The sequence below is a fragment of the Podarcis muralis genome, chromosome 3, assembly GCF_964188315.1.
Source record: "Podarcis muralis chromosome 3, rPodMur119.hap1.1, whole genome shotgun sequence".
NCBI lineage: Eukaryota > Metazoa > Chordata > Lepidosauria > Squamata > Lacertidae > Podarcis > Podarcis muralis.
In genome coordinates this window covers 114,296,318-114,416,750 of record NC_135657.1, presented here as the reverse complement: position 1 = coordinate 114,416,750, position 120,433 = coordinate 114,296,318, and the positions used below count along the sequence as shown (strand labels likewise).

The 120,433-nt window shown below is 44.4% G+C and overlaps 6 protein-coding genes across 8 annotated transcripts; 4 read left to right on the top strand and 2 right to left on the bottom strand.

Moving 5' to 3' along the window:
- Positions 1-20,937: 20,937 nt before the first annotated feature.
- Positions 20,938-42,518, top strand: PLEK (pleckstrin). Its single transcript, XM_028722054.2, has 8 exons — positions 20,938-21,127; positions 23,266-23,447; positions 27,423-27,514; positions 28,062-28,246; positions 35,044-35,148; positions 36,932-37,015; positions 40,389-40,458; positions 41,853-42,518. The coding sequence occupies exons 1-8, from the start codon at positions 20,978-20,980 to the stop codon at positions 41,990-41,992; spliced, it is 1,008 nt and encodes a 335-aa protein (XP_028577887.2). The 5' UTR covers positions 20,938-20,977; the 3' UTR covers positions 41,993-42,518.
- An 11,447-nt stretch (positions 42,519-53,965) lies between these two features.
- FBXO48 (F-box protein 48) lies at positions 53,966-57,629 on the bottom strand. Its single transcript, XM_028722058.2, has 3 exons — positions 57,474-57,629; positions 55,382-55,742; positions 53,966-54,523 (listed from the first exon to the last, which is right to left on the bottom strand). Exons 2-3 carry the CDS (start codon positions 55,706-55,708, stop codon positions 54,362-54,364), a joined length of 489 nt encoding a protein of 162 aa, XP_028577891.2. The 5' UTR covers positions 55,709-55,742; positions 57,474-57,629; the 3' UTR covers positions 53,966-54,361.
- A 138-nt stretch (positions 57,630-57,767) lies between these two features.
- Positions 57,768-80,688, top strand: APLF (aprataxin and PNKP like factor). 2 transcript variants are annotated; one of them, XM_028722057.2, is made up of 11 exons: positions 57,768-57,927; positions 61,647-61,718; positions 61,921-62,087; positions 63,266-63,437; positions 64,207-64,330; positions 64,451-64,530; positions 66,069-66,469; positions 67,818-67,943; positions 70,513-70,559; positions 72,408-72,449; positions 79,656-80,688. In XM_028722057.2, the coding sequence occupies exons 3-11, from the start codon at positions 61,975-61,977 to the stop codon at positions 79,865-79,867; spliced, it is 1,317 nt and encodes a 438-aa protein (XP_028577890.2). In that variant the 5' UTR covers positions 57,768-57,927; positions 61,647-61,718; positions 61,921-61,974; the 3' UTR covers positions 79,868-80,688. The 2 variants fall into 2 exon arrangements, with proteins under 2 accessions (XP_028577890.2, XP_077782647.1); XM_077926521.1 differs by lacking the exon at positions 57,768-57,927 and adding an exon at positions 58,117-58,332.
- LOC144327328 (uncharacterized) lies at positions 72,458-79,646 on the top strand. The gene has a single exon (XM_077926522.1). The coding sequence runs from the start codon at positions 74,988-74,990 to the stop codon at positions 75,837-75,839; it is 852 nt and encodes a 283-aa protein (XP_077782648.1). The 5' UTR covers positions 72,458-74,987; the 3' UTR covers positions 75,840-79,646.
- A 10,219-nt stretch (positions 80,689-90,907) lies between the features above and the next one.
- On the bottom strand, positions 90,908-97,342 carry C3H13orf42 (chromosome 3 C13orf42 homolog). The gene is made up of 3 exons (XM_028721683.2): positions 96,926-97,342; positions 92,621-92,771; positions 90,908-91,183 (listed from the first exon to the last, which is right to left on the bottom strand). Exons 1-3 carry the CDS (start codon positions 97,340-97,342, stop codon positions 90,939-90,941), a joined length of 813 nt encoding a protein of 270 aa, XP_028577516.2. The 3' UTR covers positions 90,908-90,938.
- A 7,541-nt stretch (positions 97,343-104,883) lies between these two features.
- FAM124A (family with sequence similarity 124 member A) lies at positions 104,884-119,488 on the top strand. 2 transcript variants are annotated; one of them, XM_077926520.1, is made up of 4 exons: positions 104,884-105,142; positions 108,416-108,447; positions 115,282-116,012; positions 118,634-119,488. In XM_077926520.1, the coding sequence occupies exons 1-4, from the start codon at positions 105,078-105,080 to the stop codon at positions 119,414-119,416; spliced, it is 1,611 nt and encodes a 536-aa protein (XP_077782646.1). In that variant the 5' UTR covers positions 104,884-105,077; the 3' UTR covers positions 119,417-119,488. The 2 variants fall into 2 exon arrangements, with proteins under 2 accessions (XP_077782646.1, XP_077782645.1); XM_077926519.1 differs by having other exon boundaries at positions 118,631-119,488.
- The last annotated feature ends 945 nt before the right edge of the window (positions 119,489-120,433 follow it).

Here is a 120,433-nt window from a genome sequence, read left to right as displayed (position 1 = left end):
GAATCTACTGCCAGGGAATCCAATGTAGTGCCCTTCAGATGTTGTTGGACTCAATTTCCATTAGCCTCAGCCAGAACGGTTGACAACTGACAACCAGGGATGATGGGAGTCCATCCACATCTGGAAGGCTCCATGTTGCATATCCCTGATCTACCACAATGTTTCCGTACAGAACCAATGGCCAACTGGTTCTCTTCATGCTCTGCTTTGTTGGAATCCTTTTTCCTGAATCTGCTCTTTTAATTTCACATAATTAGAATGATAGTTTCACAGTACCCTTCATTTTCTGCAATCAGCTCACAGGGAATGAAGGTCATTTGGAGGACTAGTAAATCCATCCTTTACTTTTCCTGTTTCTTGAAGCGCAAAATGTTAGTAGCATGCATCTATATTAATGCTGCCTCAGCACTGGTAGTTTTGAGAGATGGGACATGGAACTAAAAAGCAATCTATTGTGAATTGTACATGAAAAGTGTGCACGAGAAAGGAGAGTATCAGCTATTTTCAAGAGTGGAGTTTACATATGTACTGAATTATCTCCCCCAAATTTAACTAAATTCAGTTTTGGGGTGTTTGGAAAATCCATTGTACTGTGTTGATCATAAACAGTACAGTTATGATGAACTGAGATATACCACTTTATATCACATGATGAGGGTGAGAGGGTGGTGAAAATATCATCTTGTATTGGGGGCTCATTCTAAATGCTTGCAAGTATTACATTTTTAAGGTCAGGGTTCATATTGTAGCACCTGCTTACTGCTACAGCTATTATTATTTGAACTTATATTTTAAATGCAAAGTTAGTAGATAGAAGATAGCTAGCTAGATGATAGATAGATATAGATAGATAGATAGATGATAGATAGATAGATAGATAGATAGATAGATAGATAGATAGATAGATTCTAGATGATAGATAGATAGATAGATGATAGATGATAGATAGATAGATAGATAGATAGATAGATAGATAGATAGATAGATAGATGATAGATAGATAGATGATAGATGATAGATGATAGATGATAGATAGATAGATAGATAGATGATAGATAGATAGATGATAGATATAGATAGATGATAGATAGATAGATAGATAGATAGATGATAGATGATAGATGATAGATGATAGATGATGATAGATAGATGATAGATAGATAGATAGATAGATGATAGATAGATAGAGATAGATGCCTAGCCACTTGCACTGGGAAAACAGGGCAAATTGCTCTTTTACCACTCATTGATCATCCTGACTGTACAGGCAAATGGGCAATTAAGGCTGTACTAAAAAAGTAGGTCATTTGTGCAGAGTCATCCTGAGGACACACCCGTAGAACACTTCCGTAATCGTAGGTGAGAAAGGCATCTGGCTGTGTCATACCAACATGATAAATTGGCCAACAAGGAAAGTTACCATAATACGTTGCAAAACAGATTTGGAGAATCGAAAGCACATGGGGCAGGGGGTGAAAATGCCTGGCAAACAACAAGTACAATACTGGTGCTGCATGTGAGAAGAGGACTAGAATTAAAAAAAAACAGCAATGATGGGATCATTCCCATTATAAAGATGTTTAACTTAGCTCTAAGTATGTCTTAGCAATGTAAATTATTGACATTGGGTTGAAAGTTGCTCCTGTCTAGACACCCAGGGTTTTTTCAGCACCATAGATGTGGACAGTTACCAACTAAGAAACTGATTTACACACTGCTAAAAGACAGCTACTCAATGTAAACTCTCTGCCCCTAGCTACAGTGGTACCTCAGGTTAAGTACTTAATTCGTTCCGGAGGTCTGTTCTTAACTTGAAACTGTTCTTAACCTGAAGCATCACTTTAGCTAATGGGGCCTCCTGCAGCTGCCGTGCCGCCGGAGCACAATTTCTGTTCTCATCCCGAAGCAAAGTTCTTAACCTGAAGCACTATTTCTGGGTTAGCGGAGTGTGTAACCTGAAGCGTATGTAACCTGAAGCATCTGTAACCCAAGGTACCACTGTATTTTAATTCCTACAGAGCCCAAATCTTGTGAGTCCCAGCTAATCTAACATTTCATTATCCAATTGAGAAGTAACAAATGATAACACATTTGTTTCTATGCATAGAAACAAATAGTCAAACTATTAGCACAACTAATAGCAGAAGGCAGAATGCCAGAACATTGGCTAGCACATTGGCTAGAATGATTAATCAATTAGCACTCTCGCTTGAGTGGGGCATATCATGCCTGGGTAAATTGTGTGGAGCTGAAAATATTGATTTGAATTTGCTTTTCTCCTAAACAATAGGCTGGATCTATAATGAGTTTAAATCCATTGCCAGCTCTACCTCTCTTTCAAATCAGAACCAGTGAAGGCAGTGAAGGTCCTGTGTGAGTGTCTGGAGGCGGTTGGAGGTTGGATGGCGGCTAACAGATTGAGGTTGAATCCTGACAAGACAGAAGTACTGTTTTGGGGGGACAGGAGGCGGGCAGGTGTGGAGGATTCCCTGGTCCTGAATGGGGTAACTGTGCCCTTGAAGGACCAGGTGCGCAGCCTGGGAGTCATTTTGGACTCACAGCTGTCCATGGAGGCACAGGTCAAATCTGTGTCCAGGGCAGCTGTTTACCAGCTCCATCTGGTACGCAGGCTGAGACCCTATCTGCCTGCGGACTGCCTCGCCAGAGTGGTGTATGCTCTGGTTATCTCCCGCTTGGATTACTGCAATGCGCTCTACGTGGGGCTACCTTTGAAGGTGACCTGGAAACTACAACTAATCCAGAACGCGGCAGCTAGACTGGTGACTAGGAGCAGCCGCAGAGACCACATAACACCGGTCTTGAAAGACCTACATTGGCTCCCAGTACGTTTCCGAGCACAATTCAAAGTGTTGGTGCTGACCTTTAAAGCCCTAAATGGCCTCGGCCTAGTATACCTGAAGGAGCGTCTCCACCCCCATCGGTCGGCCCAGACACTGAGGTCCAGCTCCGAGGGCCTGCTGGCGGTTCCCTCGCTGCAAGAAGCCAAGTTACAGGGAACCAGGCAGAGGGCCTTCTCGGTAGTGGCGCCTTCCCTGTGGAACACCCTCCCACCAGATGTCAAAGAGAACAACAACTACTAGGCTTTTAGAAGACATCTGAAGGCAGCCCTGTTTCGGGAAGCTTTAAATGTTTGATGTATTATAGTATTTTAATATTCTTTTGGAAGCCACCCAGAGTGGTTGGGGAGGCCCAGCCAGATGGGCGGGGTATAAATAAGAAATTATTATTATTATTATTATTATTATTATTATTATTATTATTAATTTATTCCATTAGAACAAACAGCTTTATGTAGACAAAGGGAGAGTGGCATTTTTCTTTTCTTGTCCTGGGAGTTTTGCAGCATAGTTTGTTGTTGTTGTTGTTGTTGTTGTTGTTGTTGTTGTTGACCTACTCTTCACTCAAAAATCCCTGGGTAGGTTGTTGGCATCCATATGTTTTGGGAGACAGTGGAGGAGTGCACTTTGGGGGGTGAAGTCAAACTGGTGGAAGGTTATAGAGCCCGCTGTGGCTGTAGAGACCGATGTGGGAGAGAGATGTTTTGTTGCAGCTGCAGAAGATGAGAACGGTTTAAGATAACTTACCATTACAAAAATGTTGTGGGTCCTGAAAATATATGTCTCAAGTGTTGAAGACCAGGGTTCAGAAGCGTTTTCAATTAAATCTGTGTCGTGAAGGTGACAGCTGCACTACAGTGGAGAGGGAGTTCCACAAATGAGGTGGTCCTTCAGAGAATGTCCTCTCCTGGGCCAATATCTCCTCAAGCTTCTGAGAGTGGTAGAGCTACTAAGGGTGCTATCTATCTATCTATCTATCTATCTATCTATCTATCATCTATCTATCTATCTATCTATCTATCTATCTATCTATCATCATCTATCTATCTAATCTATCATCTATCTATCTATCATCTATCTATCTATCTATCATCTATCTAATCTATCTACAGTATCTAATCTATCATCTATATCATCTGTCTATCATCTATCTATATCTATCTACAGTATCTAATCTATCATCTATATCATCTATTTATCATCTATCTATCATCTATCTATTATTTACCTACCTCCCTACCTCCTTACCTATCTAAATAACTTTTTATTGGGTTTGATAAATAAGAGTGATAGGAATAATAAATGATGTAAATAAATAGACCTAGAATAAAGCGCTTTCTTTTACATCTCATTAATTAAATGTGGGCCAAGTTCTATCAATGCTGTGGCTTTGTCATAATGCTTCATTGAAGTAAATTTGGCACTCAATCCTTGGGAGCCCAGCTGCTTTCAGGGCCTTTTTGCTCTCAGTTGTCGTAAGCATGGGTGGGCACACACACATTTGCATATACAGTGGTACCTCGGGATAAGAACTTAATTTGTTCTGGAGGTCTGTTCTTAACCTGAAACTGTTCTTAAACTGAAGCACCACTTTAGCTAATGGGGCCTCCTGCTGCCGCCACAGCACAATTTCTGTTCTCATCCTGAAGCAAAGTTCTTAACCTGAGGTAATATTTCTGGGTTAGCAGAGTCTGTAACCTGAAGCGTATGTAACCCGAGGTACCACTGTACACAAGTCCTCCACAAGTAAGTGACGAGTATTTCCTCATGTCCAAATTAAATAATTGATAATTATTGTGCTTATTAAAGGTCTACTGCTATGGTCATGTGATAAATATAGATCCTGTTAACTGTCTATTGAGACTAATCCATTTAGGATAAATATATAAACTAATCCATTTGTGATAAATATAGATCCTGTTAACTGTTAACTGTTATCTGACAAAGGACAATGATCAGATCTTCCCTCTGGGGGCAGGATACTGCAAACTCCCCTTTGGAAAGTACTCATGGGGAGGGGGAAAGGCAGAACCGGCCAGGTGACAAGATACTCAGGTTACCACCACAACTGCTCCCTCAACCCCTCCTTTTTGTGATGTGTCAGTGATGTAGTCATGATGTAGTTGTGATGTAGTTCTAGGGGTGAAGCTTGGGGGATTAGTAGCTAATAAAAGTTGGGATCTACTTTTGTGCGGGGCTTCCATCTTGTTCCACCTTGTGGCGGGTGGGAGTCCTGTCGCGACAGTCTTCAATAAAGACCAAGCCTACTAGCTGCTGTTTTGCTCTGGTATTCCTGGCTGGTGTCCTTGTTTTTTGTCCAAGGGAGCCCTCAGCTTTCTCCATTAACACTAGCAGCTAATGCAATGCCTGATCACAACCTTTTTCTAGGGAAAATCCTCTCACCTGCACCTTGCCTCGAACCATAAGAATGAGCAAGTCAATTTTTACAATGCAACAGGAAGGACCTTAGCTCAGTGGTAGAGCACATGTTTTGCATGCCAAAAGTCTGAGTTTAAATCCACAGGTCAGACAGGGAAAGACCCCTGCCTGAAACCCTGGACAGCTGCTGCCAGCCAGTGTCAACAATATGGAGCTAGCTGGACCAATGTGTTCTGTATACAAGAGAACTTTCTATGCTCCTATGATTGCCACCAGAATCTGGCTCTGTTGCACCCTATTGCATTGGTTTATGTCCCTACTGCATTCTGACTTCTCCATACAGTGGTACCTCAGGTTAAGTAATTAATCCGTTCTGGAGGTCCGTACTTAACCTGAAACTGTTCTTAACCTGAAGCACCACTTTAGCTAATGGGGCCACCTGCTGCCGCTGGAGCACGATTTCTGTTCTCATCCTGAAGCCAAGTTCTTAACCCGAGGTATTATTTCTGGGTTAGCAGAGTGTGTAACCTGAAGCGTATGTAACCTGAGGTATGAGGTACCACTGTATTCATGTGTGCGCATGGCGGGGAATGTGAGAAATGTTAGTTTCTTAACTAGTGCACTGTCTTTTGAGGCAGCAAAACTGCATCTGCCGCGGAGCCACAACCAAAGAGCTGGGCTTTCATGTCACCTCCCTCACTATGCAACCTCATGCGCAGCAAGGGAAGCGATACATTCAATGCAACCCTTTAGCTTGGCTCTGGGGCATATTACATTATTCTGTTTTCTGCCTTTCTCAGCTTGTGGCCATCCAGATGTGGCTGCCAGAGTATCTGGAACAGTGAGGGGAAACTGGGAAATGTGTCTGTTGTGTGCATTTGTTTAGACTCATTTGGTTTAGGAAGGCTTCAGCACTTGAATGTGGAGGCTTTAAATTAGTGGAATGAAGCTGAAAGTCTACTCTTCTCTAAAAATAACACCCTGTGAAATTTATGCTGCAGGCTGTGAGCTCAGTTGTGGCATTGTGGGTATTTTTTTTATTAGCTCATTTCATACCTTTTGGGATTTTTCTCCTGCCTAGAAAAACAACTGGGTTTTTTATAGCCTTAACAGAATCAACGGCTATGTAGATTTGTTATAATTCTCTTATTATAATTCTGGCAAACAGCTTTTGACTCTGTTCTTCCCTACTTGCTTAATGGTCCATCGAGAGGTGGAGTCAAATCAGCACCAGATTTAGGGTGGTGCAGGGAGTTCCGCCAGCACACAGGGTGCCAAGCTGAGGGGGCACAAAGTAATAATAATAATAATAATAATAATAATAATAATAATAATAATAAAGACAGGAGTGCCTGGCGTGCTCTGGTCCATGGGGTCACGAAGAGTCAGACACGACTAAACGACTAAACACAATAATAATAATAAATTTTGTTCTTCAGTCGTTTAGTCATGTCCGACTCTTTGTGACCCCCTGGACCAGAGCACGCCAGGCCCTCCTGTCTTCCACTGCCTCCCGCAGTTTGGTCAAACTGATGCTGGCAGCTTCGAAAACACTGTCCCACCATCTCGTCCTCCGTCGTCCCCTTCTCCTTGTGCCCTCCATCTTTCCCCACATCAGGGTCTTTTCCAGGGAGTCTTCTCTTCTCAGGAGGTGGCCAAAGTATTGGAGCCTCAGCTTCACGATCTGTCCTTCCAGTGAGCACTCAGCGCTGATTTCCTTAAGAATGGATGCATTTGATCTTCTTGCAGTCCATGGGACTCTCAAGAGTCTCCTCCAGCACCATAATTCAAAAGCATCAATTCTTTGGCGATCAGCCTTCTTTATGGTCCAGCTCTCACTTCCATACATCACAACTGGGAAAACCATAGCTTTAACTATACGGACTTTTGTTGGCAAGGTGATGTCTCTGCTTTTTAAGATGCTGTCTAGGTTTGTCACCGCTTTTCTCCCAAGATGCAGGCGTCTTTTAATTTTGTGACTCCTACCATCATCTGCAGTAATCATGGAGCCCAAGAAGGTAAAATCTCTCACTGCCTCCATTTCTTCACCTTCTATTTGCTGGTGATGGGACCAGTGGCCATGATCTTCATTTTTTTGATGTTGAGCTTCAGACCATATTTTGCGCTCTCCTCTTTCACCCTCAATAAAAGGTTCTTTAATTCCTCCTCACTTTCTGCCATCAAGGTTGTGTCATCTGCATATCTGAGGTTGTTGATATTTCATCCGGCAATCTTAATTCTGGCTTGGGATTCATCCAGTCCAGCCTTTTGCACAATGAATTCTGCTTATAAGTTAAATAAGCAGGGAGACAATATACAGCCTTATCGTACTCCTTTCCCAATTTTGAACCAATCAGTTGTTCCATATCCAGTTCTAACTGTAGCTTCTTGTCCCACATAGAGATTTCTCAGGAGACAGATGAGGTGATCAGGCACTCCCATTTCTTTAAGAACTTGCCATAGTTTGCTGTGGTCGACACAGTCAAAGGCTTTTGCATAGTCAATGAAGCAGAAGTAGGTGTTTTTCTGGAACTCTCTGGCTTTCATAATAATAATAATAATAATAATAATAATAATACTCCCTATATTTATATGGTACAGTCTGAGAAGATATCTAAAAAGCAAGTGTACCAAAATGAATTATTGTGAAAATAAGAAATATTGAAGGGTGGGGCACCAAATTTTGTCCTCACCCAGGGCACCGTATTACCAAAGTCTGCCCATGGTCAAATGCACTCCAGCAGCACTGAGAGAAAAATCTTTAGACAATTTTTTTCTGGTCAACTGGCTACCCTAAGGCTGAATGCATATCAAACCTCTAGCAAGATTAGGATGCATATATATGAGGGCTTTTCCTAGTGGGAAAAATAACAATTCAAATTTGCTATAAGATGTGAAATTTATCCAGGGCTTTAAGAAACAGTAAATGCTGCAAGATAATCCGTATGTGTTCAAAGATTGGTTTAAATACTCTAGGGCTGCCATATGTCCAGATTTTCCCAGAAATTACTGGGATTTCAAAGGTGGAAATGACATCTGCGGGGGGGGGGGGGATTTCTGAAAGGCGGGACTTTGTCCTGGATCTTAGGCAAGTCAATCAAAAACATTTTTTGGCATTTTTCTAAAAAAGGGGGGAGGAGAGGGAAAAAGTCAACCACCTCAACAATTTTCGCGGTGTCCTGGTTTTTTACTTTTTGAAATATGGCAACGCTAAAATACTTGTATGTCTGAACCTGAGCGCGTAGTAGGAGAGTCTGTTACAACCTTGCTTTCTATCTACCAGTTTAGCTGAAACTTTAGCAGTCTAGTGTCACATTTGACTACAATGAAAGAAAAGAGGTCTGTCACACAAACGCGTTCCAAAATAGGTACATCCATAGAAACAAACATTTTATAAATATCTCCGGTTGCTTCTAGTACCAGAAGAGGGCGCTTCTATAACTGAGAAAAACAGCCGAGTAGACTATGGTGAAGTAGGCATGCAATTTTTAAATCTTACCAGGAAGAGTGATTTTTAAAAACCCAAAAAAACCCTGCAGTAACTATACTGTTCTTACGCAGTTATTGCGGGGCACCCTGACATCTTTCCTCAGCATAGCCCTTGCGAGGATATTGAGTTGTTCTAGGACTGAATAGGGACGCGGGTGGCGCTGTGGGTAAAACCTCAACGCCTAGGACTTGCCGATTGCATGGTCGGCGGTTCGAATCCCCGTGGCAGGGTGAGCTCCCGTCATTCGGTCCCAGCTCCTGCCCACCTAGCAGTTCGAAAGCACCCTTAAGTGCAAGTAGATAAATAGGGACCGCTTACTAGCGGGAAGGTAAACGGCGTTTCCGTGTGCGGCTCTGGCTTGCCAGATGCAGCTTGTCATGCTGGCCATGTGACCCGGAAGTGTCTGCAGACAGCGCTGGCTCCCGGCCTATAGAGTGAGATGAGCGCACAACCCTAGAGTCTGGCAAGACTGGCCCGAACAGGCAGGGCTACCTTTACCTTTACCTAGGACTGAATGTCTTGTGCTTTGTCCCTGGGAAAATATGCCCTATGGCTAACACATTCATTTCAATTGTGAATATGACTGGAATTCTACCACTGGATTGTGTCTGTGGCAACAAATCCTTCTCCCACTGCACGGTATTCTGACCCTTATGTTATGTATGCTTCTTTTTAAAAGCAGTGAATTCTAGCAGAGCTCTCCTTCTGTAGTAATGCTTCATCTTTGGGGTTTATTTAGTATTTTATATAGAACAGTGCTGAACAAACTTGTGGTCCCAGCAGGATTTGTTGAGCTACAGCTCCTACCATACCTTTCTGTCGGCCATGTTGGAGTCCAGCAACATCTGGAGGCTCCCCACATCTGGGTGTTCAAAATGCCTCAGATGCCTTATTCTATTGTGATCCTGACCGCAGCCCTCCAACAGCAGATGTTCCACTCTGCTGTTATTGTGTTATGTATGTGTGGTCATACCTGTGTGATTCTTTATTAGAGAATTTGTATATCACCCTTGATAAATTCCAGGGTGGTTTATAATACAGTGGTACCTTGGGTTACAGATGCTTCAGGTTACAGATGATTCAGGATACAGACTCCGCTAACCCACAAATAGTACCTCGAGTTAAGAAGTTTGCTTCAGGATGAGAAGAAAAATCGTGCTCCGGCGGCAGCGGGAGGCCCCATTAGCTAAAGTGGTACCTCAGGTTAAGAACAGTTTCAGGTTAAGAACGGACCTCCAGAACGAATTTAGTTCTTAACCTGAGGTACCACTGTACACAATTCAAACAGGTTGGAGGATGGATGGCAGCTAACAGATTGAGGTTGAATCCTGACAAGACAGAAGTACTGTTTTGGGGGACAGAGGGCAGGCAGGTGTGGAGGACTCCCTGGTCTTGAATGGGGTAACTGTGCCCCTGAAGGACCAGGTGCACAGCCTGGGAGTCATTTTGGACTCACAGCTGTCCATGGAGGCGCAGGTCAATTCTGTGTCCAGGGCAGCTGTCTCCCAGCTCCATCTGGTACGCAGGATGAGACCCTCCCTGCCCGCAGACTGTCTCGCCAGAGTGGTGCATGCTCTAGTTATCTCTCGCTTGGACTACTGCAATGCACTCTATGTGGGGCTACCTTTGTTTTTTTTTTAACAGATATTTATTAGAATTTTACAGAATGTAAAAATAAAAAATAAAAATACAAAATAAAAATAGATAAAAAACAATTCCATCATTCCATCACTTTCTTTCATTTGCTTATTTCCCGGACCTCCTCACACCTCCCTTTTTGTATTCCAGTTCAATTTATTAGTTCAGCAAATCCTTCCCCTCTTTATTTATCCTAATCCTTAATCTTGCAATAATGTGTAACATTAACTTTTAACTGTTAATACCCCGTTTTTTTCATACTCCTTATAGCATTAAAGCTAAAAACCACATAAGTTTCATCCAACATCATTTTAACATTCATTAATTTTACAATATTTCTGTAAGTAATCTTTAAATTTCTTCCAATCTTCTTCCACCGACTCTTCTCCCTGGTCTCGGATTCTGCCGGTCATTTCTGCCAGTTCCATGTAGTCCATCACCTTCATCTGCCATTCTTCCAGAGTGGGTAGATCTTGTGTCTTCCAATACTTTGCAATAAGTATTCTTGCTGCTGTCGTGGCATACATAAAGAAAGTTCTATCCTTCTTTGTCACCAATTGGCCGACCATGCCATGTGGGGCTACCTTTGAAGGTGACCCAGAAACTACAACTAATCCAGAATGCGGCAGCCAAACTGGTGACTGGGAGTGGCCACCGAGACCATATAACACCGGTCTTGAAAGACCTACACTGGCTCCCAGTACAATTCCGAGCACAATTCAAAGTGTTGGTGTTCACCTTTAAAGCCCTAAATGGCCTCAGTCCAGTATACCTGAAGGAGCGTCTCCACCTCCATCGTTCTGCCCGGACACTGAGGTCCAGCTCCGAGGGCCTTCTGGCGGTTCCCTCACTGCAAGAAGCCAAGTTACAGGGAACCAGGCAGAGGGCCTTCTCGGTAGTGGCACCCGCCCTGTGGAACGCCCTCCCACCAGATGTCAAAGAGAAAAATAACTACCAAACTTTTAGAAGACTTCTTAAGGCAGCCCTGTGTAGGGAAGCTTTTAATGTTTAATAGGTTATTGTATTTTAGTGTTCTGTTGGAAGCCGCCCAGAGTGGCTGGGGAAACCCAGCCAGATGGGCGGGGTATAAATAATAAATTATTATTATTATTATTATTATTATTATTATTATTATTATTATTATTATTATTATTAACACAATGTGAAAACTAAAGCAAACATATCATGGTCAGTGTTACCCCCACATTTCAGAGAAGGAGCTCAAAAAGGGTAACTGAGTCAGGGAAGAGCTGTAAGAACCCTGTTGGATCAGACCAATGGCTCATTTCATTCACCACTCTGTTTCCCACTGTAAATCAGATAACTACAGGATGTCCACAGGCAGGGCAGGAAGACCTTCAGTGCTTGTCCTCAGCAGCAAATATGTGCTGTTTTTCATCATGAAGGTTCCACATTTATTTCTTGTGGTTAGACGATTTATGTATGGCTTAATTGCAGTCACCTCTAAGTGGTGCACATGGAATAAAACACAATGAAAATAGGTTAAAAAGATAAAATCAGAATTGAGTTAACATGCCTGCTAGCACTGGAATTTCAATGTGGGTGGGGACAGCCTGATCTCATATTGGAGGGAGTCCTGCAAATTTGGGCCCACAATAGTGAATGCATGATTCCTGGTAGATTTGAGCCGTGTATCCACGCCATAGGGACGCGGGTGGTGCTGTGGGTTAAGCCTAGGACTTGCCGATCAGAAGGTCAGTGGTTTGAATCCCTGCGACGGGGCGGGGTGAGCTCCTGTTGCTCGGTCCCTGTTCCTGCCAACCTAGCAGTTTGAAAGCACACCAGTGCAAGTAGATAAATAGGTATCGCTCTGGCGGGAAGGTAAACGGCGTTTCCGTGCGTTGCTCTGGTTCGCCAGAAGCGGCTTAGTCATGCTGGCCACATGACCCGGAAGCTGTACGCCGGCTCCCTCAGCCAATAAAGGAAGATGAGCGCCGCAACCCCAGAGTCGGCCATGACTGGCCCTAACGGTCAGGGGTCCCTTTACCTTTACCTTTATCCACACCATAGGAGACTGCTAACAGTGATGCCCTCAGAGACCTTGGTGATCAGGTAGGGACATCAGGCAGATCTTGACGTAACCTGACCCAAGTTGTTAAGGACTTTCAACCTTGAACTCAGCCTATCAGCATATGGGCAGGGGAAATCATGGCTCATAGCCATTGCTATCCAAAGATGATGGATGGAACAGGCCACAGAGCTTGCTGACTAAACCTCAGTTGGTGACCAGAGTTATCCGGGGAGAATCCTACCTCAATATTCTTCATCCTAAACAAAGCTGAAAAGATGTGCTGTGATACTGTTGCCGCTGGGTCATTGTCATTAAGAGAACTTCATTGGGTTTTTTTGGGTCAAATATTCCAGGCTGCCACTCCACAAGAGCGCCTCTTAAAATGTGTACTCACTTAATTTAACAAGAGAAGCTCTGTTCTCTGAGACTTCTGGAAAAAGAAAATACATTGGTGGTTATTTCCCCCCACCCAGTTTGTGCTACGAGCTCAGTGTAAACAATGCTATTATTAGTTTATACTGTATTTTTAAAAGTTCTTAACTTACCATGTACACATGAGTCTGCATTTCCTTCGTCCGGAAGAGGAAATGAGCCTGCTTTCATGTGATTAAGAAGCAGAGGGATTTGCGAAAGTGACAGCTGTATAAATGCAGCTGGCGAAACCTTTGCATTGTCAGATGTGTTCGAATTCTGCTGGAGCAGAAGGAGCAGCGCAGAGATGGAACCTGAGCGAGAACCAAGGCGTATCAGGGAAGGATACCTTGTCAAAAAGGTACGTGCGGACCATTTTGGACGAAAGCTGTGGGAGGGCAATGCTTGATCTGAGCAAACGAATGCTGAGCTCACTATTCTTGAGCGTGTGAACCTGAGAGTTATAACTCTCAGGCAGAAGGACAGGACATTTACGTAGAACGTAAAAGCCTTCGTTAATCTCTGTAATATTTATGCTTGAAATACAGCGTGCCTTTTGTTTTCTGTGAGCATGCAATGGCAAGTGGGAAAGGGGGACAGGACAGACATGCCTCTTCCACGATAGCTCAGTTGGTATAGCATGAGACACTTCATCTCAAGGTCCTGGGTTCAAGCCCCATTTTTTTTTTTAAAAAAAAGATTTTTATTCATGATTTTCAACATACATAAAGAAAAGAAAAGAACAAGAATAAGCACACAATAGAAAAAAGCATACAAGAAAAATAGAAAAAATATAACATCATAGTCAGAGTCTTACTTTCATAATTATTCAGACTTCCTCACATCTTCTGTTCCTGCTTTCCAAATTTGAGAAATTCTAGACAGCAATTTATCACCTTATTTCAGATACTTATTTGTATTTTCCAATTATTATGTTTCCCATTTTAGATTAGCCTCCCAAAAACTTAAAACCTTGGTTTGAACATAATATTATTCAATAATTAACTTTAACTCAAATTTCACCATATTCTCACATTCTTTTTAGCTAATTTACTGATGCCACCCTTATTTTTACTCTTTCATCCTCTTAACATTCATACAGTTTACAGTATTTTTGTAGATAGTCCTTGATTTTTTTCCAATCCTCTTCCACTGCTTCTTCTCCCAGGTTGCGGATTCTGCCTGTCATTTCTGCTAGTTCCATATAGTCTATCAGTTGCATCTGCCATTCTTCCAGCGTGGGCAAATCTTGTGTTTTCCAATATTTAGCAATCAATATCCTTGCTGCCGTTGTTGCATACATAAAAAAAGTATAGTCCTTCTTTAGCACCCTTTGGCCAACAATGCCCAAAAGCAAGGCCTCTGGTTTCTTGGGAAAGGTATACTTAAATACCTTTTTCAGTTCATTATATATCATTTCCCAGAAGGCTTTAACCTTAGGGCATGTCCACCAAAGGTGAAAGAACGTTCCTTCAGTCTCCTTACATTTCCAACATTTATTATCAGGCAAATGGTATATTCTTGCGAGCTTGACTGGGGTCATGTACCACCTGTATATCATTTTCATTATATTTTCTTTTAAGGCATTACATGCCGTGAACTTCACACCGGTGGTCCATAACTTTTCCCAGTCAGCGAACACAATATCATACCCAATGTCCTGTGCCCATTTTATCATAGCTGATTTAACCGTTTCATCTTGTGTGTTCCATTTTAGCAGCAAGTTATACATTTTAGATAAGACCTTTGTTTTAGGTTCCAACAATTCTGTTTCTAGCTTCGATTTTTCCACCTGGAATCCTATCTTTTTGTCTGAATTAAAAACCTCTTTAATCTGAGCATAATGTAGGGGGTTGGACTAGATGACCCTCGGGGTCCCTTCCAACGCTACAATTCTATGATTCTACGTATGAAATTATGTCTGTTGTGGAGAAATTGGATAGAGAGAGATCATAATCCAAGAAGATGGGTTAGCCAAAAAAGCTGGCATCAGCTGGTGAAGGGCAGGCTATAAGTACAAATAATAAATATTTATTTGATGATGCTGGATGAGACTACAGAAGACTGAACTTAAAGTTAAAGCAAGCGATCTTTCTCTCTAAACTAATGAGAATCCTCCGGGGTAATTGACACCCACATCCCACAACACAAGATTGATGGAATGTTTGATGAGTAGGAAAACCCTACAAGGAAGTGCCCAGACCACAAGACCAAGTAAGACAGCAAGGGAGGAACCAAAAGAGACTTCTTGTGTGCTGATAAGGAACTTGCCAAAGCAGAAGCTTTTCTGTTGGGGAATTCTAAGTGCCACAAACAAGAACAAAAGAGTTGGCACTTCATCTTTGCCTAAAGTTTATTTTGGACATTTATACCCTACTTTTCTGGGGCAATTCATATGAATTAATGCCGAGGGCCTTCTGGCAGTTCCCTCGCTGTGAGAAGCCAAGTTACAGGGAACCAGGCAGAGGGCCTTCTCGGTGGTGGCACCCGCCCTGTGGAACGCCCTCCCATCAGATGTCAAAGAGAACAACAACTACCAAACTTTAGAAGACATCTGAAGACAGCCCTGTTTAGGGAAGCTTTTAATGTTTAATAGGTTATTGTATTTTAGTGTTTTGTTGGAAACACTGTGTTATGACACTGCTGTTTTCTTGTTAAGTTTGTTTTTAATAATAATAATAATAATAATAATAATAATAATAATAATAATAATTTATTTGTACAGGGACGCGGGTGGCGCTGTGGGTAAAAGCCTCAGCGCCTAGGGCTTGCCGATCGAAAGGTCAGCGGTTCGAATCCCCGCAGCGGGGTGCACTCCCGTTGTTCGGTCCCAGCGCCTGCCAACCTAGCAGTTTGAAAGCACCCCCGGGTGCAAGTAGATAAATAGGGACCGCTTTATAGCGGGAAGGTAAACGGCGTTTCCGTGTGCGGCTCTGGCTTGCCAGAGCAGCGATGTCACACTGGCCACGTGACCCGGAAGTGTCTCCGGACAGCGCTGGCCCCCGGCCTCTTGAGTGAGATGGGCGCACAACCCCAGAGTCTGTCAAGACTGGCCCATTCGGGCAGGGGTACCTTTACCTTTACCTTTTTATTATTTGTACCCTGCCCATCTGGCTGAGTTTCCCCAGCCACTCTGGGCGGCTTCCACAGAGACCAAAAATACACTAAAATGCCACACATTAAAAGCTTCCCTGAACAGGGCTGCCTTAAGATGTCTTCTGAATGTCAGGTAGTTGTTTATCGCTTTGACATCTGATGGGAGGGCGTTCCTACCGAGAAGGCCCTCTGCCTGGTTCCCTGTAGCTTTGCTTCTCGCAGTGAGGGAACCGCCAGAAGGCCCTTGGCGCTGGACCTCAGCGTCCGGGCAGAACGATGGGGGTGGAGACGCTCCTTACAAAGGTAAGAAATGAATTTAGGGAATACACAAAGCAAAACACAGCCATTCTTCCAGATTCACACTTCTCTGAATTTTGCCACTTCCCTAGCCAAGAAATATATGAGGGTTAAATGTGGATAAAAATACATATAACAATAATATTAACATACAGAAATGCATTATATTCAGGGAGAGTGTTTTGCAAAAAATATATGTGTTAGTAATTCCACATACCAAAAAAAAAAATAAAAAATTGTTTACTGGGAGAAATTAGTACTAAAATGTGAGCAAGTCTTCACAGGAATTTAGAAAGATAAATATTTGCACATTCCTGCAGAAATGACCTGAACCTAAGTTGGAAAAATGAGATGCAAATGAACCCAAATCAATAGATCTATCTGGGGCTGGGTTATGACAACAGGTGTGGGGAGGCTTTCTCATCTGGGGCATGCTGGCCATGGGCTTGACTTACCAGCGGAATATATGTGGTACATCTCTCAGTGTTCAACAGGTGGGGCATCTGGGAGCAGCCGTTGTGTTTAGGCATGTGGTGTAACAGACTCAAAGGAAAGGAGAAGTGGTATTTTGGGGAAGTTGCCGAGAGGCCACACTTCTAGTTTTCTATCTCTTCCCCTCCTAAAAAAGGAAAAGAAAAGAAGTATTATTCATTTGAGAATAATATTCAGGGAACTTCTGTCTTGGCTCTGTTCTTTGATTGATTGAAAGAGTCGGCAACAATGGGTTAAAACAAAAGCACATTGTGGGGGGGGGGGTTGTAGATGCAAAAGAGGACAGGTCTCCTGCTTCTTTACTTATTGCATAGGAATTTCAGCAAGTGTAGCTCTGCGTCTATATAATTATTTAAGTTACAGGAGCTCTGTCCTCTTTTCCATCTGACTAACCTACTACACCATAGGAAGTGAAACCAATCCCTCCCTCCCCTACATGAACTCAGTTTGGGTTCCAGGGGTTGGGGTTTGCAAAGCCAAACTTCTTCCAGCTTGCCTTAGGAATATTACTGCAAGCTCCAGGCCTGCGTGCCAGGAAGAGAAAGCCCTAGTCATTCGATTATCGGTTCTAGAGAGCACAGTTTGTCTCTCCTGTACATCACAACCTGTGAAGCCCTACAAGCTTTTCAGAAATGAAATCTCCCATTAATTATTTCCAAGCCAGAGCCTACGAGTCTCTTTTGGGATGGTGCACAATGTGTATGAGGATAGAACTTGGGGAGCAATTCCGAAGTAGAGAGTAGCCACGATTTCAATGTAGAAAATGAGACTCTACATGAAATAGGACAACATTGCCATTATAAGCCGTAAGGTATCACAGAAGGCAGCAAAGATTCTCTGGCCTTTGTGCACAAAGAACGGACATCCCATACATGTAAGAAGTTCTACAATCTTAGTATTGATCAATCTAGTTCAGTATGGTTGACCCTGATCAGCAGCTCTCCACGACTTCAGTCCTTTCCAGCCCTACCTGGACACCCCAGGGATCAAACAGGAAACCTCTTGTCTGCAAAGCATACTGTATGCTCTGAACTGCAACCCTTCCCCTTTCAAGGAATCCCTAACCAGGCCCAGCGCCAGCTTGCAGCACCCAGGCAGCAGCAGCTGATCAGACGCAGCATCGTTTGAGTCACTGTGGGAGATCTGAAATGGCAGCTCCCTTGCCTTGGTCATGGTGCTGCCGCTGAAGCAAAAAGCTGCCTGACAGCTAATATAAACTGCTTTGCCAAGATGTGCCTGCAAATCTCCAGATGTCCCTGACCCTAACCAGGACCGGCCTAGTGGTTTGCATTGCGAAGCCTTACAGTATGAATAGGTAACAACAGCAAGCTATGGAGAAAGCAATTAACGGTATACAATGGACCTCTGAAGCTATAACCCTATACAGTGGTACCTCAGGTTAAGTACTTAATTCATTCCGGAGGTCCGTTCTTAACCTGAAACTGTTCTTAATCTGAGGTACCACTTTAGCTAATGGGGCCTCCTGCTGCCGCTGCACTGCTGCTGTGCTATTTCTGTTCTCATCCTGAAGCAAAGTTCTTAACCCGAGGTACTATTTCTGGGTTAGTGGAGTCTCTAACCTAAAGCGTATGTAACCTGAAGTGTATGTAACCCAAGGTACGACTGTACTGAGTTACTTGGGACTCAAGGAAGCTCAGTGTAAGTCCGTGGGCTGTAAATCTGAGTGTGTGACCAGGGGACAGAATCTCAAACCCAGGGTTGAATGCAACCTCTCTACTAGCCCTCAGAATTGCACTACATGTCACAAACAGCATACATATTGTAACGAAAGAGAATGCTTCTCGCTTTCACACGGGACAGCACCTTGTGGTTTTCTCAGCTTCTTCAGTTGAGAAGTGCTGGGGGAACTACATGATTTCCCTGTTAAGTTTTGCTTCTTAATCTCATGTGAGTACAATTATGTGACCATAACTGTACTGTGGTGAGGGCAAGGCACTCTGTGCTGCTCTGAAGCACTTTCTTGAATGGTTATGTCTCATGTTTCAGGGCGTTGCCCTGGCACTGAAAAGGGATTCTGGGCTCAACTTTTACCCTGAGCACAGCCCTTTGTGTTAACTTAACTCCTTCTATCCAAAGCGACTTTCCTTTTCTTTTTCTTTCTAATGTGTTTTTATTAAAAGTGCATACCGTCTCTCTGTTTCCAATCACAGAGTCCTTCATGCAGGTCAGTTACATTCAGTGTGACATTACTGTCCAATGTCAATGAGCAGTCATCATTCAAAGGCAGTCGTGCTGGTCCCTGAGCCTTATAGTGCCCTATCTGGCCCTTCCCCTTCTCCCTCCTTTCTGCCTCCCATCCCATCCCCTGGAGCAACCTTGACCTGAGCAAGCAATGACATCCTTCTGTGATGTGTACAGAGCTTCTGAACTGAGGCAACATTAGGCCATCAAACCACGATTGAATCAAATAATTCAGAAACCCCAATATGGGCAGCCATTAATTAAAGCTTTATGGGTCTGGTTTTAGAGACCTCTTCTTTTCAACTGCTTTATGTTGTAGTGCGATCCTGCTGACCACCAATTACAGGTACACAACAGATCATATATATGTTATTTTCCTAATCACAAATTACCAGTCAAATAATCAGGGACATCTTGTTTTTAAAACCCTGTCCTAAAGCCATACAGCTGAACATGCCTGTTTTCTTAAGATATCGGTATGTTAGTTTTTGCTTCTTGGAGAAACCTCAAAACAGCCAGTATAGTGTGAGAATTAAGTAACCAAGCTAGTTGCTTCACACTTTATACAGAACTGCGAAATTGCAAGTCACCACTAAATGCTGTTCTAACCTAACCACTGTTCCATAATGCTCAGCGCTCCTTTTCCCTTAACCCCCTGCTCCCCTGTTATTTTTCAGACTACTGCAGAGATCACATGGCATTTGATACAAAAATTATATGGTCTAAAGTGTTTGAATATCGGGTCAGTCAAATTCCCCTCCCAGCTATAGGAATAGGCGCAATTTACTTAGTTATTTGATTTGCATCTTTCTCTTCTTCCCAGAGGAGCCCAGTGCAGCAAACATCAAATTTTTTAAGACTAAGGCATTCTTCCAGAATGGCAGCTGAAAAAAGTAAGAGAGGACTTCTGCAGGAACCCAAACCTCTATTGTGTCTGTGCCTGTTGTATACTCCTTTCATTTCATTAAAAGGTAGAATACACACCTAAGGACAGATCAACCCCTTATATACAAAGCACATTTAATGCACCTTTAAAGCATCAACGTTAAAGGTCAGTGTTTTGATTTGGATTTCAGCATCAATGTCAGCCCTTGAGAACCCAATGGTTCCCAAGCAGTTATCTTTTCACACGGGCTGACATTGATGCTGAAATCCAGCATCGCCTGAGCTCTGCGAGTGCAGCTTTCTCCTGATTGAAGTGCACAGTGTTTGAGGTCTGGGACATTCGCAGGGAAACCAAAATGCTTGTTTACAAAGGTATTGTACTACCAACCTTACTGCATGCTTGTGAAACATGGACCACTTATAAATGCCATCTCCAACTCCTTTAAAGTATCCATCAATGGTGTCTCCAAAAATTTTTACACATCACTTAGGAAGACAGACAAGCTAATGCCAGTGTACTGGAAGATGCAAAGATCACCAGTGTCAAAGCAATGATTCCTCAACATCAACATCACTGGATTGGTCATGTTCCGATGCCTGATTATCGTCTTCCAAAGCAACTGCTCTATTCCAGACTTAAAAATGGAAAGCGTAATGCTGGTGGTCAACAAAAGTGGGTTAAAGACTCTCTCAAGGCAAATCTTTAAAAAATGTAGTATAAACACCGACAATTGGAAAACACTGACATGTGAGACAATTGGAGAACAGCCTTTACCAAAGGTGTTGTGCTCAAACTCAGGATGAAAGGGAGGAAGACACATTGTGTAAGGATATGTGGATCCAGAGTTGGCCTCCACAGTCACTTACGGACTCACTGTTAAAACCATGTTCATGGAAGACCACCTTACTTGGAGATGAGTGATCGCCAAAGAAGAAGAACCTTGGGAACGATTGGGTTCCACAATAGAAGAAAGGAAGGATCTAAATGTATGGGTGGGGGAATGAATAAATAACCCTAATACTGTATGTTACATTGTTTTTAGAATCTCCTTGTGTCTTTGGGGATTGATAGGTGCTTGACATGTTTTGGGTAAATAAGGATTTATTTAGATGCAACTTCATGAAAAATGCTTTCATTGGCATTGTCACAGGATGCCTAGATAATTTTGTCTTAAACTTGTTTGCATACAGGGTAGCATGTTTAACACCTGGAAACCTATGTGGGTAGTCTTGTTAGAAGACGGAATTGAATACTTTAAGAAGAAGACAGACAACAGCCCTAAAGGAATGATTCCTCTGAAGGGAAGCACCTTCACAAGTCCCTGCCAGGATTTTGGTAAAAGGATGGTGAGTATGCATGTCTGCTGCAGTACACTGAAGAAAGCAGGCAGGAAGGTGGGGGGGGTTTAAGCTCTGGATTAGGTTTTTTCCACTGTAGTTAAGATATTGTCAGATCTTGCTGGCTGCAGAAGCTGATATTAGCCTTCCTAGTGTTTAGAGAGGATGCCATGCAAATTCAGCCCAGCAAAATGCTAAGACCAGACGATGTTGGACTCAAACACCTATCAGCTTCAGCCAGCATGGCCAACGGTCAGAGATGATGGGAGTTGTAGTCCACCAACACCTGGGAAGCTGTTGGCGTCCCCAGCCCTGTTCTAAGAAAACAATGCTGGCCGTTTTCTTTCTAAGGGTAGACTCAGGGCTTATTCACACCTCCTTTTGCCCTGCCTCCTTCCGCTGGGGTAACCCAGTCAGAACAAGTAGCCTTTGGGTTTTTCATGGATTGCTGTTCCAGTTTTGTGGTGGGACAATGGAAAAATCACTTGGACCTGTGTCTAGAAAGATGGGGAAAGCAGAAAACCAAAGCATGGGATGAGCGGAAGGGTGGACGAGCCCTTGCTTGACAGATTTTTATTGTTATGGGAATTTACATGAAACAGAGTGGTTAAGGTCCAGCATGCATCTCGACTATACTTTGACAGTGCAGTTCTTCACACAGATAAAGAACTGGGGACTATTGATATTGTGGTGAGACAGCTTCTCTGTCTCTGAAAAACTCACATATCTGAATAAGGGGCAGTAGGAATTGTTGGCTGGAACTAATTCTCTTCGGTTAGGAGGAACAGCAGTCTGAGCATGTAACTGTTGCTGAACTGTATGGGACCATTTCTTTCCAAATCAATATGTACAATATCAGACTGTGCTAGTCTTCCAAGATTGGGGCAAATTGATCCAGTGTTTCCACCCCTGGAACACTGTAGTAGTCTGAGTGCTCGGTGCCTTTCTTAGATATCCGTCTGGGCAGAGAAGTCAGAAAGGTGATTAGACCACTGCAGTTTTCCTGAAAGGGCAACGTGAGAGCAATAGTTTAAAATAGCTAGTCCTACTTTGGAAAGCAGGCATGTGATCCCAAGTCCCTTTCAGTTCAAACTGTTGTATCCAACTTAGAACAAACCCATTAAAATGAATGAACCTAAGCAAGTCATTTCCATTAACTTCAATGGGTCTATAAACAATAAATCAGCACGAATGTTTCCTGGTTATTTCTGTATTGCATGATCAAACCAAGGTTGCAGGTTTGATGGGACAGCTGCATATTCCTGCAATGTAGGGGGTTAGAGATGATCCTAAAAGTCCTTTCCAACTCTGCAATTCTATGATTCTAAGAGCAGATAATGGTGTAAAAATTCTATTCTGTTCCATACTACTTTACAGTTCCTTCCCAGCTTGCCCAGTTTAAGCAGTTTATACTGCTGTATTTAGGCTGCAATTCTATCCATACTAAGGGACACGGGTGGCGCCGTGGGTTAAACCACAGAGCCTAGGACTTGCCGATCAGAAGGTCGGCGGTTCGAATCCCGGCGACGGGGTGAGCTCCCGTTGCTCGGTCCCTCCTCCTGCCAACCTAGCAGTTCAAAAGCATGTCAAAGTGCAAGTAGATAAATAGGTACCGCTCCGGCGGGAAGGTAAACGGCGTTTCCGTGCGCTGCTCTGGTTCTCCAGAAGTGGCTTAGTCATGCTGGCCACATGACCCGGAAGCTGTACGCCGGCTCCCTCGGCCAATAAAGCGAGATGAGTGCCGCAACCCCAGAGTCGGCCACGACTAGACCTAATGGTCAGGGGTGCCCTTTACCTCTATACATACTTACCTGGGCATATGCGCCATTGAACTTGGTGGGAATTACTTCTGAGTAGGCAAGTGCATGCTTGTTCTGTTAGTTGCTTGTTCATATAAGCTGTGCTGCCAAATATATGAAACCTGCACACACAGTGTACCTTTAGAGCACATTTGAAGCATATGATTTCTCTCAAAGAATTCTGAGCATTGCAATTTGCCTTTCAACGAGTTATAATTCCAAGCAACACTTATCAAACCACAGTGCCCAGAATTCTTTGAAGGGGAAAATGTGCTTTAAAGGTCTAGGGTGCATGCAGCCCTTATGCAATGGACAAGTGTAAATCATCATGAAATGGTTCTCTTCTAGTTTGTCATGAAGCTCACTACCGCCAAGCAACAGGACCACTTCTTCCAAGCCTCTCATCTCGAGGACAGAGATGTCTGGGTGAAAGACATCAAGAAGGCCATTAAGTGCATCGCGGGAGGTCAACGGTTTTCTAGGAAATCCACCAGGAAGTCTATTAAGCTTCCAACCACTATCAACCTGGGGTTTGTTAAAATAGACTTCTTCCAATATTAATTTAAAAGGAAGGAACATATCCTCTTGTTTCCTTAGGGGCTAATTACACATAAATGTGATGCTATGATTTCAAAATAGGGACGCGGGTGGCGCTGTGGGTTAAACCACAGAGCCTAGGACTTGCCGATTAGAAGGTTGGCAGTTTGAATCCCCGCAACAGGGTGAGCTCCTGTTGCTCGGTCCCTGCTCCTGCCAACTTAGCAGTTCGAAAGCACATCAAAGTGCAAGTAGATAAATAGGTACCGCTCCGGCGGGAAGGTAAACGGCGTTTCCGTGCGCTGCTCTGGTTCGCCAGAAGCGGCTTAGTCATGCTGGCCGGGAAGCTGTACGCCGGCTCCCTTGGCCAATAAAGCGAGATGAGCGCCGCAACCCCAGAGTCGGCTACGACTGGACCTAATGGTCAGGGGTCCCTTTACCTTTAATTACACATAAATGTGATGCTATGATTTCAAAAAAGAAAAGAAAAGCAGCCTTGAGAGATGGAAATTTGGGCTGGAGAAGTGATGGGGAGGTAGAGGAGTGCGTCATCCTTTCCCCAGCTCTCCCCCCCCCCCTCAATTGCATATCCCAGTTGTTTATCCCCCAATGGAGCCTGAAAAAAATACATATTAAAATTGTGAGTAGAGAAAGGATTAAACACACACACACACATCCTCTTCTCCAAATTCCCATCTCTCAAAGCTGCTTTTTATTTATTTAAAGGATATATGTGTGTGGAGCTATTTAAACGGCATTCACACTTGGGTTGTAGTAATCTGGTTTTATTGAGTCATCATTTCTTTGCTTTCCTGTGACAGTAGCTGTTGGGCAGATACGTAGGCACCAGGCATTGTCATAAAGCGAAGCTTTGTTTCCCCTATTCCCAAAACGCACAAGAAACTCAGAACCTGGCTAGAACAAAGCACTGAGATTACAAAAGTTAAAAATATTAATTGACAAAAGAGGAAGTTGACTTTTTTTGTTTGTTTCCAAGTCCACTTGCAATTTGACTTTCACTTAGATTCAGTTAGGGTAGGAACATAAAGAGCCCTGCTGGCTCAGTCCAAGAGCCTATATATAGCCCAGCATCCTGTTCTTACAGTGGCCAAGCAGATATGTGTTGAAAACCCACAAGCAGGACATGAGTAGACCAACACTCTTCCCCACTTGTGGTTCTCAGCAGCTGGCAGTTAGAGCCATCCTGCCTCTGAAAGGGGAAATATGTGCTATGAATTTCTCTAACATCCCTGTGAAGCCATCCAAGTTGGTGGCCATCACAACATTCTGTAGAAGCAGAAAGTCCGATCTTTGAGGGAAGCAGATTTATTGTGCAAGAGCTCCAAATCAACTTTAATTGTCCAACCTGAATTTGCTGGGATGTGATTGAATCCCATCTGAAAACAGCGACAGCCTGGAAGCACCCTGTGTTTAGACTTATGCCTGTATGATTATCTCAACTGTGTTGTTGTTGTTTAGTCGTTTAGTCGTGTCTGATTCTTCGTGACTCCCTGAACCAGAGCACGCCAGGCACTCCTGTCTTCCACTGCCTCCCGCAGTTTGGTCAAACTCATGCTGGTAGCTTCGAGAACACTATCCAACCATCTCGTCCTCTGTCGTCCCCTTCTCCTTGTGCCCTCCATCTTTCCCAGCATCAGGGTCTTTTCCAGGGAGTCTTCTCTTCTCATGAGGTGACTAAAGTACTGGAGCCTCAGCTTCAGGATCTGTCCTTCCAGTGAGCACTCAGGGCTGATTTCCTTCAGAATGGATAGGTTGGATCTTCTTGCAGTCCATGGGACTCTCAAGAGTCTCCTCCAGCACCATAATTCAAAAGCATCAATTCTTTGGCGATCAGCCTTCTTTATGGTCCAGCTCTCACTTCCATACATCACTACTGGGAGAACCATAGCTTTAACTACGGTATACGGACCTTTGTTGGCAAGGTGATGTTTCTGCTTTTTAAGATGTTGTCTAGGTTTGCCATTGCTTTCCTCCCAAGAAGCATGGACAAAAGCTTTCATAGAAAGGCCACTTATTAGTTGTCTAAGTTATAAAAGCATGAGGTGAGCCTCCTTAGAGGATGTAGGCATTTCCTATGCCTGCCTAAGACAGGGGTAGGCAACCTAAGGCCCATGAGCCACAAGTGGCCCATGGGGGCCATTTAACCGGCCCACAAGCCACCCCTGAACCAAGCCGCCTGCTCAGTGAGTCCCCACACGCTGCGCTAAACCGGCACAGTGTGGCGCTGGGACTCGCTTCCGTGGCACTGGAAATCACGTCTGCGCATGCACAGATGCCGAAAATCACGTCTGCGCAGATGCTGGAAATCGCGGGCGCGTGCTCATGCTCACACAGTCCAGCCCATGGAGAGATCTCCGCTGGAGTGAACTGGCCCAGGTGAGGGAAACCTTGCCAACCCCTGGCCTAAGGCATCTTTCCCCCTGTCTGCTACATTGTCAAGTGGGTCTGGTAATTGCCTTGTAAATTATGCTTTGTACTGCTAGCTGGGTGAGTGGAGAAGCAAGCCCATCACCACTTCATAAGAAGACGAAGAAGAAGAAGAAGAAGAAGAAGAAGAGTTTGGATTTGATATCCTGCTTTATCACTACCCTAAGGAGTCTCAAAGGGGCTAACATTCTCCTTTCCCTTCCTCCCCCACAACAAACACTCTGTGAGGTGAGTGGGGCTGAGAGACTTCAGAGAAGTGTGACTAGCCCAAGGTCACCCAGCAGCTGCATGTGGAGGAGCGGAGACGCGAACCCCGTTCACCAGATTACAAGTCCACCGCTCTTAACCACTAAACCACACATTGGACTCAAACCATATGCTTAAGTGATGATTCAGATTTGACCAAATAAGACAGAAGGAAATGCCTTCTCGCTGGTCAGGCCAATGGTCCATTAACACGATACCAGCTACCCTGACTCTCAAAAGCTCCCAATCAGGTGTTGCTTTCTCAGTCCTAGATGACAGAGTCTTCCTATTACACAGAAAATATGTGCTCCACTCTGAGTTATCTGCAGTCATTGGCAGAGGAAGGGGGTGCGGGGGATGCAGTCCGCCCCGGGTGTCATCACTGAGGGGGGGTGACATCACCCCTGCCCCCCCCCCCCCGGACAGCATATGCCAGAGCAGCTAGCTGTGCCTCTGTCTGCAGTGAGTGGCCTCATGAAAATGGTGCTTTTAAAACGGCCATCTTGGATGCCCCTACACGATGTGCTCTCTTTTGGTTTGTTCATCTGTATAGAAGCTCCCCACAGAAAACATCTGATTCTATAATTAGTGGGTCATTAAGGACTGGAGTTTGCAGAGTCCCTTTGATGCATTTGCAGGAGGAATTTAAACCCCAAAGAGCCAAGTCGAACATTGCTTGGACTACTGCAATGCGCTCTACATGGGGCTACCTTTGAAGGTGACTCGGAAACTACAACTAATCCAGAATGCGGCAGCTAGACTGGTGACTGGGGGCGGCCGCCGAGACCATATAACACCGGTCTTGAAAGACCTACATTGGCTCCCAGTACGTTTCCGAGCACAATTCAAAGTGTTGGTGCTGACCTTTAAAGCCCTAAACGGCCTCGGCCCAGTATACCTGAAGGAGCATCTCCACCCCCATCGGTCGGACACTGAGGTCCAGCTCCGAGGGCCTTCTGGCGGTTCCCTCATTGCGAGAAGCAAAGCTACAGGGAACCAGGCAGAGGGCCTTCTTGGTAGTGGCGCCCGCCCTGTGGAACGCCCTTCCAGCAGATGTCAAAGCGATAAACAACTACCTGACATTCACAAGACATCTGAAGGCAGCCCTGTTCAGGGAAGTTTTTAACGTGTGATATTTTACTGTATTTTTGGTTTTTATGGAAGCCACCCAGAGTGGCTGGGGAGGCCCAGCCAGATGGGCGGGGTATAAATAATAAATTATTATTATTATTGTTGTTGTTTCCTAATTCTGCCTCACTTCTCTCACTGCACAGTGAACTGTATCTCTCAATGAAAGACCCCGACAAAGGAATACGAGAAATGAAGCTGGAAAAGGACAAGAAAATTTTCAACCACTGCTTTACGGGTAAAGAGCTCTTATTTTTCCCTTTCAAAAAATGCTCCGTTGAGTAAAACAGGTGCTAGAAAATGGAGTCGCGACAGGAAACAGTTTGTTTGGAGGAAAATGTCAGTTGCCATTCCAAAATAGTTGAACCTGCCAGTTCCTGAGAAAAATGTCCTATAGATATTGGGCAGAATGTGGCGGCATTGAGAGGGGAAATTGTTTCCAGTAGACAGAATGTGAAAACCGCATGGTCAAGGCTTTCCGATGAATTGGGCTTGAGTTTTGAAAGCTAACACCACAGCAAATTTGTTAGTCTTTAATATGGACTGGACACAGCCCAAAATACTTCATATAATTTACATATTCGCTGGCAAGTGGAATATTTGGCAGAGCCTGGCTCAAACCAAGTCCAGATATAGTCACCGCTGGCTTCATATTTCCAAACTGTAATTGCAATTTGAATTTAATTGAGAACATATCTCTTTGATTTGCTTAACTGCTTGCAGTCTGCAGTACTTCATTTTGTGCCTTTCTGCTCAAACACCTTGGTTCATTTCCTTGCCCTTAGGTAGTTGTGTGGTTGATTGGCTCCTGTCAAACAACTCTATCAGGAATCGCCAAGAGGGTCAAATGTTGGCATCTGCCCTGTTGAACGAAGGTTATTTTCAGCCTGCTGGAGATATATCCAAGAGTGCACTGGAGGGCCTGTCAGAAACTTCCTTCCTTGACCACGAAGACGCCTATTATTATTTTGTAAGTAGCAATGCATGACACTACTTTCTGGGATCGCTGGAGGTGGGGGGAGCACGGGAACCCTAGAAAATATAGCTTTTCAGACTGGCTGCAATATGAGGGTCTCATCTAATGCAGTCTCTGTGAGTAGGTGTATACTGTATATATGTGCATATGTGCAATCAGAAGTTCGGCGGTTCAAATCCCTGTGACGGGGTGAGCTCCCGTTGCTTGGTCCCTGCGCCTGCCAATCTAGCAATTCGAAAGCACGTCAAAGTGCAAGTAGATAAATAGGTACCACTCCAGCGGGAAGGTAAACGGTGTTTCCATGCGCTGCTCAGGTTCGCCAGAAGCGGCTTAGTCATGATGGCCACATGACCCGGAAGCTGTATGCCGGCTCCCTCGGCCAATAAAGCGAGATGAGTGCCGCAACCCCAGAGTCGGCCACGACTGGACCTAACGATCAGAGGTCCCTTTACCTTTATCTTTATATTTCCTGGTACTACACTTGGACTCCCCGTTGACTTTTTTCTCAGGGCGTATACTCCACATTGCTTAATACAAATTAATCACCTTTCACTACTGCAGTGAAAATAGGTGGTCTATTTGGTGCAAACATCTTCAAATATTGATGCTACCTGATTGGCCCCCAAAGTTTCATGATTCATCTAATTTTACCTTCAACCAAAATCCTTCCTTCTGTTTTTAAAGTGGATGTGTTAGTTATGCAGTAACAAGGTTTGACTTTTGACTCTTACAGGATTGCAGCATTGGTTTGGTTTTCTGCCCCAGCTGCCACAATTTTTTTTAATACAATGTCTTGGATACTTATATTTAAATCTCTGCTTCCCAGCCTTTAATTTATTGCAAAGCACTTGGGAGGAAGAATGACTTGGCATCCCTCTCCTTCAGCAGAAGCAACAAAGCCAGCCAGCGTTCCTCCGAAAGTTAGTGACTGTGAATCACTGAAGTGCAAGACATGGCCTCAGTTAGCTGTCATTTCAGAGGAAGCTGCCTTGTGTTCTTCTGTAAATGTATTCTATTTACATCTTTGTGGGTATTCTCCTATCCTAAGAGGGTTAATTGTAAATATATGACTCCAACCATTTCCACAGGCCTTCTGGAAATACAAGGTTGAATTCAGGGTAGACCCATTGAGGTTAATGGGCTGAAGTTAGTCATGTCCATTTATTTGAAGGGTTCTGCGCTGAGTATAACTAATATTGGATATTATGAGTGGGAATCAACAGCGTTGCTGCATGCATAGAATGTGGTCTGCTCATGCAATAAGGTATCGCTGCCCGTACGGGCCAGTCTTGACAGACTCTAGGGTTGTGCACCCATCTCACTCAAGAGGCCGGGGGCCAGCGCTGTCCGGAGACACTTCCGGGTCACGTGGCCAGCATGACAAAGCTGCATCTGGCGAGCCAGAGCCGCACACGGAAACGCCGTTTACCTTCCCGCTGGTAAGCGGTCCCTATTTATCTACTTGCACCCGGGAGTGCTTTCGAACTGCTAGGTTGGCAGGTGCTGGGACCGAGTAGCGGGAGCGCACCCCGCCGCGGGGATTCGAACCGCCGACCTTTCGATCGGCAAGTCCTAGGCACTGAGGCTTTTACCCTCTGCTCATGCAATTGTTGTTGTTGTTGTTGTTTAGTCGTTTAGTCGTGTCCGACTCTTCGTGACCCCATGGACCAGAGCACGCCAGGAACTTCTGCCTTCCACTGCCTCCCGCAGTTTGGTCAGGCTCATGTTTGTAGCTTCGAGAACACTATCCAACCATCTCTGTCGTCCCCTTCTCCTAGTGCCCTCCATCTTTCCCAACATCAGGGTCTTTTCCAGGGAGTCTTCTCTTCTCATGAGATGGCCAAAGTATTGGAGCCTCAGCTTCAGGATCTGTCCTTCCAGTGAACACTCAGGTCTGATTTCCTTAAGAATGGATGCGTTTGATCTTCTTGCAGTCCATGGGACTCTCAAGAGTCTCCTCCAGCACCATAATTCAAAAGCATCAATTCTTCGGCGATCAGCCTTCTTTATGGTCCAGCTCTCACTTCCATACATCACTACTGGGAAAACCATGGCTTTAACTATACGGACCTTTGTTGGTAAGGTGATGTCTCTACTTTTTAAGATGTTGTCTAGATTTGCCATCGCCTTTCTCCCAAGGAGCAGGCGTCTTTTAATTTCGTGACTGCTGTCACCATCTGCAGTGATCATGGAGCCCAAGAAAATAAAATCTCTCACTGCCACCATTTCTTCCCCTTCTATTTGCCAGGAGGTGATGGGACCAGTGGCCATGATCTTCGTTTTTTTGATGTTGAGCTTCAGACCATATTTTGCGCTCTCCTCTTTCACCCTCATTAAAAGGTTCTTTAATTGCTCCTCACTTTCTGCCATCAAGGTTGTGTCATCTGCATATCTGAGGTTGTTGATATTTCTTCCGGCGATCTTAATTCCGGCTTGGGATTCATCCAGCCCAGCCTTTTGCAAGATGAATTCTGCATATAAGTTAAATAAGCAGGGGGACAATATACAGCCTTGTCTTACTCCTTTCCCAATTTTGAACCAATCAGTTGTTCCATATCCAGTTCTAACTGTAGCTTCTTGTCCCACATAGAGATTTCTCAGGAGACAGATGAGGTGAACAGGCACTCCCATTTCTTTAAGAACTTGTCATAGTTTGCTGTGGTCGACACAGTCAAAGGCTTTTGCATAGTCAATGAAGCAGAAGTAGATGTCTTTCTGGAGCAGGAACTGGCAAGCCACTCCAGTATCCCTGCCAAGAAAACTCCATGGACAAAGACAACAGGCTTATGCAATGGGCCTCCCCAAATTCAGGGACTGGCTGGATCAGGAGGAGTGGTAGAGGCTGCCAGCCCAAGAGGATGACAACTTAGAGTAAGGTTACCAGATTTTTTTTCATATAATCCAGGGACACTTTTTTTTTTAAAGAGAGGGAAAATGTTATTTTTTTAAAAAAAATTAAGAAGTAATATCCTTCCTCTGGGCCCCGGTCTGCTCCTTTGGAGCAGTAGCTACCATGGAGTAGACTTGGGTTGGGGTTGGGCTCGGCCATGTGTCCTTGCCCTCCCAGTGCTCTCCTACCTCTCCTCCTAAGCCGTTGCCGTGGTGCGGCAAGGTCAGGGCTCCCCTCTTTTTTCTCCGTCCTCTTTCTCTCTCTTCCTTCTCCTTCTCCTCTCCTCCTTCTCCCTGCATCGGCTCCAGGGTTTTCCTGGCCCCGGAGTGCCGCTAGGCCAGGGGTCTGCAACCTGCGGCTCCGGAGCCGCATGTGGCTCTTTTGCACCTTTGCTGCGGCTCCGGGGCGGATACTAGCGAGGGGAGGAGGAGCATTGTGCGCCCCGACACTCCCCACTGTGGCGGGCACTGTACTGGCTGTGACGTCTCATGGGGGCGGTGCGTGCGTTAGTCACACACCATCCCGACGTCACCTTCCCGCCCGCTGTCAGATCGGACATTAAGGTAAGAAACAATATATGCAGTGTTATATTTGTTTTAAATGTCGCAATGGTTTTGCGGCTCCCAGGTTTTTTTTCCTTCGGAAACGGGTCCAAGTGGCTCTTTTTGTCTTAAAAGTTGCAGACCCCTGCGCTAGGCAGTCTTGCGCCCGGCTTGATTTGGGTCACGGGGGGCGGTCAGTGGTTCCCCCTTGGCAGTGGCAGTCTCAGCAGCCTGGAGCCAACCTGGTAGCGCAGTTGGCTCTTGCTGGCTTCAGGAGCTGCTCGCTGCCATGGCGCCCGCCATTTTGCCTCGCCGGAAGTCCCCATATGTATAATGTGTCTTGTGCCATTGAACCAATCACACAACATTCATCCCTACTAATAAATCTACAACACTTAAAATATAAATCCGGGGACATTAAAAGAAATCCGGGGACATTCCGGGGACGGATTTTGTCTGGGGACAGATTTGTAAATACAGGGACTGTCCCCGGGAAACAGGGACGTCTGGTAACCATAACTTACAGCCCAGAGCCTGGGGGACAAACGACTGAGGAGCAGTCAGCAGAAGGGATGAGCTGGGGACTGATAGAAGCAGAAGACCTGAGCGGTCAAGGGTGCAGAGACAGTCCCAGTCCTACAGACTCTCTTCCCCCTCTGACTCCTCGCTCCAGGAGGGTCCTATGCCAGACAGGCCCAGAGGAGGAGCTCACCCCCTCAACACAGCCTTCCTCTGCTTAGGAGGAACCCAGAGTGAGAGGCTAGAGGGGAGGGGCATACCTAGGGTTTAGTTTCAGCAATGCCTTCATTGAGTTAAGATGAAACAGGGACATTGATGTATTGTTGGTAAGCTGTTGTTTTGCTAATAATAAGCTAATTTCATTCCGTGCCTTCTGTATATGTGTCTACCCTGTGGATGACCTGGCTCCTTGACAGCTCCCTGACACCCACCCTCTCCTCCCCCCAACCCTCTAATCTGCTCTGGAAAGTAAGGGGAGCCCCCAGAACAGGTTGGGTGTGTGCGTGAATGGGGGCAGGAAAGAGGGGAAAGTCCCATGGCATGAGTGGACCTCATTCCCCATGTGCATACTCTACTTAGGACTACAATGAATTCTATAAAACCAGACCTTAGATTTGGTACATCCATCCTAGTGAGTTTGAGGTTCTACTTTTATCACTAAATGGAGCTTGTGGGGGTGGAAGAGGGAATGAACCTTCTCTTTCACCCTCTTACCTCCCCCTGTTCCACTGCTTGAAGACTTTTGGTATTGGAGTTTGTGGTGTGGATTTAAGCAATGAAGCGTGGGAAGGTAAGGAGTAGGTACATTGTACTCCATCCCCTGTGTGCTTCACTTCATGACGAAAGTGCTTTATAACCAGTGCACAACTGTTTGTTGTTGTTTAGTCGTTTAGTCGTGTCCGACTCTTCGTGACCCCATGGACCAGAGCACGCCAGGCACTCCTGTCTTCCACTGCCTCCCGCAGTTTGGTCAAACTCATGTTCGTAGCTTCGTGATCACTGTCCAACCATCTCGTCCTCTGTCGTCCCCTTCTCCTTGTGCTTTCCCAACATCAGGGTCTTTTCCAGAGAGTCTTCTCTTCTCATGAGGTGGCCAAAGTATTGGAGCTTCAGCTTCAGGATCTGTCCTTCCAGTGAGCACTCAGGGCTGATTTCCTTAAGAATGGATAGGTTTGATCTTCTTGCAGTCCATGGGACTCTCAAGAGTCTCCTCCAGCACCATAATTCAAAAGCATCCATTCTTCGGCGATCAGCCTTCTTTAGGGTCCAGCTCTCACTTCCACAACTAGTTTGGCCTTAAGACTGGCCTCCTCAGTCTTCTGTATGCATGATTATCTAGATTGCCAACTTCATTTGCTGATGGTGTCTAAGGGAATGCTAGTTGCATAGCTGTTGGCAAGGTCCCATATAATCAGTCCTGAGATTCTACAACTCTGGTTGGCAACTTTTTTAAGAAAGAAAAACAAACACATGCCATATTTTGTTGCTGAACAATTTTGGTTGTGCCATCTGACTCACTCCTCCATGACAAGGGCTTCCCTATATTAGGCACTCTAAATTTCTTTTTCATAGAATGCAGATGAAGACAAGAGTTATTTAACCCTCCCTTGACCCCACCCCACCCTGCTCCAGTGTGACCAGTGAGAGGAAGAAAGAGTACTCTCCATATTCTGCATTTCAGTTGCTCAATCCATTTCACTCGGATATTGACTTGTGTGCACAAGAAAGCAAGGCGAGAACTTTCTCTGAGCCTCTACTGATCACATCGGAGAGGAAGTAACTTAAAATGCTGTTTGCCACAAAGGAAAAAGGAATTTGGTGCATACTTCCTATACACATGCTTTGTGCATCGTGCATGTATTCACTACGATGCATAAATCTTAGTCTCTAGTCCAGGTAAAAGAATGACAAATAAAGTGGGATCCCAGTGTTGGGATAGGGGAGAGATTGAGCTCACAGCCTATTTGTTTGGAAGCTTTGGAAAGTTCAGCAGATGCTGACATTATTTGCTGTCTTATTTAGAAATATTTTTAACCTTCATCGCAAAGCAATGAATCTAGAGTAACACATCAAACTTGAAATATACTCAGAGTCGAGTGTGGATTTCATGCTCTTTATTCAGCTCATAGTAGCGAGGAATGAAAGTTCCCCCACAATATCTGCTTTATATACATTACAATGGGCCACATGTGATTGGCTGATTCTGGGATTCTCCTGTAGGCCAATCAGGTTGCGGATTCACTTCCACCTGGAGCTGGATTGGGTGGCTCCTGTGGACCAATCATACTGCTGCATTGTTCTAGGACCAATCAGACTGCTGCATTCTGAATCCTATTGTTCTAGGACCAGTCAGACTGCTGCATTTTGGATCCTATTGTTCTAGGACAGGGGTCTGCAACCTGCGGCTCCGGAGCCGCATGTGGCTCTTTTACACCTTTGCCGCGGCTCCGGGGCGGAGGCGAGGGGAGGAGGCGCATTGTGCGCCCCGACAATCCCCACTGTGGCGGGCGCTGTACTGGCTGTCACGTCGCATGGGGGCGGTGCATGCGTTAGTCACACACCGTCCCGACGTCACCTTCCCGCCCACTGTCAGATCGGACATTAAGGTAAGACACAATATATGCAGTGTTATATTTGTTTTAAATGTCACAATGGTTTTGCGGCTCCCAGTTTTGTTTTTTTTCGGAAACGGGTCCAAGTGGCTCTTTTTGTCTTAAAGGTTGCAGACCCCTGTTCTAGGACCAATTGGACTGCTGCATTTTGGATCCTATTCACTCAGTACATATCAAAACTCTTTCAGGTGACGTTAGCAACATGGTCTTGTTCTTTCCTTAAAACAGGCAGACAGTGGATTCTTCAGTGAAGGGAATTCCAGTGATGATGATGGGATCTTCAAGGAAGAATTCAGAGGCGCAGTGGTCAAACAGGGATGTTTACTGAAACAGGTTGGTATAGACCTTGTTTGCTGTGATGGCTCAGAAAAGCAGTCAATATAGTACAGAAATATAAGCCTTCTTAGGAAAACTGCCTATGCTGAAACCTCTCTTGACTCTCATAGCTGTGCTGTGTTGTGTTGCTCAGTGGCGATCAGCTGGTGAAACAGGGCATCCTTCAAATCCTCTGCGGGGGGGGGGGGTGTCACAATTGATCTGGTTTTGCCCAATTCCAACAGAATTGCAACACTGCCGTCACGCACGGGGCATATGAAGACTTTATAACCATGTGACTCACTGAGCTTGTCACTTGCTTCATGCAATCCTAAGAAGAAATTGCAGCACTGAGAGGAAATGATCACAGACTGAATCCACAGTAGAACGTTGGCCGTCAATTTTGAGGCACTTTCAGGAATATAAGTGGCACAGTATCCAAAATGTGAAGGGGAAATGAATTCTAAATGTTGTATTTTCTTTCTAGTACTTTAGAGACATTCTTCAGTCTGAGTTATTTCAAGAGATACTGAGTTTTCTAAGGAAGCAAAAGTACCACTTTTTAAAAAGGGTGTGTATTTGGAGTTACCCAAGCGAACACTTTTAAGAGGCTTTTGGGATGTAAGCATTGGTGCAAGAAAAGCTTGCATTATAGCTATTTTGAGGCTGAACAATATATTGCCTAAGGTCTACAACTGACCTGTAAAAGCTGTTGCCACAGATCTTCATTCCTTCTTGGGAATAATACTCATTATAGTCTGTGCTCTAGACCAGGGGGTCTCAATCTGTGGTCTATAGACCACCAGTGGTCTGTGAGCTTTATTCAGGTGGTCCACAGCATGTTCACATTAAACTGACATATTGATTTTTTATTGCTTCTTTAATTTCTTATATTGTACTTTATTGGATTGCAAATTGAATTCTGTGGAAGGCAAATGAAATATAAGAAATAAAGGAAGCAATGAAAACAGTAAGAAATCATACAGCATCTAGCACATTGCATTGCAATTGCTAAAAGAGACAGAAAGAATCATTAAGTGGTGATTAACAATTTTCAAATGGTTCATGGGAAAAATAGTTTAGAGCAGTCGTTGCCAAACTATAATGGCTATTTCCCACCCAAGAAAGAACCAGCAGCCTTCTGAAAATGAAGATACTGTATGTGGCAATTGGTTTTAGAGGTCAATTTTAATTGCATTGGGAATTCTATAGAAGGGTGACATATACATCCCTAAAATAAAATAAAATAAAATAAAATAACTTTTAGGGTCTTGATTGTGCTTTGGCAGCAAAAGCAGTAGAACTCCAGCAAAACCCATGGATACTGTGCTTCTGACGTTCCTGGGATGCAGCCAGGGGATTTTTTGAGCAGGAACGTACCTTTTTAAAATTAAATTATTATTATTTTTTTTTGGCCAGGGGAGAGGGGAGCTGGAACAGATATACACCCAATGCCTGAGCCAAAAATCCACCTATATCTGTAATCAATAAAGTTGTGGCCATTTCTAATCCAGATCACTGTCTGCTTGAGTTTATTAATAATATCTTACATTTAGCCCCTGCCCGGGGGGGGCGGGGGCGGGGGGGAGGTGTTGCAATGTGACTGGATCTGCAATAAACAAAACAAAACAAAATTACTTCTTGGTGAGTTTCCCCAACTTCCCCCCCCCCCAGAAAAAAGCACTGGGTGCAGCTATCACAACATTCTCGCTTGGCTACCACAGCGTTCTCCAGTTCTGTTTTTGGGATTTGTTATTGCAGTGCAGAAAATGAAATTCACACATTCATTACATTTATTTAGGGGCACCGGAGGAGAAACTGGAAAGTACGGAAGTTTGTCCTGAGAGAAGACCCTGCCTACATGCATTACTATGACCCTGCAGGGGTAAGCCCGTTTTCTGTGGTTTTGCTGGACCTTTGATATGAAACCCGCCTTCAGAATCATGGGTTTGAGTGGCAGGATTGTTTATGTGAATTGTGTTCAGTTGCTGGGACCTCTCCTCTCGATTAAAAAAAAAGTATCTTCTTTTAAAAAAATATTTATTTATTTTATTGAACAAGAAAAACCTTAAAATACAATCCATGCCGATATACATTACATACATTCCATAAATTATAAAGATTATAAAGAATGGAAATAGAAAGGGGGGGGGAGAAAAGAACAAAAAGAAAAAAGGAATTAAAAGAAATAAAAGTATAAGTAGAAAAAGAATATACTTGCATTTGAAGTAAGGTAAAGGTAAAGGTACCCCTGCCCGTACGGGCCAGTCTTGACAGACTCTAGGGTTGTGCGCCCATCTCACTCAAGAGGCCGGGGGCCAGCGCTGTCCGGAGACACTTCCGGGTCACGTGGCCAGCGTGACGAAGCTGCTCTGGCCTGCCAGAGACGCACACGGAAACGCCGTTTACCTTCCCGCTGGTAAGCGGTCCCTATTTATCTACTTGCACCCGGAGGCGCTTTCGAACTGCTAGGTTGGCAGGCGCTGGGACCGAGCAACGGGAGCGCACCCTGCCACGGGGATTCGAACCGCCGACCTTTCGCTCGGCAAGCCCTAGGCGCTGAGGCTTTTACCCACAGCGCCACCCGTGTCCCTGTGCATTTGAAGTACACATCAGCAAAAGAAAAGAAACTTCTGACTAAACCCATTGCACTATTTTACATTTAAGCTATTATTTACACAGTTTCCTAAAGTTGTTTCTCTTCATCTTAAATCTGACGTTTTCCAACAATTACTTTATATGACATGGCTCATTCAATATCTGCCAGGAAGTTTTCATGGTCACAGTACCCTTTGAGATATTCCTTAATTACTATTCATTCCTAATTAACTTCTTGTGTTGAGTTTCCTCTCACTGTTCCTGTTCTCCTTGCTAATTATAAGTACTCTTATCAATTTGGCTTGCCACTCAATCTTTGAAGGGATAATTTCGCTTTTCCAATTTCTTGCTGTTAGAATCCTTGCTGCTGTATCTTCAGGGCTGTATATTCTAATATATTTTATCAACTTATTTATAGGCCATCTTTCAGGGCATAACCCCACGCAAGGAAGCTTATGTGTAATGACCGCTCCCCGCTTAAAACGGGGGGCGCCCTTTGCATGGACGCTTGCAGCCCCTAGATCTGGAGCGGCTCCAACAGCATAGTATTGCCTTTGCCTTCCCTCAGTTGGGATACCTGGAGGTCTCAGCCTACCTCAGTGAGTTGCCCAATCCCACCTGAGGGAAGCGTTGCCAAGGAGACCAGGCCAGGTAGGGGAGGGATTACCTGCCCACACAATAGAGGGAGGATCTTACCTGGGAATCCTCACTTGGCTCCAGAGCTTCTCCCACCCTACCCACCCTCAGTTAATGTCTTATTTTGCAGGTTAACTTTTCTTCACAGGTTTTGCAGGTTAACTTTTCTCCACAGGTATGCGGGCCCTGATACGTCAAGGTCGCTGTTAAAGGGCCGGAAAGGAATTTCCCTGCATTGGCAGGTTTCGCCTTTCCCGTAGCAAAACGTCACAACTTTGGCAGTATCAGGCCTTGGGCGGAATCCTTCTGTCCATCTTCCTCTTTGCAGTGGCGATACCAGGGTTCCCCGTTAAAGGGGTTTTCTGAAGGGAGGCTTTGGCCGTACACCGAAAGGTCGTCATTGCTCTCCCCTGCGGCGGCGGCGTTACGGGGGCGGCTATCTCTGCTTGAACATATGTTCTCCAGAGCTGGCCCATCCCCCCCCCACACTGGATAACCCTGATGCTCCCTAGGTCCCTGGCTGGGGACTGGGGAGGGAGAACGCCCAATGCCTGAGCCAAGGTCTACCCACATTTGAAATTTAATAAAGTTGTGGCCAATTTAATCCCATAGCACGTTGTCTTGAGTCGTTATTCCACATGACGGGGGGACCGCGCGGGATCTGGGGACTCCGCCTGTCCACGCAATTAAAAACGCAATACAATGCAAAGTGAAACAAAATCTGAATAGCAGCGGTACAATCATTATTTAAAACATGGGCTAGTTAAAATAGGGTTGCCATATTACAAAAGTTAAAATCCAGGCAAAGTTGTTGAGGTGTTTTTTTGGGGGGGGGGGATTAGGTCAAAATTGTTGAGTTCTTTTTAGGAACATCTCCACACAAAAAGGAAGAAGTTTGGGGGCTTTTTTGGAATTTTTTATGGATTATTTTTTGAAAAATGACACCCCTCCCCACCACACGTCTCGGTTTCCCAGACATTTTGCAAATTTGGCAAAAATCCACCTGGACGCCATTCTGCTGGCTGATTCCTGGACATGTCCGCAAAAATCCGGACATATGGCAGCCCGAAGTTAAAATAAGTGAATAAAATAAGTGAATAGATTTATGCAGCCAAAAAAGCTGTATGTTCTAAAACAGCTCTCTAGTTTAGTCAAATTTAATAAATACCTAAATAAAGGGGAAGTATCCCAATTTTCCGTGTGTTTCCGTGTGCTGCTCTGGTGCCAGTTCGCCGGAGCAGCTTTGTCACGCTGGCCACGTGACCCGGAAGTGTCTGCGGACAGCGCTGGCTCCTGGCCTCTAGAGTGAGATGAGCGCACAACCCTAGAGTCTGTCAAGACTGGCCCGTACGGGCAGGGGTACCTTTACCTTTTTATCCCAATTTTTGGGTGTGTGCAGTGAGTACAAAATGCACCTATTTCAGAAAGGCTTTGGCAAATGAGCTTCAGACAGCAAAGTGGCTCCCATCCCCCAACTTTTGCAGCTTGTTCTGTTGCACAGTTTTTCTTCCATCTGTTCTGACCCTTCTGCCAATACGCTATGTGTCTGAGAGAGAGGGGGGGAAACCTTTTCATTATTTCCACATGGTTCATAATGTCAGTAACTCCCGGTGAAAGCTACTTTCCTTCACCTTTCTTCTACACTGAAGAACCCCGATTTTCTGGTTTTACTCCTCGATTGCCTATAGCCCATAGCTGTCAACGTTTCCCTTCTTTTAAGGGAAATTCCCTTGTTCCGAATAGGATTCCTCGCAAGAAAAGGGGGAAGTTGGCAGCTATGCTATAGCCTGTGCCAACACACACAGCCATAGCCATGTCCATCTCATTCCAAAATGAGTTTTTAACCAAGATAAGAGACTCAAGTTCTTCATGATTTCCTCCTAGATTACACCATAGCCTGCATAAACACACACACTGATGGCCGTAATAATTTCTATCGTGTTGGTTTCAGCTGGAAGCGAAAAATGGTTTCCAGAATGAGTTTGTAGCCAAGCTAACGATGGTTTGATTTTGAATCATTTCAGGGGGAAGAGCCACTTGGAGCCATTCACTTGAGGGGTTGTGTGGTGACAGCGGTTGAAGACGCACCAGATGGTAAGGAGGAGCACATAGAGACTGTCCCTCGTGACATGCATGTTCATGCCTCATTCTAATAAGTCTTTGTAACACTTCTGGTGGTGCCCCTAGGCGGGTGCCTCAGACATTTCTCTCTCTCTCTCTCTCTCTCTCTCTCTCTCTCTCTCTCTCTCTCTCTCTCTCTTTCTTTCTTTCTTTCTTTCTTTCAAGTCTCCAGTCCTCTCAGAAAGAAAGTTGTGAAGCAAAATGTGCCAATATCTTCTAAGAGATTTCTGTGAAACAAGAGTGGTATGGTTGCCTTGTGGATTTCTCCTGGTACTGAGGAATGCCGCCTCTTGGTTTTAGACAGGAGCAGCAGTGTATAGCTGACTTTCCATCGTATGTGTTAAGTTGTGGGTGAACATATCAGACGACACAGCGATTCTTCAGACAGCTCTTGTTTATTCACAGGCCAGAACTGGCTTCACTCAGTCGCCAACGCCTCGGGCTGCTTTGTTGTGCTGGGCTCCTTATGTTGCCTGTTTTCTTTTCCTGAGCAGAGAAAAGCATGGTCTCAGCACCTAAAAAAAGGTTGACAACTCTGGGCAACCTGGGGGGGGGGGCCAGGCGGGTTATCTTTGCATGCACTCCAGCACCATATATGCTTAAGTTGGCCCCGGTCAAGGGGTGGTTGCCACTCTAGTTTTGTGTTATGCCACATCCCCTCCATGGCAGCCATTTTGTGATGGGCAGCCCCAGCATGCTTTCAAAATTCAAAATGTCCCTGGTGGTCTAAAAAGGTTGGTGACCCCTGCTTCTTAACATATTCGAGGCCTGGAAGCAAATGGCTCAAACACTCCGTTTTGCTGATTCCCAAACTGGGGCAGTCACATGAAAAAATAAGCATCTCCCTCTTAATATGTCAATTAGATAGAATTATCTTTGAATGTGAGCTGAATTGAATGTCTTTCCCCATCCCTATTTCCTTGTCAGAAAGGCATTTTGATCTGTTCATTTATGCTTAAATCTGTCTGCAGGTAAAACCAACGTTGGCTAGAATTTTCTTGTGATTTATTCTGTCTTTTCAGTATCAGTATTCAATATCCATACACTGCCTAAACAGAGCATGAGAGAGGTTTAAAAAAAGGAGTGGGAACAACGATCACCGTTTCTGACCATTAGTGCTGGCTCAGGCTCAGGTTAGAGTCCCACTATGCTAGGTCACTGGCTTAGCTAACCATGATGCTGGCAGATTTGACTCCCAATTTCAAATGAAATACAGGCTTCTATATGTATGTAGAGTTGATTTTCTACGTGGAAATTGGAAGAATTTCAATTGTGTTTGCGAGAGTCGTGTGAAAATGGAAGAGACCATTGAGCCAGAAACAACTCCCAGACTCCTTTGCTCACAGTCTTCTTTCTCTCGCAATTAGGCAAGAAAAACGATGTCGGGGGAAACCTGTTTGAAATCATTACTGCAAATGAGGTCCACTACATCTTGCAAGCAGCCACCTCCACAGAACGTACAGAATGGATCAAGGCCGTTCAAGTGGTTTCCAGGACTGGAAAGTGAAGAACTATAAGCTTTAGCAAATTACTAGTGCCTCTTGTTCAAAGGGTTTCTCCACACAACTTGGCTATCTGTAGCCCTGTTCTCGTTCACGGATACCAGGGTGGCTATAACTCTGAAACTTTTATTTGACAATAACCTGTCTTAGAATTAGCACAGTATTTCATATGCCCGTGTCCTGTTCGCTTTCTATACCTTCCCATTATCCAAAACAGGATCATTTGGCCTCGTCACAACGGTCTGTAAAGTTTTCTCATGTACCACCAAGTAAATAAGATGCTACTTTAAGGCAGATGCATGACTAAGGGTTACGAAACCCTTATGATTTCTGCATATGGTAGTGGCTTGGGGGAAATTGTTTGTAAAATGAGTTTTGTATTTTAACGAACCCTCAGCCTCTTCACATACTGGTATATGTGTATCTGTAAGAAGCTCCAACTGAAGTAAATGGAGTTCTATTTGCCCTAATAGTATTAAAACTACAGCTAATGTCATGGAAATATATATATATATTTGAAAAATGAACAAACTTGCTTTTCTGTCTGTTTCTTTCTTTCTTTCTTATGATGAACCAATGAGAAGAATGGTGAGGATTATTATTTTTAAAATACATAGATGTATAAAAATACACACGCTCTGTCTCACACGCACCCACATCCACACAGCCAGCACTGCTGTGGTCACTGAATAAGCCACAGGCTTCAGGCCGCTATTCTAGATAAGAGTAGGGCTTGTAACTTTAACCCAAAGCTGTAACCCAAAGTTATGACGGGGAACTAGGGCTGGCCCAAGACACCTTGCTGCCTGAGGTGAACCAGAAAATGGCACCCACCCAGAACTGTCGTTTGTCAAGGGTGCTGGGTTAGAGCAGGGATAGGAATATCAGGCTCACGGAGGCAGGATCTGCGACCCCTTCCAGCTTTCCAGAACCTTCCACTCTGAGTTTTTCCTGCTTTTTTTCTTTTTCTCCCCCCTTTTTTTTGAGTCTTACTTTATTTATACTTATGCATCATACAATAAAACAGAAAAAATACAAATCATACAAATAAACAGAATAAAGCCAGAAATACATAGATACAGTCATACCTCAGGTTAAAGTCGCTTCAGGTTGAGCATTTTCAGGTTGCGCTCCATGGCGACCTGGAAGTAATGGAACACATTACTTCCGGGTTTTGCCACTCGCGCATGCGCAGACTCTCAAAATGACATCATGAGCATGCGCAGAAGCGGTGAATCACGACCCATGCATGCGCAGATGCACAGACACAGGTTGCATTCTGCTCTGGATACAAACGGGGCTCCGGAACAGGTCCCGTTGCATTCCAGAGGTACCACTGTACAAACATAATGACATAAACTGCAATAAAAAATATAAGCACTATACTCTCCTAAGAAAAAGGGAAAAGGGAAAATATAAAGAAGAAAATAAAAAATGATTTTTAAAAATGTGACTTCCAACTAACTAGCTTTAACAATTCACCATCCCTCCTCCCCAAGCACTGTGACTGGATTCTAGTCCTGGATTGGAAGCTGGAGCTGTCACTGAGCAAAGCTCAACTCCTGTCTAGCCACCACAGCATTCCCCCAATATGGTGGTGCTTTGCAACATTTTGAAGACAGGCTGTCTGGCTTTTTTAAAGCACACTGTACAAGCAATTGTCTCAGGAATCTCTTCCCCTTCTTTCCTTCCCTCGCCATACTTTTCCAAAGTGATCAACAAGGTGGCATGGGCAGGGCAGCATTGTTACCTGGTTTCCCAATGCTACACATCGCTGCTGGTTACTGAGAGGGAGAGTGGGAGGGCTGAGGCCAAGGGGAGCTCCACATGGTGCAGACACAGTAGTGGGGCCAATCTTGCTACTTCACTACTGCTTGCCTCCATCCCATATGTTTAATTAAGATTTAAAAACCCCAATTAAACAAGTGGTTTGGAGTAGGAGAAGGCAACAAAGCATTTAAAACCCTTAGGACTGGCCGCCAAGTTGATTCATTTGGCTACAACACTGTTCTACAACACTGTTGCTAACTTCAAATTATGTACATTATGCATTGTCAGAGGCAGCCTCTGACATGCATATATTTACATATTTCCAATTTTATCATTGGAAACATTTTATTTTATGTTTGTTTTTGCACAAGCAAACAATTTCTAAATTTTCAGTTTTCACAGAATAATTTCAAAGCACCTTATAATAAAATAAAATAAAATGAGAGGTAGTGACTGGCTCAGGGATACCCAATGAACTTCATGGATGAGCCAGAACATGAACCTGGGTCTCCCAGTACAAGCCCAACTCATAGAAGCTTCTACATACTTATAATGAGCTCCACTTAAAAAAATGAAACAGATACCACACACATCTTGTGCAAAAAGGATAGAAGGATGAACTTATGTAAGCTGTGTGAAAGTGGAATGAGTTCAATACTCATTAGTTTGAATTTCACAACTCCAGTCTATCTCATGAAGTAGCTTAATCACCAGATAGAAAGAAATGGTTAATGCTGAGATAAGCAGATCTTCTTTTTTGGTCTTGGCCATAAAATGGACAGGATTTGCTCTGAATAACAACCAGCCTGTGAAAAGACTGAATCATTGATAAGGAGTTATGAGAATCAAATAAATTGTGCAGTAAATGATGATGGAAGTTCCATTGAATCCATTTTTCTCCTCACATCTTCAACACTAACCCTTAAAGGAGAAGGGGAAGCCTCATTGCTCCTTGTCTCTTGTTCCTGACATAGCTTTTGCTACCAATCTTCTCAGCCGAGAAGCTACAAGCCCAAGCATACAAGCCTGGAATGGTGTCAAGCGGGTGCTGCGTTACCTGCAAGATGCCAAAGACTTCTGTCTCAAGCAGTCAGCCAAGGGCGACGTCAAGTTGACGTGCTGCGCAGACAGCGATTGGGCGAATCTGGAAGACAGGAAGTCCGTTTCTGGTATGGTGGTGAAGTTCGGGGACTCTTTGGTTGGGTGGGAGTCCCGAAAGCAAAGTCTCATAGTGCTCTCCTCTACTGAGGCTGAGTTCAGTGCGCTGTCTGAGATTTGCAGGGAACTGGAGTTCTATGTGTGCTTGGTTCAAGAGATCTGCGGAGAGTGTTGCTTGCCCATCACGGTTTGGGAGGACAAACAACCCTGTCTGAAATTGGCAGAGTCTGGGCAGTTTAAGGCCAGAACCAAACACCTAGACATCCGTTTCCAGAATGTGTGTCAGAGTGTTCAGTTGGGATTAGTGGAACTGAAATATTGTCCCAGTTCGAAGAACCTGGCAGATGAGTTCACGAAACCGCTGACCTTCCAGCGTCATGGGGAGTTCTGTGAAGGTCTGTGTTTGGGGTAAGTGGTCACACTTACATTCTCCCAGTGCAGGATAAGAGGGGGTGTGAGGTTTGGTGTTTACAGGGTTAACATCTCTGTGTGTCCTGCATCTGGGGAGGAGCTTTCCCAACATCCGGGAAAGCTGAGTTCTTTGTTTGTGAGTTACTTTCACTTTTCTGCGGAGAGAGGCAGAGAGACATCATGTCTGCTGTTTCTGATGGAGTGCTTGTTGTTTTATCTGTCTGATGTAAATAAAGCTGTCTAGTTTAGAAGAACTACAGCGTGTGGACTCTCTCTTCACTCACAAGTCAAGCACTCGCTGTGCCCGTTCTGCTACAAGTCCGGGAATTCTGTTGCTGTGGAAACGTACCGGACCGGTCAGTTCCTGGGTGATCTGACTGGTACTGGTAACTCCTGACCAACTGTTGCCCACCTGTGGGCCTCCAGATGTCACTGGACTGCAACTTCCATCATCCCTGGCCATTGGTCATGCTGGCGAGGGCTGATGGGAACTGGAGTCCCAACACCATCTGGAGAAACCTCAGGTTTGCTAACCATGGTTTAGAACAGACTTCCTCAACCTTGGCCCTCCAGATGTTTTGAGACTACAATTCCCACTGGTCCTGCTAGCTAGGGATTGTGGGAGTTGTAGGCCAAAAACATCTGGAGGGCCAAGGTTGAGGAAGCCTGGTTTAGAAAGTGCACTGCAGTATCTATCACTTCAGTCTGGTTTGGATGAGCTTGAATAGTAAGTAGGTCAAGGCTGGCTGCAGGGGCTGTTGACAGAAGCAGATTTGGGGCAGCACAACGGGTTCTGCTGCCACTGGTATAGATGCACTGCATCCCCTCTTTGACTTGTGCCATCTAGTATAGACCCCCACAGTGCCACCTGATTGATAGGAACGATGTCGCCAAGGTATTGTTATAAGTGTTTTTGGGGGGACACCTCTGAACCCAATAATGAATGTCAGAATCTAGCGAGGAAAGGAAAATGCAAGGTACAGAAATGTGCTAGAAAATGAATTCCTGGCTGGGCTGCTTGAATGCAAACTCTTATGAAACAATGCCAGGCACCTACACAGAAAGTTCACAGGTCTGTGCAAAACAGGGGTTGCCAAGGCGATGGGGAGGACTGTGAGCTGACAGGAGAAAGTGCCCTTTTACGGGAGGTTTGGGTTTTTGGCAAGAGGTGTACTGGGAAGAAGGAGGAGGACAAAGGCCAGGCCTCCACAAACAGCTGGGCAGGCCAGAAGTCCACGCAGGAGCTGGAAGTCAGAGCTATATTGGCTACTGACCACTGAGCCTCTTGGACTTGCCGATTGGAAGGTCGAAGGTTTGAATCCCCGCGACGGGACGAGCTCCCATTGCTCTGTCCCAGCTCCTGCCAATCTAGCAGTTCGAAAGCACATGTGATGGCCTGGGATTCCGATTCAGAGAGTGAAACGGAGGAATCCCAGCCGGCACAGGAGTCCCCGCCTCCAGGGCCGGCTGAACTGGGGCAAGGCCTTGATTCTAAGGAGCCTGCACCTGTGCCGGATCCTCAGGAGCAGGCCCCAGGTGAATCCATTCTGGCTCCAGAGGTGGTTGAGGACTCAGTGCCTACAGGTGAGTCTCCCCCTGGGCCCAGTAACCCTTCAGCCTCTCCTGAACTGCAGAGGCTTAGGACAGAGAGGCGAAGGGAACTGGTTTCTCCCAGGAGGAGTGCTCGCCTTAAGGCCAGGAGAGGCGGGGCTCCTGGGGGCCGGGGCCGCCCCTGGCCTTAGAGAAGATAAAGGCCAGTCAGCCCAGTCCCAGGTTGCGGGAGCAACGTCGTTGTTGAGTACCTTTGCTTACCCGGACCCAGACCTGATCTTCCAGTGTTCCTGTCCCCGCCCGGCTTCCTGCTTCGGACCTCGCCTCGCACCTTGTGAACTATTTCCAGGCTAGTGACTCAGGACTGAACTTTGACTACGGTAACAGTAACCTTCCCCCCGGGACCAGCACAGCACACCAGTGCAAGTAGATAAATAGGTACCACTGCGGCGGGAAGGTAAACGGGGTTTCCATGCGCTCTGGTTTTCGTCATGGTGTCCCATTGCGCCAGAAGCGGTTTAGTCATGCTGGCCACATGACCCAGAAAGCTGTCTGTGGACAAACGCCGGCTCTCTCGTCCTGAAAGCGAGATGAGCGCCACAACCCCATAGTTGCCTTTGACTGGACTTAACCGTCCAGGGGTCCTTGACCTTTTTACCTTTGCCTTTTACTGACCGGAGGTGCATTGCACATTGCACATTGCGGCAGCCTTTGGCTATGTGCAATAAAACTGACTGATTGACTGACTGGAGGTGCTGCAACACAGATACTGGGAGCCATGTCTGACTGCTGCTTTGAACCGCAGCTTGCTGAAGCTATGACAGGAGTAACAGGAGACACCTAGGGTTCTGCACCCCCCCCCCCATTGCAGATTTCCAGGCGTAAATATGTGCTAATAGAACATATTTCTTAAAGACACTAGCCTCTGCTGTGCCTTGCTCTTTCCAACGGAGACAACCCTGAGAAAGGCCTGGAATCTTGCACTGCTCAAAGATGTAACAGAATGAATGTATGCTAAAGGGCAGGACTGAGTGTGTCAAGATGACACCACAACACAGATGGCCCACAGAGTGTAGTACCTGATCCAGAAGTACCTTTCTGAGTATATCAGCCATTTTGGTTGTGGTAGGTAAGCTTGAAAATGTGTGCACACATTGATGCTAAAAAGAGCGTGATAATGCACAAACAGAATGATAGAAATAAAGATTCTTTTTTTAAAAAAAAATAATTTTTATTAACTGGCCAATAAATCAAATTAAATCACATTCCAAATTACAAAGCCGAATTTTAAATTTTGTTGGGGGGTCCCATATTTCAAGATCCGAGGGGGGATTCTGATCATCTTCTTGCTACTGCATTAATGTCCAAATCAGACCAAATCAGTCCAAACAGAGTTCATAATTCTATCCAGTCTTATCTTGCTGTTTCCACATCACATCTTGTTCATATATTTTCTCTTATTTCTTTATGATCTCTTCTGATAGTCTCCTTAAGCCGATAAACACCAATATTAATCCTGTGTGGATTTTTCCGTTCTTCCAATTCTCAAATCGAGATGGTTTCCATATATCATCACCTTCATAGATAACATAGTTCTTTCCATCATTATCTCGCAAAACTGTCGCTCTTGAGTCCCTCTGAGGAGATTCACCCACAGTATAGAAGCAGCTCTATTCTCTATTTCTCCTTCCAGACTCAAAACCTCTGACAGAACTTCCCAATATGGCGACGGCAATTTTAACTGCGTCATTCCAGAGCTCTTATACATTCCACGCTCTTCTTAAAACATGCTTTGGTTCGAAAGTTTATCTCCCCACAGTCTTAAATCCACAGCTTGAGTCCTTAAAGAAATCAAGATTCTCTGGTTTCTTTCCCCAGAGTGAGTGGGGAAATTCTCTGTTAAAAGTGGGATTGGTATAGTGTAGCGTACCCCAAAACTTAGTAAAGCTGTGTGACATATCTGCTTGAATGAATGCATAAATTCATTATTCCAAAGAACAATGAAATGTGTTACCAAACAGAATTGTTGTTGTTTAGTCGTTTAGTCATGTCCGACTCTTCGTGACCCCATGGACCAGAGCACACCAGGCACTCCTGTCTTCCACTGCCTCCCGCAGTTTGGTCAAACTCATGCTGGTAGCTTCGAGAACACTGTCCAACCATCTCGTCCTCTGTCGTCCCCTTCTCCTTGTGCCCTCCATCTTTCCCAACATCAGGGTCTTTTCCAGGGAGTCTTCTCTTCTCATGAGGTGGCCAAAGTATTGGAGCCTCAGCTTCAGGATCTGTCCTTCCAGTGAGCACTCAGGGCTGATTCCCTTCAGAATGGATAGGTTTGATCTTCTTGCAGTCCATGGAACTCTCAAGAGTCTCCTCCAGCACCAGAATTCAAAAGCATAAAAAGAAACCAGGCAAATTTATAAAGGGAGCAAAAGGAAGTTCTGACTTTATTATCTGCTTCCTAATTTGTGCTGATGACTAGCTCACTGAATTCAGTTACCTTATCAGTAACGTAGCCAGAATCATCAAATGAACAGAAAATATCAAAATATCTGGGAAGAGTACTAAATTTCTGAAGGAATCAGCCTCTCTCTGGCCTCCCTGCAATGTAAAAAGGAGATGACCAACAGATTCATCATTCCAGTTCCACAAAGACAAAATCTTTAACTTAAGCAGAATCTTATTAAATTGGGCAGTTAGAAGAACAGAGGGCAAAACATTAAAACAAGTGAGCACTAAAGCTTTCCAGTACTGGTAAATAGTTAATGTCCGCAAATAGGAAATTCTGACAATTTCAGAATGTGTGGAACTGGAGGTCATCACAGCAAAGTGCCTCTGAACCCCACAACCTTACATGTAGTATAACTTCAAGTCCCTGAACAAATTTCTCATTTTGGACCCAAGGAATGATTACAACAGCAGCAGCAAGAATGTTTTTTTTTTTCCTAATGGGGAAAGTGGTCAGCTTCACGTACACCATGCCTCAACCCTTAATCATGTACACGTTTCATCATTATTTCTGAGTTCTAAAAATTAATGTTTTAAGGGGAAACTACTCATTGCAAACCTTTCCTGTAAGTCATCAGTGCTGACAGGACTACAGATGTGTCAGTGGTTCCACAATGAAAAGGGAAGGCAGAAGAGGAAGATAAAGCTTGCTCATTTAGCTAATGTCTTCGTGATAATTGCTGTGTGGTTCCTACCACCCAGGCGCTTACCTCTAAAAATATGCTGTACTGTTGCAAACCAAGGAAACTGGAACTCATCCTATTTTTTGTACTACAATATGATGTGTCGGTCTCAGAGTTATAAAAAGGTCACTGAGGCTGTGCAAACTCTATACCACTGTCTGTGTTTTTGTGCTATCTTGATTATTTCATTGCTTCATGGCTGCTGTCCTCAGCTTAAACAAAATATAATAATAATAATAATAATAATAATAATAATAATAATAATAATAATTTATTTATACCCTGCCCATCTGGCTGGGTTTCCCCAGTCACTCTGGGCAGCTCCCAACAGAATATTAAAAACATGATAAAACATCAAACGTTAAAAACTTCCCTAACCAGGGTTGCCTTCAGATGTCTTCTAAAAGTCAGATAGTTGTTTATTTTCCTTGACATCTGATGGGAGGGGGTTCCACAGGGCAGGTGCCACTACCGAGAAGGCCCTCTGCCTGGTTCCCTGCAACCTCACTTTGTATTCCTCATTCTCCCATTATCTGTCACCATAAATCCCATTATCTGGTTTGGCTTCCATTAAAAATCATTTTCATTATTTATTAAATGTTTACCCTGCCCTTCTTCCCAAATGAGCACAGGGTGGTAAAGAACAAATTAGCAAAATATTATTGAATGTACTTAAGAACATTAAGAACATCTCAAAGTAGCCATCACATCTAATAATTTCAAGGTTGCCAGGAACAGTGTCTTTCAACCATCGGATATCTGAACATTAATGAAGGAGACAGACATACTTCACCAGGGAGAGTGGAACCTTCACCAAGTTTGCCCTGTCGCAGGTTCACACCAACTGGGCAGCACCCAGGAGGACAAACAGGGCCTCCTCTGCTGATTGTTGTTATCTGAGATGTCAATGCCATCTGGGCAGCACCGACCCAAGAGCAGCATTAGCAAGAAGCCTCCCACCACCACCACAGGGCCAAAGATGGTTAATATTAGAGGAGTCACTCAAGAAAATAGGGACAATTGGAGGGTCCACCTTTGCTGCTTTTGCAATATTTGGTTTACTTACAGATGCACAGGTGGAGCAGAGGTGGAAGAAAGCAGCACAGCAGCCGTTAGATACGCTGCCCCACATCAGATCTCCAGAGAGATACCTGCATCATACAGGGCCTACGCATCTCACAACTAGTGCTTATCTTTCTCTTCCTCCACAGTTTTTCACAGAAACAACCTCAGATCATTTGTGATTGTAGCATGAGATTGGGACAAGAATACCTTATAAGTATGGCAGAAGTTGTGCTGAAGGCCTCTTGCTCTACAGAAACCTTGCTCTCTACAAAGTGCTGCAATCATTTAATTACTTGGGATAGTAATCAAATTGGCCTGGCTGGAATATGTCCTTGAACTCTAGTATAACACTTCTTACTTGCCTTGGTGGAAGATGGAGTTGTTTGTGAGTGTGTCAAAACTAGCCTACGGTACAAAGGTAAAATTCACATTTGTTCCTCTGCCTAGCTTTGCACCAGGCAACATTCACTTTTGGCATGTTCCCTGGAAGGTAGCTCAAATGAGGATGCAACCCCCAGGCTGAAAAAGGTTCCCCATCCCTGGGGTATAGGATTGCATTCCAAACCACCGTAAGCCCATGTATCTAGATTATTTTACCTCCTAGTTATAATAATAATAATAATATTTTTTTATTTATACCCCGCCCTCCCCAGCCAAGGCAGGGCTCAGAGCGGTTATCTGGTGATCTCCTAGAGTAATCAAATGAAATTTGAACATATGGCATGATAAAAGTCTGTAGTTCTGTCAGGACAAGTTATTTGTTGTTTACTGTTGTAACAATTGTTTTCTCAAAATTTATCCTCTGTACCATGAAAATGGGACACACATGGTGCTGTGGGTTAAACCACAGAGCCTAGGACTTGCCGATCGGAAGGTCGGCGGTTCGAATCCCCGCGATGGGGTGAGCTCCCGTTGCTCGGTCCCTGCTCCTGCCAACCTAGCAGTTTGAAAGCATGTCAAGTGCAAGTAGATAAATAGGTACCGCTCCGGCGGGAAGGTAAACGGTGTTTCTGTGCACTGCTCTGGTTCGCCAGCAGTGGCTTAGTCATGCTGGCCACATGACCCGGAAGCTGTACGCCGGCTCCCTCGGCCAATAAAGCAAGATGAGCACCACAACCCCAGAGTCGGTCACGACTGGACCTAATGGTCAGCGGTCCCTTGACCTTGACCTTTACCATGAAAATAAATGAAAACATTTAAAAACAATGCACGTCTACTCAGAAATGTTCCATTGGGTTACATGGGTATTACTCCCAGGTTACTGGGTACAGTTATTATTAATCTTCCACATATTTTTGGAAAGTGTCTGTTCCCTATGCATTTGGAGCACTTCTGCCAATCGCTGAAGACAATACTGAGCTTGATAGACCAGTGGCTGCTTTGGTATAAGGCAGCTTTCTACATTCTCTTTTCTCCCTTTTGTCTACAACCAGAGCTCACTCGTGATCTCCAAGGTTTTACACATTGAGGGCAGAGATATAAAGGACACCCCCCCCCAACACACACATTTAAACACAGAACTACAAATTCCCAGCAACCTTAACAAACTACCATTCCCAGGAGTCTTTGGGAGAAGTCGTGTGCTTTAAATGGATGTGCTTTAAATGTACGGTTTGGGTCTACTGCTATGTGGGGTACATATACTGGTGGTATAGTTACAGCATATCCTCTGTTCTGTCATGGTAACATGGGGTTGTATGCAACTAAATACAGTGGTACCTCGGGTTACATACGCTTCAGGTTAAATACACTTCAGGTTACAGACTCCGCTAACCCGGAAATATTACCTCGGGTTAAGAACTTTGCTTCAGGATGAGAACAGAAACTGTGCAGCGGCAGCACAGCAGCAGCAGCAGGAGGCCCCATTAGCTAAAGTGGTGCTTCAGGTTAAGAACAGTTTCAGGTTAAGAACGGATCTCCGGAACGAATTAAGTACTTAACCCGAGGTATCACTGTAGTTGTGCTAGTGGAAGCCGCCACAAAAAAATATTTCCACTAGTGCAATGGTGATTCCCCCTTCTCTTCCTCCACATGCACTCTGCTCTGTCTCCAAATCTGCTCTAAAAGGTTGGGGGAAACCCCAGAACAGATTTAGGAATCGCATAGGGAAGGAGAGGAAGAGAGGGTTCTGTTGTGCAAGGAAAACCCTTGTGCTGAGGGAACCTTAGCTGTAGCACTGGGATGACAACCCATGGACACAGGGGTTGCTGATAACGAGGCCCCTTTTAAAAATCCTTCTCCCCCTCTCACTGTTCTACACTGAAGTCAACGAGATGAAAAATCTTTGTAATATATCTGGAGGCAGCAATGCTTCTGAACACCAGCTGCTGGAAACCATGAGAGGTGCTCTTGTGGTCATGTTCTCCCTGGTTTCCCACGAACATCTGCTCAGCCCAAAATAAGTATCTGATTGGTGAAAACAGGATGCTGGACTAGATTGGCCTGATTCAGCAGGGTCTTTTTCAGATCTTATGTTCTTAGCTGCTGCAAAGATGCACCATAGGTGCTATGTGATCATGGTCTGTCATAGTTTAAGATACAGCATAAGTGTGCACCTCCTCTGTGCCATCCATCACACCCACCTCTCCACACCATTTTAGCCATGCTAGCAGTTCCACTGGCCTATCTTGGATATTCTGCCGGTGTATTTTTGTGCTAGAAGTGTAGCTCAAGTTCATGCAGTATGGCAGGGCTTCCGTCAAACCCCACAAACCATTAACTACCAGCTCTCAGGTATAGGATTGCTCTGTTTCTCAACCTTTTCCTCTGGCCCAGCATACCGGATAATAATGTGAACCAGAAAACTGCATGGAAACAGACAATGAATTACAAATGTTCTTTCTCTTATTCCAGATGTATATCAAAATCCTTCTGATGACTTTATTCATGCAGCAGGCATGTTCCTTTTCTTTTCATTACTATGTCATCCTAAGCTTCCCTTCCAGCTAATTCCTGCAACAGGTTAAGGCAGAATATAATAACATTCCAGCTTTCAAGCATGTTTTGACATATTTTGCAAAGTACATTTTAAGAGAGTAGTCCAAGAAGAGAAATACACACACACACACTGTGTTTCAAACTTTAAAATAAACAATTAAATAACAGCAGCTCTGAAAGTGCAAAACAAAACAACAGCAATGTGTAAAGCTGCCACAATTGTATATAGAACACTCTTTTCTGCAGGTGAGTTCATTTCTGGTTCCTTCTGTGTAAGATCCTTATTTGGGCATCTTATCTTTCCAGTTCGGCTTCCAGGATTTCTCCCCAGGTGTCCACATCCATGGGATACATGCTCTTTTCTGGCAAGGCAACACGGGAATGAATATTGCTATATTTCCCGCTCAGCCATTCATACTTCACCTTGCTTTTCCAGTAGTTTCTCAGGAGCGTGACCTGAGGGTGGGAATATGAGAAAGGCATGAGCAATGAATTAAATTAAATGTGACACATTGGAACTTTTTTCATGCAGGTTGTACCATGTTAAAATACTGCTAATGCACAAGAGAAGGTAAAAGAAATAAATGAGACTACATTCTAGCCATTATAGGTTTAACATTTGCTCTGCTGATCTATTCAAGCATTATATATGAACTGAGAATGACTTCCACCAGAAAAATGTATTTGCAAGTTAAAATGAACTCTCAAGATACAGGTTTACTACTGCCCACTAGTGGACTATGGAAATGTTTACCCTAAGGCTAGGCAATGTGGTATTGTCTAGATTTTGCAAGCCTTTGAACTCCTATCATATCTGACCACTAGCCATGTTGTGGGGGCTGGTGAAAGTTGTAAACCAAAATATACTGATGTGTGTACCATGTTGGATATCCTTGTTTTATAGCAGTGCAATGTAAGATTAAGAGCTTAACAAGCAAAGCAATTCAGTAATTACTGTGGCACCAGACATGTGCTGCAACTGTGCTAGCCAAAGGGCTATTATATCCAATGTATGGTTAGGAGATGATTATTTTCAGAAATAATCAAAGATGATTATTTTCAGAAGCCTTGAGAATGCATTGTTCTCTTTTACATATTGTTTTTATTGATTAAGAGGGGGGGAGCTAAGCTATGTTTTTCTGTACTATTATGATGCTTTGTCAAACCACCTTGTTAAATGGGAATGGAACTTGAGATGAGTGGCCCTACCAAATGGCAATTGAGCCTAACAACTTGGGTGCTATTGTGCTTGGACTGAAAATCTGAATGCAAGATCTTCATTCACCACCACAGTTTCAACAGTCAAATGTTTACCTTCCATGAATAACCGTTTCCTCTGTCGTCGTCAATCTCTCGCTGACAGACAGCCCTTACAGTCAAGCAATGATGTTTCCATAAATCATCACAGTTCTCAATGGTCTGATTCCAGCTTTTGCATGTCACTGCAGCATTGCATAAACTCTGAATGTCAAGTTCACTAAAAACTTTTAAGCTGACTTCTAGCGGGAACAGCTGCACAAAATCTCTTTGGCATGTTTTTATCTTCTGCTCAGAGGGTTGAATGGACAATTTCTTACAGGTAGTACTGGCAACAGTCTGCTTGTTTCTTCTGGAAGTTGTCTGCTTAGGGCCTTTCTTCATAATTCAGATATTGTTAAAATACCAACCACCCTTTCTGGAAAAAGTAGAATTATCAATGAATGTTGTGTTAACTGATGTGGAACTTGTAACATCAATTCGGCTTAGAAACATTTAACTGATTATTGTTGGGCCCCATCTGCACTACACATCTGAAGCTGCATCATACCACATTAAACACGCATGATTACCCCAAAGAATCCCAGGGACCATAGCCTGTTATGTGTGAGAGTTGTTAGGATATTCCTATTCCCTACACAGAACTACATTTCCAAGAGTTCTGTGGGAAGTGTAGCTCTGTAAGGGGAATAGGGGTTTCCTAAAAGCTCTCAGCACACTAACAAATTACAGTTCTTGTTAAGTTGTGGGTGAACATATCAGACGACACAGCGATTCTTCAAACAGCTCTTGTTTATTCCAAGGCCAGAACAGAACTGAACTGAAGGGTTCAGCCAGCCTGCTTATATAAAGCTCCACTAGAACGCAACAGTAACTATTTTCTGTAACTATCCAATCACTGAACGTCACTTTCATTCCCTTTTTTGCATATGTGGACCTGAGTGAAAACTATCTACATTATCCCCCTGCTGGCCCAGGGTGAGAACTTCAGTACATAACAGTTCTCAGGATATTGGCACGGGAGGAGCTTTAAAATGGTATGAGACTGAATGTGGGGCCTGGACAGGTGGCAAGGCTGCCTTAATAAATGCAAAAATGCACAGCATTTTTGGGCTGCAAAACAGCATTGCTCTTTAGCCTGCTGAAAAAGGAGACTGAGAGGAGATTTGATAACTGCCTTCAAATATCTTAAAGGCTGTAGCATGGAAGATGGAACAAGCTCCTTTCTCCTGCTCCAGAGGGAAGGACCTAAACCAATGGCTTCCAGTTACAGGAAGAGAGATTTTGACTAAACACCAGGAAGAACTTTCTGACAGCAAAAGCTGTTCGACTGTGGAAAGGTGGTGGGCTCTCCTTCGCTGGAGATTTTTAAGCAGAGGTTGGATGGCTATCTGTCATGGATGCTTTAGTTGAGAGTCCTGCTTTGACCCTCAGGATCCCTTCCAACTTTAAAATTGTATGATTCTATGTTTTGGGACTTCCTCTCTTGACACTATTTCCCCCCAGGTTTTCATAATATGTATTAATCCTTTTGGGATCATCCACACTTCTGCTTGTTCCGCCGCTTTTAAACCTGCTCTTTACTGTGGAACTGGAGCAAACACTGGTCAGGTTTTTCACAGAATGATGTTTGTGCCATTCCGGCAGAAAAGAGTGGGTTTCCCCAAGGAAAGCAGCGGGGCAAACGGAAAACTGCTTGGACTAGAAAGCCCCGGGCAAGAGGAAAACATCTTGGACCTGTGGTTTCTAGCCACTGGACAAGCTGAGTGTGGACAAGCCTGTTAAAAGTGGAAATGAAACAAAAGGCAAACACAGAAGTAGCAACTGTTTGGATTTGAGGAAGGGGAAATAACTACTGTAAAGACATATGAATGTAGCTATGAGTTGCAACTAACATAAAGAGCCATTAGATTTTTCTGGTTTGGTCCCCCCCCCCCCCCGAGTTTAAAATGTATTTATTTGTTTCTCTCCCTCCCCCCAATCACCCGAGTTAAAAACGTATTTATTTGACTTTAATTTAAAAAGTGGCCATGTGCAATTGGTGGCTATGCAACTTCTCTGAATTTCTGTATTTGGGCAGCTAGGCCTTATTCTTATTATTAAGTAATTAAATTTGTATGGACTGTGAGCACCAGAAGGTGCTAGTTACTTTGGGTCAGTTTATCGAGAATGCAAGTGTTTTGAGGAAAGTATTTTGCATGTGTTTTTCTTGGTAGCCCTGGTAAGTTTTGAGAGGACTGAGGCGAATTGACTCGGCCAAGCTCAGGCAATGTTTGTTTACACGGCCAGCTGTGGCCAATGGGAGCCTCGGGATACTCTCCCACCACGCCCCCAATCGCTAAACCGGCTTCCAGTTGCGCCCCCTCCCCTCCCCTTTCTACTCGGGGATTGGATGCCCCGAGCGCTCGCGGCACCGCCGTCACCACTCAGCAACGCGGGGCCGCCTCGCGACTCGCCGAAGCGCCTGCCACTCACCTGCGTTCGTCCGCGCGCAGCGGCCGTTAACGGCCCCAACGGTTTCTCCATTCGAACGCCATTCGTTCCCCCCAACCGCTCAGTTGACGTAATCGCAGGGGCTCTGAGGAGAAGCTGCCGTCGCCGAAGTGCGTTGTGGGGGATGTAGTTTGATAAAGAACAGGGGACTTTCTTCTTCTTCGTCTTCTTCTACTGCTACTACTATTATTATTATTTATTTTATTTTATTTTATTTTATTATTATTTATTTTATTTTATTTTATTTTATTTTATTTATTATTTTTATTTTTTGTTTATTTTCATTATTTTTTTCGCAGGCCGGAACTTTTTACCTCAGTTTCAGTGGAGAGGCGGAGCGGAAGTGGCGAGGCGGTCCGCCCGTGTTTTGCGTCCCCCTCCCTGTGATAAGCCCTGCGGCGGGGAGGCCCTGCTGGACCTTCATGCCAGGGTTTGAGTTGGCGCCGGCGGACGGGGGTTGCCCCGTGGTGCTGCCGCCTGGGGAGACAGTGATAGGAAGAGGTGCCCTGCTGGGAGTAAGTGCCCCCCTGGCGGCGCTCCAGAGGTGTCTGGGGTAGGCGGGTGGGTCGGGGTGGAGTTGGTGTAAGAGGAAGAAGACGGAGATCTTAGCTCATAGGACTGTAATGTTGGCCTGTATACCTGAAGGAGCGTCTCCACCCCTTTGCTCAGCCCGGACACTGAGGTCCAGCACCGAGGGCCTTCTGGCAGTTCCCTCACTGTGAGAAGCCAAGTTACAGGGAACCAGGCAGAGGGCCTTCTCAGTAGTGGCGCCCGCCCTGTGGAACGGGGGGGGGGGGGAGAAAATGAAGGAAATAAGCAGCTATCCTATCTTTAAAAGACATCTTAAGGCAGCCCTGTTTAGGGAATTTTTTAATATTTAATGCTGCATTGTTTTTAACACTCAATTGGAAGCCGCCCAGAGTGGTTGGGGATACTCAGCCAGATGGGTGGGGTATAAATAAATTATTATTATTATTATTATTATTATTATTATTATTATTATTATTATTATGTTGGAGGGGACCACATGGGTCATCTAGCCCAGTCCTTGGCCATGCTGCAATCCTGCCCCCAGGGTGGGCTCGAACCACCGACCTTCTGGTTAACAGCAAGACACACTGACCAATTGCGCCGCACAAATATTTGCAGCTTAAACTTGTGATGCCCACCCCACCCCCAAATGAGACTGTTGGTCCAGCTGGCCTGCTATGTTCCAAATCTGGCTGGGGGTGAAGGCTTTCCAACTTTATGGCTGCAAATCTTTCGCAGCATCTCTCCGAGAGGAAAAAAAAGGCAGCTACTCCGGGTGGTTGTGGCTTGGTGGCAGGGAGCCTGCTTGGCATGCAGAACGTCCTCGGTTCAACCTCCTGAGTGGCATCATCAGACTGGGCTTTGGAGAGGGAGAGACTCCCTATCTGAAATTCCAGAGAGCTATTGATGCCAGTTTGTGCAGACAATAACTGAGCTAGAGGGACCAATGGTCTGTGTAAGGCAGTTTCCTATTTATTTATTTAGGATGGGCCATAGCACAGTGGCAGAGTGTTTGCCTTGCAAGCAGAACGTCCCAGGTTCAACACCCTCCAGTGGCATTTCCAGACTGAGCTGGGAGAGAGAGACTCCCTGTCTGAAATACTGGAGCCCTTGCTGCCAGTCAGTGTAGACAATGCTGAGATAGAGGGACCAATGGTATAAGGCAGCTTTCTGTGTTTCTCCTACTGCAGTGGCTCTCCATAGATCTGGGCTTGGGTTACTCTCTTAATAATGTGTCTTGGAATCTCCACTTTTAGGTGAGAGACTAGGAGACTTGCAATGGAAGCTGCTTTTTCCCTAGAGTCAACTAGGTTTAAACTGGGTGTTTTAATATTATTGTACGTATTAATGACCAAACATGCTATAACAGAACACACAACTAGATGCAATCTTTGTACAGTACAATCCTAGGAATTCTATCCAGTATATTTAGTCTTGTAGCTCCCAATGCATTTTTGCACTGCATAATCTGGTGTGCAAAGAGACAGACTTCTGGTTGGAAAGCCAGCTTTATACACATGCAAGGACACTCAGCAAAATTAGCTAAAGGCATACTGAGAGGCTCCCTTTTCCACCTTGTGTTATTGGTGTGTGTGAATTGCACTCTAAGGGTGTACAGTGGTACCTCGGGTTACAGACTCCGCTAACCCAGAAATAGTACCTTGGGTTAAGAACTTTGCTTCAGGATGAGAACAGAAATCTCACGGTGGCAGCGGGAGGCCCCATTAGCTAAAGTGGTACCTCAGGTTAAGAACAGTTTCAGGTTAAGAACGGACCTCTGGAACAAATTAAGTTCTTAACCCAAGGTACCACTGTACAACTCACTCGGTGCTGAAAGTAGTCTTGCTGTTTACAAGGCCATGGAACATGAGGATAGTCTTCCTGTTGCCCAGCAGTTCCTTGCATTGGCTGAAGCTGAGCAAACTGTTGCTGTTTCTTCATCTGATGTGTTAGGGAAGTTTACACGAGTCCGTCACACATTGGAAGTGTATATGGTGGGGTTGTGGGATCCCAGTTAGTATCCTAGTTAGCAGCCCTACCCAAATTATGATATCTGTGCTGGCCCCATAGGCCACCTCCATGTGATTGAGGATCCACATTCGTCCAAAATGGAGGAGTTCTATGTACATAGAGCTACTTCATATGGCTGAATGTGCAATCAGTGAACAAAGGGGCTAGCTAAAATTACCAGTGTTCTCAATGCTTGAGGCGGGTTGTGTAAACCCTCATAATTACACACAGTTCTCTACCCACAAGTCTGGGAGTAGTTCCAGTTGCTGCTGTCTGTTGCTGGGAATATTCTTAGCAACTGGTGGAGAACACAGGGTGAAGAAGGGACTGTGAGGGGAGGGGGGCATTTCCCCATTTCCCTCCCCCCCCCCTTTTCTCCTGAGTTGTGCTGTCTTTTTGGTCAAGTGCACTAACTGTATTTACACACTAGAGGTCACAATCCACTGATACTGTAAATATATCCCCCTCACTATACTTTTTGAAGCCCATAGAGTATGTTAGTTGCCCATTTGGAAGTAATCAGAGGATGTTCTTGGGAAGTGACTTCTCTAAATTCAATTATGATTGCTTTAATTACTTTCCCTCTTAGTTGTATTAGTTTCTTGTGTTTGTTAGTTTGTACACTTGGTTTTATATTGGTGCTTTTAATTACTACCCTACACTAGTTGTGGTGCTAGTTTATTAATTTCTACTACTCTTCCCTTTGTAGGCCAGATAGAATTTATCTATAAGGCATGAATTTGGAGAGTAAACTTTTCCTTGTAGATGTCCTTTATAGCTAAAAAAGAATCACCCCACTCTTAATATATTCCTATAACCAACACATATCCTACTTTATATTGATGCTCCAAGTATCACTGTAAGATCTTAATAAGTAACTTTAATGTTGCAACTACACAAAGTATTCTAAACACCATTGTCTGGAATTACCAATTTTCCCTAGAATGACTTATCTAAGTAGAGGAAGGTTTTAGGAGGGTTGTTTTTTTAAACAAAAACCGAACACCTCTCGCTCCTCGGTCTGCTTTCAGTTGAAACTCACAGGTATAGAAGGTAGCTTCTTATTTTGATAAAACTCAGATTTCTATTTTGCTTTTGTTGGCTTTGATGAAAGTTTTAGCATTTAACTTGTCAACAAAGTGAACAATATTTTTATACTAAAAAGTGAAGCTAACAAATTTTGTTACCACAGTAAAAACTATATAGTAGCTTTACTATTTTTAGATATCTTTATTGGTGGGTTTTATGCCCCCCACTGTTGACATCTGTCGGTTTTGTGTCTTTACAGATTACAGATAAAAGAGTATCAAGGAAACACGCTATTCTGAAAGTAGTTGGTGACCAGCTTAGCATCAAACCGGTAACTGTTTCCTATTTCTCAGTACAATAAAATAATAAAAATCAGTCTTGGAGGTCTGATTTTACATGTTCTAGCTTTTATCTTTAATGCTCCAAACAGAGATTGGGATAAAAATGGTAGTCTATTCCAAAATAAGGTAATTAGGCCTGCGTCTGTAATTAGGCCATATCATCTGTAGTAAGAGTGTCTTCTTAATTGGCAGGTCCATATAAACCCCTGTTTTTATCAGTCGACTGAAAATGACCAACTATTGCCAATGGATACTGATAGATGGCATCAGCTGAGTCCAGGTGACAGATTTTCCCTGCTAGTAGACAAATATATCTTCAGGGTTCTCTTCATTTCTTCAGAGGGAGAAAGTCTGCTAAGGTAATGCTATCTGATGTGAAAATCTAGAACAAGTGTTGCTTGCAATGTATAACAGTTTTATCTTTCCATACTGTAGAAGTGGGGAATCTGTGGTCTTCAGATATTGTTGGACTTCAACTTCCATCATCCCTGACTATGGGCCTTGCTGTTGGAGTCTAGCAACATCTGGAGGGTCACAGGTACCCCAGCCTGACTGTATAATATGCTAAATAAGTCAAAATTTGTTTGAGTCAAGGTAATATCCATTAGCAAAATATATTATTTATCTTGTTGGTTGTTTAGCACTACTAAGCTGTGCCATCTATTCCATGGAGAAATTAAGATGATGTAAAAGGCTCTTAATGTGCACAATGTTGTTTGAAGATTATGGTACAGTCATACTTGTATATATTATCTTAAATGTCTAATCCTCCTATGATGTTAGAAGATAGAAAAAAGAATATTTTCCTGAAAAGAGAAAACAATAAGAGTTGCTATGCCAGAAAATTAAGTGCAAAAGTGCAACATCACAGTGACAGTAGAATTTTTTTCTGTAGTATCCAAGAGAGAGAAAATTGCTTTTTTATCAAGTGTTAATGATAAATGGAAAGAAGTAGCATTGTTGACTCTTCTTTCAGCTTACAGAACAGTGCAGTGGTTTTCAACCCGTGTGCCTTGGCACCCTGGGGTGCCTTGAATGATGGTCAGGGGTGCCATGGGCAACACTGGCCTCTGTCCCTCTTTCCTTTCCTCCCTCCTCTGATGTCTTCTTGCATCTCTGCTTCCTAAGGCTTGCACAGCTGTTTGTTGCAGCAGCCCTGGCTACAAGCTCAGTAGGCGAATGGTGCCTCTGGGGCTGGTCAGGGGGTGCTGATTGCCAGGAGCTGAGGTGGCCTCGGAGTAAGCAAGCCAGCCAGTCCGCCAGCCCTTGCTTTTGGGAATGGACAGATAAGTCCCAGGCCCCTGTGGGGCAGTATGAGGAGGCATCACTTTTGGGGTGCAGGGGGGGGGGACTCAGAGACCAGGGGCGGCAGCAGTAGCTGCCTGAAGAACTCTCAAGGAGAGGCTGAGAAAACACTCCACAAGGGAGGGTGTCAGAGAAAGGGTGAGAGTCTGCCAGCTCTGCAGGCAAGGTGTGACATAACTGATTAGTGGTACACCATGATTATTTTACAAAGAGCCTTTGTGTTATGCAATAGGAAAAATGGGAACCTCTGTGTAGAAGACATACCAAATCGAGCTACCTCATCACTTCAGCAAACCAAGATGCCTCGCAGACAGCCTTCATCACAGCAAACAACATCCTCCAACAAGAGCCAACTTTTGGAAGTAAATTCACGATTAGAAGAAGCAGCGGAAATCCCAAAGAAGGTACCTTATCAACGTTAGGGTGCATAGCAGACATGAATAAATTGTGTTTTTGTTATGGACAAGTTGATGGAACTTTATGGGACGACTGCTGTGGATACATATTGAGCATGATGGCATGGAATAGACCGTTTCAAAGGTTCTGTTTCTGAATAATGTTGCTTGTTCCTTTCTCAAATTAAATCTTAACAGCTCTGTCTTATGTGTTAGACTTGTTTTCCAAGTTGCATGAGGCAGACTGACTGAAACCAACTGTGCCACTCCACAAAGGAGACTTAATGTTGCATCTGGTCAGCATGAAACTATTTTCCTTGTGAAGGAAATGTAATACAAAATGTACCCAAAATGATCTAGGATACATTTTCTCAGTTCCTTTGTGCCTTCTTTAGATATTATGCCGGTGCCTGCTACGCTAAACAATGATGTGTGTTTGGTGAATCACCAATTTTCATTTTAACAAGGTTTCTGTCTTGCAGTGTGGGCTCTTGCCCAAAAATTTTTTTCAGTGGCAGTATGTGTGGCAGAATTCATGCATCAAATAACAGGTCTTTCCACTTTCAAGATATTGTGGGTGGTATTCTCTTTGTCTCTTCCTGCTTTCCTAATGATGGTAATTGAATCCAATATATATTATGTGTACCCAAGTCCTACTTGGAATTAATGGACCTAACATAATCTGCCAGATAATGTCAGTGTCCTGAGTAGGACTCTTGTGTAGGACTAGCACTGAATTCCACTCATTTATTTCACAAATTAATGTCATATTTTTCAGTTTTCTGCTAGCATTTCTGAAAATGAAGAAGTAAGATTTCCTCAAAGGAAAAGAGTGCTTCCAGCATGGATGCTGCAAGCAGACATAATAGTCCAAAGTTCATCAGCCTCAGGTTCAGGAAGAGGTAAGTCTTTTTTTTAATTGTATTGTATTATTGCATTGTAAAATATTACAACATGTGCAGTTCTTCAGAGTTTGAATACCACCATTTCTGATAACTAATGTCATTTGCAATTTTTCATAGGAAATAGTAGAGAAATAAAACAAAGTCCAGGGAAAAAGCGAAAAAGGACTGAAAATGAAGATGCTGCCCTTGCTACACAGGTGTTGTAAACAGATCTGCTCTTTGTTGCAGATATTTAAAACTACGTTTGTATTGTGTTTCTATACCCTATGCAAACCCTTTTTGTGTATCAGGACTAGCAGTCAATAGAGGAGAGGCTCCCCTCTCCCATAATATGTGCACCGTGTCTTATCTGGTGTTGTTTTAGAGTACTAAATTTGTTCCATACTTGGAAGCTCAGTCATGAAAGCTTAACAAAAGAATGACATGAATTCTGTTACACTGAAGACTATCTTTCTCCGTGTCCCTTTGCAGTTAACTCATAGTTTTCCATTCTGTTGCTAGAGTCAGACAAATTAGATCAGCCAATTCCAAATGGTTATCATTGGGTGTGCAAGTCAAGTGCAAGTGCACTGAATTATGGGTATAGAGTAGCCTCCTGGAAAGCCAATTGCAAGGAAAGAGAGAATTCCTTCCAGCTCAAATGACTTCATGATACACGGACAAATGTAGGTGGCAAATATATTTTGTGGCTTTGATTCTTGAAGTAGAACCAAACAGCTTGATTTTAATTACACTTCCTTGGAAGTACGTATATCACATAGATTTTAATTGGTTTTATATCCAAATAAATTTGCTTAGAATTTCAACCAGAGTCATTGGTGAGCGCAACCGAAGTTATAGCTTGAGTTAGTGGATAGAACTATCACAAAATTTTGTGTGTGGTGTGGGATTTGGGAACTGCAGAACTAAAATTGGCTGGCAAAGCCACATTAGCTTTCATACTTCTGTGTATTAGCCAAGAGAGATTCTATTAGAAGAATTGGATGTTTTCAGTTCATACTAATGAAAGCTAGTCACAAGAGAGATGCTCATGTCTAATCCTTCAACATCTACTTTGAAGATATACATATGTTTAATGTTGGTAACTTCAAATCCCAGTATTTTCTTGGCACAGTAGTGGAAATTATTCTTGAAACTCCTCCTGCAATACTAATTGGACATTTTTCAGTCAGGTGTGTTAAAGCATACAATGGAGGCTGTCTTTGAAGACACAGGTGGAAAGCTAAAGTTGCTCAGGATAGCTTTGGAACTGTGTTTGCCCTTCTACTCTGTCAAGCACAGAGGCATGCATGGTCTCTTTCAGTAATGTTTCAAGCCAACTTGATCTTTCCCAATGCAGATTCTTAATGCTGTAAATGTTGCTTTCTCTAAATATGGAGGTAGTACCCCCTGCTCTCCATATCTCCATTCAAATCCTTCATCAAATCCCTTCTTTCAGGCCTGTGGCTTCATTTCAAGTTAGCGTACATAGGATTGTAGCCATAATTGTGACCAAGGTTAAAAACATATAACTATAGGCTCCCATTCATACCCTTGACTCTTCCTCCTGCCTTCTATTGTTTTCCTAATAGTTTATTTATATTATAAGCTCAGTGGGGGCAGGGACTTGTTAAGCTTTTGCTCTATAAAATGCCATGTACATTGATGAATTAATCCAACTTCACTAGGCACTATTCTTCTGCAGTGTTGTGGACTGAAATCTGTTTCATGAATAATTTCACACTTATTACCACAGGATATAGAACATCTATCTGCTGAACCTATTGTGAGGAAAATGGAAAAGAATGAAAGCAAAATGTTACCCCAAAGAGCTGTAAGTCCTACAGGGCAATGTAATCGTCAACTTCATAATGAAGAGTTACAGCTCAACACAGATGGACTCGCTTGCCAGCCTGCTGAAACGGATACAACTAATAAAAATGAAAACAGTTTGGAGAATGTTAAATGTAATCCTGAGCAATTTCATCAGGACATGTCACAAACTCCGGTTCACCAGGGTGAGATTCAAGAGCTTCTTCTCAATCCGTCTACCGAAACAGGCATTTCTAATGTAACTGGAAGTCAAGATGTACCACAAAACACTAACAAAACCGGACACCAGAGGACAGCTTGCCTCTATGGGAGAAGCTGCTACAGGTAAAATCAAATTGTCAGTCTTCTAAGTGAACTGATTCAGATAACCTCCTGCTATATAGTAATGTGGGACGCGGGTGGCGCTTTGGGTTAAACCATAGAGCCTAGGCCTTGCCGATCAGAAGGTCGGCGGTTCGAATCCCCGCGACAGGGTGAGCGCCCGTTGCTCGGTCCCTGCTCCTGCAGTTCGAACCTAGCAGTTTGAAAGCACATCAAAGTGCAAGTAGATAAATAGGAACCGCTCCGGCGGGAAGGTAAACGGTGTTTCCGTTGCTGCTCTGGTTTGCCAGAAGCGGCTTAGTCATGCTGGCCACATGACCCGGAAGCTGTCTGCGGACAAACGCCGGCTCCCTCGGCCAATAAAGCGAGATGAGCGCCGCAACCCCAGAGTTGGTCACAACTGGACCTAATAGTCAGGGGTCCCTTTACCTTTTATATAGTAATGTAGTCTGTGGGCAATGGAGATCTTATATTGTCAGCTCTTAGGTTAAAAGCCTGCTTTAATTAAGCTAGAGTGAGCAGATGAGTGGCAGATGAGAAGTGAATCTAGGGGATTTTATTGAGATAGATAGATAGGTAGATAAAGAGCATGTTGCTCTGTTAAGCAATATGCAGTTTAGGTAAATAAAAAACAATTTCCTCCAGGAAATAGAAACATAATTCTACAAGGCAATAATAGCATTGTAGCTTGTACTATGAATAGCCTTTAAAAAATTGTACTGAAGTTTTGGGGTGGAAGATAAAGTTTAACAAACATTGTGCTAAACTTCTGCACTTAGATAAGGTCTGTTGAGTTTAATGGGCAGATTCACAAATCTGGAAAAATGTTCTTGCATTGCAAGTAAAATGAATATTGGAACAGAGCTTATCAACCATCTGCCAGGATGTACTGTTTGCTTACCTTGTAATGGCTATCATGTAACATGCACCGGGGACTGCAAATGTTCTGAACTTTTTATATACTGTTGGATAATGCTGGGGAAAGTCCTCTTTGAGTAGACAGAAACATATCTGAGGTATTTGTAACAATGGGTGTATTATCTGTTATTCCTCAACATTCTATAAGTAATAATGAAAGGAAATCCAATCTGGATGCACTCCTGTGATAAAAGTCGATCGGAAGCAAGAAGGAATGGCATGCTGAAGAATTACTGAAATAGCTATACTTTTCAGGGTAAGAAAGAACAGGATATTAGTGTTCTGTCCTGTAGATCGCCATAACCAGGGGGCTGCATTTAGAAGATACATGCTTGATTTAGTTTGTTGCATGGCATGGCATGGCATTTTTCTAGCTGTGTTATATGAATTACATATTTTTAGTATAGCTTATGGTGTCTTTTTAATTTCACAGGAAAAATCCTATACATTTTCAGCAGTTCAGTCACCCCGGAGATAGTGACTATCATGATACGGAATCTGTAACTCAAGCTGACAATGATAACAGACCTGAATGCCCTTATGGAACTGCTTGCTACAGGTTAGAAATTTTGCCTACTACAAATTATTACCGTACTTTTAATATTTTAAGAGAGGGCATGTACTTATACGCTAGAGAGCTAGTGTGGTGTAGTGGTTAAGAGCGGTAGTCTCGTAATCTGGGGAACCGGGTTTGCGTCTCCGCTCCTCCACATGCAGCTGCTGGGTGACCTTGGGCCAGTCACACTTCTTTGAAGTCTCTCAGCCCCACTCACCTCACAGAGCGTTTGTTGTGGGGGAGGAAGGGAAAGGAGATGGTTAGCCGCTTTGAGACTCCTGAAGGGGAGTGAAAGAGCAGGATATCAAATCCAAACTCTTCTTCTTCATCATCTCTGGAATTTTATTTTAAATTGCGATAATTAAATATTTCAAACCTATCCTGACATTTGATGTGTCAAATGTGCCTTATAATGATAAGCTTAAAAACACCTGGTGAATATATTACCTTTGCAGATAAAATTTTAAATTACAGCCTTGTCTAAACTGTTGTTAAGGGCTGTGAAACCATGGCAAACCACAGATAACAGTTTGGGGCGGTTTTGCAATGTTGGAGACTGTTTCTTGACCAAGTTTGAGCAACAAACCATGGTTAAGTGTCGTGTCTGCACTGGACAGTTTGGGGTTGCTTCAAACAGGGTATCCGCTCTGTTTCACATGAGATCAGATGGGTGAATACAATAGAGGTCTTTTTGATAATGGCACTGAAACTGTGGAATGTCCTCTCCAATGAAATACCCCAGATTTCCTTTCTGGTTTTGGGTAACTGTTGGAGGACTCTTCAGAGCAGAATGTCCCATTGTCAGCTCCAATTTATAACATGGGGGCCACTTTAAAAATGTTATCATGTGTGTCCATTGCTCCCCTACTCCCAGCTCAATCAAATTCAGAGAATGAAAGGGCTGTAACAGCTGTATAGAAAAGAAAAAATTAGCAGGCACAGCTGGTTTTGTATGGGTGAGAAGCTTGTTGAATTTCTCTCCCCTGCACAACTACAAAAAATACAGGGGTAGCAAATTGCAGTCCAGTGCCTTATAGGTAAAGGACCCCTGGATGGTTAAGTCCAGCCAAGGCGAGGGAGCCGGTGTTTTTCCACTGACAGTTTTCTGGGTCATGTGGCCAGCATGACTAAACCGTTTTTGGCATAATGGAACACTGTGATGAGTGCCAGAGCACATGGAAATGCCATTTACCTTCCCGCCACAGTGGTACCTATTTATCTACTTGCACTGGTGTGCTTTCGATGTGCTAGGTTGGCAGGAGCTGGGACAGAGCAACAGGAGATCACCCCATCACGCAGATTTGAACCGCTGACCTACTGATTGGCAAGCCCAAGAGGCTCCGTGGTTTAGACCCCAGTGCCACTCACATCCCTTTTACAAAGTGCCTTATACAAAGTGATAGAAGGCAGGGCTTTTTTTCAACCTGAACTTGCTGGAACTCAGTTCTGGCACCTGACAGGTGGGTGCCATTGCATTATAAGAGAACAAGGAAGGAGTTCATTGTGAGTTCTGGCACCTCATTTTCTAGAAAAATAGCACTGGATAGAAGTACAGTAATCACTTTCCACAATTGGGACACCATTTCCTGAGTTGACTAGACCCAACAGAAGATGAGTGTAGGTTCTCAGAAAAGTTCGACTTGGCAGCACCAGAAAGATGTACCCAGAAAATGAGACTTGGTATACCACTTTCAAAGAACCACATGTAACTCTAAAAAGGCAACTCTAGGGTTAGGGGAGATTAGGGTGGGGGGAGATTATGGGTTGTATCTTTCTCTTCCCCTCCTATCCTTTCGCTACCACTTGCACAAGGTTCCTTTGCCCCATTTCAGGAGATTTCCCCCACCCCCTCCACACACAAGCACACCACAGCCGTGTACAACAAATCCCACACAGTTCAAGAGCCCTTCCTAAGCCTCTGGAGAAGATTTTCAGGGCTGCAGAGGAGAAGGAGGCTTGGGGGAGAAAAAAAATAGTAGTCTGAATTGCCTTCTGCAACCAGTAGATATAATTTTGTTTTGCAAGTGCAAATTACACAATACATTGATTTAAAAAACCACATACAGTAAAACCACATAGTTGATTGGTTTACATTCAAGGCCTCTTAAAAGTAATTTAATTTTCCTGTTTTCTAAATACTCAATACTTTGTACTGTTTACCCTCTTAATCTTTGCATTTTTGATAGATATGTACATCATTCTTCAATACATTTAGATTGTCCAGCAATAAAAACTTAAACTAAGGGCTCAGACTGAAATCTTATTCATCTGGAAGTGAGAAAAGAAACCTCCAGTTTGATTAAGCATCATTGTACTTATCCTCCCTTTTTAACAAAGATGAAAAGCATTTATTTTGCCTGCCTTTTTTCTTTCTCTCCCTGAAAAGATCAGTTAAACACTTTGAAGTTACAGTACACAAAATAACTGATTTCTTCTCCCTCTTAAACACAACTCCTTGGAGCATTATGGTTGTAGCTTTCAGTGGTTAGAAAATATTATTAAAGTTATGAAGACTCTACAATGGGAAGTTCAGGTTTCATCTCTTTCTCCCCACCCTGCCTTTTCTTTGCAGGAAAAATCCACAGCACAAGCTGGAATACAAACACACTGTACCACCAGGTAAAGTGCTTTGGTTTCATTATATAGGAAATGTAGAGTCTATATCTGTTAATACAACTGAGTGAGGAGGACCAAACAGTGGGCCTAGCTGGTGCCTAGCACGCTCATAAAAAGGGATGCTTTTGGTTGTTAAGATTTTCAAGCTAAAAATTAAACTAGCCAACAAAATCAAATGCTCAAATGGTACAAATATAATGCAGCTGTATTGCAGCTGAGATGCAAGAACCTGTCCATACCTATATGCAGTAACTATTTCTCAGAGTTTAAATGGGTTTGCAGCTTAGTCCTTTGCATGTTCACTCAGAAGTAAGTCCTACTGTGTTTGGTGGGATGTACCCCCTTATGTGTATCTGGGCCTGTAAGAAGTCTTACAGTGTGATCCTATACACATTTACTTTGAAGTAAGTCCATCTGAGGAGGTTACTTGCTCCTCAGTAAGTGTGCTCAGATTGCAGTCTTGGACCTTCTCCTTCCCCCAGGCTTTTAGGCAAACTACTTTTGAAAGTCTGCTTTCAAAGACAGCCAACGATATGGCAAATGTGGTGCATGCCTATTGTTCAAAGAAAAAAAGAAAAAAATTCCCATGGGGCTATTCCAAGCACCTTGCATAAATAATAATTCAATTCTGTGAGTGGAGCAGTGTCCATGCACACAGTACAGGCATCATACATGGGGAGTTGGTTCAAAGAGTTATATGTGTACCCAAAAATCTCATACAGCCAAAATTACATTTGGAGCCGCCTCGTGGCCAGCCTGACCATCTTTTATATGGCAGCCAGTGGGGGCGGGGTGGAGATCAGAGGTGGGATGAAGCTGGAAGCCCCAAGCAGACCTGGAGCTTTTCACACTGGATCTGCTTAGGGTTTCCAGCTTCCTCCCACCTCCCATCCTTCCTCTCTTCAGCCCACGTTTAACCACGTATGGTTGAAATAGTGTGTGTTAAATGTGCGGAAGATGCAAGTTCCCTGCTCAGGACTTTCTTGCCTCTTCTTTCCCTTTGCCACTCAAAAGTCTTGGGGGAAAGCTATGACTGTTTAAACTGGTATGATAGTGCTTTAAATGTGTGTTGTAGATGGGGCCTTGGATGAAAATCATACACACACTGCCATTAGCTAAGGAAGAAAGCCCCTATTGGTGTCAAAGGACAGGTTTGGGGTTTGTTTGATTTTTTTGACTAAGGCTAATAGCAGCTGGGGGCGTGTTCATTGGGATTGCAGCTGAGGAGAGAAGGATTAAGCATCTCCCCATGCATTGTGGTCCCATTGAAAATTACCCACTTCCAAGAACTTCCTGTGTAGTTCGGCTCTCAGGTACTATTAAAATATGGAACGGTTCATTTCTATTGTTGCCTTGGTTGTTTTTTTTAATAAGATATTTATTAAAAGTTTAACAATTACCAAAAAAAAGAGGGGGGGAAAGGCAATAAAAAAATTACAATACATCAAAAAATAAAAAGCAAAATAAAAATAAAAAAAGACAATACAGCACAACAATAAAAAAGAACAAAAACATTTAAGAACAAAAACATTTAAAAACACCTCCAGTATTTTCATATCTTTGTCTTTCATTTACTTGTTTCATCGACCTCCTCACACCTCCCTTTTTTGTATTCTAATTCAATTTAGCTATTTCAGCAAATCCTTTCCATCTTTCTCAATTTTTGTTCTATAATTTACCTTAACCCAATCTGACCTTAAATTTTACACTTTGGCCCATTAACAATCTATTTTTACTTAATTCTTTATAACATATCTGCTAAAACCATGTAACTTCATTCCAGCATCCTTCTAACATTCATTAATCTATTGTTGCCTTGGTAATGGTATTTTTGTTTGTTTGTTTCTTTAGAACCTGAGAGGAGGCAGACAAGACCGAAGGCTATTAAAAAAGGTTAGGATACTGTGTATTTCCAAATGGCAGAAGATAAATAGCTCTGAGTAATTTCTCATGTACTTTCTGTAAGCAGACAACTTGCAGAGTGTTGGTTTCTCTTTGAAATAAGATTAACTTTGAACAATATTAATAAGAAAATATACAGGAACAAATTATGGATTTGCTTTTACAGCCCACCTTTCTTCAATCATGGAACTTGAGGGTGTTTGCTGGTGGCCTCCGCGGAGTCAGCCACTGCTGAAACCCAGAACTGCCCTAGCTAGGACCTCTCCTGCATTTTAAGAAGAGTCTAGCTCTTCTTATCATTCATTTGTCTATTGCTGGGTCTCCACAGTGCTAATCCTAATATTCAAATATTCTATATGATGAATACAACAAGCTTGACTTAAAAAAGCTTTGTAAAGGAACACCGGGTCCCTACTGAATTCACATACAAAGACATGGGGTGGGATTCAGCTAATGAGTCCCATCAGAAGCGCTGCATAAGGACTTCCACTTTCACAAAGGAGCTTCGCCACCTCCACATGCCCCCTGTGCTCCCTGAAATTTTCTCATCTAGAAAAGTTAAAATGCATACAATAGCAAATTTGCTTACAAATCCGAATGGTTTCTGATTTGGGCACTCCTTTCTTGATAGCCGTTTAGAATTCTTAGTGTAGATATGGGTGGCCCAGTAGTTCAATTAATTTTAGAAGGAGAGTTTATCCCCCTCCACACACACTCCCATTAAAATAATCAAGTCTGCATAAGGTAATGACTGGTCCTTCAATCACACGATGTCCTTGCTTGCTAGCCGCTGCCTGCTAGGCAGTTACTGCCAAGATGGAGAAGGAGAGGCACAGTGGGAGCATGGAGACAAAATGGGGTGGATTTGGCAAACCTGCCTGTTGGTTCCTGTGACTTCTCCCAAGACTTAAAACTTGTTGAAGGTTAGAATAGATGAATGGCATCTTGGATTCCGTTCCAAGATGGCGGCGCGTTCATAGACTGCGGCTCTGAGATCCCAATACCTCACCTACTCACGCACAAAACTGGTAAACTTCGGGCTCACAAGAAAAATAGAGATAACTAGAGAGTTTCAAAGGTCCCACAATATACCAAACTGCATAGTAAGACCTCCAGGATCTCTATGGATTGTCAACGGGAGGGGGAAGTGCCGAAAGAAGCGAAAGAGAAAAGAGCAAAAGCAAAAACGTGGTTGCAGAGCTGGTCGGCTTCGGAAAAGACCCACGAGACCAGCACTGCCAAGCGTCTTCCTGACCACCAGATCTCTCGTCCACAAAATCGGCGAACTACAGCTGCTGATGGCAGCAAACAAGCTTCTTTGTGAGAGCTGTATGGTAATTATTACAGACACTTTGCTACATTCAGCAGTACCGGATGCAGCAGTTGAGCTGATAAATCGAATAATTTATCGCTCTGATAGAAACAGTGATTCTGGTAAAGCTAGGGGCGGCGGAGTCTGTATTTACATACACAATGGTTGGTGCGTTAACAGCAAAGTAGCTTACATGTATTGCTCCCCAGATCTAGAATTGATGGCAGTTACGTGTCGGCCATTTTATTTGCCTAGAGAAGTAACTGTCATAATTATTATAGCTGTTTATATTCCATCCGATGCTAATGTCAGTGCGGCACTTTCTAAGCTATGTGACATCATCTCCGAGCTCCAGCAAATCCACCCAAAGGGCGCCCTTGTTGTGGCAGGGGACTTCAATCAAGCCTGCCTAAAGACGGTTTTTCCTAAGTTTGAACAGTTTGTGAAAATTCCCACTAGAGGACAGAATATTCTAGATCTCGCGTATTCCAATTTGAAACAGGCATACAGGGCAATCCCCTTCCCCCACTTAGGCTCATCCGACCATTCTTCAGTTTTTCTATGTCCGAAGTACATCCCTCTCAGGAGAAGAATTCAGTCAGTTATAAAAACAGTTAGAATTTGGCCAGAGGGTGCTCTTAGTCAGCTCCAGGATTGTTTTGAGAGCAATGATTGGAGCATGTTTGAACATCAAGATCTGCATAGATACACAGATCCTATACTCTCCTATATTAAAGTGTGCATCGATAATGTAACATTGTAGAGATGCATTAGACTCTATGGGAACTGTAAACCATGGATGACTGCTGAAGTAAGAGGACTCCTGAAAATTCGGAATTCTGCCTTTAAGACAGGGAATATAGACATCTACAGAGAGGCGAGAATAAATCTCAAAAAAGGCATTAAGGCAGCAAAACAACAGTATAAGCTTAAAGTGGAAAATTATTTAGCTGATAACATCATGAAACAAGTGTGGCAACGACTGCAGCACCTAACCAACTACAAGGGCAATACAAGGAACATGGTTAAGACTGATGCCTCATTGGCAGAGGAACTGAACATCTTCTTTGCTCAGGGTGCGGTTGGTTGGGTTTTATCTTCTAGGGATAATTACCCTATCAAACTTTCACCTCTTCCCTATACCATTCTGACCCGAGTCCTGGCCCAGAGATGACTTGTTATTGAGGAGATCTTACCCCTCTATTGGGGAGGCTAGTATGGGCTCTGGGATTCCCACTATTGAAGGGCTAGGGAAGAATGGCGGTGGGGCTAAATATCACTATCGGCGAAGGGTTTTGAGATGCAGTGATGCTCGAACCCCTTCCAATCTACCTCCCGTCCCAAGGGACAAGGGTAGGGCGAGCAGGGATTACCCACCTCCGTCATTGGTGTTGTGCAATGCCACCTCCATAGGCAATAAAACCGCCACAATGCGTGACTTTTTTGTCTCGCAGGGGATTGACCTGGCTTGCATGACAGAGACCTGGGTACGGGAAGGAGAAGTAATCTCCCTACATGAGATAACACCTCCAGGTTTCTCTGTCCTCCATCAATCGCGGACTGTGGGTCGGGGGGGAGGAGTGGCGTTGTTAATCCGGAAGGATTGCTTTTTCAGGGCTCTGCCACCACCGGCGATCTCCGGCATTGAATGTGTTGGTCTTGTGTGGGGCACCAAGGAGAACTTGGCTGTCTGGCTGGTGTACCGACCACCTAGCGCACCGGCAGCCACCCTGTCAGACCTGCTGGAGGTGGCGGCAGGCTGGGCCTTGGAGTTTCCAAACCTTTTGGTTTTGGGAGACTTCAACGTCCATGCCGATGCTGCCCCCTCCTCACAGGCCCTGGACCTAGTGGCTGCCATGGCAACACTGAGGCTCTCCCAGTTTGTTACGGGCCCAACCCATCAAGCAGGTCATACGCTGGATTTGATCTTTGGTGCTGGCATAGCTGTGATCATGCTCCCCCCTGTGGAAGTGCCATGGTCTGATCACTATACTCTGAAAGCCAAGATTGACTTCCCGTTCCTCCCTGCTCGGGTGGTGAGCCTATTTGGGCTCGCCCGTGAAGACTGATGGATCCTGATAGATTCCGTCTGGCCTTGAGGGACCCTGCTCCTCCTGGCGACTCATTAGATGACCTTGTCAAGGACTGGAATAACCGGCTCTTGGCAGCCATCAATGAGATTGCGTCTAAGCGCCCTCTGCGACCCCGTCGAAACCGGGCCCATTGGTTTACCGAGGAGCTCCGGAAAATGAAGCGGGATCTCAGACGGCTAGAGCGAGTATGGCGACGGACTCGTGACGGAGCTTCAAGAACATCTTATAGGACGCTTATGAAAGCCTATGAGATGGCTATGAAAGCTGCTAAGAAATCTCACTTCGCAGTTTCCATTGCATCCGCTAGCTCTCGCCCGGCACAGCTTTTTAGAATAAGTAGGTCAATAACATCCTTAGGAGGACAACCAAATTTAAGCACAAATTCGACCCACAGCTGTGAGGCATTTTCGAGCTTTTTTGCAGAGAAAGTCCTGTTGCTCCGCTGTGACCTCCCTGCCAATTTAGATACAGTGACAGAACTGGAGGCCCCTCGACTGTCTTCGGGTCCAGTGTTAGAACATTTCGATCAGATACTCCCTGCTGATGTAGATAGACTCCTCCAAGCTGGTAGACCCACCACCTACCTCCTTGATCCGTGCCCGTCTTGGCTGATTAGGGCGTGCCCAGATATCGCACAGACCTCCCTGGTTGAAATTATCAATTTGTCCCTTGACACAGGGATATTCCCAGGGGAGCTGAAGGAAGCAATGGTGTGTCCGCTCTTAAAGAAAACTTCACTAGATCCTTTAGATCTATCCAATTACCGCCCAGTTTCAAATCTCCCATATCTGGGTAAGGTAATTGAGAGAGCAGTTGCTGAACAGCTTGGTAGGTTTCTGGAGGAAACATCAGCTTTAGATCCATTTCAGTCCGGATTCCGTCCTGGTTTTGGGACCAAGACGGCTCTGGTCGCACTAACAGATGATCTCCGCAGACAACTGGATCGAGGCAGGTCAGGACTGCTGATTCTCTTAGATTTGTCAGCAGCCTTTGACATGGTTGATCATGATCTTTTGGACCACCGCCTTGCCGATGTGGAGATACAGGGCATAGTCCATAAATGGCTGTGCTCTTTTATCTCTGGTCGGGGACAGAGGGTGGCACAAGGGAGGGAGTTGTCATCGCGCCACCCCTTTGTGTGTGGAGTGCTGCAGGGCGCAATCCTCTCCCCGATTCTTTTTAACATCTTTATGCGCCCCCTTGCCCAGATTATCCGGGGCTTTGGGCTGGGTTGTCACCAATATGCTGATGACACTGAGCTCTATCTGCTGATGGATGGCCACACCGACTCAATCCCTGACACACTGACCAGATGTTTGGAAGCTGTGGCTGGATGGTTTCGTGGGAGCCGATTGAAACTAAATCCTTCGAAGACAGAGGTCCTCTGGCTGGGTCGGGATCGTATGGGGATGAGGGACCAACTCCCTTCTCTTGCGGGGCCCCAATTAGTGCCATTGCCTTCTGTTAAGAGTTTGGGTGTAATCCTTGACACCTCCCTTTCCATGGAGGCGCAGGTTACAACAACAGGCAAGGCGACATTTTTCCACCTTCGCTGCATCAAGCAGTTGGTCCCTTACCTTTCCCGCCCCGACCTGGCCACAGTGATCCATGCGACGGTCACCTCCAGGCTTGACTACTGTAATTTGCTCTACGCGGGGCTGTCCTTGAAGCTGACCCAGAAACTCCAGCGGGTGCAGAATGCTGTAGCGAGGCTCCTCACAGGGTCTCTGCTATGGGAGCATATTCACCCAGTGCTTTTCCAGCTGCACTGGCTCCTGGTGGAGTACAGGGTCAGATTTAAGGTGCTGGTTTTGACTTTTAAAGCCCTTCACGGCCTAGGACCCTCGTACCTACGGAATCGCCTCTCCTGATATGCCCCACGGAGGACCTTAAGGTCCATAAATAACAACACCCTAGAGGTCCCGGGCCCTAAGGAAGTTAGATTAGCCTCAACCAGAGCCAGGGCCTTCTCAACACTGGCTCCGGCCTGGTGGAACGCTCTGTCTCTTGAGACCAGGGCCCTGCGGGATCTGATCTCTTTCCGCAGGGCCTGTAAGACAGAGTTGTTCCACCTGGCCTTTGGCTCAGAATCAGTTTGATTCCCTCCCCCTTTTTCTTTTTTCTTTCTCCTCCTATGATGAGATTGTTCCCTAATTGTTTTAATATTGTATCTTAATCTTTTAAATTGTATTTTAATCAACTTGTTTTTATTATTGGTTGTTAGCCGCCCTGAGCCCGGTCTTGGCTGAGGAGGGCGGGGTATAAATAAAAGGTTATCTGTGAGAAATGTGCTGATTCCTGGACATTTGTTTGTTAACATTGACAGTTCAAGTATATGAAATTGTAGTGCAAGACATGTGAAAATACATTAGCCGTGTGTACCTTGCACTGAAAAGGACCACCAGTTTAGCATGGGAAATAGTTCTTGCAAGGCCCCTTTCCTGAATATCTTCCTTACAACTTTTCAGCTACGTTTCTTTCTTTTTCAGTCTATAATGGGTAATAGTGAGTTAGCAGAAGGTCCCCTGTCAGTCCCCTGCCCTTTCCTAAAATTCACTCTAGTGAAGGAGGTTAGTGTTAGAAAGGGCAGAGGCATCTGGATGCTCCAACCCATGTGTTCATGTAGCTAGGAGTTTTTTGTCACTCAGGGCACAGAAGGTTCTGCTATTATAGCCTTATTGGACTTTACCAATTGGTAGGGTGAGCGTTTCTCCCGGACGGGAGGAAGGAAGTCAAATGACACCGAGGGTTGGTTCAGAGAAAGTGTTTATTCTGCTCTCTGGATAGCAGAAGTCACTTGCGTGGTCAGCTCACAGCAAGTCCAAAGAAATGAGAAATTTCATGCAGTATATGTATCCTCCAGGCACCCTCTCCCCGCTTCCCCAGGAATCCAGCCATGTCAGCTTGTACACGCAGGTTGACATCATAGATGATCCTGCTCCAGTACTTTTAACCATAAAAGGGTGTTCCTCTTCGTGTACTCTTGACCATATAAAGGTATTCCTGTTCTGGCACTCTTACCTTGGGGTAAGAAGGTCACCAACTCTCCTGGCGCTGTTCCCGGACTAGGCCTGTGCATCAGAGTGTGGTCAGGATGTAACGTAAGACCCAGATGTGTCATCCCTGCTCCACGGAACTTGGCAAGGTCATCCATTGCCGTCACGGACTGATAAAGGAGAGGGCTTTGAGCACTTGTTTATACAGCTGGATTTTGGCTCAAGAGCTCAAGTTAAAGCATTTTAGAAATGTTCTCTTGGAGAAGGAAAAATGCGGATTTTGGGTCAGTTTCAAGCTGACTGCACAGAAACCCATTCCTTCACTATCACTAGGAAACTCCCAGTTCCTAGGCTCTCTGACATTAATGGATGTCCACACCATGCAAGCATCCAGGATTTAAAGAGACTGCTGTAATCCCTACCACCGTGCCATCAGGATAAATTTCAGCAAAGGGCAGTAGAGAGTGTTGGTCAGCAGCAGAATTGCTGGACCTGCAACAGGCCCAGCACGAGTTGGACCCAGACTTGAGTGGAATTGTAGGCTTGGCTCATAATGACCTTGATTTACAAATTTTGGACAAATTTTCGTATTGTTGCTCATATTGACTAACATGTAGCATCTATATACACTCGTATAGCAAATTTAACTGTAAAGTAACTTGTATTGGGAAGATCAAATATTAAGTGATATGATTTAGTTGATACATTTCAAGTATTAAATAATATTGTGGTCTTACACCACTATCATTCTAGTTTTTAATCTTCTTTTAAGGGTGCTGTCTTTTTTACTATACAGGAAGAAGTGTTTTGGATGATGATAGTGATAATGATGGTGAGCCCAATGAATACAATTTGAATGACAGCTTTATAGATGATGACGAAGAGGAAGAAGAGTGTGACCCTACTGATGAAGACTCTGACTGGGAGCCAGATTTTGAAGACAAGGATGATGAAGATGTTGCCACACTTCTAAAAGAAGCACAGAAGATTGTTAAAAGCAATAAGTAGTTGTACATATATTGCAAATGTAGTGCACAATTCAGTTGAAATACATGAAACGTCCTGAATTCAATTTGGTTTAAATGATTCACTTTAACCCTTAAATCAAGTTGGCATAAATGTTCTCTTGATTCTGTCCCTTGCATTTAAGAAGACAAGAGGCAATTTTTGGAAGACAGTCATAATAATTTATTGATACCAATTTATATCTCAAGATATTGAGACCAAATAGATTGGTTAATGAAGAAAAATATATTGGTCAGGTTGAGAGAGGTTACTCCAACTCGATTAGTGTGAAGGGGATGAAAGCATTTAAATCTGGCTCAGTAGTGCCAGTTGAGTGGTAATTTCCCCTCTAAGAATAGTGGTTTAGATGAGCCTTTACCTCGAAATCATCTCTTAAATTTTGCACTCATGTATACTTAATTTATGTAAATCTTAAATGCTGTTTTCTCACAGCTGGTAATGTCTGAGAGAAAGTCGTGTATCTTGAGTTGTAACACTTAACACTACTGATTTTAATGCCTGATGTACTGTGCCACATACGGCGTTGAGGCTTAAACTAGGAAGTTTTTATTTACATTACTAAAGTTCATCTTCATGTTAAATGAAGGGAACATTATGTTGCATATAAGTAATCATCATATATGGTAGATCATGACAGTTTTAGATGGACAGTTAAACCAAGTTGGAATTTGGTTCATTAGTTGCCAAACTGGTAACCAGGCTGTAAACAATCACTGTCTTTCATATTCCAGCTAATACTACAAATGGCATTTGTTTTCTCTCTGTATTTCAGAAAAAGGTTTATAAATTTATGATGAAAGCAATTATGTCCCAAATCTCTTTCCAGTATTATTGTTCTTCTAAAAGTGATTGTACAATACTACTGCACTCTGTTTCTTTACTCTGAAACATAAATCCCAGGTGACTTGGCTTTGCACTGGAATCTGAGGCACAGGTTTTTCTGTAAAAACACTGATTTACATTTAAATATGCTGTGTAGATATTGAACATGAAAGTCTTTTTGAAAAGTAAATAAATCAATATTGCCACTAGCCCTGGGCATATAGCAATCCCCCCAGGTAAACAGCCGAGTAGTAGCAACTTTTCACCCCTCACTGCAGCAGTACATGTTTTAGATTCCAGAAGAGTGTTTTGCACAGCTGTTAAGGGCAAGAGAGTCAGTCTTTTCATTTTAATGACTTTTTCCAAGTTGAGGAAAAAGTGTTGCAGAGCAACCAATCTGGCTTTCTCCCGGGAAGACACATGTCTGACAATGTGAGGAACATAATAGACATTGTGGAACTGTTGGAGATGAACATTAACAGAAAAGCGGTTTTGATTTTTGTGGACGCGGAGAAAGCCTTTGACAATATTAGTTGGAGTTTTATGAAAAAGAATCTCCAAGGGATGGGGGTAGGCCAAGGTTTTGAAAACGGTATAGGTGCAATTTATTCTGAGCAGAAGGCAAAGCTAATTGTAAATAATGTGGTAACGGAAGAGATAGCTATAGAGAAAGGAACACGACAGGGATGCCCTATTTCTCCTCTACTTTTTATACTGGTTCTGGAGGTTTTGTTAAACATGATTAGAAAGGACCAGTTGGTTAAAGGAATTCAGGTCGGAGTGAGAGAGTATAAATTAAGGGCATTTGCAGATGACCTAGTTTTGACTTTGCAACAGCCAATCACTAGCACAAAAAGAGTTTTAGAACTGATCGAGATATTTGGTCAAGTTGCAGGATTTAAGTTGAACAAACAAAAAACTAAAGTCTTGGAAAAAAACTTAACAAATGAAGAAAAAGAGACATTCCAGAATGAAACAGGTTTGGAGATAGCAAAAAAAGTGAAGTACCTGGGGGTAAATTTGACATCGAAAAATGTGAATCTTTTTAAAGACAATTATGATAAATGTTGGACAGAAGTTAAGAAAGATTTAGACATATGGTCAAGGCTGAAACTTTCCTTGTTAGGCAGAATTGCTGTTATCAAAATGAATGTATTGCCTAGAATGTTATTTCTGTTTCAGACATTACAAATAATAGATAAGATGGACTGTTTCAAGAGGTGGCAGAAAGACATATCGAAATTTGTCTGGCAGGGCAAAAAGCCAAGGATAAAATTTAAGACATTAACAGATGCGAAAGATAGAGGGGGTTTTGCCCTGCCGGACTTAAGACTCTACTACGAATCAGCAGCGTTTTGCTGGTTGAAAGATTGGCTGCTCCTCAAGAATACAGACATTTTGGATTTGGAAGGATTTGATAACAGATTTGGTTGGCATGCATATATATGGTATGACAAGGTAAAATTGCATAAAGGTTTTAAGAACCATATCGTGAGGAAAGCTCTGTATAATGTTTGGATTAAGTATAAAGACTTGTTTGAAAGTAGAACCCCCAGGTGGCTGTCACCAATGGAAGCAAAAGAGGTGAAAAAATTGAATATGGATTCTAATTGGCCTAAATATTGTGAAATTATAGAACAAGATGGTGAAAATGTAAAATTGCAGAGTTTTGAGAAACTGAAGTTTAAGGTGAGAGATTGGTTACATTATCGACAGATAAATGAAGTATTCAAGCAGGACAGAAAGAAAGGCTTCCAAGTGGAAAAGTCAAAATTAGAAACAGAACTGTTAGAACCCAATACTAAAAATTTGTCAAGAATGTACAACTTGCTGTTGAAATGGAATACTCAAGATGAAATGGTGAAATCTAATATGATTAAATGGGCACAGGATATTGGGCATGACATTGAGCTTGCTGACTGGGAGCAGTTATGGACCACTGGTGTTAAATTCACGGCATGTAATGCCTTAAAAGAAAACATTATGAAAATGATCTACAGGTGGTACATGACTCCTGCTAAGTTAGCAAAGATCTATCATTTGCCCAACAACAAGTGTTGGAAGTGTAGTGAAACGGAGGGAACCTTCTATCACCTTTGGTGGACCTGCCCGAAGATTAAGGCTTTCTGGGAAATGATCTATAATGAAATAAAAAAAGTTCTGAAGAGAACGTTTGTTAAAAAACCAGAGGCCTTTCTCTTGGGCATGGTGGGCCAAATGGTGCCAAAGAAGGATAGGACATTTTTTATGTACGCCACTACAGCAGCAAGAATTCTTCTAGCAAAGTATTGGAAGACGCAAGATTTACCCACGTTGGAAGAATGGCAGACGAAGGTGATCGACTATATGGGACTGGCAGAGATGACTGGCAGAATTCGAGACCGGGGGAAAGAGGCGGTGGATGAAGATTGGAATAAATTTAAAGTTTATCTTAAAAACTGCTGTAATTTGGAAAATTAGGGGCTCAGAGTTATAAGAGATAAAGAACTACAGTTGCATTAATAACTAACTGAAGTTAAATATATGAAATATATTTAAGTTATGATCAGAGGGTTGCTGAAAAATCTTGAAACAAGAATGCAGAAAAGGGGTGGTATGGGGAAGTCGTGTTTTTGTTTGTTTATGTTTATGTTTTTGTTTTGTTTTATGGAAAACCAATAAAAATTTATTAAAAAAAAAAAAAAAAGTGTTGCAGAGCAATCCCAATATCAACATTTTGTTCACACAATACCTTCATCCAAACTAGGGATAATGTGCCTCTTTTGTAATCAGCAGGTCCTCCCAAAAAAAACTTGGGCAACCAATTGCACAGAGCACTTGATAGTATCCTGCAGATAGTGCTCTTTCATATAACTTTGTGAACAAGATGGAGAAATAAAAATGGCTCTGTTATTATTTTTCTTTAATTGTTAGTTGTCCTGAGAATGCTCCAGGGTTTGAGAGTGTTATATAACTGTATAAACAAGATTCACCTGAGGTTTACCCTTCTGATTTAACATTTAGCTAACGATAGGATGTGAGTGCTGCCATGGAGATGGACCCATACAGAGCAGGGGTAGTCAGTGAGGTGCCCTTTGTGTGTTGCTGGACTCCCATCATACTTGATCATTGGCCATGTTGGTTACTCCCGATAGAAAGTTCAAGCAGCGACCATTTTGCATGTGGCCAATTGACGCACGGCCGCTGATGCACAGGCCCTTTTGGACCAGGAAGAGGGCAGAACACAAGGTGGGTCAGGCTTACAGCACTCTGCTGATCTGTGTGGGGGACAGGAACGGAACCCCTGTGCAAAGTGGTCTCTGCCTGTAATCAAATAGGTGCTGTTCTGTATGGATGAAAGAAATGATTAAACAAGCTTTGATTTTGCAGATATATTCTTCCACCTCTCCCCACCAAGCTCAGCAGTGAAAGATTTCAGGTGTTTCAGCACAAACCTTGAGGGTGGTGCCCTTGGAATAAAAGTCCCCAGAGAGGGTGGTGTCTTTGTGACATATGTTTTCATTTAAGCTGAGATGATACTGTGAGCTTTTCCATCTTAATGATCTAACAGATCTTGTTTTCTAGAGTGTTCCCAAAGCCGTAATTTGGGTTTCAGCACAGAGAGCAAGTCACTCCTCTGTGTGTTCCCAGTCCCTGCTTCACATGAGACTCTCCCAGGTCAGTTGTTCTCTCATGTTCACCTGTGACATTCCTTCCAGTTGGAGGAGACTCCCCATCTTTTTGCTTCTGGAGCAACTCTAAAGAACAAAATGCACTTTCTGGTTACAGCTGACCAGTTTGCCTTCACCTTATTGCATAGCTGTCAACTTACAGATTTGAAAATAAGGGACCTGGAGCCTCACCTGTTCCAGGCACTCCAGTCTTCCTGTCCTCCTGCAGTCTGGTCAAACTCATGCTGGGTAGCTTCGAGAACACTGTCCAACCAACTTTGTAACCAGAGGTTCAACTGAATAGAATCTGAATCACATGCACCACAAGGCCTATGCAGCCTCAACTTAAGATGGCTCCCCGGCCTGGCTTTGCACTGCAAAGTTTGCCAGCAGCACATGCAACAAAATGGCGTCCAGCATTCAAAAACCCCCTCAGCTTGCATAATAATAATAATAATAATAATAATAATAATAATAATAATAATTTATTATTTATACCCCACCCATCTGGCTGGGCCTCCCCAGCCACTCTGGGCGGCTTCCATAAAAACCAAAAATACAGTAAAATATCACACGTTAAAAACTTCCCTGAACAGGGCTGCCTTAAGATGTCTTCTGAATGTCAGGTAGTTGTTTATCGCTTTGACATCTGCTGGAAGGGCGTTCCACAGGGCGGGTGCCACTACCGAGAAGGCCCTCTGCCTGGTTCCCTGTAGCTTTGCTTCTCGCAATGAGGGAACCGCCAGAAGGCCCTTGGCGCTGGACCTCAGCGTCCGGGCAGAATGATGGGGGTGGAGACGCTCCTTCAGGTATACTGGACCAAGGCCGTTTAGGGCTTTAAAGGTCAGCACCAACACTTTGAATTGTGCTCGGAAACGTACTGGGAGCCAATGTAGGTCTTTCAAGACCGGTGTTATATGGTCTCGGCGGCCGCCCCCAGTCACCAGTCTAGCTGCCGCATTCTGGATTAGTTATACTTTCCGAGTCACCTTCAAAGGTAGCCCCACGTAGAGTGCATTGCAGTAGTCCAAGCGGGAGATAACTAGAGCATGCACCACTCTGGCGAGACAGTCCGCAGGCAGATAGGGTCTCAGCCTGCGTACCAGATGGAGCTGGTAAACAGCTGCCCTGGACACAGATTTGACCTGTGCCTCCATGGACAGCTGTGAGTCCAAAATGACTCCCAGGCTGCGCACCTGGTCCTTCAGGGGCACAGTTACCCCATTCAGGACCAGGGAATCCTCCACACCTGCCCGCCTCCTGTCCCCCCAAAACAGTACTTCTGTCTTGTCAGGATTCAACCTCAATCTGTTAGCCGCCATCCATCCTCCAACCGCCTCCAGACACTCACACAGGACCTTCACCGCCCTCACTGGTTCTGATTTAAAAGAGAGGTAGAGCTGGGTATCATCCGCATACTGATGAACACCCAGCCCAAACCTCCTGATGATCTCTCCCAGCGGCTGCATGTAAATGTTGAAAAGCATGGGGGAGAGGACAGAACCCTGAGGCACCCCACAAGTGAGAGCCCAGGGGTCTGAACACTCATCCCCCACCACCACTTTCTGAACACGGCCCAGGAGGAAGGAGTGGAACCACTGTATGACAGTGCCTCCAGCTCCCAGCCCCTGAAGACGGTCTAGAAGGATGTTATGGTCGATGGTATCAAACGCCGCTGAGAGATCCAGCAGAACTAGGAAACAGCTCTCACCTTTGTCCCTAGCCTGCCGGAGATCATCAACCAGTGCGACCAAGGCAGTTTCAGTCCCATGATGAGGCCTGAATCCCGACTGGAAGGGATCCAAATGGTCCGCTTCTTCCAGGCGTGCCTGGAGTTGTTCGGCAACCGCTTGCTCAATCACCTTGCCCAAGAATGGAAGATTTGAGACTGGGCGATAGTTGGCCATCGTGGCCGCATCTAAAGATGTTTTTTTAAGAAGCGGTTTAATAACCGCCTCTTTCAGCGGGTCTGGGAAGGCTCCCTCATGGAGGGAAGCATTCACCACCCCACGAAGCCCATCGCCCAGTCCTTCCCGGCTAGCTTTTATAAGCCAGGATGGGCAAGGATCCAGGAGACAGGTGGTTGGTTTCACTCGTCCAAGCAGCCTGTCCACATTAACTAGCCACACACAAGGCATGCAAGCTCCACCCCCCCCAGTCGTTCTTAGACTTCTTATTGGGTGAGCAACACAGTCAAGCAACACAGTTGGAGCCTCCCTCCTCCCTGGCCGGCAGGGAGGGAGGGAGAGGAGCTGCTTCCTTTGAAATTTAAGGGACATCATTTAAGGGACATCCATCAATAAGGGACAGCAGCAGGACATGGCGCTGGAATAAGGGACTGTCCCTTCAAATAAGGGACACTTGACAGCTATGTTATTGTGCACTATTACATTGTGTAAAAAAATAAAAACTGACAACCAGGACAAAACCAATTAGAACTGCAGTTAACTTAGAAGTGAAGTCAGCAGAATTACAGTGACAGGATGATGGCCTTCAGCCATGTCCCGACTACAGAAGAAAGTGGAAACTTGAAAACAGTGCAATGATAAATAATCTGAAGATAGTTCCAAATGATGGAAAATCGTCTCTAGCTATGTGGGTGGGTATGTCTGTATGTATGTATGTACTTAGTTATTTGCTTACTAACTTACCACCATTCATCAAAAGATCTTAGGGTGATTCACAAGAGAAAAATACAAAATATTCCATGTATGATGTTGCTGGTCATGTGGGGAAGCTCTCACTTCACTGCAAGTTTGTGGGCTAGATCTTATTTTGGTGGTTTTCCACTTTGGCCCACGTTGCATTGAAAGGGACCAAAAAGCAAGAGGGAGAACCTGTATCCCTCCGGATATTGTTGGGCTGCAACTTCCATCAGCCACAGCCGGTATTGCCAATAGTCAGGGATGATGGGCATTGTAGTCATAACAACTTCGGGGGGGGGGTCACAGGTCCTCTATCTCTACCATAAAGGGAACACTGGGGAGTCAGGGAGGTATTTTGGTTAGAATGTTGGTCTAGGAATAGGGAGGTAAAGGTAAAGCTACTATTAGGTCCAGTCGCGGACGACTGGGGTTGCGGCACTCATCTCGCTTTATTGGCTGAGGGAGCCGGTGTACAGCTTCCGGGTCATGTGGCCAGAACTAGAGCAGCACACGGAAATGCCGTTTACCTTCCCGCCAGAGCGGTACCTATTTATCTACTTGCACTTTGACGTGCTTTCAAACTGCTGGGTTGGCAGGAGCCATGATGCTCACTGGGTTGTGAGAATAAAATAAGGGTGGGAGGTTGAGAATCATGTGATTCTCTAGAGCGTCAGAAACAGGACTTCACTAAATGCTCAGTTAGATTGCTTTCCAAGGAGCCCTGTCCCCACCCACACCAGGGCAGCATGTGGCAGAAGGGCAGAAGCAGCAGTGTACAGTGGTACCTCAGTTTTCGAGCATCTCAGAAGCCAAACGTTTTGCTTTTCAAGCACTGAAAACCCAGAAGTAATTGCTTCCATTTCAAACGCGTCCTGGAAGTCAAACAGCTTCTCATAGAATCATAGAGTTGGAAGAGACCACAAGGGCCATTGAGTCCAACCCCCTGCCAAGCAGGAAACACCATCAGAGCACTCCTGACATATGGTTGTCAAGCCTCTGCTTAAAGACCTCCAAAGAAGGAGACTCCACCACACTCCTTGGCAGCAAATTCCACTGTCGAACAGCTCTTACTGTCAGGAAGTTCTTCCTAATGTTTAGGTGGAATCTTCTTTCTTGTAGTTTGGATCCATTGCTCCGTGTCCGCTTCTCTGGAGCAGCAGAAAACAACCTTTCTCCCTCCTCTATGTGACATCCTTTTATATATTTGAACATGGCTATCATATCACCCCTTAACCTCCTCTTCTCCAGGCTAAACATGCCCAGCTCCCTTAGCCGTTCCTCATAAGGCATCGTTTCCAGACCTTTCACCATTTTAGTTGCCCTCCTCTGGACATGTTCCAGTTTGTCAGTGTCCTTCTTGAACTGTGGTGCCCAGAACTGGACACAGTACTCCAGGTGAGGTCTGACCAGAGCAGAATACAGTGGCACTATTACTTCCCTTGATCTAGATGCTATAGTCCTATTGATGCAGCCCAGAATTGCATTGGCTTTTGAGCTTCCGAGGCGTGTTTCTCAATTTTCTCCATTGAAGTTGCCAGCCGCCCATTGCGCCTTGGTTGTCGAACGTTTCAGAAGTTGAACAGTCTTTCGGAACAGATTACGTTCAACAATCGAGGTTCCACTGTACATGCATAGATGCCTACAAAATAAAGAATAAGGATTTTTGGCTTTGGACTTTTGTCTTGTGGCCCCCAGAGGATTTGTGACCATTTGATTCTTTAAGATCCTTTAAAGGGGAATAACATTTGCCTTCATTAATAAATACTTTCCCCACTTATAAATATTAACTCCTCATCACTGTCGTAACCAGTGTTCTGAAGTCTGGCCCTTCAACTGATTAATCAGCAGGGTCTCTCCTTGAAATTGACTGAGATAAGCATACTCTGGTAAATTGATTGTTTCAAAGAAAAAGAGTGAAGAAGGGAATTGTTTATTACAGCTCCATTACACTGTTTAATTTTAGAAAATTTAAGAAACAGAGCAGTGGCTTTGATGGCTGTTCCCCTCAAAGGACCTTTAAATCTATTAATAGGATTTAGTTCATTCTTTCCCCTCCTAAATTGCAAGGCAGTACCATAACAACTGGAAGCAATAGAATAAGGCTGCTATTATTTGCCATTTGATGAAACTGCAAAAGCTACCACAGCTGGGGATGTGCTGATTCTCTGCACCATATGCTAGATGCTACTGCTGTTGGTGGATTTTGCTTCTCTACTGATTTGCCACTTCTGAAATCTTTATAAACCCATTCAGTGATTCCAAGTTGAAGGATGTGAGTTGGAAATTTGGTTAAGTCAGAGAGCCAGATGGGCAAAGCATTGTGAAAATCCAAAGGATATCATCAGAGATGTGACCCATTTTGAATAGCATTGATTGTTCTGACTTTTGGAGATCACTTTCAACTTTTCTTTTAAATTTGCATATGGTTAACAAGGGGATTAGGAAATTACTGCCTTTGTTATCTTATGAGAAACTTAAAACGCCTGTACTCTCAGAATATTTTATATTCCAGGTGGAGAATCTAGAGATTCAGAGAAATCTCTAAATATGGATATGTATTTTGTACTGTTACAATTCTACACGTGTTAAATCAAATAAAAATTATTTGGGGGGAAACGAATGAATGAATGTAGGACTGTGTCCTAAAGCCCTTTTGGGTTCTTGGGACAAATTTAATGTTTCCTATTTGGATCCGGGTTCCTGTCCACACCTAGTGGATGGGTATGTATAGGCCAATAAAACGAGATGAGCGCCGCAACCCCAGAGTCGGTCACAACAGGACCTAATGGTCAGGGGTCCCTTTACCTTTATGTATAGGCATACATTTGCTTCATGAATAGCTTCATTTGTGCTCCAACAGAAGAAGGGAGAGCATACAACAAAAAAGGCCAACAATCATCAGGAAAAGCAGGTTATAAATGTTAACATAAAAAAGTATTTATTTAAGAGCTTCACAACATTGCAAGAATACAGGTGGTCCGGCTGCTCGTTGCCACTTAAAAAACAAATCCTAGATGGGTATTCCCGTTTTAGGGTTGTTTAGCTGGGTATTGCATGGTTGGCCATCAAATACTTTTTTAAAAAAAAACACCACACACACACCACAATATAAACAAAGTTGACAAAATTGTATGACCACGAGGAAGGAGGTGTTGTCTTGCCCATATCTCACAACATAACCGGAAAGGTCCAAGAGGTCATCGTGACACCTGTACTATTAAATTCTACATGGTAAGGACAGTTAGAAACAGATGTGTGATTTGCGGGGTGGGAGCAGGGAATGTCACAGTTTCCAGCCTATAAAATACTGCATTTAGGAAGTTCAGGGCCCCTTCTGTTGAAGTGCAATCTTAAGGGAAGAACTGTGAGCCATATGTATCAAAAAGATAGCTACTACGTCAAGTGTTTCATGCAAAAATAAACCCCAATTAAGCATAAAGGCCCTTGATTGTTTAGTCTGCCCTCATATGTAAGGAAGTGAGAGCTGGACCATAAAGAAGGCTGATTGCCGAAGAATTGAAGCTTTTGAATTATGGTGCTGGAGGAGACTCTTGAGAGTCCCATGGACTGCAAGAAGATCAAACCTATCCATTCTGAAGGAAATCAGCCCTGAGTGCTCACTGGAAAGACAGATCGTGAAGCTGAGGCTCCAGTACTTTGGCCACCTCATGAGAAGAGAAGACTCCCTGGAGAAGACACTGATGCTGGGAAAGATGGAGGGCACAAGGAGAAGGGGGCAACAGAGGACGAGATGGTTGGATAGTGTTTTCGAGGTTACCAGCATGAGTTTGACCAAACTGCGGGAAGTAGTGGAGGACAGAGGTGCCTGGCGTGCTCTGGTCCATGGGGTCACGAAGAGTCGGACACGGCTAAACGACTAAACAACAACAACATATGTAAGGAACTCCACGCTGGGCATTTCATTTTACTTCCAGATCAGAGCAGTACTTTCGGGCACACTTTGGGTTTAAACTTCAAAGTATTGAATGCTCCCTCCACAGCCTTAGGTAAATATATTGGGTATCTTTCTAGTTTCTTTCTGGAGCAAATTGTTCTTCCATGGCTGTTTCTTTCCGATTGGCTTGTCGTCTTTCCTCCTTGGACAGTGTCTTGGGAACATCTCCGAGGGGCACGTAGAATCCAGTTGGAATGCAAGCTGTGCTCCCGTGAGCTCGCAATGACTGAAAGAGGGAACCAAAATTGGAATGAATACACCTTCACAGCAGCATAAAGTTTTAACAACGATCTTTCTGAAAGCATTTTCGAAGGGTGCTCATATCACCCAATAACATCAGCCATGTTCACCTGCAACATTAAGCCAAGATTTCTTTTAACAATAGTATGTTGAACAACCCAGGAAGTCTTGCTGACCAAAGAAAGAAACACCTTGTTTTCCTCGGCCTGATTCTGGCAGCACCAACCTGTTACTCTTGTAGTAACATGGTCTCACTGCCTTGCCAACTTGCTTACCTAATGGCTAACTGCATGATTTTTCAGCTTCTCCTGGCATACTCCAAGCCAAACAAGCATTCTTCCTTTTCCTCCAACATAAAGGTAAAGGTAAAGGGACCCCTGACCATTAGGTCCAGTCGTGACCGACTCCGGGGTTGCGGCGCTCATCTCGCTTTACTGGCCAAAGGAGCCGGCGTACAGCTTCCGGGTCATGTGGCCAGCATGACTAAGCCACTTCTGGCAAACCAGAGCAGCGCACAGAAACACTGTTTACCTTCCTGCCAGGGTGGTACCTATTTATCTACTTGCACTTTGACGTGCTTTTGAACTGCTAGGTCGGCAGGAGCAGGGACTGAGCAACGGGAGCTCACCCTGTCGCAGGGATTCGAACTGCCGACCTTCTGATCGGCAAGCCCTAGGCTCTGTGGTTTAGACCACAGCGCCACCCACGTCCAGCATGGAGACACTCCATTCTTCACCCCAGTGGAATAGTGTAGTTTCTCCCTCTCTCTCTGCAGGACTCCTGCCTGCATCCCCATTGGAAGTTATTTGCTGACTGAAATGATGAATGTGCAGAGCCGAAGGCACAATGATCCCTCAGTGGCTCTGAGGGAAATTCACCTAAAATACTTCCTGCTTGTTGGGTATACATCACAGGGGAAGTTTTGCCAAATCATTCCCCAAAGGCCACAGGTTAAGTAATGTCAGAAGGCAGGGTAACACCAGGGCCTTTCTTCAGTGGGTAAAAAGGTAAAGGGACCCCTGACCATTAGGTCCAGTCGTGGCCGACTCTGGGGTTGCGGCGCTCATCTCACTTTATTGGCCGAGGGAGCCGGCATACAGCTTCCGGGTCATGTGGCCAGCATGACTAAGCTGCTTCTGGCGAACCAGAGCAGCACACAGAAACACTGTTTACCTTCCCTATTTATCTACTTGCACTTTGTTGTGCTTTCGAACTGCTAAGTTCGCAGGAGCTAGTTGCTTGTAAAACAAGACACCAGTTACATTTCTGCCAGTCAAGCAGCTTTTAAAGCTTTTACATTATGGGGTTTAATTTTAAATTTGTTGATGAACAGCATGACTTTATTATGACAGATTTTATTTTATTTCCATGTGTCATTTGTCTATGGTCACTCAGCAGCTCCCTGCATTGTATGCCTACTTACCATCAAAATCAACATCTGCGTGTGGCGGATGATCCCTCACCACAATTTTTCGATGCCTTTCTGCATCTAGCTCGGCAATAATTGAGTCAAAATAAGCTATTGCCTCAGTTACGTCTGAATTGAGCTGGGAGGCTTTTCTCTCTGCTGAGATCTGTTGAACAGAATAATATGACAGGAGTTCGGTTTGAACAAACAGACTTTGCTATTGCAAAGAACAACCCAATATCCAAGGATACAAAATGTGGGACCAAAATGGTGGAAGCGGACTTCTAAATGTTCTTCAACAAAACAATCTCTGATCACTGGCTAAATTGTTCTTTGAACCCATTGCTACTTATTTGTCTTTGGCCTGCATTTTAAAGTTTTTTTATGCTTAATTCGGGGAGTTGGATTGTGCTCTGGCTCAGAATGCCAATGTAATGGAAATTGTGAGTTCAGGGTTCACTTAGGTATATTCTCAAATGTTCTACTACCATGTGGGTTGTTTTAATGAACCATTTCTCAAGGCACCGATGCAACTTCATATCTACAGTTGCCACCTATTTTTCTGCCAAAGTCCTGGCACTCTTGACAACTGCATTACTGCAGGAAAAATTCATTAGGTGGTTTTCCATCGCCACTTTTCCGTTTTGGGAAGAGCATTTCCTGCTGAATCACAATCAACAGCTTTTAGTTAAACCTTTGCGAAAAGTCAACAATTTTGGCCTTAAAAGCTCAGCCCAGCATTTTGTAAGTTAACTTTAAAATTTAAAATTTTAAAATTTAAAGTAAGTCCTTATTGTGACATATCATATTAAAGCCCGTGAAGTTCTGAAGAGATTGGTGTTTTTAGTTTTGACATGTCTCAATGCTGGGATAAGCTTTTAAGTTTTTTGTGTAGTGTGACAAGGCCAAAATTATCATTTAAAAAAAAATTCTAACCCTCATAATTAAAAAACGGGATGAGATAAAAAGCTAAAATTTTAGATTTAAACTTAGTTTTGCTCATTCAACAAATCAACAAAATATTAAGAAAATTGGATGACATGAAGTAAGAAAGTTGGATCACTTGATATTGAATGACCCTCTAGTGTGGTTCTGCTTGATTGTGTAGATCAACTTGAAGGGGGATTAGATGAAGAAATGAATATAGGAGCACAGCTGCAGAAATAATTACTTAAAACAGGAATCCTGGAGCTACTCTCATTCCTTCTGTACATACAGTACCTATGTGAGCTTGGAGAACCGCTTAGGTTCTCTGTGAAGTGAAAATAATTATTCTGATGAGGACAGGAACATTATCCCAGCCTCGCCATGAAGTCAGTGAAGGACCATCATGAAGCCACTGCTGCCCAAACTCACTCTTGTTTTCTGTAAACTGTGAATAATAATAATTACCTAATAGGCTGTTTCAAGGATAACTAATCATGCACAGTTTACAATGCAATCCTATACCTGTTTTGTCAAAGTAAGACCCATTCAGTTCTATGGGTCTTACTCCCACATATGTTCAGATTAGATTACAGCTGCGAATGCAGATTTGAGACACACACACACACACACACACACACACACACACACAATGTTTCCTAAAGACTCTCCTCCCTGGAAGAGAGGGGAGTGGTTGTGGGCGGGAGCCCGAGCACCGCCCCTAGCAGGGGGCGTTTGCCCCCTGCCTCCACCTCACCTGGCTGGCGCCCACGCCCCTCGGCAGGCACCCAACCAGGTGCCTCTGAGGTGGCGTGTTCAGCAGCCTTTTGCTGCGGCGCCAGCCTCACCCCGGCCTCATTCTTCGCTGTCGTCTCGTCGTGAGTCACCCACCCTCCACTCCCTTTGAGCTCAGGGTCTTAGTTCATTGGCCTTGCTATGGACCTTAGGTTGGTCGCCCTGGTTGTCCGGGGGGCCTGGTAGGAATTTTTCCATTTGGCATTTGGCTTTTTGGTTTTTTCACCTACCTCGTAGCAATCGTCACAACTTTTGTGGTATTGGTGGGTAGGTTAGGCATTGGAATAATGTGCTGTGGTGTGTCGAAGGGCTAGGTGTGGCCATCGCCTATGCCTTCAATTTTTGGGTATTCCGTTAAAGGAATCTGGCGGTCGTGTATTCTGTCCGATGCCTGCTTGGCGGGAGGCCATGGCACGACCCTCGGTGACATCAGGGGAGAGCCTATAGTTGGATTAGCATCAACAGGCTCCACCTACTGGTGAATAAACCCACTTGTTTTAGAGATCCAATGCCTAAGCTAATACCTTTTCACTGCTGTAATCAATAAAGTTGTAGCCTTTCTTTGCCCATTAACCTTATATCACGTGTCCTTGTGTATTCATTTCACATTGCGGGGGTCGGGTCCTCGAACCACAACTATTACTGCTAAAGATTACCAGATTTATTCATGCTACCCACTGGGAGCATGGTATAAATTACTTGTAGCCACATCCATGCACCATTGCCAGCAGGGTCCCAATATTTCTGGAAAAGCACAATTTCCCCTTTCCAGCTGGCTCCTGGCTGCAGCATTCATGCTGAACCTCCATCTCTGTGGCTGCATTTCCCTTTCCCTTTTCCTATCAGGCTGTGACATGCAAAGCATTACTGGAGGTGACAAGTAAGTGTAAGCAAGTGTGTGAGATGTATATATTAGTGAGAGCCCCTTGGATAGGCTCAGGCACCCAGAAATAGTGGTTCTGTACTGTATTGTCCATTCTTAAGGAAATCAGCCCTGAATGCTCACTGGAAGGACAGATCCTGAAGCTGAGACTCCAATACTTTGGCCACCTCGTGAGAAGAGAAGACTCCCTGGAAAAGACCCTGATATTGGGAAAGATGGAGGGCACAAGGAGAAGGGGATGACAGAGGACAAGATGGTTGGACAGTGTTCTCAAAGCTACCAGCATGAGTTTGACCAAACTGCGGGAGGCAGTGGAAGACAGGAGTGCCTGGCGTGCTCTGGTCCATGGGGTCACGAAGAGTCGGACACGACTAAACGACTAAACGACTAAACAACAACAACAACAACAACAACAACAACAACAACAACAACTGTATTGTCCTTTTTAAATAGTGCAAGAGCACATTTTAAGGGTTTCAGTGGTTACATCATGTTTTTTCCACATGTAGGCAGCATGTGGAACACCTATAAACACTTACCAGTGAGTTCCATTGGCCATAGTGGGACTTACTTCTGAATAAACAAATACAGTAATCACCCTGTTAGGATGCTGTTTAGTGTGCCTATAGCACTTTAAATCACTATCGGCACTGCTGCAAAGGAGTAATCTACTCAATACCGCACCTAATAACATACCTGCTTGTGAAATGAAAGCCTTTTTAAAAAACAATCTGAGAGCAGCTGCCATGCTGATAAAGAAATGAAAGCACGGAACACATTGATTTGCATAAAACTAATGGTGTTTCTTTTTCAAAAGAAGAACAGCAAGAGAGAAACTTGTCCAAAGGTTAAACACAATCTACGGTTGTCGATGCCTTCTTTAGCTACTGGCTGTAAAAAAAGCATGGCTTCACTTTCTTGAAATTAGACTCCCTGCAGTCAATGGCCTCACCTGCTGAGGGAGTTTCCCATTTCGGCTGCTCAGAATTTTGCTTTTGTTTGTTTTTTAAACCAAGCAGTCACCATGTCTCTAGATTGATGGAAAGGGTTAGGGCTGGGTGAACAAAGTGTAAGTTGTATTTGATACTTCTGTGTAATGGATGTGTGTGAAAAACTGAACGGGGGATGGACCCAATGAAGGTATTACATTTGTGGGTCTCGCTTCTCTTGTGCACATTATTATTAAACTTCCACAACCTTTCCCAATCTTCCATCATTATATTGTGACCAAAATCTCTTGCCCAATCTATCATCACAGATTTCACTTGTTCATCCTTTGTATGCCATTCCAACAGTAAATTATACATCTTAGACAAATGTTTAACATTGGTATCTAACAATTCTGTTTCCAATTTGTTTTTTTCCATTGCAAAACCATTTTTCTTGTCAAGCTTCAATAATTCATTGATCTGATAATCTTGAAGCCAATCCACTTTGTCTTTGATTTGATCAGATGGTCTTAATTTAAATCCTTCATTATCCTCAAGCAAAAGGTCAGAGTATCTCAACCATTTATTCTCCATATTTAACTTTTTGGGGGACTTAGCTTCCATTGGTGAAAGCCATCTGGGTGTTTTCCTTCCTAGGAGATCTTTATATCTTATCCAAACGTTATATAGTGATTTTCTAATTACATGATTTTTGAAACCTTTATGGGCCTTTATCTTATCATACATATAAGCAATGTTTTCTTAACCATGTGATGCAATATCTCCTACCTTGGAAGACTGTATTGGTGGAGGCGTGGCTGGTGACTTTTGCCTCGTCTTGGAAGATTTTGTAGACACTGAGGAAATATCAGATGCCCTGTCACTGGACTTCAGATCTTTGATGCTCTCAATGTATTTTTTCCTCAAAGCTAGCAAATCTTGCAAGTACTGCAAACAGTCTTGAGTCTTTGAGTACATCCATGCCCGTTCTTCTTCCTTCAGATGGAGGCAGGCACCTGAATCCAGGCTGGTGGTACTTTTGCTTTTTTTCAAAGGCTCACTGAATTTGTTATCCTCATCTCCAAGCACATACATAGAGGTGCTACGGATCAACCGGACTGCAGAGCCATCAAAAGTAGGGATTCCATCGGACAGGCTTCTCCTGCGGGAGTTGGGGTGAAATATTGCGTGAATCTTCCTGAGCATCGTGCAGGTCCTTCTTCACCTCATCCATCGATCATACAGAGGCTCAATTCAATACATGGTTCTTGCCTATAGCAGAAACTAACACTTGTGCCCTTTTGTAGTTAAGAATCCAGTTTCTTGCAGATACAGCTGCCGACTTACATCTATCTGTTTATTTCAGACAATTGCAGATGATGAAATCATACCAATTTCTTCAGCCACATCTTTCCTTAAGATGTTTTAGTTCTCCTTAAGGGTGGCACAGCTTACTGCCTTCATTGTGCTGACCATGGTACTGAACTACCCTTATAAATGAAGACTAAAGGAAAACACATTTTGTTAAGAGGTAATGAGAGACAGATGAGGATTTCATAAGGCTAAACTAAAAGATGCCAGGAAACCAGCATTTCCACCGCTGAGCTCTATACTGGATAAGCACATTGCAAAACCAGGCAGCAGTTCAACTGCTTCTGAAGGGGTTTTGTTTTCTGTGCTATGGCAACGGAGAGATGGTTGCAGCTATCTGATAACACTATTGTTGAGAATAAAGTGGACTAGGATATCCAGATCCATTACACCACCTACAGCAGCCTGAGCATGGGAGGCTGGCCATAAAATAAAACTGTGTCCCAAAACACACGTGCCGAATAAACAAAACTGGCTGAAGATGTTTACTTATTAGCAAAGCCAGCTTAACAGATTGTCTCTGTTACTTGGGCTCAGTGCTTTGTATACTACAGACAACCTTGGTGCATATTTTGCTCTCAACTTGTGAAAGGAAACTCCTCACTGTCATTTTGCACTGACTCCTGCTGCGGTCCAGGCCCTGGACAAACAGAGAGTTGGGCTGCACATGGATTTAGGATGCTGGTGAGGAGCATGCAGGGTTTTAATGGCCCGAGACTCTACCCAAATGTGGCAGAAGGCTGTATGAGAGTTGGAGTCCACATGGACATAGGATGCTACTGAGGAACATGCAATTCATGGTTTGAATGATTTAAAATGTTATCTAAATGTGGTTGGGAAAGACCATATGTGTAATAAGGATCAAAAGAAAATCAACCAACCCAACGTGAATGACTGTTTACACTTCAAATTTCTTCCAAAGATTTCTTCCCTCTTATCTTATTCCATTGTATTCTCTCTCTCTCTCTCTCTCTCTCTCTCTCTCTCTCTCTCACACACACACACACACACACACACACACACACCACACACACACACTGAGCTTGCCATATACTACATCTTTCCCCACTTGGTTAAAGAAACATAATCCCCAAACTTTCTCTCTCTCATCTGAGAAAGCTAGTATGCAAAGAACAATTCATACCGATTGACGATGCTATGATATAGCTACAAAGCAACAAACAGTTCTTGGAAAGCACAAGCCTTCTGGGATTTCCTCTTCTGGAATCATAGACATTTTTATTCTGATGCTACCCAGACTTCACTGCAACATCTATCAAAACCTCATGTGCCAGAATGTAAAGTACTTCATTCCCAAACAAAACCATTATTAATCCTCCACGTGAAAAAGAAACAACACTGAACTCTTATTACTTTAAGTGGCCCGTTCCAGTCCTGACTGGTTTGGTCCATTTCGGCATGAGGTATGCAGTGGGAGAAACTGGAAGTTAGAATGAAATTCAGAATGCACCAGGGATGGGATTAGAGACTATCAATGAATAACCACTAGTGTGATGGCCTGGGACTCGGGCTCGGACTCAGAGCCAGAGAAGTCTCAGTCCGCACCGGATCCTTTGCCTCAGGCGGCGTCTGAACCAAGTCTGGGGCCTGATTCTGAAGAGCCCCAGTCTGCACAGGTTCCCCTGCAACAAGCACCAGCTGGGCCGAGTCAGGGGCCTGAGCCTGCCCTGGCTCCAGATGCGGGGATGACCTCGTTGCCTCCAGCTGGGCAATCACTTACAGCTGCTTCCACTACCAGTCGGGTCAGGAGAGGCTGAGATGGCCTCTGGATCTAGTAACCCACCAACATCTCCCGAGCTGCAGAGACTGAGGTCTGAGAGACGGAGAGACCTGAGTACTCGCAGGAGGAGTGCTCGCCTTCGGGTGAGACAGGGAGGTGAGTCACCGGGGGATCAGGACCGGCCATTACCCTGACAGAGATAAAAGGCTGCTGGACCCCGCCCCAGGTTGCGGGAGCAACATTGCTGTTTGCCAGAACCTGCCTGTGATCCTGTGCCTGACCTTGCCTGGTCTCCTGCCTTGGCCCTGTTGGACTGACTCCTCGTGGAACCCTTGGATTCGGGACCAGACCTGGACCGCGTTGCTCTGGTTACTTCCGGGCCCAGCACAACTACAGTGGTGCCTCGCAAGACGAAAATAATCTGTTCCGCGAGTCTCTTCATCTAGCGGTTTTTTCGTCTTGCGAAGCAACCCTATTAGCGGCTTAGCGGATTAGCGCTATTAGCGGTTTAGCGGCTTAGCGGCTATTAAAGGCTTAGCGGCTTAGCGGCTAAAAGGCTATTAAAGGCTTAGCGGCTATTAAAGGCTTAGCGGCTTAGCGGCTAAAAGGCTATTAAAGGCTTAGCGGCTATTAAAGGCTTAGCGGCTTAGCGGCTAAAAGGCTATTAGCGGCTTAGCGGCTATTAAAGGCTTAGCGGCTTAGCGGCTTAGCGGCTAAAAGGCTATTAAAGGCTTAGCGGCTATTAAAGGCTTAGCGGCTTAGCGGCTAAAAGGCTATTAGCGGCTTAGCGGCTATTAAAGGCTTAGCGGCTTAGCGGCTAAAAGGCTATTAGCGGCTTAGCGGCTTAGAAAAAGGGGGGGAAGCGAAAAAAAATTGCAAGACTCGCAAGACGTTTCCGTCTTGCGAAGCAAGCCCATAGGGAAAATCGTCTTGCGAAGCGCATCGAAAAACGGAAAACCCTTTCGTCTAGCGGGTTTTTCGTCTTGCGAGGCATTCGTCTTGCGGGGCACCACTGTATTCACAAATTGCTCTAGGGCAGGGATGGTTAACTTGGAGCACCACAGTTCCCCATATCCCTTACCACTGACCATGCGGTGTTTGAAAATGCATTGATGGAGGTAAACCATAGTAAAACTAGCTATCATGTTCTCAGTTGTATCAAAAGGGTCTGGATATGCCTGGAATACTGAAGATTTAAAACTGTGACTTTATTGCAGAATTGCATGTAAATGTACACAGCAGTGCATATAGTTTCAAGAGGTAAGACAGCGCTCCTAATTTAAAAACACAAGATGGGCATAGAGGTAAAAAGGTAAAGGTACCCCTGCCCGTACGGGCCAGTCTTGACAGACTCTAGGGTTGTGCGCCCATCTCACTCAAGAGGCCGGGGGGCAGTGCTGTCCGGAGACACTTCCGGGTCACGTGGCCAGCGTGACATCGCTGCTCTGGCGAGCCAGAGCCGCACACGGAACACCGTTTACCTTCCCGCTAGTAAGCGGTCCCTATTTATCTACTTGCACTCGGAGGTGCATTCGAACTGCTAGGTTGGCAGGCGCTGGGACCGAACAACGGGAGCGCACCCCGCCGCGGGGATTCGAACCGCCGACCTTTCGATCGGCAAGCCCTAGGCACTGAGGCTTTTACCCACAGCGCCACCCGCGTCCCTTGGGCATAGAGGTATCAAACCATAACTAAAATCTTTCCAAAGATGCGGGGAGGAACTGATCAAATGGACTAGCTAAATATTTCATAGCATATAAGATTACCTGCTTTGAAAAGTCAGCTCTTCTACTTAGTTCTTGCATATGGCTGCTTATATCTAACATGGTTATGGCAAATACGTGTGCTTAATAGGCTCCCGTGAGTTGTCATCATCACAGTTTTGCTAACTGCAGAGAGAATTATCTATAGGAAACAAAACAGCGAGAGCAACAGAGAGCATGATCTGTTTTAAGAAGTAAAGGTGCAACAGTTTCAATACAGCAGTGGCAAAGCTGTATCGTTCCGGTCCGTGTTTAAATGACAAGATGAGCTCACGTTACTTCTAATTACCTTTGAAATAAATTGGCCACAGCAGCAATAAAAACATAAATGAAATGCATTTCTTTCAGGCATCAAGGCTTGAGATGAACACGAACAGAGATTTTGTGCCTCCTTCAACGTTGAACTTCTCACTCTCATTGCTAAAGGAGCACACCTTGGTCACAATTTCTGTTGGACTGGATGTAGCAGCAATAGACTCCTTTGTTCCCTTGATCACTTTCACTTTTTCAAAGTGTCGTTTTAGGAACATTTATTCTTTTCTATACTCCTCATTTGTTGAAAATAAGAACTAGATTGAAGGGATGCTATATCGGCACCAGTTAAAGAGTTCAAGCTGTGTCATAAATTTGTTTGACATGTATTATGTTGTAATTTCCATGAACTAACATGAATTCTTTCAAAGTGTTAATTCTATTCTGCAACAGCAAACTATTACTCTGCTTTGGAAAACATTTTTAAAATAAGACCCTGACTAGCTTCTCAGATACCTTTCAATTGAATAACTTTCTAAAGAAATGCCTGAAGCAACTGATATTATAGTTTGAAATCATGTTTTTTTCTGTTATATTTTACTCCAAGAAGAATCATTTATCCTGAATAGAACCCAAAAAGGCTAGCATGTATGTACAAAATATTTTTTTTAATGTGATCCTATTGAGATCCCAATATGACATTTTGCATGTAGCTCTTAAAAACATTAAATAATCAATACATTTTTTTGAATTTTGAAATCATATTAATTTTAAACACTTTTTAAAAATTAAAAATTTGTAACTTTAAAATTTAAAGTAATCATGTGACAGATCATATTAAAGCCCATGAAGTTCTGAAGAGATCAGTATTTTTAGTTTTGAAATATCTTGATTCCGGGCTGAGCTTTTAAGTTTTTTTGTGTAGGCTAAAATTATCCCCCCAAAATTTCAAACCCTCATAACTCAAAAAATGGGATGAGATATATAAAAAATACAACTTTAGATTTCAATTTAGCTTCGATCATTCAACACATGTACAAAGCACTGATAAAATTGGAAGGCATGCGTTTTTAATGCTTGATGTTTTTATATGTGCTGGAAACTGCCCAGAGTGGGTAGGGAAATACATAATATACATAATAAAGTGATGACTGTTGTTGATGATGATTTTAAATCTCTGCCGGGCTCAAGCGCGGCATTTCTTTATGTACTACCGTATTTTTCGTCCTATAGGGCACACCGCCCCATAGGACGCACCTCGTTTTTTGGAGGGGAAATGAATAAAAAAAAAATTATTTCCCCCCCCCCCAGCCGCGGCTGCAGCCCCAAGCCTTGCGCACACCTGCCCGAAGCACGGAGCGCCCTCCGGAGGGCTCCCCGTGCTTCGGGCTGCAGGCTGCCGCCCCAAGCCTCGCATGCCCGGCGGGAGGTCCCGTGGGGCGCGCAAGGCTTGCGGACACCCACCCGAAGCTTGTGGATAGCTTCCTGAAGGTGCGCAAGGCTTGCGGATAGCTTCCTGAAGCCTGAAGAGCTAGAGGCATCGGTGCGCACCGACCCCTCTCACTCTCCAGGCTTCAGCGAAAGCCTGCATTCGCCCCATAGGACGCACACACATTTCCCCTTCATTTTTGGAGGGGGAAAAGTGCGTCCTATAGGGCAAAAAATACGGTACATTCCTGCAATAAACCCAATGCTTTTTTTTCTGGGGGGAACGCATACCCCTAAGCATTTTGTGAATTTGTATTTATTTTTCACGATTTGAACTATAACATGGTGGTTTTCTTGAGTCAAAATGAGAGTACCCCTATACATAAAAAAGCACTGCATAAAAACAAACCTATCAGACTGACTGGTGTGTTGTTTTTTGAAAACTCAAAAGCCTTTAGCAACTTTGGAAAAGCATGCATTTTAAAAGAAGTAGAATGTAAATAAACAAAACTTGTTTTATTTGTGCTGGATGCTTATTGATATACCACTTTCCTAAAACTTGGACCGTTTGACATCATCATCATAGGATCAGTCTAGTGACATAATTTGCTTCATGTTGTTATTTAGTCGTTTAGTCTTGTCCGACTCTTCGTGACCCCATGGACCAGAGCACGCCGGGCACTCCTGTCTTCCACTGCCTCCCGCAGTTTGGTCAAACTCATGCTGGTAGCTTCGAGAACACTATCCAACCATCTCGTCCTCTGTCGTCCCCTTCTCCTTGTGCCCTCCATCTTTCCCAACATCAAGGTCTTTTCCAGGGAGTCTTTTCTTCTCATGAGGTGGCCAAAGTATTGGAGCCTCAGCTTCAGGATCTGTCCTTCCAGTGAGCACTCAGGGCTGATTTCCTTCAGAATGGAGAGGTTTGATCTTCTTGCAGTCCATGGGACTCTCAAGAGTCTCCTCCAGCACCATAATTCAAAAGCATCAATTCTTTGGCGATCAGCCTTCTTTATGGTCCAGCTCTCACATCACTACTGGAAAACCATAGCTTTAACTATACAGACCTTTGTTGGCAAGGTGTTGTCTCTGCTTTTTAAGATGCTGTCTAGGTTTGTCATTGCTTTTCTCCCAAGAAGCAGGCGTCTCTTAATTTCGTGACTGCTGTCACCATCTCAGTGATCATGGAGCCCAACAGAGTAAAATCTCTCACTGCCTCCATTTCTTCCCCTTCTATTTTCCAGGAGGTGATGGGACCAGTGGCCATGATCTTTGTTTTTTTGATGTTGAGCTTCAAACCATATTTTGCGCTCTCCTCTTTCACCCTCATTAAAAGGTTCTTTAATTCCTTCTCACTTTCTGCCATCAAAGTTGTGTCATCTGCATATCTGAGGTTGTTGATATTTCTTCCGGCGATCTTAATTCCGGCTTGGGATTCATCCATTCCAGCCTTTCGCATGATGAATTCTGCATATAAGTTGAATAACCAGGGAGACAATATACAGCCTTGCCGCACTCCTTTCCCAATTTTGAACCCATCAGTTGTTCCATATCCACTTCTAACTGTAGCTTCTTGTCCCACATAGAGATTTCTCAGGAGACAGATGAGGTGATCAGGCACTCCCATTTCTTTAAGAACTTGCCATAGTTTGCTGTGGTCGACACAGTCAAAGGCTTTTGCATAGTCAATGAAGCAGAAGTAGATGTCTTTCTGGAACTCTCTACCTTTCTCCATAATCCAGCGCATGTTTGCAATTTGGTCTCTGGTTCCTCTGCCTCTTCTAAATCCAGCTTGCACTTCTGGGAGTTCTCAGTCCACATACTGCTTGAGCCTTCCTTGTAGAATTTTAAGCATGACCTTTTTAGCGTGTGAAATGAGTGCAATTGTGCGGTAGTTGGAGCATTCTTTGGCACTGCCCTTCTTTGGGATTGGGATGTAGACTGATCTTCTCCAGTCCTCTGGCCACTGCTGAGTTTTCCAAATTTGCTGGCATATTGAGTGTAGCACCTTAACAGGGGAAATACTTAATATACATAATAATATACATAATACATAATACATAATAATAAAGGGATGATTGTTGTTGATGATGATTTTAAATCTCTGCCGGGCTCAAAGGCGGCATCCTCCTTTCTTTACGCATTCCCGCGCGCGCACTTGGCACCACCGACGGGTCCCGGGACGCATTCCATGGCGCGCCACGGAGAGGAGCGCCGCGCGCCTGCAGCCTGGCCGGGCAAATCCCCGTCGGGAGGACGGACCTTCCGGCCAGGGGGCAGCGCGGGAGGCCCGCCCACCGACCCGTCCCTCGCCCTCCTCCGGCATCCGCCCTCGCCGCCACCCAGCCCGGCAAGAAGGAGCAGCAGCAGCCGGAGCAGCAGCCGCGCCATGCGCCGGAAAGGGGGTAGCCGCTGGCAGGACGAGGCCGCCGACTCCGGAGCCGAGACGGCCGGGTGAGTGAGTCCCCTCTCCGGTACCCGGGGCTTCTGGTTCCCGGTCCCTTTCCCTAGACAAGGATGCCCATCCGCTTCAGACGGGGATGGGGGTCCCCCTGGACGGGCGTCGAAGATGCAGCATCGAAACCAAAGCGCAACAAGCCCTTAAATATAGGGAAACTCCATAGGTGATCAGCCCCACTCCGGATTCGCTCCTGGAGCGTTTTGGCGCCTCGTCTCGTCCTATCCCTCCCCAAACCTCAAATAATGGAGCGGGAAGGGACCGCCGGGGTCATGTAGTCCAAGGCTCTCCCAAACCGCAGATCATAGAATCATGTAATTGTAAAGGGACCGTTGAGGGTCAATCTAGTCCACCCCCCTTTGCCCAACTTGAGACTCGAACTCAGGACTCTGAGATGAAGAAGCTCAGGCTCTACCGACGGAGCCATCCGACTCGCACAAATCCGAACCTGCTGGTTTGATCCCAAAAGTAATGGGGCTTGTGAGCTGTGATTGAGAGATTTGTGCATTCTTGGGTCTGGGGGTCGGGGTGGAGTGTAGGAAATCTTAGGGAAAGAAAGTAAATTAATTAAACGTCGAAAGTTTAATGTTGTCTGCCTTTCCAGCTAAGCTCTTCTTCAGGGAAACTTGGACAAATGTTTGATCCTAAAAATTTTTTTAGAAAGGTGAACGTGTTCAAATAGAGGTGAGGATTTTGCCTCAAACAGGACGCCTCTCTGCGCGCTTTGTTATAATCAGTGCACAACCATTCCCCTTGCAGAACAGTTTCAGTGGCAGTAGTGATATTGAAAAAATAACCAAAAATTTGGGTAGCTTTTATATGTGGGTATATATAATGTTCTAAAAGGGCTGAGGAGAGAAAGATCTTATATCATTACCTGTTGTTAATAAACTGCCCATATGGGGCATAAAAAGCTTTGGTGAGTAGGAACTTGGGAGCAGTGGCATAGCGTGGGTTGTCAGCACCCGGGGCAAGGCAAGTAATTTGCGCCCCCTAACCCGTGGATTTGCGCCCCCTAACCTGTGGATTTGCCCTAACCCCAGATGTTGCGCCCGGTGCGGCCGGCCCCCCCTGCACCCCCCACGCTACGCCACTGCTTGGGAGCAGGATCCAGGCAGCAGCAGAAATCGTAGTCTGGCAATCAGAATGGGCATGTTTAAGGTACATGCACCCCGCAATCCAAAAATGCAATGGAATTCAAGTGTCTCCCAATTTTAGGGCCGTTTCATGTTTTATCTTGGGTGCATTTGTGCATTACGACCACATTACAATGTGTTCAGTGATCATTGTGTATGTGCACACATCCCTGTCTACATACTCCCACCAGTGTGTGTGCTTGGGCACATATATACATGTGTGTAAGGGATGTGTCTGCGTATGGTCTGGGTCATGCAGCACGTTCTAATGTTTTGTGTATGGACAAGCAGGGGAATATTTCTGTGCTACAGGTGAAATTCGGAAAATTAGAATATTGTGGAAAAGTTCATTTATTTCCAGCGGCGTAGCGTGGGTTGTCAGCACCCGGGGCAAGGCAAGTAATTGGCGCCCCCTAACCCGTGGATTTGCGCCCCCTAACCCGTGGATTTGTGCCCCCTAACCCGTGGATTTGCCCTAACCCCAGATGTTGCGGCCGGTGCGGCTGGCCCCCCCTGCACCCCCACGCTACGCCACTGTTTATTTCAGTAATTCAACTTAAAAGGTGAAACAAATATATGAGATAGACTCATGACTTGCAAAATGAGATATGTCAAGCCTTTATTTGTTATAATTGTGTACAGCTGATGAAAACCCCAAATTAACAATCTCAGAAAATTAGAATATTAAATGAAATCAGCAAAACAAGGACTGCAAATAGAGCAATATTGGACCTCTGAGAAGTAGAAGCATGCATATGTACTCAGTACTTGGTTTGGGCCCCTTTTGCATCAATTACTGTCTCAGTGTAGCGTGGCATGGATGCTATCAGCCTGTGGCACTGCTGAGGTGTTATAGAAGACCAGGATGCTTCAATAACAGCCTTCAGCTCTTCTGCATTGCTTGGTCTTGTGTCTCTCATCTTTCTCTTGGCAATGCCCCATTGATTCTCTATGGGGCCAGCGAGTTTGCTGGCCAATCAAGCACAGTAATCCCACGGGCATTGAACCACCATGATCATCACAATTATAACAAATAAAGGCTTGACATGACTCACTTTGCATGTCAGGAGTCTATCTCATATATTACTTTCACCTTTTAAGTTGAATTACTGAAATAAATGAACTTTTCCACGATATTCTAATTTTCCAAGTTTCACCTGTACATGTAACCTATCCCACAATTTTCATTTTCAACCAAGATGGTTCATAATCATCTTATGAACCAAAGAAGCAGACTGTTCATGTAGCATGTAATAAAAAGGTAAAGGTACCCCTGCCCGTACGGGCCAGTCTTGCCAGACTCTAGGGTTGTGCGCTCATCTCACTCTATAGGCCGGGAGCCAGTGCTGTCCGCAGACACTTCCGGGTCACGTGGCCAGCGTGACATCGCTGCTCTGGCAAGCCAGCGCAGCACACGGAACACCATTTACCTTCCCGCTAGTAAGCGGTCCCTATTTATCTACTTGCACCCGAAGATGCTTTCGAACTGCTAGGTTGGCAGGCGCTGGGACCGAACGACAGGAGCACACCCCGCCGCAGGGATTCGAACCGCCAACCTTTCGATCGGCAAGTCCTAGGTGCTGAGGCTTTAACCCACAGCGCCACCTGCGTCCCTATGTATGTAATAGTCAAAACATATTTTTGCAGCTAGATGTATCTTCGGGGGGCAGGAGGGGGGAGCAGTAAGGCTTCATTCATGCAGAAAATTTTGATTGACACCATTAGAGTATGAGCTTGTAATTGGAATTCCACTCATACATGCAGTCTAAAATAGTGCCCCCAACCAACTTATTTCAAGGAAGTTAAAGACCTTGCTTCCGCATGGACCATACTGTACTATCTGCTGTTTTCTGCTATTTTAAAACTGCATTTATAGCCTGCCTTTCTCCAAAGAACTCGTGGCATCATACATGGTTCTCTCCCTAACCTCCTGAGGGCTTGCAACAACCCTGTGAGATTCAGCAGGCTGAGAGATGGTGACTGGTCCAAAGACACCTTCATAGCTGAGTGGGGATTTGAACCCAGGTCTCCCAGGGGCTAGCTTGACACCCTAACCATAATGACATAACCCAAGTCCCCATTGTTCGCCAGCCCTACAGAACTTAACATTTATTTTTTATTTTTTTACTGTAGGTCAGAATACAGCTGTGTGTCATCTTCCAGCAGTGAGTATAATTTTGTTCTTCTGTTAGTGTCCACTTAATGAAGTCGTAGCTACCTGTGGGAAGCTTTGGGGACAGGGCCAGTTCACCCTCAGGCTCCACAGGGGCAGCAGATGCAGTCTCCAAGAAATACCGCCTGCTGCTGGTGCCAAAATGTCTTGGCCTGGCCCTGTCTGGTATGCACATTTTCAAGGTACCTTGGGTTACAGACGCTTCAGGTTACAGGTGCTTCAGGTTACAGACTCTGCTAACCCAGAAATAGTCCCTCAGGTTAAGAACTTTGCTTCAGGATGAGAACAGAAATTGCGCGGCGGCAGCAGGAGGCCCCATTAGCTAAAGTGGTACCTCAGGTTAAGAACAGTTTCAGGTTAAGAACGGACCTCCGGAACGAATTAAGTTCTTAACCCGAGGTACCACTGTATGTGGGTGGGGAGCCTCTACTGAACTAGTATGGAGGAAGAAAGATTGTCTGAAAAGGGTGGAACATTCACTAATAGGAAGGGGCTTTAGGCTGCAATCCTGCACATCTGTACCTGGGAGTATTGAAGTAACACGGGCTTACTTCATCTACTTACTTCGAGTAAACATGCGTAGGCTAGTAAGTGCGTGCCTCTGCATAGTCAAGAAGTCCAGGCCAGTTTGGGCAAGCCAGGACCTTCGTTGCTGGTGGTAGATGTAGGTGGACCTTTCACTGAGATGTGTGTGTGGCACTTAATGACGACAGTCAGACACAGACTGGGGACGGACCCAAACTGTGTGGTACATGTGTTGCAGCCATGGTGGCACAGAGGCATGTATGACTCTTCTTCTCCATCCCAGCTCAATCTCAGAAGCTACTCAGTAGGTGGGTATTTTGTTTTGGAAAGAAAATTCCAGTGCCTAACTTGGGGGCAGCCAAAAGGGTGCTCTCCAAATGTCATTGGACCACAACTCCCATCATCCTCAAGATTGGCTATGCTGGCTGTGACTGATGGGAGTTAGAGTACAACAATATCTGACTGCCCCCTGGTAACCTATCCAGTGTGGAGTGTGTGCCCCTATTGTTGGAGACTCTGCTGTGGCTGGTGAAAAGGCCATGCATTGTGGAGAGGACTTTCTAGTGGGAAATCTATGGCACTCCAGCTCCCATCAGCCCTAGCCAGCATGGCCAATGGTCAGGGATGATGGGAAGTGTAGTCCAACACTCTTTCAGCCGACAGCAGAATGAATTGGGTGAATTCATCCAAGGCTGAACCCGAGGTTCCATCAAGAAGGCTCTGGAACGGTGAAAAGTGATTAGTCTGACACAACCAACAGAGCAAACTTTGTTTCCTGTCTTTGGACTGTCCTAGAAATGCATTATTTTCAGGGCTAGCATGTTGAGAAGACTCCGTTGTCCTGTCAGATAATTGCTGCTTGAGATTACAGGTCCGTATTGCATAAGCTCTCTTTGTGTGGTGTTGTTGTTTAGTCGTTTAGTCGTGTCCGACTCTTCATGACCCCATGGACCAGAGCACGCCAGGCACCTCTGTCCTCCACTACCTCCCGCAGTTTGGTCAAACTCATGCTGGTAACCTCGAAAACACTATCCAACCATCTTGTCCTCTGTCGCCCCCTTCTCCTTGTGCCCTCCATCTTTCCCAGCATCAGTGTCTTCTCCAGGGAGTCTTCTCTTCTCATGAGGTGGCCAAAGTACTGGAGCCTCAGCTTCACGATCTGTCCTTCCAGTGAGCACTCAGGGCTGATTTCCTTAAGAATGGATGCGTTTGATCTTCTTGCAGTCCATAGGACACTCAAGAGTCTTCTCCAGCACCATAATTCAAAAGCATCAATTCTTCAGCGATCAGCCTTCTTTATGGTCCAGCTCTCACTTCCATACATCACTACTGGGAAAACCATGGCTTTAACTATACGGACCTTTGTTGGCAAGCTGACGTCTCTACTTCTCAAGATGCTGTCTAGGGCTGTCATTGCCCTTCTCCCAAGAAGCAGGCGTCTTTTAATTTCGTGGCTGCTGTCACCATCTGCAGTGATCATGGAGCCCAAGAAAGTAAAATCTCTCACTGCTTCCATTTCTTCCCCTTCTATTTGCCAGGAGGTGATGGGACCAGTGGCCATGATCTTCGTTTTTTTGATGTTGAGCTTCAAACCATATTTTGCGCTCTCCTCTTTCACCCTCATTAAAAGGTTCTTTAATTCCTCCTCACTTTCTGCCACCAAGGTTGTGTCATCTGCATATCTGAGGTTGTTGATAATTCTTCCGGCAATCTTAATTCCAGTTTGGGATTCATCCAGCCCAGCCTTTCGCATGATGTATTCTGCATATAAATTAAATAAGCAGGGTAGAGCAGTTAAATTGCTCTGCTTTGATTTGTGGATCAGTTATTAGGGATTGTGTTGTTTCTGCACTTGAGGTTGCCGAGAATAGTTTGACCATTACTGCCTACACGGTAGTGTCTTCTCCTGCATCTTAATCATTGGACGTCACCCTAGTTTTTAGAGGAGCTGACACACACACACAGCAGCGAGACAGAAGACTAGCTCACCTGCCTCTGGACATATTAGGCTGAAAATGAGTACGCATTATGGGGAAGTTTTGGTTCCTTTCCATACCAGAGCCCATTAGCACAGTGGAGGCTCTGCTCTTCTGCAGTCAACTGGAAGCAAAATTAAAATTGTGTTTCTGGAAAGGTTGCCCCAAAGGGAATGCGTGCCTCAGGCTAACCAAGGCTTCCCACCCTGTTATGTAATAATGAAGTGAAATATTTATCTCAATTCCAGAGAAAACAGCTAGTGTGGAAACGACACGGTAGCAAATAAATCAACACACCTACTTGTCATTGTTGCTGTAAAGTACTTTCCTTTATAACCTCCCCAGATAATGAGAGAGTGGACTGGCGAACTCAGGCTGTGCCCAAGGCTTTTTGCGATGACAGAAACCAGTTTGCACATTCTTTTGTTTCAGCTGTACTTGGGTGCTGCTAGTGTGACTATGGTTTCAGGATTTGTGTTAGTTGTTGTTGTTTAGTCGTTTAGTCGTGTCCGACTCTTTGTGACCCCATGGACCAGAGCACGCCAGGCCCTCCTGTCTTCCACTGCCTCCCGCAGTTTGGTCAAACTCATGCTGGTAGCTTCGGGAACACTGTCCAACCATTTCGTCCTCCGTCGTCCCCTTCTCCTTGTGCCCTCCATCTTTCCCAACATCAGGGTCTTTTCCAGGGAGTCCTCTTCTCATGAGGTGGCCAAAGTCTTGGAGCCTCAGCTTCACGATCTGTCCTTCCAGTGAGCACTCAGGGCTGATTTCCTTAAGAATGGATCGGTTTGATCTTCTTGCAGTCCATGGGACTCTCAAGAGTCTCCTCCAGCACCATAATTCAAAAGCATCAATTCTTCGGCGATCAGCCTTCTTTATGGTCCAGCTCTCACTTCCATACATCACTATTGGGAAAACCATAGCTTTAACTATACGGACCTTTGTTGGCAAGGTGATGTCTCTGCTTTTTTGTGTTATTAGAGGTTCTGAAATGTTCTTTTTCCTGATACTAATTTCAGTTGATAGTGCCAATAAAGGCAGAAGGTTGCTTGGAGGCATCCGCTCTGCTCTGCCTTCACAGTTGCTAGAAACTGCAGGAAGAGAAAATGGTGTTGTGCATCTAGTTGGCCACTTTGAGAACAAGATGCTTGACTACAGGGGCCATTCATTGGCTGGATCTAGTGGCGGAGGAACCCTCTCCGGCACCTGAGGTGGGACACCACGTAAGCGGCATCCCGTACGGCGTGCGTGTGTGCGGCATCCCATACAGATTGAGCACGCACAGCAGCCTGTACGGTCGCCGTGCGAGAGGCAGCCTGTACGGACACCCGTATGGACGGCACACGAGAGCAGCAGCCCTTATGGGCGCCGCATGAGCGCGCCCTTGGCTGCTCTACAGCTGGGGGGAGGCAGGGGCCATCTTGTCACACACACACTCCCGAGTGGCACCCAGGGCGTCCCGCCCCCCACTTCATACGCCTCTGGCTGGATCCACAGGTTCTCCTTATGTTCATTTGGGTAAGCGCTTGTGAGCTAGAGCAATATTTATTGTAGCTAATGAAAACCAGGCAGAAGAAGCTGGATCGTCGGTTGCCTATACCTTCTAAGAAGTGTAGGCAGCAATAATGCCTCAAGTGTGTGATTGTTTGGACCCAGTGCTAGGAATTAGCCAGGCGTGTTTGGCAAGCGGTGTGGGTCCAGTTGCGACCACATGGAGATCTCTGGATGCCACGTTGATGACTGGGGAAAGCAAAATGTCACTTAGAAAAGGGCTGGATCTAGACACATCAAAGAAGCGTTTCAGTTAAACGCGTCGTAAACTTTGTATGAGAAATCGAGTTGGCAAAAACAGAGCTCCACAGCGCCATCTGGTGTCACAGTGCTTTAATGCATATACAATGTGTATAAAGCGCTTTTTCTTTCCCAATGTAGGTGAGTCCAAGGATCTGAAATAATTTCCTTGAAGATTGAATTTGTTTTATTCTGGATTGCAATGTGTTGTAAAATGCTTTGAGTTTTCCCCCCTTTAAAATATAAAGTGGTATAGAAATGAAATTAGTAGTAGTAGTAGTAGTAGTAGTAGTAGTAATAATAATAATAATAATAATAATAATAATAATAATAATAATAATAATAAAAATCCCATTGCAAAAAAATAACCAAAGCAGCACCAAGGCATTCCATTATGGCGACTGCAACCTAGGTTTAAGGTGCCATTTGGCAATTAGATTCTATATCTGCGTTTCTAACACAGTTTGGATCTACTTACTGAATAGAGAGAGTGCTGTTGTGCTCAGATTCTCCACTGTGAGAAGAGGACGTTGGACTAGGAGTTGGGCTGGGAGTTGCAGCTCTGTGCAGGACTTACATTCAGCACCCTTAACAAACTACAGTTCCCAGGATTCTTTGGGGGAAGCCATGATGGGTAATTGTGGCACAAGAGTGCTCTAAGTGTATGGTGTAGAGGTGACCTTAGTCTTCATCTGAATTTATTTGCACATTTCTACTTTGAGGGATGCTTTCAAGTGTCTTGTGGGTTTCTAAGCTTCTCATTCCCTGCCGCCACGTTGTAAATGGTTGTGACATCTGTCAAAGTGGTTACACCTCCAGGAGTGAAGCACAAAAGGATCATCTCACTCGCGGCTTCTCTACTGACCTACATGCAGCGAGTTGGGCTGCTAGATATACTGTAGTTTAAGTTGGTTTCCAGTTTAACTTCAAAGTCCATGCCAAATTTAGAGGTTTTGCTGTTTTCTTCTTCAGTCTGTTAGCTGGAGGGTTAAAAGTGTCGGTTCACATTGAAAGAGATTTGCAAAATCACCCCGAGCTATTTTAATTATACTGACTGAAGTGATACATTTTTGCTTCGCATCAAAGGCAGAACCGCTGGTCATCTGTGTGTGTCAGGCAGATGAATGATCTGAAGTGACATTGCCCATGTTTGCGTAAAAGAGGACAACTTGTTGGCTATTCTTTGCCTGTTCGGCATTCTGGCTTGTGGGTATGGCATCGTACCACCTTCTAGAGACTTGAGGATATCACAAATAGCTCCTCCTCTGGAATGTCTAGATGGATGGACTAGCCTTCTTTCCTCCTTTCCCAACTTATTTCTTGCTCCATCTATCCAGCTGATGAAATTCTGTGCTCTATCTCCTCCTTAGTCTTCCTGAGCATTGAAGAGATGTTCACCTCAGATTCTGAAGCCTGCTGGGCAACAGCTCCTGATGTAGGCTTCAGAATTAATGAGATGGAACTGAGCAGCCAGAACACACATCAGCTTAAAATGAAGAGAAGTTCTCCCCTTGCCTGCAGCCAGTCCTTTATTATGTTACTGAATTTGGGGTTTGAGTGTCTCACTGGCACCATTGGACCAGACACACTTCATCCCTGAGAGCCTAGTGGTCCAGATATGTCTTGGAACAGGATTGGCAGTTATGGGTTATCTGATGTATGCAGATTTATGATGGAGACGTGGACTGAATTCTCTGTTTGGGACCCAAACCTGTGGCAAGTATGACCCAATACAGATTCCAAGGGGTTGTATTCAGAGACTGGGAGAGGCCGCCGAGACCATATAACACCAGTCTTGAAAGACCTACACTGGCTCCCAGTACGTTTCCGAGCACAATTCAAAGTGTTGGTGCTGACCTTTAACCCCTAAACGGCCTCGGTCCAGTACACCTGAAGGAGCGTCTCCACCTCCATCGTTCTGCCCGGACACTGAGGTCCAGCGCCGAGGGCCTTCTGGCGGTTCCCTCACTGCGAGAAGCCAAGTTACAGGGAACCAGGCAGAGGGCCTTCTCGGTAGTGGCACCCGCCCTGTGGAATGCCCTCCCACTAGATGTCAAAGAGAAAAATAACTACCAAACTTTTAGAAGACATCTGAAGGCAGCCCTGTTTAGAGAAGCTTTTAATGTTTAATAGGTTATTGTATTTTAGTGTTTTGTTGGAAGCCGACCAGAGTGCCTGGGGAAACCCAGCCAGATGGGCGGGGTATAAATAATAAATTATTATTATTATTATTATTATTATTATTATTATTATTATTATTGCTATGCAGGAGTGAAATGACTTCTTGCACAATGGGATTCCCCCTCCACACACCCTAACTCTGTTATGGGGGTTCCCCAAACCTTTGGAGCAGATTTGGGGACAGTGTGGGGTGTGTGAAGGGTGAAGAAATGGTGGGGGGAGTCCTATTGCACAAGTGGAAGTTCTTCCATTTGGTCATTTAGTTACTTGAAAACCACACCTTTATAGAAAACTGAATGTAAACCGTTGCAAACCAAACCAGAATGACTGAGATTTCCCCCTCCTCCATTCAGGTGAACTTTCTGTGGAGAATGTGCAGGATCCTTTCCTTCTTAGCATGCACCTAATTGCAGACCCAGGAGACTCCGGTGTCCTCCAGCAAGCTATCGATAGCCTATTGGCATGGATCCACCCAGATCTCCAACTCTTCCGCGTTTCGGAAAGGAGGAAACCAAGGAAGCCTGACAAGGCCATAGTCTCCCAGCCGGCCCTTGCAGTAATCCTCTTTCTGAAGGAAGAATATGATGAGGAGCCGATCCTGCAACTTCACGAGTCCTTTCAAAGGCCACCCTGGCATTACCACCACACAGAACAGGTACATGGCAACTTCCTCCCTTACATGCCAGGCAGCCAGGACTTTTTCACCTTGGCACCAGGCACTCCTCTGTGGGCCATACGGCCAGTGCATTACGGGAAGGAAATAATACGCTTCACAATCTACTGCAGGAATGAAAAATTTGCCAGCGTTATGAAGCTCTACGAACTCATTCTGAGAAGACGAGTTTGCCAGAGAAAGGCAGGCTTTTGTGTGTTCCCTGTCTATTCCAATGTGGATATTGATATTCAGTTGTCTTTAAAGAGGCTTCCCAAAGGCCATGTGCCAAGTCCCACAGACTCAGCGCTGCTGGAATTCCGAGTCAAAGATATTGAGCAGCTGATGTCTCTCTTGCCGAATCCTTGCAGCCGGATCAGCGAAGGCAGGTGGCAAACTGAAGATCCTGATGGGAACAAGATCCTCCTGCAGGTATTTCTTAGCACCCCTAAATCTCCATGTGGCATTTGGGAATGCAGATTTTAAGCTGCCATGCATGGGGTGGCGGGTGGGAATCAGAATGTCTCTGAAGGATACGCAGCATAATTCTGTGTAAAGTTTCCTTGGAAATAAGTACTATTAAGTTCCATCAGAAAAGTCCCTACTTTTGTTTCCAGACTGAAATGAACTGCCCACATATTGTCCATGTAATAAATAATTATTATGGTCTAGTGAGCTCCCTGTAACACCAGTATGAATTGTTTCATACTAATCACCAACCATTGCCAAAGACCCCTGGTCTTTTGGTGTGGACTGGGGTGATGGTGCCAACACACCAGAGGGTGAATAAAGTTTACTGTCCCTTAGCACAATTCACATAGATTTCTCTAGTTTGAAAGATCCATTGCTTCCAATTCTAAACTTTCACTTTGAACCTTATGGACCGCAGAAAGTAGAAGCATTGTATAAATAGAAAGAACCTTGTCAACTCTTTTCTGTGTTAGCTTGTTCCTGGACTGACTCTGTATATTTTTCCACAGTCTGTCAGATTTTTTTACTGTGCATGATGGAGAAATTCAAAAACAGCAAGAAGCCAAAGGCCTAGTTCACATGTAAACCATGGCTAAGTGTGAATGTGGGAACTGAGTACAAAAATCACAGCCACTTTGCTCATCCCCGGGTCCTGGTACTGCTGGCTTACTCCCCGGAGCTAAGTCATGGTGTGGCTTAGAGTTACAGTGGTGCCCCGCAAGACGAATGCCTCGCAAGACGAAAAACTCGCTAGATGAAAGGGTTTTCCGTTTTTTGAGTCGTTCCGCAAGACGAATTTCCCTATGGGCTTGCTTCGCAAGACAAAACGTCTTGCGAGTTCTTGCGAGTTTGTTTCCTTTTTCTTAAAGCCGCTAAGCCGTTAATAGCCGCTAAGCCGCTAATAGCCGTGCTTCGCAAGACGAAAAAACCGCAAGACGAAGAGACTCGCGGAACAGATTAATTTCGTCTTGCGAGGCACCATTGTACGTGTGAACCTTGACAAACCACGAACCCAAGTTCAGATGTAGCGCTAAACCAAACCGTGGCTCATCTTTGTGTCTTGGAACAGCAGCAGCAGGACTGAGGAAGGAGGGAAATGGCTGCAATTTTTGCCATGAATACACACATGCTCATATGTCCATGCTTAGCCATGGTTTCCTTAAGATTAGAGGTAAAGGGGGGTAAAGGTTGTTTTATACAAAGATCTTTCAGCTGTGTTACAGGAACAATAACATTGTGACGACATTTGATTTGATTAGTCAACAGGCAACGCTCTTAGGATGATATTGGCAAAGTACTTTCAAAGGACGAAGAATATAGAATAGGTGTGTTCTTGGCTGCAGGTTGTGGTTAGTCAGGAGATTGTGTAGTCATGAATCCAAGTTTAGTTAACACGCTAAGCCAAACCATGGTTTAGCTCAGCATGGGAGCAAAAGCAAAGTGCTGCAAGCTGTGCTTGAGAGAGCGCAGTTGGTAAAGCATGGAACTCTGAATTTCTGGGTCGTGGGTTCAAGCCCAATGTTGGGCAAAAGATTCCTGCATTGCTGAACTATTACTCTCAGTTTCTCAGGCACTCTTTACATACAAGTTGTAATAAGGTGCTTAACTTTGGAAACAATTAGTTCAGCAGCAGATTCTTTTTCTACCGTTTAATCAGGCAACTGTGGAACTTTATGGAAGTAGCTAAGTCTGGTATAAAATGTAGCAGGATAGCATCATTTTATTCTAGGACTTCTGTGCATTTAGTGGGAAACTTTGGGAAATCGGTGCAAGATTTTTGAAGGACGTGGATATGTTTACTTTTAGAGAATGGTATAGTTGCTAGGCTTCGCGTCATCTAGACAACAGTGCAATCAGAATAAACTGGTGCGACATCTGGCAACTGTGCAGCTCTGTTTAAGACAGAAACAGTTCTTTATTGCCTTGCTGATATAAGTGTATCAGTTTGTACATAGAGCTTTTGTTACTTAGAACTGCAGACTCCAGTTGAGTCCATGTTCCTTGTGCTCTTTGCTTCTGACTCAGTCTGCAGAAAACAAGCAGTTCTCTGTCAGCACTAATGGCCCTGCAGAAACCAAAAATATAAAGGAGAAAGAAAAGGCAACAATGCAGTAGTGGTTCTTTTCCTTAAACCAGCTGGAGGATTTTATCTCTGGAGAGGGTAGTTCTCCAAAGCGGGAAATAAGATTTCTCCACAATGCTTGCTAGTTTATAAGCTTGTTATTTCCATGCCACCTTTTAAGAAAGAAGAAAAGGCTTAGGGCTTTGTATATTAGCAGTGCTAATCTGTTGTAGGATACAAGTTCTGATTCTGCAGTGCGATCCAATGCATGCCTACTCAGAAGCAATTAACATTTAATTCAACAAGACTTACTCCAAGGTAAACAGTAGCCTTCATCAACTTGGTACATTGATGATGTTTTCCACTACATTTCCCCTAAGCTCCAGGCTCCCCAGCCAATTACTATTGCTGATTAATGCAACCAGTGGCCATTTAACATGTAGTAGATAATTCAGCTCTGGAAATAAAGGTTTGTTGTTAATGTGGCCTCCTCCCTTTTCATCCCTCTTCTTCACAGCAGGCCCGGTATAGGAAGTGTGGTAAGCTGAACAAGTTTTCCTCGCCGTCTCCTGCAAGGCACCTTCCTGTTACACCGCTTCCAAGTTTTCTTCCCCAAAGCAGCAGATGGACTCCCAACAAAGCCAGTGATCCTTCAAAACCAGTTTATTCCATTGCGTTTCACCATGCCAGCCTGTGCCTTGGCGTTTCCCAGCAGGACTTGAGAAATCACAGCCAAGCACTTTCCGCCGGTGGAGCCTCTGCCGACTCATTTCAGCGAAGCAAGTCTCTTGCCTGCTTGCCCACAATGCGCTCTTCGCTGGTCCCCAAATCTTTTCATTTTAGTGAGCCAAATTCATTAAGCACTTTCTCTTCTGGGCACAGGACAAGAAGCAGAGTTAACATTGATGACTTGGAAGGAGTTCAGGAGACTGATGTGGACACAGGGATGAAACTTGCCTTCGCTGATCTATCTGTGGTCTCGGCTTATTCAGTTTCAGATGGGTTCAGCAGTGACGTGGAAGCGAAGACTAAGCATCCTGCACAAGGGCAAAGTGTCAAGAGATTTAAGGAGCCCGGCTCTCGAGGAAGATCCCCATCAACCAAGTGTAACATCTTTGAATTATCTTCCGGCTCGCTTCCTTTTCCTTTTGATTGGTTTTCCAGCTCTTCAGAGTCACATTCAGGTTCCCCATCAGCCGGTTCCTTTGAGATAAAATGTTTGCCAAGAGGAACCGTTTTCCCTTTTGCTGACAGCAGAACAACTGGTGGTGGGAAAAGCAATGAAGAAGAATTCTACATCTGAACCTGTGTGTGTGTGTGTGTGTGTGTGTGTGTGTGAGAGAGAGAGAGAGAGAGAGAGAGAGAGAGAGAGAGAGCCCAAGACCTGTTTGCTGCCCTGGGGTCTTGTGGTAAGTGTGAATGTTTAATTTCATTTCACTTTTAATTGGTACACCGCCTTTCTATATTACTATACACAAGGCGGTTTGCAAGCTGAAGAAACAACAAAATAGGCAGCAAAGATCACACACCTAATAACAATCTGATCCAATAATAAAAACATAACTTTAAAATAAGCAGCTTACATCAAATAAAGCAATATTCAATAATCCATTAGAATATAATAGTAAACAGTAAAATTAAATGTCTGCAAATAATAATTAAACAGTTTACACTTAACAATCACAATAAAGAATGACTAAACTATAATATGCGGGTGGCACATTGGGATGCGGGTCGCGTTGTGGGTTAAACCACAGAGCCTAGGGCTTGCCAATCAGAAGGTCAGTGGTTCGAATCCCCACAACGGGGTGAGCTCCCGTTGTTCGGTCCCTGCTCCTGCCAACCTAGCAGTTCGAAAGCATGTCAAGTGCAAGTAGATAAATAGGTACCGCTCCGGCGGGAAGGTAAACGGCGTTTCTGTGCACTGCTCTGGTTCGTCAGAAGCGGCTTAGTCATGCTGGCCACATGACCCGGAAGCCGTACGCCGGCTCCCTCGGCCAGTAAAGCGAGATGAGCGCCGCAACCCCAGAATCGTCCACGACTGGACCTAACGGTCAGGGGTCCCTTTACCTTTAAACTATAATCAGTAAAAATAACGGCAAGTCACAATGCACAAAATACCACAAAACATACAAAACCATGTAAAAGGATCAAATTGAGAAACAGGGACACACAACTTATGCAATATATATATATATATGTATATGTATATGTATATGTATATGTATATGTATATCCCTGAACTCCTCTCTTTCGAGCTGCTTCTGCTGTTCTTGAAGTCATGGTCTGGGAAAGTTTCCTAGCGCTAGAGGATGGAGCA

Bases quoted from the DNA above. Each gene is read 5' to 3' on its own strand.
- PLEK (XM_028722054.2), top strand. From the start codon at position 20,978: ATGTTTAACACCTGGAAACCTATGTGGGTAGTCTTGTTAGAAGACGGA. The intron at 21,128-23,265 runs GTGAGTATGCAT...GTTCTCTTCTAG, and splicing joins AGGATTTTGGTAAAAGGATG to TTTGTCATGAAGCTCACTAC. The intron at 23,448-27,422 runs GTTTGTTAAAAT...CTCACTGCACAG, and splicing joins CCAACCACTATCAACCTGGG to TGAACTGTATCTCTCAATGA.
- APLF (XM_077926521.1), top strand. From the start codon at position 58,240: ATGCCAGGGTTTGAGTTGGCGCCGGCGGACGGGGGTTGCCCCGTGGTG. The intron at 62,088-63,265 runs GTAATGCTATCT...GTTATGCAATAG, and splicing joins GAGGGAGAAAGTCTGCTAAG to GAAAAATGGGAACCTCTGTG. The intron at 63,438-64,206 runs GTACCTTATCAA...CATATTTTTCAG, and splicing joins CAGCGGAAATCCCAAAGAAG to TTTTCTGCTAGCATTTCTGA.
- C3H13orf42 (XM_028721683.2), bottom strand. From the start codon at position 97,342: ATGCTCAGGAAGATTCACGCAATATTTCACCCCAACTCCCGCAGGAGA. The intron at 92,772-96,925 runs GTAGGAGATATT...TCTGTTCAACAG, and splicing joins CACCAATACAGTCTTCCAAG to ATCTCAGCAGAGAGAAAAGC. The intron at 91,184-92,620 runs GTAAGTAGGCAT...TCCCTCTTTCAG, and splicing joins CGCAGATGTTGATTTTGATG to TCATTGCGAGCTCACGGGAG.
- LOC144327328 (XM_077926522.1), top strand. From the start codon at position 74,988: ATGGGCTCTGGGATTCCCACTATTGAAGGGCTAGGGAAGAATGGCGGT.
- FBXO48 (XM_028722058.2), bottom strand. From the start codon at position 55,708: ATGAAGAAAGGCCCTAAGCAGACAACTTCCAGAAGAAACAAGCAGACT. The intron at 54,524-55,381 runs GTAAACATTTGA...TCCCACCCTCAG, and splicing joins GAAACGGTTATTCATGGAAG to GTCACGCTCCTGAGAAACTA.
- FAM124A (XM_077926519.1), top strand. From the start codon at position 105,078: ATGCGCCGGAAAGGGGGTAGCCGCTGGCAGGACGAGGCCGCCGACTCC. The intron at 108,448-115,281 runs GTGAGTATAATT...TCCTCCATTCAG, and splicing joins CTGTGTGTCATCTTCCAGCA to GTGAACTTTCTGTGGAGAAT. The intron at 116,013-118,630 runs GTATTTCTTAGC...TCTTCTTCACAG, and splicing joins GGAACAAGATCCTCCTGCAG to CAGGCCCGGTATAGGAAGTG.